Source organism: Nelumbo lutea, chromosome 2 (assembly GCF_056320005.1).
Source record: "Nelumbo lutea isolate HS-2025 chromosome 2, American lotus-T2T, whole genome shotgun sequence".
Lineage (NCBI taxonomy): Eukaryota > Viridiplantae > Streptophyta > Magnoliopsida > Proteales > Nelumbonaceae > Nelumbo > Nelumbo lutea.
The window spans coordinates 54694077-54815201 of NC_142685.1; the positions used below are offsets into that span (position 1 = coordinate 54694077).

Genomic DNA, 121125 nt, shown 5'->3' on the forward strand with positions numbered 1-121125 from the left:
ATAGCTGAAGCAGTTGGAAAAACTACTTTAGTAGTGCTGGAACAATGAATTAATGTCAAAACTATCGTAATGAATCTCATTTCTTTTGCCAAAACAAAAATGAATGTGAAAACCAGCAGATTAATTGTACAGTTCCTACAGATGATGCTTTTAGATTGATCTTCTATAGTGCTGCTTGTCTGTAACTAGGATCAGGCTAGCCTGAACTAAACTAACCAGCTCTTTATCCAAAAGCAGGGTCTCCCATCCTGAGGCTTCATGAGAATAGGACCGTGCCAGAGCTCATCTTAGGACTAGAGTTGACTCTGGGCACCAAGGCCAAGGGCCCAACGTTTGAGTTGATTTAGGGCTGTCATCAATTGATTGAACCGTGCTCTCAGTTCGATCCAAAGCCACTAGATGAATACTTTGGATCATTTTGGACCGGTTCAATTCAATGTCTGGACCGTTCAATCTATTCAAATTTGTTTTAAATTCAGACTCATTCTAATCCAAACCTGGTCTATTGACAAGTATATTCTTATCTTCCACCAATGGATCAGATATTGGCTCAATCCAATATAAATTCATTGCAGATGGATCAGATCCAATCCAAACCAATAAAATATTTTGGTCCATTAAGTCTGAATTGATCCAATTCAATATGTCTTATTGGTCCATCCAATCTGTCCAAATTATGGACCTGGCTACTGCTGCCAGCCATATATTATCTAGTGTGAGATTGGACAATCTTAGCCAAGTGCCCTAGCTGAATAATGTGCTCTTCCTGTATCTCTAGAACAGCCAGCATTACAACAGCGGCTGTTTGCTTCTCTATTCCATCACTGCATATATATAGTAAACATGTATACGTGACAGTATCTCTAAGAGGTAATTATTTACAATTCATAGACAGTTTTTGAACAGTTATAAGTGGACAGTTTTTTGACTGTTATAAGTGAGCAGTTTTTGAAATTTTATAAATGGTCAGTTTGTGGAGTGAGATTAAAGGATATATGTGCCTTTTTTATGCCCATTGTATGTTACTTAGATAAGGGATAAAAATGTCTAATGAAAAGTCTAGAAAATGGGGTTATTCACTCTTTTATTAATATATATATATAAGTTTTTAACAAAAAATTCAGCATAACTATCTTACATAAATATCAACACAGAGGTGATGATGATACGGCAGTGATCAACCTCTAAGGCTGCCAAGACTCTACGCCATTTACATCTCCCACCAATCACTTAGGACTGTTAGGCTGCATTTGGCATTCCTTATTTTAAGAACTCATCTCCTTTTGTCTGTTAAAATGCCCATAATAAAACTGAGTTTTTACCTACAAAAAGGAGTAGACAAGTCCTTAAAATAAGGAATGTCAAGCGCAGCCTTAGTGGTTTTTTAGTTAACGAAGTTCCTTTAATCAGCCTCACTGTGGGAATTTATAAGCAACCCAGGAGCTAATTACTTGGGCCTCATCTACATCCGATTCCAAATTTTGATCTAAAGTTTTTTGTGTTGTTTGCAGTTACAGATAGAATATATACTGTTTTGTATTGGTTGGTTTACTACTTTGTATACCTGAACAACCGTTACCTGCGAATCATTGCTAAAGTTGTACAAAGAAGATCAGCCCAATATATACTAGGTTTGATTTTTTTTAGTGGGCCTTGGAGAATGGGCTCACAGTATATAATGTGGAAACTGAATATGGAGTTAGAAAAACAAAAAACAAAATATTAAGGAAGTGGGTATTATCGATTCCACCCCTCTTACAGTCCTACGAGGCCCAGATAAGTAACATTAGGTAATGGAATTTTTTTAATCAGTGAGCTCCAGTTAACCTAACGAAAGATAATGCTATGTTAAAACACTGGTATCAAATTATCAATATCAAGGTAACAATAATATTCATTTTATTTCTCCCGTTTTTGATAAATTTATTTTATAAAGCAATGAAACGAGACGGAATGGTTAAACAACACTAATTTGTTGGAGTCAGATTCTGGCGATGGTATGGTGTCACTTAAAAATTTTAATGATAAATTAGATGAGCGTGTGAGTGGCACTTTGCAGCGTATATCAGAATGTCGTGAGATTGAAGTTGAATCGTTCAACGAGAATGTTGTTGAAGGCTGAAGCTAATAACACAGTTGCTGAGATAGAGGGTGCTCAGCACTTCAATCGCCGGAATCCGGTGAGGTGAGGTGATTGAATCTGTAGTAGAGCTGCTCGCTTGGTCAAACCGGTGGTGATTTGGAAGGTGTGGTCCGACCAAAACGGGAGAGAAAGCCGGTTAAAGTTAAAGGTATGGGTATGGGTGAAGATATCTCCAAATCCAAAACTCTCCTATTTTTATTTTTTAATAGGAAATGGTTTTGAATGTAAAAACACGGTTGACTGTTCCAATCAAAGTTTAACGGTTATAGCAAAAAATTTGGCAACTTGTCATTCTTGCTTCATAATCATAACCGCCATATATGGAATGTGTAATTATATGGAGAGGGAGGACTGAGGAGATATTTTTTTATGGAGGCAGTTAGAAGTTTTTTTTCTCAAAATTGCCATCTCCCTTGGATTATTATTATTGGGATTTCATGGCAGTAGTTACAAATAGCTGGAGATGAACCTGTAAATTACAGGGAATGAATGCATTATTTATTCTTGCTGAAAATTTGAAGAGATTAAAAATCACATTGAAGAGTTTGAAATTTTGGAGATGTCTTCAACAATGTCAACATGGCGGAACAACAGAAGGTTCTTGAAGCAGAAATAGCATTTTCAACAAATATAATTTAGAAATGGACAAACAAGCCCTTCAGGAAGCTAATACTTTCCTTCACCACACCTTGGCACAGGCACAAGAGGAGGTTGGCGGATAGACTTGCTGTTAATAATTAATAATATTGAACTAACACGAATAAAAAATAATTATTAATTAATAAATAACACAATTAAATTAATAAAAATAATTAATCACTATTAAAAAATAATAAAATGATTAAAATTTAATAAAAATTAAAATAAGAAATAAAAATTAGTGGTTACTAATTAATAATCAATAATATTGAACTAACATGAACAAAAAATAATTAATAATTAATAAATAACATAATCAAATTAACAAAAGTAATGAATCACTATTAAAGATAATAAAATGATTAAAATTTAATAAAAATTAGTGGTTACTAATTAGTAATTAATAATACTGAACTAACATGAATAAAAATAATTAAATACATAATAATTGATAATAATTACTAAAATTAATTAATAATTGATAAATAACATAATTAAATTAATAAACTTGATCTCACTTTTGAAGTCAAAGAAGTGTCCGTTTAGAAATCTATTAATTGTGTTTGACGATGCCCATACAATCTTTGAAGGCAGTTCTCTAATAGTTAAGGTGCCACTTCACAGTTGCAACATAGAGAACCAAACAAACCCAGCATGTAGTTTTATTTCCCAAAATCCCACTCTGGCCTTGTTTGCCATTCTATTTATCTAATGAACATGTAATCACTTGCAAATTTCTCTCAAAATATTGGTAAATGGTGACATACATCTGTATATTTCATTACCCCCCCCCCCCCACCACCCACACACACACACATATAAAAAGTTAAGTAAATTCATAGAGCTACAACTCTCAAGTTAGGAGGTTCTTATCATTTAATTTCTAAGCAGAGAGAGATGAGGCTTTTACCTGCGTTTTCCAAAATCGATATTGTAATTTCTCCATACAAGTTGCAATACAATCATCTTATTAACATACACAATCAAGCAATAATTTTGAACCAAATTCGAGAACAAGAAAAACCAAAAGTGCAAAGAAAATCGAATATTCTAATGCTTGAAACCGCTATAAACGAGTACAGTAATAAAACACATTCTCCGTACTTCAAGTTTGCGAATTTCCACTGTCGACCTTGGATTTGAGAGACTCTTATCTACTACTAGGTCAACCAGAGAAGCATTCAAAGAACAAAATAATCAATACCCATTTGATTCAGGTGGAGAAAATTTATAAATTTTGGGAGAAACCATGGTTTGAGGAAACTGGGTTCTACTGAATGTGATCGAAGAGGCCAGATTCTTTCTTCCTCGTGAAATCGAAATAGGAAAATCGAAATTTGGCAAGGTAAAGGAGGGATAACTGGTACTTGTCATCTCCCTAGCAACACTAGCAAAAAGAGAGACAAAAGCACCAGAGAGTAGGAAGAACGGTGAGGGGATCTCGGATCAATGGTGCCAAATGCAACTCTTTGTGATTGCCGTGAAATGTTTGTCATTTTGTGAAAATGTAAATAGATTAAAAAATAAACCCCAAAAAATGCTATTACTCTATGTAGACTCTTTACATAGTCAGATTGAGCTACTACTCTGTGTTACTGTGATGCATACTTGCATAATGGGACAAAGAATAAAACCACAACGAAAAACAGAGCAATAAAAACAACAACAACAACAACAACAACAACAACAACAACAACAACAACAAAGAAGAAGAAGAAGATCCGTTGCTTCAAGGTTCGTTGTTCGTCTTCCTGGAGCAGAGTTCGAAGGTTCGTTGTTTGTCTTCCTGAACGAAGAAGATCACAAATGTTTAGGGTTTGGTTTAAAATGGGGCATACAATGTCTTTTTGAAAAAAAATGCTGGGGTATTTACATCTTTTGGCCACCTCTTAAATGCGTTTGAGCACGTTAAGAGTCGGGCCAATGTATATGGCTTTCTGAGCTGAAAAAGCACTTTTAAATCGCCCATTCAGATATAATACAAATGAGCCTGGCCATTTGAAAAGTAGATAATTCAGAGTTCAGACCTCTAAAAAGAGTTATCAAACGAGGCGTTAGTGTAAATTCTCTTCCTAATTTAGTGATCACCGGGATACACCAGATTTTTTGCTTCTGTTTTTTTTTTTTTTTTTTGTGTGTGGGGGGGGGGGGGTCTTCTACTTTTGGTAATATATGTCATTAGATTGGATGGAAAAAAATCTACAAACCCATTCAAGAGGGAGGTCTTGATATTAGATCCCTTAATGATATATCAAGGGCTTTCATACTTAAGATACTTAAGGCATGGTTTAGACTCATTCAAAGAAATAGCTTATGTATTCAAAATATGTCAAATCCAATTCTTTGGCGCTGCTTGTTAAGACTAGAAATGGATCAAAATTTTGGAATGACAAGATGAGTCTCAAAGACAGAGCATTACAGCATTGTCAATGGTTAATTGGGAAAGGAAATATTTCTTTTTGGGTATGATAATTGGTGAGGTTTGGATACTTTAGATGTGGATGGTAGTTGGAATTTTGTCGTTCATGAAGATATTCTCCAAAATATAATTGATATAATAGGACAAACTTATTTGGACATGCAATTCCTTAGGTGAATTTTCTCTTATTTCAGCTTGGAATGTGATTAGAGACCATGGTCATATTGTTGATTGGCATAAACAGGTTTGGAAATTTGGTCTCCCCACAAAGATATCTCTATTCATTTGGAAATTGACTATATTCACGGTGTGATTCCTATTGATAGCGTGATTAGTAAACGTGGTATCCGGCCGTCCTGCATCAAATCAAAATGTTGTTGTTGTGGTCAGCCAAGTGTGAAGATATTAATCATGTTTTTGTTAGTAGTAGAGCTTTGGCTAATAGGATACGGGTGTATTATAGCAACTTATTTGATATTCCGAGCATCTTTGTTCAACACGTGGTCGATAGGATTATGTTATATATGGTGGAGCCATGCTGTTACCGACTCTCAATCTCAGCACCTTAATTATCAGAATTTTACCTCCCATTTTACTATTTGGAAGGAGAAATGTAGTTATAGATTTGAAGGTAAAGGGGTTACCTCTTCTACCCATGTCAATAGCTTTATAAAATTTGCTTGGTTCAAGGTAATCCGTCAGATCCTGAGGTAAACTCCCTTGCACTTCATGTTTTGATCATTCCCATTAAACCTATTAAAAAGAGAAAACATCGATATCGATGGCGCTTATCGTGGAAATCCATCCGGGTGAGAGTGCAGGTGGAGGCATCGTGAGGGATAGCGACGGTATTTTTTGTCTTGGCTTCTATAATTTTTATGGAAAGGGAACTTCTATAATGGCTGAATTCTTATATATATTATAATAGTGGCGTTACTGAGATTGAGGTAGAGACTAGAGAGTGGTAATTAATAAGACTATAGTTGAGATTTTGCTTCATAAGACCCATTATTATCGTCGGAATATTACTTATTTATTAAGAAATAGGTGCAAATTGAAACGCCTTTGAGGAACAATCCCAGTTTCCCATTGTCTGTATTGGATGGTTCATCGTCCCCCTCTCTACAGACGGAGTTTCCAATTTGAATGTGCCTTAAACAGTGGCACCCGTGAACGTTCTACTTCCTTCCACGATCGAAACAATCTTCGTTGAACCCTCCATCATCCCTCCGATGGCCAGCCAAAGCCAGCTTGAGGACCTGATGCAATGCATGCGAGCTATGCAAGATCAAATGCAACAATTACAGCAGTTTCAACTTTATCAGCAACAAGTTTTGCACCAAGTTTCCCAGTATCAGTATCAACAGCAGTTTCCCCCACTGCCTCAGGCCCAACAGCCACTCCCTCCTCGGCATCTGGCCACGCAGCAAGCCAAGCCCCACCACCGAAACGAACTTCCTCCTCGTCGGGGAGAGACCTCAGCATCGTCTCACGGCAGGAAAGAAAGACCAGCTACCCCTGCCTCGCAGCTGCAGTCAGGTCGGGGGCCTCCCAGCCAGTTAGGCCCGCGTCGCCTTAGCATTCGCAGTTCGAGCTCCCACTTGATGAAAACTAGTTCGAGGTGTTGGCCGCAAACTTGAGGCAAGGCCCGTCAATTCGCAGCTACAAACAGCAGTCTGAGCCCCTTCTTAGGCCATCGAGATCGGTAATACCGAGGCCAACAAGAAGCAGCGGAGGCATCACCGAGCTCGCCAAGCTGCCACTCACGATCTGCCCGAGCTCAGGGGAAAGGAAGAGGTAAGCTCGGGTGAAGTAAAAGCTACTCCACTTCTCTCAGTTCCATCCCCCTATCTTCGGAACTCCTTGTGCGTGGCTTTCTCCACCACCTTCAAAGGGGTAGCCCGCACATGGTACCGAAACCTTATGCTCGGATCGATAAAAAGCTGGGCACAGTTCATGCAAGTCTTCGTTTTCCATTTTGTCACCAGCAAGAGGTGGCCAAGAACTCAGGAGAGCCTCCTTGGCATAGTCCAGAAGGAAAGGGAGTCCATTCGAAGCTATATCAAGTGGTTCAATGACGCTTGTTTGCAAATACCTGACCTGGACCCCGCAGTTCGGCTCACTACGGCCAAGCGAGGCATCACGCATAAAGAATTCAAGTGGCATGTGGTTGTTAATCAGCCCAAGGTTGTGACCGAGTTCCTCAAGCTCGCGGATCAGTTTATAGGGACGGAGGAGGAGATCAACCAAAAAGGTGGACAGGCCCCTGAGAAAAGAAAAAGGGAGACAGAGCCCTCAACTCGGAACGATAGTAAGAAGAAGAAGGACCAAGCTCGGGGGGCAAGGCCATGACAGCCTTTCCAAGCTCCAGCGGTAAAGAGGACGGACTACACGCCCCTGAATGCAAAGCGGGCCGAGATCCTTATGGTGATCAAGGACACCCCGTATGTGGTGGCCACCTCGGTTGAAGGCAGATCCTAATGTAAGAAATAAAAAATTGTATTGTAATTTCCATAAAGACCACGGTCATAGTATCAAAAATTGAAAAAACCTCTACGACGAGATAGAGGAGTTCATCCGTCGCGGGTACTTAAGAAATTTTGTACAGAATAATAATAATAATAATAATAAAGCAGGTCGGCAAGGGAAGCAGAGTAGAGAAGCTCCCGAACCCAGCAGGAAAGCAGAGCAGCCACAAAGGCAACCCCCGAAAGAAAGGCCAGTTCGGGGAACTATTCATGTAATTGTCGGAGGTTTAATATTCGCATGTTGCACCTCGGCTGCAGCTCGGGCATCAACTCGTGAGCCTGCCAAGGAAGAACAGAATCCCCCAAAGCGGCCAAGGACAAAAGACCCGATCTTCTTCACACAAGATGATGCACGCGGGGTCCACTACCCCTACGATGATGCGCTCGTCATAAAGATAAAGATCAATGACTTTGAAGTCAGGCGTGTCCTCGTCGACTCGGGCAGCTCGGCATATCTCATTTTCAAAGCAGCATTCGACAAACTTCAGCTCTGGGAGAGCGACCTCAAGCCTGCAAGCACCCCATTGGTAGGATTCAGCAGAGAGGAGATCAGGCCCCTGGGAAGAGTCACCATACCTGTGGAGGTCGGCACCTGGCCTAGCATGGTAAGGCTCAACCATGATTTCTTGGTGGTCGCGACTCCCTCCCCGTACAATGCCATAGTAGGTCGGCCGATCACCCACGCCTTACGTGCGGTGGTCTCCACCTACTATCTGGCAATGAATTTCCCTATAGACTTTGGAGTCCGGGTGGCACGAGGCGATCAGCTTGAGTCTAGCAAGTGCTATGTCACCGCCCTCAAAGGAAAAGCCAAGGTGGTAGACAACCTCGAGCTAGAACTGCCTGCGGAGTAGTGCGAGGAGCGAGCTGCACCCACCGAAGAGACTGTCTCCATCTCGGTATCGACGAAGGACCCAGCTCGAGCACTTCAAATCGACACTTCTATTGAGGAGCCTCTGCGATCCCAGCTAGTAAGTTTCTTACTTAAAAATTTAGATGTTTTGCATGGTCCGCGGTAGAGATGCCCAGCATAGACCCTAGCATAATAACTCACAAGCTGAATACCGATCTTGTAGTTAGGCCCGTTAGAAAAAAGAAACGCAACTTAGCCCCAGAGCGCTGGAGAGTTGACGAGGAAGTTGAGAAGCTCCTCATAGCCGACTTCATCAGAGAAGTCCATTACCCAAGCTGGGTGGCTAACCCCATTCTGGTAAAAAAGGCTAACGGTAAGTGGCGCATGTGCGTCGATTATACCGACCTAAATCGAGCTTGCCCGAAGGACTGCTTCCCACTACCCAGGATTGACTGTTTAGTGGATGCAACCTCAGGGCATGAGTTGCTGAGTTTCTTAGACGCCTATTCGGGCTACAACCAGATCAGGATGGACCCAATTGACGAAGAAAAGACTGCCTTCATAACCGAGCCCGGCCTGTACTGTTACAAGGTCATGCCCTTTGGGTTGAAAAATGCTTGGGCAACCTTTCAGAGACTTGTAAATAAACTATTTGAGCCATTGGTTGGCAGGAAAATAGAATGTTATGTAGACGACATGGTCGTCAAAACCCAATTTTCACATGATTTAATACAAGATTTGCATTCAGTTTTTGAAATTCTGCATAAGTTTAACATGAAATTGAACCCAAATAAGTATGTATTCGGTGTCACCTCGGGAAAATTCCTAGTCTACATCATTAACCGGCGCGGCATTGAGGCTAACCCGGACAAAATCAAGGTTATCGTAGAAATGAGACCACCCCAAAAATTGAAGGAGGTTCAAAAGATGAACGGGTGTTTAGCCGCTCTGAGCCGTTTCATGTCCAAATCGCCAGATCGCTGCCTGCCTTTCTTTAACACAATAAAAGGAAAAGTCTTTGAATGGACTGAAGAGTGCCAGGTCGCGTTTGACGAGCTCGAAAAGTACCTCGCCAACATCCCAGTCTTAACCCGACTCGAAGAGGGTGATGTTTTAGAGTTGTACCTCTCGGCAAGTGACGAAATGGTCAGCTCGATACTAATAAGAGAAGTAGATCGGGTTCAACGACCCATCTACTATGTTAGTAAAGTGTTGCAGGGAGCAGAAACGAGGTACCCAGAGATAGAAAAGCTAGCTTATGCATTGGTCATTGCAGCCCGGAAGCTTCCTCCATACTTCCAAGCTCACACCATCATTGTCCTTACCAACAAACCTCTGAGGAAAGTCCTGCTCAAGCCTGAGGTCTCCAGAAGGTTGACAAAGTGGGCCATTGAGCTCAGCGAGTACGAGCTCCAGTACAAGCCACGAATTGCTATCAAGGCCCAAGCCTTAGCAGATTTTGTCGCATAATGCACCTTTAGCTCCGAAGTCCCTAGGTCGGTCGAACATGAGGCCCCCAGCTTGGGAGAGCCTAAGTCTCCTAGGCCGGTTGAGCTCGAGCACCGTGAAGTAGCAACCAGCGCGGCATCTCTCCTAGTTAGACCAAGCGCAAACTGGGATGAGGAGCCCTGGATCTTTCACGTAGATGGCTCGTCAAACCAGCAGGGCAGCGGAACTGGGATCATTCTGTACGGGCCAAGCGGTGTGAAACTGGAGTGTGCACTACGCTTCGAGTTCGCGGCATCCAACAATGAAGCAGAGTGCAAGGCATTACTAGCCGGGCTGAATCTAGCAAACGAGGTGAAAGCCAAGCACATTGTCATCTACAGTGATTCTTAGCTCGTGGTCAACCAGGTTACAGGTGAGTACAAAGCTCGCGAGCCAACCATGATAGCTTACTTAGCCAAATTAAGAGTGGCTCAGCTAAACTTCCAGTCAAACTTCATCCAACGGATCCCGAGATCAGAGAACGCTGAGGTCGATGCCCTATCTCAGTTAGCCAGCAATAGTGAAAACACCATGAGAACCGTGTACGTAGAGAACTTACCTCGGCCTAGCATTCTCAGGGGGCAGAGGAGGTCACTCCCGTCGTTCAAGCAGAGCCGAGCTGGATCGATCCACTCGCGAGCTTCCTGCTACATGGAACCCTCCTTGCAGATCGTAATGCCGCTAGAAGGGTAGAGCGTCAGGCAACCAAATACGTCATGATAGACGAATGGCTATACCGAATATCCTACACGCTCCCCTATCTGCGCTGCTTGCGACCCTCTAAGTCCTCCGCGATACTCATGAGGGCCAGTGCGGCGGACACTTGGGGGGCAGGGCCCTTGCCCAGAAAGCACTACAATAGGGGTATTACTGGCCAACGGTGAAGGCAGACGCGACCGAGCTCGTCAAAAGATGCGACAAGTGTCAGAAGCATGCCAACATCCACCACCAGCCTGCCGCCGACCTAAAATACCTTACTAGCACGTGGCCATTCGCACAGTGTGGGATCGACATACTCGGGCCATTCCCACCAGCAACAGGGCAAAGAAGGTTCCTAGTGGTGGAATTCAATTATTTCACTAAGTGGGTTGAGGCTGAACTCCTCACAACAATCATAGCCCAAAATGTGCAGAACTTCTTTTGGAAGAGCATAGTGTGTCATTTCGGACTACCTCAGGTACTGATTTATGACAACGGTAAGCAGTTCAAGGACATCAAATTCCAGAACTGGTGCCAAGACATGGGAATTCAACAAAACTTCACATCAGTGGCACACCCTCAAGCAAACGATCAAGCGGAAGTCACGAACAGAGCTATCCTCTGCGGACAAAAGGCACGTCTGGACCGAGCTAAGGGACTATGGGCAGACAAGCTGCCCAGCATATTATGGGCTTATTGGACCATAGTAAAGACCGCAACAAGCGAGACTCCCTTCAACCTCACTTACGGCATTGAAGCAGTCATCCCAGCCGAGATCGAGGTCCCCACGCTATGCCTAGAAGCATATGATGACAAGGCAAATGAAGACGAGCTACGCACCAACCTCTACCTACTTGACGATATACGGGACCTCGCATATATCAGGATCGTGGCCTACCAGCAAAGAGTAGCTCGATACTATAATGCCAAGGTCAAAAAGTGGAACTTCTACGTCGGAGACATGGTTCTTCGTAAAGTTATGGTGCCTGAGCCCGGCGTTGGTAAGCTCGGGCCTAATTGGGAAGGACCCTACCGAGTAAAGGGGGTGCTCAGGGAAGGTACATATGAACTCAAAACCCTAAAAGGTAAACAAGTACCTCGGGCATGGAACATTGTCAACTTAAGGCAATATTACCCATGATCGCCGAGCTAAGTGAACTACAAGTCGCTCTCTGAGCCCAAGGGCCAAAATGCCGAGCTAATGATGACCTCGGACTATAAGACTCAGTCGCCTCTTCGGCACGGGCAAACTCCAGGAAGGGGTGCACCATAGTCGCTCCCAGAGCCCAAGGGCCAAAATGTCGAGCTAACGATGACCTCGGCACTATAAAACCTAGTCGCCTCTTCGGCATGGGCAAACTCTAGGAGGGAGTGAGTCACTCCCCCCAGCCAAAGGGCTAAAATGTCGAGCTAACCAAGGGCCTCGACACTACACTTCATAGTATGCCAAGGACGCAAGCAGCTCGGGTATGGACCCTACGGTACTTAGCCCACCTCGGCATACAACGGGTTGGACCAAGCAGGGACAGTCCGAGCATTTGCCTTATTATGTCGCTCACCTCGTGCACTTAACTATGACAGCTCGGATAAAACAATTACTTCGGCAAGTGACAACACTTGGCAAAAAACAAATTTCTTTAATGGAGAGTTCTATACAAGGAGCTCGATAAAAAGGAAGAGAAGAAGAGAAAGAATTAAAGCTGAGATCGCAGGCTCATAATACAAGGACAACTATTTTGGCTCATCGTTTTTGCTCGGGACCTCCGCAGGAGCTTCGGGCAGGTCGATGACATCTACTTCGTCGTTGCCACCCTCTTCTTCGGAATCTGGATCCTCTGTAGCTTGTCGAGCTATGTCACTTGTGATCCGTGAAGTGGTGATGGAACTTGTGTCGAGCTCAGGGTATGTGTGCCTTATCAACCACCTGCCTTTGTTTGAAGCCCTTACGATAGGCCTCCCCCAGCATGGTATCGAACCTGTCCGACTTGACATAGTCCATGACGGCCTTGACCTTGGTCTCCTCTATGGCCCGGGTGGAGATCTCGGTTTTCTCCTCGATATCAGCCTTGAGGAACTCCACCTCGTGCTCCAGGGCTCCCTTGTCCTCCTTGAGATCTTTCACCTCGAGCTCTAAGGCCCCCTACCTGCCTTGAGGGCGTTCACCTCGCCCCTCAGTCCATCCCTCTCATGTGCCAGCTCCTCTTTCTCTGCCATCAGTTCTTCGATGATGTTCTTCTGAGCTGAAGCATCACTCTCCAGTCGATAGAATTGGTCGCGAGCTGCCCTCATATCAGTGTGGGTTAAGCAAGCCGAGTCCTCGGCAGCCAGAGCCTGCTTCAGGTGCTTCTCAGACTGAAGGGTCAAGGCGTGCACAGCGGAGTTCACCTGACAAGAGAGAATTGGTTAGCACCGAAACGATATAAAAAAAAAGAAGAGAAAGGGAGAGAAGTCTTTATAACTTACCACCATTGTGTGGGTGGCAGCTCGGGCTCCAAGCTGAGCAAGAGTGAGGTCGGCCCAAACGGAGACCTCTTCGGCGTACATAGCCCCCTTACTCTTTCGAAGGTTGCACTAAGGGATCAAGATGTTTCGGGCTCCCTCTTGACTCCCCGAGCTGGAAATCGTCGTCTCAGTTGTGCGAATGGGCTCGGTGGAAGCTTCAGCCGCTGCATCAGCAGCCTCAGTGGTGACCTCAGGCTCCACAGCTGCCTTTAGAACAGGCTCTGCCGATGTCTCAGGCTCCCGAGGTGGTAAGATCTCCTCCAAATCGATGATCCGATGTCTCGTTCCTTCGTCCCCTTCATATGGCTGAAGAGCCTCTCTCCCTTGAGCTTCTCTTCTTCCATGGGTCTTGCAATCAAGCTTAGCGTCAGCAACTCAAAGGTACAAACCACAAAGGAAAAATATTTTAACTCTAGGTAAGACAACCTACCCGGGCTCAAGCCGACCTATATGAGCTTGCTCTCGGTGATATAATCCTTGTAATTAAACCCGAGCTCAGCCCATGATTGGAGTGTCTCCCTTGTCTTCTTGTCCAGGATAACGTCGAGGACTTGAACAGCCGCCCTCCAATGAGTGGGGAAGGGCCACCCCGCAGTTTTCGGGACTACAAAGTAGTCCTGCTTCCAGGTCGGGACTTTGCTAGGAAGCTTGTGCAATAACTTGAAACTCGGGTGAGGGGGCAGGTAGTAGACCCGCCTGTGCTTAGTGAGAACGCTTAAAGCGCTCTTCTTTATTGAGAGAATCGAGCAAAAAATATCTAAGTTTAGAGGGAGGACATACTTAAAGCAGAGGGAAATGGTCCCGACCACATTACAAATGGAGTTCAGGTGAAACTGGTCTATTGTGACATTGAAGTGGTTCAAAACCTCTATGATAAGAGGGTGGAAAGGAAGACGGAGCCCGGCTATAAGTTGCTCCCAGAAGATCACGATCTTGTCAGGACCGTGCTCCCATGGGAAGTTACCCGTAGGTAGACTGTAGGTATACTCCCTAGGTAGATTGTATTGCCGGATGAGGTGTCAGAGCTTCTCCAGGGTCATAATGGAAGGACCGAACCTATCCGGCATCCGACCTCGGTGAGAGATGGACGCCAAATTAACCAAGGCCTCCCGCGCCTCGTGAGACTGGACTTCGGTAGGGTCACCCTGAGCCGAGGTACCCACCTTGGGCTCATCCAGTTGACTGTTGAAACTCGACATAGTGGAGAAAAATGAAAATGAACTAGAAGGAATAAGGAAACTAAAAGAAAATGTAAGGGGACTCATCGAAGAAAAACAACCAAACTGGGGAGAATTAACCTGAGCTGGAGACCTTAGACGCGAGCTCAAGACGAATGCTGAGAACTTATGGCGAGGGAAAAATGACCAAGACCCCTACTATTTATAACCACTGTACTCGGGCATCAACGGTCAAGATCAAGACGATCTGACGGCTCTCAGGAAAACTGGCTATGCAACCCCCGAGGCGACATCAGTTTAGCGCGTTTTTTGACGTCCGTGGAGTCCATAGATCGCATGACGTCCGCACGTAGACTATACGCGACCTGGGTTGAGATGAGTAGTGAACTGGTCTGACAAATAAGCCGCCTAACAAGAAGGCTTGAGCTCCGAGCCAAATCCACCCGATACACCACGGACTCCCTGCGCTGAGTCAGAACCCCCAACACGGGGAGTGGGGGGCAATTAATGGAGAGTTATTTGGCCCGACCTCGTAGCACGGGGACACATGGGAACAACCTAGCATAAGTGATGACTTAGTGTGGCAGCCTGGCCATAACTCGGCGTAATGAACTCACCGGAGCCCGACGAGACTGTTAGGCAGTATTGTATGCCCTTAGCTTCAATCAAAATGATGTACTTTATGAGTTTATTGTAAATGAATAAAAGTGCATATTTGATTCATGTTCCCTTGGTATGTTTCTGTGTAATACCCTTAAACTGGACACTTAATGAGACTCGTGTTAGTTTAGAATGTTCACAGCCAGTGGGTCGGTCTGGGGAGACCTATCCTGACAAGGCTGACACTATGGTACCACCAAGTCGATTGGGGTGGCTTGTCTCAGCTACCGGGGTGAGACCCTAGGCACATACAGTGTAGGATTAATTGAATCTTTGAACTGGACCAGATTTCCAGTATTGCCTTGGACCTTGGAGATTGATGGGCAAAACTGGAAAGTTACACCCAACCCCTAGACTCGATTATGATACTGCACTAGGTGTCGAATTGAGCTATCTTTGATGTACCAATCAGTGAGATCCTTAGCGAGGGTCAAAACCTGGGTATGTTGGGACAGTCTGAGAATTCATCTAAGTGGGTGATCATAGTGACAGGATCAGCCCCTTTGTCGGACAAAGGTAATGATCGGGGATGCACTCTCACTAATGGAAACCAAGACTGCCGGCAGCCGATTTCAATCGTTGAGATTTATTTTGCAAAATATATATTATATGAGATATAAAAGTATATACATTATGGTTTCGAAATGATTTGCAAAATGTTTTAATTCCCGGAATCCATATAAGTAGAGATTGCAACACTGTTCCTTGCAGCCGAGGGAGAGGTCCTCTCTTGTCGGGCAGTGTATGATCATTATGGGCTGAGAGGTTAAGTGTAAGACCATTGAGGATAATACCTGATGGGCTATCTTGCATCTGCCCACAGTCCCTGGGTGTTACAAGGTGGCTTGGCCCAGGTACCACTTAGGGTAAGTGTTGGGCCCATAGAGCCCATCTGATGGGTTTCAGGGGGTGCACTGTTCATAACAGTGTATTCGGCTAGGCCTTGTAACAAAGGCTGGGCCAAACCCAGCTGATGTGTAGATCAATGTCAGGGTTGATTTGATTAGTCACTTAAGGGATGAATTCTGAGATGGATCAACTGATAGGATTGGGCCCACACCCTATCCACTTAGAGAGTCCAAGATCTAAATGAGATTTAGATCTAGAAACCTCATAATTAGATTAGGAGATGGTTGATCTAATCTTCAAATAAGATAAGGGTTATCCCTTATCACTTAAAGGGACTTCTAATCCAAATATGATTTGGGTTAGCAGCTCCTAATGGGATTAGGAGCTGATCCCTTTAAGTCTATAAAAGGAAGAGAGGGCGGCAGCCTTTAGACATGCAATGCAATCCAGAGATCCTTGTCTTCAGAGCTGAGATTATTAGAAGAGAGAATTTTCTACCCTGTAAATACTCTCTTGCCGCCTCCTTCCTGCAGCCACCGCCTCCAGCAGTTCGATCTCCACTTCTTGGGAGAAATCAATATTTGATCTTGATACCAATCTTTTGGAGAAAAGATTGGTGGGAGTTGTATTGCCAAGTCGTCCAATTGATTCTTGCGAAGGGTCAAGTTCTTTTGGAAGAACACTGCTGATTATGCTCCACCCTGCACTGCGCCATCTTCAGTGGGAGCAGATTTTGGATCCTTCTTTGGTCGTGAACACCTCCATTGGGAGATATTGCTTCTTTGTATCAAGTATTATCCCTCCCTACTCCTTTTGGTTAAGATCTGGTTCAGTTTATGGTTCAAGAATGATCCTTGAAAATATGATTTTCTAAATGGGGAATTCGATTCCCAGTTGAAGGGAGAGAAATATTTTTGAAATTCGCCCCCTTATTCTGCAATCTTTGGGCGTTTATGTGATGGATTTCCTATCCCCTCAGAGACAACTCGGTGGACGTGGCAACTTGTTGAGAAGTAACATCCAACTTACCCCGAATTCCCCCTAAGGGAGGAGCCCCCCGAGCTCCCTCCAAGCGAGGACACCCGAGCTCCTCCTAGTGGGCCCCGAACTCTTCCTTCTTGAGAAAGGAACACCCCAATCTACAGGTAAGTATCCCGAAGTGGAAACACTTAGGGACAGCCCCATTAACACTCCTTCCCATACTTGCCTAAGGCTCTCCTCAAGCGTAAGCACCTCGGCGTACCCCTAGCACCCCAGCGTAAGGTAGCTCGGACCATGGCAGCTCGGTGCAAAGTAGCTCGGCAACCTGCAGGAAAGATCAGTCTGACAATAGTTTGCGCCCACATCTCTTGTCAGGCAGCGTCATGCCTGCCACTTCTGCCAGATGTGGCACGCCTGACAAGTCCGTACCCTACAACGACTACCTGCATCCGCCACCTTGGCTCTGGTAGTAACAGCTGTGGCAGAGGCGGTTACGCTTGATTTGAGAGATCTCCAATATTAAAAGACCCCGACCCCAAGGAGCAAAGGTACTGAACTTGCGCCATCTGCACTCTTGGTTCTCTCTTTGTATTCTCTTCATTTCTCTCAGAGTTCTAACTTAAGTATCGAAGTGTTCCCGTCGGGCGAACTCCCTAGGAATTCTTCACCTTCCTCTTCATCTCAGGTACCGTCCGTCACCAGCTAGGAGCCAGGTTTCCGCCAGCTAAGAGTGCCCGAATCGCGCATCATCAAGTAGTGTAAAAACACATGCTATGCATGTGCACAAGTATAAACCACCATATATGATATATGGTATTTGATTTAACTTTAGGCTATATTTGGTTTAAAGGAAAAAATAGGGAAAGGAAGGGAAATGTAGGGAAACCTGTACAAGGTTTGTAAAGGTTTACCTACATTTCCCTTCCTTTCCCTACTTTTTCCTTCAAACCAAACACAACCTTAATGATTTGTACAGAGCCCAAGGCAAGTAGCCAAGTATATGTTTTATATAATATAGATGTGTTTTTTTTTATTTTTATTTTATTTTTGAGGCATAGACTAAATCAATTAAATTGATTCATTCTTCTAAAATGTTTGGTAGCCACAAATCTTGCATCAATTATATAGATGATTCATTAGAAGATCTCATTAGTGAAAGAAACTTTGACGATGGAGAATTTTTTATAATATAAAGAATATAATTAGTCATCTGAATAATTTAAGAAATTTGGATTATCAAACTTGAAATATAAAGGTTTATGGTTGTTAGTTGATTGGTTATTGTTATATTTGTGCCTTGAATTCTTTGTGGCGACTAGCTTCATCAATCTACTCTGAAATAATTTGAGAAAAACCCAAAGGCAAAATATCATAGTGGTTTGTGGTGGAAGCATAGAACATATAGGTTCAAACTGAATACCAAGAGTTATGTATTTCGAGGGTTTTCTCTCTTGTATACTTTGTCTTCGTCTTGAGAGAGAAGAGTTAGGCATTTGGTGTATTTGGGGTTTAGGGTTTACTGTGAGTGAGGTTGTGAGTGCACAACTTTGTATTTTTTCTCCATTACTAACTATATAGTGGATTTCAGCTCCTTCACCCGTGGACATAGGCTATAAACCGAACCACGTAAATCTATGTGTTCTTTATACTTCTCTTTATCTCTGTTTTACTTTCATTTTAGATGCCATTAAAATCTACTTTTCTTGGGTTTTTCATAACAGATATTATTTTGTTGAATGTTCAAAACCAACAAGTTGTTACTTATAAACTTATATATTATGTATGCTTCTAAATCTAGCATTTTCTCTTATTTTATCATATATTAATTTTATTATTTATAAACTTTAATTAATCTTTTCTTTTCTTATTTTTGGGGCTTACCTCTTACCTTTTCGAGGCGCATATATTGTGTACGCTTCTAAATCTAGCATTTTCTCTTATTTTATCGTATATTGATTTTATTATTTATAAACTTTAATTAATCTTTTCTTTTCTTAATTTTGAGGCTTACCTCTTACCTTTTTGAACCATTGCACCTCAATTATGCCTTTTAAGCTCTTTTTCTTTCAAAGAATTCACAGAGTTAATGAGCTATTTCCATGAATCAAGCATAAACTTGTGTTTTTTACTCTCTACATGTGAATTACTAGTTCATTCCTGAATTCTTGCTTCTATTTATATCCCCTTGGTTCTGTATGTTTTTTGTTTGAATATTTATGTTTTATGTATCAAAAAAATAGAAATTTGGTTTTAAGGCAAAATCATATATAAAAAGGTTTGTCGTTGTTTGTTCTAATTATTAATACTGACTCTATTCTGCCATGAATGGTTGTTGTGTGCTCTGTGAAGATTCCATGGAAGATGTAGAATATTTATCTTTCAATTGCCCGAGGGTTAGACCTATTTGGTTTGCCTCTGGTGTATCACTTCGAGCATATCATAATTCTAGAGGAAAATTCATGATCAATACCTATTTTGGCTCAAGTGAAATTTTGGTCTCCGAAATTTAAAATACGACAATCCGATACTCGAACTTTCAAAATGTGACAATCCAGTACTTACCATTACCCAATCTGTTAATATGTCGTTAAGTGTCATTTGAAAAGTCAAAAATGCCTTTCAAATGCCATTTATTTTTCTTTATCAACCATCCAAATGTTGATAAAAAACTGAACAATCCCAAATCCTAACCTCTTCTTCCATTTAAAAAAATTGGTGATTGTTTAGAAGAATCTAAAATTTGAGATTATTCATTTTATTGTCAATATTTAGATGATGGATAAAGAGAATTAGATGGCATTGTTAGAGCATTTTTAACTTTTCAAATATCACTTAAGGATGGGTATTGGATTGTAATATTTTAAAAGTCTAAATACTAAATTGTCACATTTTAAAATTTCGGATATTAAATTTTTGATCACCAAATCGTCACTAAAGCCAAATACAGGATACTGATCACTAATTTTCCCTAATTCTAATGAGTGCCTTCGTGACTGGTTATCTGAGTGGGTTAAGCACCCAAGTATGATGACTTGGAAGCCTTCTCAACTCTACGTTTGTAAAAGTGCCATGGAACATGAGCTTTTTTTTTTTTTTTCACATGAGCAATTTGAACCACTGATGTGACTGATTATACTCCGTTAGTTGGACTCCTCGTTGGGTAAGGCGGCCACTCAATTGAGTTAATCACATATGCCCTCCACAAAACGCGCTCTAAAAACGCTACATGTCAGCGTGTATTGAGAACATCTCCTTTACGCGCACGCTGAGATGATTGGGATGTACTGTGCATTCTGTGGGGGAGGGCAGCCAAATTTGCTATTTTATAACTCATGTTCAAACCTGGTCTGGTACCCCTTTCTTTCTACTTGATATTATCATCTCTGATTTTTTTTTATTTTTTTGACAAAGGTAAAGTACAACATTAATTGAATGAATTTCAGCCAATAGGGTATACAGCATTATGGTATTCTCTCTTCAAAAAAAAAAATAATATCTAACTAATTCTAATATTTTGTACAAATTATTAATGTTTATAATATTAACTTCTTCTGATGTTATATATTCTTGTTACTTAATATTTTTAGTGAAAATATTGCTTCTTATTATTGCTCATTAACATCCAAAGCCTTGGGATAAAAATCCACATTAATTGGTCTTTCTATCTTTTTAGTTTAGAACAGAATTTCTTTATGTCAGATGACTTTTTTCTGTTGCTTCTGATGCGTGATGTCTGCAGTCTGCTTTTGTCTTCAGTCCTCTTCTCGTTGATGGTTTGTTTATTTATTCATGTTTTTCATGTATATTACTGAACTCTTCTTTCTTCTTAAGAATCCTTTTAATTTAGTTCTCTCAATCTTGTTACATATTATTTTTCATACATTTTCTTATCTTGTTTCCGTTTTTTAAACATAATAAACTGCAGTTACAGTTGGAGAATGCACAGCAAGTCTTTCATGTCCAAAAAAGAATTCCAATTTCATTCCTATGATATGATTAATCGTTTACAAATGTGACAACTTACAAGGAGTAAACTGAATTCCGTATGTCCGACTATATAAATAAAGAAAATATGAAATGTAAATAATTACAGGTCACAAACCTCACTCGGACGTTCTAGTAGACTAGTACTCGTCTGAGTTATGAAAACCCGCCCAAGTTTATGTCTGACTTGTTCCATTCCGAGTCAACAAGCGACTTCTTCAGCACCTGTCTGTGCTATACTATACTGCTATCATCTTTACTGTTTGGTCCGGGCTCTGTCTGACCCATTCGAGCCGGCGATCCCAAGTTCGTGATGCCAGAAATCCTCCAAAAATGTCTTCGCGGCATCCAAGCTTGGAAAATATGTGTGTTCCAAGAAGATCTGAGACAGAGTATCAGAAGAATCCGCATAGATCAGAGCTCGATTCGCCTTCACCTCCAAGCTCCCCATGACCACTCCAATCAATTGTCTATACGAAAAGAAGAAAGTTTTCAAAGACGACTCAATAGCCTGAAACGCTTGAACTAGGTGGATTTTTTCAAAATCCCTCTTTCGATGGCCATGAAAGAGCTTCATCGCCGCTTCCTGAACCCTTGGCCCTCCTTTCGGATCCACTTCCACGCCCAAGATCGCCGGAACCCTCTGCTTCAGATCTTTAGAAGATTTAGTCATTTCAATCAGTGCCTTGGACCGGAAGCAAAAGGCTTCGGATTCCATCGAAGCTTTAATCGCAAGCTGGTTCTTCAGGCGGAGAAAATCGTCCGGATCCATAAGAAGGTGCAGGTCTTCTATCTCTGTGAGAAGCTTCCAAATTCGCTCGAGTAACCAGCAGTCGCTCGCTGCTGTCCCGAATTCCTGGCCATCGATTCTTTCTTCAATTCGTCGGAGAAGCTCCCGAGATACCTGTATCCACGATTCCAATATCTGGTGAGTGGTGAAGAGCGTCTGGTTCTCGTGGTTGTCGAGATTCCTTCGATCGGATGGGCTTTTCTTCAAGGAATGGAGGTCAGACGGTTTACAGATGAGATCGTATTCGAGGTTGGGTTTTCCAGCTAGGTTTGGCTCGCCCAAACCTAACGTGAACGGACACCTCCGCATCTCGCACTCGATGGAAAACAAGATCTTGGAAGCAATATCCTCCGACTTCTGCCATGTCGCAAGGCGAGGAAGCAAACTTGTTTCGCTGGTGCGGCTCACAACCGGCGTTCCACCTGGATGGTTCCATACGGCGGAGCTCCTGTTACGAGCCAAAACACCGTCAGAAGAATTGAGATCGGCGATAGGCGCAGTTCCACGAGTCTCGGCAGCCTCTACGTCATCTTCGCAGAGAATGGCAATGATGTCGATTTGGTGAGTAGCCAGGGACTCGAGTCGGCGTCTCCACTCGCGCTGATTCACGTACGGTCTAGGATCGGATAAAACAACTGAGATAAAGCGGAACGTGATTTCCAGAGCTTGCAACGCTGGTTTGAGAATGGACTCGTTCTTCCAGCCAGGGAACTCATTAGACGTCCAGAGTTTGCTGAGCTCTGGAAGGCGGACGAATTGTTCATAAGCCAAACAGGCAGATGAGGGAGCGGGGGATAAATCGCTGACGGCGAAGCGAAGAGGAGACGGTAGCGAACCACGAGATTTATTGGAGAATTTGGGCGAGGTGCAGGACATGTCGGATGAAACCATTTTTGCCTTCCAATCCAAATCGACCATTTTTCCTTTTCTCTGATTTTTGGATGAATTTGACAAAAAAAAAAATAGATGAATTTGAGAAAGAGTGAAGACAGAAAAGAAGAATAGATGACTGACTTGCGTTGATTGCTTTGAGAAGCACATGTGGAGGGAGAGGAAGAGGATGCTATTTATAAGACACAGAGAGAGAAGACTTGATCTTGTTGGCCTGCATTACAACTTTAGAACAACGCTCCAGCCTCCAGCTGTGGGCCGTGGCGGTGTATTTAAAAAAATAATAATAATATATTAATTTATATAGGAAAGAAATAACAAAGATATCCAGAAAATATATAAATAAATAATGGGAGAAAAAAAATGATCTTTATCCATAAAAGGAACTGGCGCACAAGTGATGTTGCTTTGGGATCATGGATTCATAGTCAAGGATTTGAACTTTTTTGTAATTGACGGAACTACCCTCCTAGTATAGAGAGACGTTGTGTTGGACCGTGGTCGTTGGCTCGTTGCACTTGCAGAAGTCATTCCACGACTTTTTACCAAAAAAAAAAAAAAAAGCGGTCTCCGGTCTTCCACCGCGTTCGGTCTAAAAATTCCGGGTCGACCGCTCAAACAAAAAAGAATGTCCCCAACTTGTAACCTAGAATTACAGTTTTGCCACGGCGTCGGATGAGTAAGGCAAAAGTGTTGAGAAAAGTAGAAAATCCACGTCACGGGGAAAACGACTGCAGACACAAAGGTGCACTGAAGATTGGAAGCATGGAATAAAAATAAATATAAAACGTAGTTGTCTCAAATGGAATACCAAAAATTTAGTGATAACTGATAAGAACGAAATCTTCTGGAAGAAGGAAAATGTATACGACCGTAATACATTCTCAAGAACTAGACCGTGTCTGATGTCCCTCTGCTGTGACTTTGAGAATTAAAACTTATACTTATCAGGTTTAATTCTTACACTCATCAAGAGGTGCAAGCTGATCTGAATTGGGCCAGCCAGCTGTATGTCTTTGTTTAATTATCAACTAAAACCCGGATTAGAGAGATAAAAATCAAAAGAAAATAATATGTTAGAGTCGGGCTGGCTCGATCCATGGTGTCTGTACAGTGCACCTGGGTTAAGGCCACTTGTGCTGAAACATGTCTCTTTTTTGGGGGGAAATTTGGAGAAGAGGGATGTACTAGGTTTAGTACAGCTTGACAACTGGTTTCACAGATCAAAATGGGGTCGCCATACATTGGCTCAAGCAACGCTTTAAAAGGCCCTGGTAGCCTTTCTCTCCATTACCAAGGCTTTGGCCGTGAATTGTTGGTAGCCTACTACACCTTTAACCCCTCTACCCTAGTCCCTAGTAAAGGCTTGAAGCTTAAATAAAGAGACTGAAGTTGCTAAATTTGCCTAAATAATTAAATGATAAAATTTTCGACTTTAATTTCACCTACAACCTCGTTCAAAACTTATTCATTCAAAGACAAAGAAATAAGCTTTTAAGTTCAGCTTCTTAGGTTGTTACCAAACAACCCCTAAAGTTTCATTTGGAAGGAGTACAAATACAAATATGTAGAATGCAAAATCTTGTATTTTATATGTATTTTCCTTCCAAATTGAGTTTAAGGCTTAGTTTGAAAGGAGTACAAATATAAATGTGTACAGTATAAGTATATATTAAATAATATAAAACATATAAGGTTTTACACTCTATAAATTTGTATATATACTCCTTCCAAACTGAGACTAAGTTACTTCATCCAAATAACCTTTTTATAGACTATGTAGCTAAAATTAAAATTCTAAAACAAATAATGGAACTATAAATCCTTTTTTGGTCAATAATGGAGCTACAAAGAATATAAACCAACCTCCAACCACAATGACGAAAAAACAACCCAAGAAAAAAAAAAGGATTAAAAATATATCTAAATTTGGCACTTTGGATATATGATTTATTTTATATTAAAAAAATCGCCTGATCCTTGAATTAGGTCAAATTCAAGTTCAGTCAAGAAATATAAATCTAAAAAAATATATTTTTCCTTCATTTGTTTTTCTAATAAATACAAATACATAGATTTTATATTCTTTTTTTTTTTTTGTTCAAGACTTAAAACTTAAGCCACACCCCTTTCACATCTAAATGCATCGCCTCCACCTTTAGCTTTTAAAACATTGTCTCAAGGGGCACTCTACCTCTCTCAAATGAGTAAGCGCACACCTTCAAGTTATTACTTTCATATGGGACTTTGCTCCAATTCAAGGTGGGTTTATAGATATTAAATCTAAGGAAATTGTCGAAAACTCATCATGACTTTTTATCATTTCTCTTAAACTCATCACGACTTTTCAAAACATCCAGGAAGCCCCATATTAGTAATTTGGTGTTAATAAACTAACAGATGTTGGTAGATTACTATTTTATCCTTTGTTTTGTTATAAATGAAAAATAAAGCAAAACTTTGATAAAAACAACAAAATATATTTTAAAATTTTCAGTCTAAAAAATTTTCTACCCATTTTACATATTTAAGTAAAATGAGAACTTCAGATACACAAAGAAGAATGTTTTTTATTCAAATCAAACTCATTTGACGCTCCATATCTACTTGCACAGCACAACTATCACTTTATCCGTTTTAATTTCAAATGCAACAAGAACCGAGATCAAGAAAAGATCTATGGTCAAGAAGAGGACACGTGGCTCTATAGGACCCAACGTCCATTTCTATCAGATGTTAGTTAGAACAAAGGTGTATTGAATAAAAATTACATTCACATAAAAATATGTTTAATAAAGTTGAAATGCCATTCAAGGGCAATTTGGTCATAAAAATTGCATGTATGCTGATGTGGACAATTTCTGTCAATGAACACTAGCGATGCTCTAATAGATGGGGAGTTTTGGAAAACAAAATGTCAATGATGGGGCTCCTTGGACGTTTTGAAAAGTTATGATGAGTTTAAGAGAAATGCTAAAAATGTCATGATGAGTTTTAGGACATGTTCGTTTCCTCTTAACTCTCATCTCTTAAGATGAAGGCTATATTTGGTTTGAACTTTGAAGGAAAAAGTAGGGAAAGGAAATGAAAGGTAAGGAAACCTTCACAAACCTTGTATAAGTTTCCCTGCTTTTCCCTTCCTTTCCCTACCTTTTCATTCAAACCAAACATAGCCTAAGAAAAAAATGGGTATTCATTTCTTCTTATCTCTTATTTCTTAAAGAGGAATCTTACAACTTTTTGTTTTCTAATGATACCCCAAAATACAAGTAAAAGTTATCATGTATGGGGTTGAAATGGACATTTGACAATTTTCAAAATTCAAAATTCAGAACAACATAGAAAGAGAAGTTCACCAATACCAATATACCTCTTCATGTAATTATTGCACTTTCAGATGTTAGATATTAGACGAATATGCTCTTAGATAATTTCACATAAATCTATTTTATATGTTTATAACCTGATGTCAAAAAAAAAAAAAGTGCCACCTAGGAATGGACCCACCCTGTTGAATCACATGCCATTACACTGTATTTGGTTGCCAAGAAGATTAGCATGAAAAAAAAATAGTGTAATGTCGTGAGTTATACAAGTGATCTTTTAGATGGAACATAATGTTAGTACTTAGTAGTACTAGTAGATTTTGTTCGGGTGATAGTTGAACTAGCTAAGGATGCCACGTGGCAATCTTTGCGTCCGCCTCCCTTCTCAAGTCACATCAATGCCATGCATAATGGAAGAGCACGACTAAGAAGGAGTGTCATATACGGACAATGAAACGAACTCTGCTGGCGAAGAGGAAACCTCCCGAAGACCTTGACGGACACCCTCATCTCAACAACCTCGGAAGCCCTATCCATCTAGGACACGAATGCTCAACTATAAATGGGTATTCTTTGCTCGAAGTAAGGGATTTTTGGAATGTCACTCTTTGAATACCCCTTTGCACTATCTCTTCGACCCGGACCAATGCTATTTCAATTTGTTTGACCTGACCACATCTCTCTCAATCTTACTAACTTGAGCGTTGAAATACTTATTCGGGGAACAATTCCTCAAGCCTTTGACATTAATTTTTCCTAATTACAGATCTCGATGCATGGTTTTATCCTTCTACCTCAACCTTGTTTAGTTGGCAGTATTATTTGAATGTATACTGGATTTGAAATACCTCAATTTGAACAGTTCATAAGTTCTACCCCTAAAATATAAATAATATACTGGATTGGATTAGATCCATGCATTCACCTCTTCTATTTATTTAATTTGGACTATTTTTGCAGGCCATGATCCATACATAGAGGGTCCCAAGAATCTATTTTAGAAACACGGTACGGTCATGGTGATTACCAACGAGAGAAACAAACAAACATGATGGGGTTGTCGGTACTTTTCCGTTGATATTATCTTCTAGCCTTCTTCTTTTCCCTGTTGGATACCGAAAAGCTTCGACATTTATGGTTATCAAGTTCTGCAGCAGAATCGGTAATTTGGCAATGAAGCAGGGACATTTTCATCCATCAATTAAATATTCTGGTTCGGGGTAGTCCGACTGGGATTTGGTTTGGATAGGCCTATGAACCCTCAACTCATCGCTCACCTTTTTTTCCCGGTTCCCACGTCTTTTCTCGTTCATACTTCACACTTCGTAGATACTTAGATAAGATGGCTTTCGCCCGTTGGACTCGATCGCCGCGTTTACCGCCTTAACTAGTCCATGACCACCGCCTCAATCTGCGCCACGTGTGATTCCGAACCTAATCCTGAAAAGGCCGCACTTCGGGTTGGTGCCGTCCAACTCGGTGACAAATCCGCCTCTGTAGACTGTAGCCTGTCCTTTCTCCTTTTACCCCAACTCATCAAGGCATGTGACTTGCTCCCTCAGCTAGTCTCTCCATGCTGGCACGTGGCATGGTCGAAACGTGTCCCCACCTCCCACCAACTGTCCATACTCTATATCTACTACTCCTGTCCGGTTAAAGTTGAACTTTGGGCAAATCAGGCTTGTTGGGCGGTGCTAAATGCCCACTAGTATGTTGCCACGTATCCGTGACAGTTGGACGGTGGCGATTAGCTGGCTTATACTCTTTTCAGAAACACGCGTTTCTTTATTCAACTGAGGATAAGGTGGGAGTGGACGCCCCCCCCCACCCCCCCCACCTTACCCAACTTACAAAGCTCGGTCACGTGGCTGAGGCGCTTTGGTTCGAAGGAAAATGAGAGTATTTTATGTTATCCGCGTGGACTTGCTTTGCTGGTCTGACTTTTTTAAGGTAAGTCAATTCTGAGTTGCACCGGTTCCCCGGTGGGAGGCCTAACAATAACATGCGCATTTGGGTTATACTGGGTATATAGATGAGTTGATAATGACTTCACATTCCGCCCTCTCCTCTCAGCAGGTTACGATATTAATATATATTGACTTGGTAAGCACACGACAGGGACAACCTCATTAGTCATTTCCCAATTCCCAGTACTATTTATTTAGGCTGCTTTGGATCAAGGTGGAAACAGAGCTGAAAGTGCTTACTTGGGATCAATTCCACAGTAGTATACATTTCTGCGGCTTGGATTCCTTCTTTCATTCGCAGAATTTGAAAAGCTGCATATTTTAACCCTCCAATTCCACAGTTTTGATGGGTTTCCATAGTGATCCTAAGTAAAAGTGCTGGCTATTAAGTAGGATAGTGCTAATCTTAATTACTAGTATTTATTATTCCCGAACCAAAGATTTTAGTGTGGACCTACCTGTGTGAACTTGTTTGGATCCTTAGTTGGCGCCCGGCGAAAAAATATTAGCCTCATCATATTTTAATTTGCGCTTGGATATAATTGGGTCCTTAAAATGGTGTTCTTTGTTTGATGGGATGAGATGGAACCTGGACGGCTGGACCCAATTAACCATATCTGGTCCAAATTAATCCAACAGGTTGATGGTCGTAATCCAAACAGTCTCTTAATTAATTTCTAGCGCTACTGTTACATATACAGGAAATGGATATAAGGGATTAGTGTCGGCTTTCATGGAAGTAGCTAGAGATACGGAAGGAATGTGAATTATTGAGTGATATAGCTAGCTAGGGCAACTTAGAAAGCTCATACGTGAAGAAATGAATGAGTGTGCAAAGAAAGGATAACAACGTAACCATTTGATATGTGGCTGTGCCAACTGCCATTCTGCCAACGCTATGGTAAAGTGAAGAAAAAGACGTGGGTGTTCTATAAACAGATCTCGTACAAATCCATAACACTAACGATCCCGTCTGGTCCATCGTCGAGAGAGAGATCCTCATAACTACTACTACGTCAACTCTTTTTTTCTCTCTCACCACTTTACCCACACTCATCATCATATTGGGTTGGACGTCGACCGGAACTTGGATTAAGGAACAGAACAGACCGACCAGGCAAAGAGCCAGAGTTCCAACAGAAGTACTCGTTTTCCTGAAATTGTCCTTACATGCCACGCCAGGTACCACAAGCAAATGTTTAGCGTAGCATACAAGTATGTTCATACATTACAGGGTTAGTTACACGTATCAATTTCTTGCAAGCAGATCATATATAGCTAATTAATTACACCAACCACCACCACCACTGGGAAGAAATTGATAGAAAAGCCTAGTCGGTCCATTAATTACTTTTGATGCCCTCCATCCCATTAGCAAATCAAATACAAAACTTAGCTTCAAATTCTTCCTCTTGTTTATTTTTACTTGTACACTTAGCATCCCTTTTTAACTACATTCTTTGAATATTTCGTATCCCCTTGATCGAGTTACATTATATTCGTGGATATATATTTTGCAAGTTTTAATTATATATATATATATATAGGTTGATTGGAAAATTGGAGCCTTGATAACAAGTCTCGTCCAGACTCAAGACTCATGGGTGCCCGTGACCCACAAAATCAGATCATATCAGCTAATGGACCCTTTTATATAATTAAATATTTATATTTCATAGGACAAAAATCCACCAAGTGAGACCAATGAAGATAACAGAAGTACCAAATTGAAAATTGAAATTGACCAACTTATTCTCTTGTTTTGACCTATATATAAATAGGCATAATATATAGCCCCACCTTCCAACAATCAACTCCAATGGTCTCAACAGACAACTGTTGCCGAATTGGCGAATTCCCACCAAATCTATTATCTATATACATGGAAAAAAAACCAAGTCATTATTATAAAACAATATCTAATGTACGTGAAATGTTTACTAATGTTCATTTATTTCCTCCTCTCTACCAACCCCCAGACTTGAACCTTAAACCTTCTGGACACACGATCTTCACCAAAGACCTTACAAAAGATTAACTATATATACGAGCAGGGGCCTTGCTAAGTCAAGTCATGTTAGCTTCAAACATATTATCTTTAATCACTAACTTATATTTGGCTTGTCTACTGACTTATGTAATAATGAAATAATTGGATTAACTAGAGCAAATTATTTTAATTTAGATAATGAAGCTAATTAGGATAACCACGCGGAAGGACAGATAAAGTAATCTTATCATCATCTACCTAATGTTATTGCTCCTACCCTACCAATTGCCATATTTAATTTGTACTTTGTGGACTATATGTATATGCATTGATAACCCAAGATTATGATCTCCAGATGGCCTACAAATCTTCCTGGTTGGAGGCCCAGAAGAGTGTCTGGTGGTGCTACCCCAAGCTCCATCTCATATGTTCTCAACGTGTCGGAAATGGGCCTGGGCCAGGCCCATGTACACCTATACTGAATTCTAAATTGGGTATATGAAAATCGACAACTCTTTGTTAATAAAATTAAAATTAATATTTGATTTCACTCATAAATTTGTAAACAAAAGGGAAAACGCGATATATAAAGTCAAGTACCTTTATCGGGTACTTTAATTGGATCGGGCTCTTAAGAAATCTAAAATCTTGATGTGCTAGAACTATGAATGTATGATTGTATGATGAGATCGAATTTCCTACATTTATACCATACTAATTAGCGGGCAAGAGGTTGAATAGAAATTTGGTAAGAGACTTTGAAAATGAGATTTTTGTATATGTCAATTAATAAACAAGTTTTAAAGAAAATAGAATATTCAACAAAAAGCCATAAAAATCAACAATTGTTTGTAGTGTTTGGGTAGTTACGATATATAAGAAGCAAAATAAGTGATATAATCAGTTTTTTATTAAAATAAAATTAAAAATAAAGAAAAAACATCACTTTAGTTTTATAACTAAAGTGGTATGAGAAAACTACTAAACTTGAATAATCTACCCAAGCAATCTTATCAAATCCATTCAAGCTCATCTAAAATTGTGTTAGGCTTAGCTTATGTGGTTTTGGGTTGACCTAACCCGTCAAATTTAATAATTTATATCTCTACTTATTACGGAGAGTCAATAGAATTAAAAAAAAAAAAAAGATTTAAGAGAGAATGAGGGATTTAATCAGGAAAGTGAGAGGTTACAAGCATTATTACATTAACAATCGGGGGAGGGAGAGTTAAGAGGGATATATAGATAAAAAAGATGGATTTTATTTGATAGAGAAGACTTGATAAGATTTTCTTTGTGGTTTTAAGTTTTAATTATAAATAATTCAATCACATGTATGAGAAAGGAGAGGAAAAGGAGGTTCATGTGAGCAATGAGGTGAAAGGACCACTCACCCACCTTCTTTCCTCTAGATAATATAGATAGGGTGGGGTGGGGCTGATTACACAAGTTTCAATAAGAAAAACTCATGCAGTTTATGAAAACTATAAGCTTTTCTATGAAAAGTTTTTTCACTAATACTTAAAATTTTGTAATTTCTATCACTTTGGGAAAGCTTTGGGCTTTGGTTAGTGCCAATCTCACCTGATAAAGTAATTTTGTATCGAAGGTTGGGTTGGGGTTAGTGTTAAAAAAAGTGATCCTGATGCAACTTTGGATTATATTTAGGGTCGAGGCCTTGGGGCAAACCTAACCCAACTTGGGTGAGCGGTGAGGCTTATCTATTTGAGGCTCATATGTCTATTCATTTCTGCCTATAATATTGATGTAATGTCAAATATGTCTTGTAATATTGTCCAGCAATTCTGAATTCAAAGACTAGTTCTTCGGTCTAACATGAGCATATCATTTCTAGAATAACCATAACTTTGTGTATATATATAATACTGATGCTGATCTTAATTGGCTAATTCTAAGTTTGAAAAGTGGTCTTTTTTTTAGAGAAATTACAGATTGCCACCCTTTGGGTAGGGGCACTTATCTCCCTGAATTATCGTTTGCAATAAATAACTCCTGAACTTTTTTATTTGGGTAATCAAATAACAGAAAACAAGACAAACAAGCAAGCCAACAAAAGAACAACCTAAAAAAACATTAAAAAATATGGTTTTCAAAATCCGATCGGAAAAATCAGAAATTGATCGGGTGATCGGTTCTGTTTTACCTTAGAACCGTTATTTTGCCAATAACCGTTGATTTGGTCAGTAAATCGCTGACTCAGGCAGTCGAACTATTTGAAGCATTCGAACCGCCCAACAGTTTTGATCATTTTTTATTTTTTATTTTTTTTCAAAACGGATCATCTGTTTGGTTCGAATGGTTTTCCAGTTCAGTTTTAAAAACGTTGCTAAAAAACAACCTAAAGAAACGCTAACCAAAACTAGGGGGGCTTCCAGACTATGAATGAAGCTCCAGCACCTGAGATATCCATAAATGGGGCTAGCCAGTCTGGAATACTTGTCCATTCATATTGGACACCTGCTTTACTTTTTTTTTGCCAGCTCATGGGCTGCACAGCTCAGCTCTCTATGAACAGAGCTAAACCTGGGATTTAGATCTTTAAAAATATAAATATCTTGCAGAAGAGGCCAAACAACAGAGGGGCAATCAAAAGAACGACTGCTTAGCACTTTTACCAGGTTTGTTGAATCACTTTCTATTCTAATAGAGGATAAACCCAAGGACTGCCGATAAACAACAATCCAAAATAGCATAAAGTTAATCAAACTCTACAGAGACAAATTTACAACTACCACACTTTGCAAATATATGGATCAGGCCGGATCTCTTCAAACACTAATCCGTTTCTCGCATACCAAATAAACCATAGTAAGATAGCAGAAAATTCAAAATTGATCAGATAAACCATTTTTCCCTTCTTGCTGCAACCACCATGACCACCAATCTGCAAAGGTTCTAAAAATATGCAAATTAACACAAGCCAAACTAAGATTGCTTCCAAACCATGTAGCTCTTGCATGATCACATGCAAATAAAGTGTGTAGGATGCTCTCTTCATCCTTTTCACAAACTGGGCAAGTTGGGTCAGAGTTTATATTTCTACTTGAGAGGCCCTTAGTGCTATATTATTGTGGTAGCATTTCCAAATGAAATTCTTAACTTTTTTAGGAACATTTAAGGCCCATGTCTTCTTCCACAGCTTTAGTGTCAACATATTTGAATTTGCTTCTGCACATTGATCAATTCTTAATCTAACAACTAGTTGATATGCAGATTTTATAGGGAATTTCCCATTCCGATCCGAAGTCCATATCAACGTATCATCACCTCCTCTCCTCGGAAGGTCTATCCTACCAATTTGGATTGTTGTAACTTCATCTAAACAGGAGTGAATGAATTGCTCATTCCAGAAATTGTTTTGTTGATCAATGAGTTCACTGACCCATTTACAATGTTGTACCCTTGGCCTTGGGCCCATTGGTTTAAAATGGAAAGCTCCCACAATCCATGGATCACCCCATATTAACTTGTTTTCACCCTTTGCTATGCTCCAACATGAACCTTCTCTAGGTAGATCTCTACCAACTAACAAATTTCTAAAGCCCCAAGAACACTTCTTAGGAGCAGACACATTCCAAAAACTTTTCTAATTCAAATGCCTGCCTTTTACAATCTTCACCCATAAGCTGTTTTATTCTAAACATAACCTCCAAGCTGATTTTTCTAAGAGAGCCAGGTTAAATAGATAGGAATCTTTAAATCCTAGGCCACCCAAAGCTTTGGTTTTACAAATTTTTTACCAACTAATCCAGTTGATTTTTTTTTTCTTCTGATTCCCCCACATGAAGTATCTTTGGTTCTTCTTTAATTGATTACAAATGGATTTTGGGAGCAAGAAACATGACATGACATGGGATAGAATTGCATTCAGGACCGCTTTGATCATTACTTCCTTCCGAACCGAGGAAAGGAAAAAAGCTTTCCATCCATTAATTTTGTTCTCCATCCTTTCTCTTAGATAACCAAAAACACTTTCTTTTCCAGAAATTGAAGGAATTCCTAAGTACTTTGAAGGATTCTCAACATTTGTAATGCTCAGAACTCTTTATTTTTTTTTTCACTTTTTGGATGAAGATTTGGAGAGAAAAAAATTTCAGATTTAGTGAATTTCACCTTTTGCCCAGAGGCTTCTCCATATTCCTTCCAAATCTCCTTTATCACTCCTCCTAGAATGTTTGCCTTTGAGAAAACGTAGGAGTTATCTGCAAAAAACAAATGAATAACTGTAGGACAGTCAAGGTTAAGTTTTATTCTTTAAATAAGACCTACAATGTGAGCATTCATCAGGGCCAAGGATAGGACCTTAGAGACAATCAAAAGTAGATAAGGAGATAAGAGGTCTGCTTGTTTGAGCCGGAAGGAACAAAAGTTTTACTAAGGCTCCCATTAACCAATACTCGAAATGATGGTGAAGAGATACATTGCATCACCCAATACAGGGTGGATGTGGCTGTGAGCTCAGTGTGGGAAGCATATCCCAATTCGTTAAGGTCTTTTCGGATCTCCCGCACAACTTCCTTCATTGCCAATCATAGGACAACACATCAATATTAAATCATGGGTACATCTCACATGTGCCAAAGCACACCTCAGAGTGGGAAAAAAGGTTTTGGGTTTTGAGTGAATTCGCATTTGTGCCCCAGAGCACACCCTGTGGACGCCCCACAGTATATCCCAATGGTGTATTTTGGAACATCTCTCAAGGACAAATATGGTAAATGGTTTCAATGCATGCTAAGATATGCATGTAGGGCACAGATGCAAACTCGTTTTGAGTGGCGGTGGTTTGCCCATTTGTGTTTCCTACTCGTATTAGTTGATACATTGTCACAAATGAACCCTTTACCTTGCCATCTAATGGGCATGCGAACAGAGTGTCAGTGTCTATCTTGGGTGGGGCTATACATGTATTTTGTATTGGAGAATGTCAATGGCATTATTATAATTATCAATATGATTTTTCAATGCCCTTCATGTATCCTTATGTCATTCTCCCAAAAGCTTAAGTTATTCTTTGAAGAGAGGTAAGTAGCTGAATGGAACTAAAAATGTGTAAAGGTTAAGCATGAGATCCCCATTGACATAAACTTATATGCTTGTGCTTGTTATTTAAATTGCAATATAAAGTGCATTTTGACTAATTTGTGCACCATAATTGTTGTATTTGTCACCTGTCACTTTGTTTCATAAGTCTTTTCGACACAATTGAGCGCCACACGGGAACTTAACGATTAGCCCCATGACAAGATGGCACAATTATGTTCTATTGAGATGGTTGTTATGATCATAGTGTTGGGAGTAGATATGGACTCACTTTTTTTTTTTTTTTGAACCAATGCCATGGTAGGGGTACAAGTTAGGCAAGTTGAGTTGGGTTTATGGCCAACCCAACCTAACCCTAAAATTTGGGCTTAAAGCCTGAGCTTGGACCAAGCCCGAGGTCAAGCTTGATCTCTCCAACCCTAACCTATATTGTAATTTGATGCACTTGGGTTTGGTCCAACTCGGGTTGGTCAATGAATCTATTCTAAAATTATATATATATATATATATATATATATATATATATATATATATATGATTTTTGAGCTCTTTGACTCACTTCCATATAAAAAAAGAATTCATTGAACTTATTGAACTAACCTCTCGAGAAGAGAGGAGCCGTGGTGGTCCCCCCGCCCGGACCGCCCAGATCCCACAAGCGAATTAGGTTGGTTATTGATTAATTTGATAGAGTTATACATGAATAAATTAAAAAAAAATCATTCATCTCAAGCATTTCCAAAAGGAAAAAAAAAAAAAGAAAACGAAAACATGGGATCTGTTGAATTTCAGAGAAGGAATTGAAGAGGCGCTTGGAAACTGAAGTCGAGCAGAAAGTTTTCCTGCTCTTATATATATATATATGCAAGTAAATAAACTCGGGTTGGGCTTACTTGGGCCAGGTTCGGACTACGGGTTAGGCCTGGGCTCAGCCAAAAAATAAAAAAGCGCAGATTCTTGGGCCCGTGTAAAATTTCGTGCTGAATCCTTTCGGGCTTGGGCTGTGCCCGCCCTGGCCGCCCAAGTTGCACCCCTACGAAGTTGGTGAGTGGTTCTGTGGCGGGAACTGCAGTCTTGCCGTTAATTTTCCCGCTCAAAACCTTTATAATGTCTAAGAGAACACAACCCCGCCCACTATCATCTGCATATACAAATCCTAGCGATTCATTTTTTTTTTCTCTGAAATTGCATCTCTTCTGAGTTCAGCAAACCGTAAAAATGCCGAGTCTAGTCGGAAATGGGTACTCTGAATTATACAGTGGTTCTGATTTTGCTGGCAGAAACGAAAACAAAGAAAAGAAATCTGCGAAGGTGGAGAAACCTGACGAGATTCGATCAAAGGGATATTCTACACCCCAGAAAAGGCGATTGAGATCCGCAACTAACCATGACAGTCCAGTCTCAATTCCTTCCAAGCCCTGTTCGCCGGATAAATGGAAATCGCCTCGTAGATGCATCAAAAGCAGCCCAAATAGTGTTTCAAACGTGAGTTCCAACGGGTGGTTCTATATTTGGGTTTTATTGATTTTCAACTTCTAACCTAACTTTTTCCTTCATTAACGTTGGCACTATTTCTAATCATTGCAGGAAAATTGCAAAAAATCTGGTAATAAGCTAGTCAAATTACACAAAACTGGCAAAGGGTCTGATAATAAGCTCGCCGAATCACCCAAAGCTGTAAAAGAATCCGGCGGCAAGCTTGCTGGATCACCCAAATCCACTAGGAGAAGATTGTATGATAGTCTTCCTCAGAAACCAATATGGAATCCCAAAGGTAAGCTTTTGATTTTTGTAGATATTCTGATAATACCCTACTTAAAAAATAAAGAAGGATCTGGTTTGAGCTCAGTTAGAGTATCTGTAAATGATCTTGATTTGTTCTCTATCCATTACCCCTTTTAGAAACTCGAAATGTTTTTTTAGGATGCCTTTTCTTCTTGGTGTTGATTATAATCTGCGATGCATATTCTGTTGATCTTGATCCATTTTTTATATTTTCATCTATATCAAGATTCTGATCAGATGAGTGCCGTGAAAAAAGCATTGCATGTATCAACAACACCTTGTGCCATCGTGTGCCGGGAGGAGGAACAGAAAAGGATATTGGATTTCTGCAAATCATGCATAGATCAGAAGAAAGCTGGGAATTTATATATCTCTGGGTGTCCGGGGACGGGAAAAACATTATCAATAAACAAAGTTAAAGAGCTACTGGTTGAATGGGCAAAAGAGGTATTATATTCATTTTTCATTTGGTTGTTTAGGCTGCTGAGACGCTGGTAGCTATCATCCTGGAAACAAAATATGAATTAAATTTGCTGAGACAAGCTATTGTTCTCACGTTTTATATTCATGGATGACTTGTTAATATTCTTTTCTTCTTCCGTCTTTGTTTGAGGGATGGGAGATGCGTTTTCCATGTACTGTGACAGCCCAATAGTACATAATTGATTGGATAGTTAAGATTACCCAACGGTCAGGTTTTATCCTCGACTTATAAGCATCTCCATTAAAATGGACCAACTATCCGTGAGTCTCAGCTATATCATATGTGTATGCATAGGTCTTTCTAGATGGAAGTTGGGTGCGTTGTGCATGTATATGTTTCTCCTGCTCTGCATTATGTTCTAAATTCCTTTTTAGACTAAACCAGGTTCCTATGTTGACTTCATTGTCAGGCAGGATTTCAACCACCAGATGTATTGGGTATAAATTGTACTTCTCTTTCAAACACAAATGAAATTTTCCTTAAGGTACGCATGTCATGAGTTGTTTCTATGTACTATGGAAATCTACATGTTGAATGTACTAATTTTCTGCGGCCGTGTTAGATATTTGAAAAGCTTCATCCCCGGAAGAAAATAAATGGGACTTCACCACTTCAGCACCTCCAGAGATTGTTTTCTCAAAAGCAGTCATCCTGTGAAAAAATGATGTACTGACACTCTTACCCTCCTATACTTTCATTGTATTTGTTTCATATTCTAGCTATGCTTTGGAGATTTTAATACATATATCATATCTGTAATTCATATATCATATTCTGGCTGTGCTTTTTGAGATTTTAATGCATATATCATATTCTAGCTGTGCTTTTTGAGATTTTAATACAGTACCTTCTTTTTTGTATGTATGAATTGCTTTACTGCTTACTTTCCAATTTGAATGGTTTTAAATGTGTTGCTTCATTCATCAACTTCTCCTTGTTTCAGGCTGTTAATTGTTGATGAGTTGGATTATTTAATAACCAGAGATCGTACTGTGCTTCATGATCTTTTCATGCTTGCAACTCTTCCATCTTCCAATTGCATTTTAATAGGTACAGTTCCAAATCTAAGGTAACAACTTTAAGTAAATAAAATTTCTTTCATTTTAATAGGTATAGTCCTAAATAATATATCATCCATCTGTTTGTGTACATCGCATCATTAAGTGCTGAAGAAGCTGATTTCTTTCTTGCCTTTTCAGGAATAGCAAATGCTATAGACCTGGCTGATCGCTTTCTGCCAAAGCTTCAACCATTGAATTGTGAGCTTACTAACTTTAGAAGTTCTATTTTTTCATCCAACTACTTGTGAAATATATTTTATTCCTTTTAGTAGCCAACTCACCATGTCAATCTTTTATTGAATTTTATCTTGTCAAAGGATTCTTTTCTCAAAACCTGCTAGCATACATAGTTCATCCCGGTGATTGACCAACCACTGAAGCAGTTTAGGTTCTCTATCATCTTATTTATCCGTATTTTATCATTAATAACAGTTATCCTTTTATCAATTATCATGGGAAATGTTGTATGAGTATACACAGTGGAAAACACCCCAAGCTTGGGTCAGCTTCTACTACCCAACCCACCCCTGTATTCTTTCCTTCTTTTCATGTTATAAATTCCCCCTGGGGAATCAATCCCCAGCACAATTGGCCTCTACCTACTTGCTTCCTTGCCAAAGCATCAGCCACACTATTAGCTGATCTTATTCAACACAATTGCCCTTTACTTTTATTTCTAGCTAGAATGATTTTTGGAAACAATTAATTTTCCCTGCCTGAATATATAAACTGTAGTTACCAGTTAAAAGTAAGTAAAATGGATTTGATTTCTTTATTTTTCTTTTTAATAGAATATTAATAACCTGTAGGACCAATTAAAAGTAAGTAAATGCTGTTCTTTCATGGCAGGGTGGCAAAGCAACACTGCGTGCTCTGTGTTGCTTTCTAGTACTCCTCTTCCAGTAGACATCTTTCAAGCATCATTAATAACTTTACTAGTAGGTCTTTAAGTGGAACTAGGAAATTGAATTTCTAGTTTTTCCTATTTAACATCCATTGTTATTTTCCTAGGTCTTCTGCTGAACAAATTTGGTTACTGAAATAAATTTCAAAAAGGTTCTGCCTTCTATTCTTCTGGAATAACGTTCTCAGCATCCATCATGCTTTATTGCAGTTCATAAACATGTCCATATTGTTTTAAAAGAGCTTTTTTATTGTCCCTCTCCTGATATTCTGATGCCATACAAGATTACAACTGTTAGTTTTTTGTTTATTCTAAGGCAATTCTTGAGCTTTAGTGGAATATTGCTTTCTTGTTGTACCATATTGCTGTACTTAAATTAGCTTCTCTCTATGCCAAACTTGGTACTTAGTTTCTATCTCATCTCTTCATCCCCATGCTAGGTGAAATCATACTTGTAACTTTTCGGGTCTACTCTAAGGATCAGATCCTCAGGATTCTTCAACAAAGACTCACGGTATGGTAGTTCATATTTTCTACTTGCCCTTTTTGTCTTTTAGCTATCAGATATTTTTCTGAAAGGTAAATAATATTGATATATAAAACACAAAAGGAGGGAGAGCTTCCCTCAAACAGGATACAAGATCAGCTCCTATATAGTATATACAGCTTATATATAGTACGATCACTGTTCACTTGTTTACAAAATCCACAAAAATAATCCTCTCCATTGATTTAAGAATTGCTCTCCCTATCAGATAATTTTTAATTCATGTACTTATCTTCCCCTGGTATTTACAGTGTGTTTACTCTTTTCTGGTTATAGTAATAAGATGCTTCTTTAGGGTAATTGTTTGTAATTGTAACTAGTTGGTAAATAAAAATATCATAGGGGGAAAGGGCTCAAAGCTAATTTAGAGCAAGGAGAATGTTTTTCCGGTCAACAGGATCACATGTTGGGTGGACTTCACTGATTGGCTTTTAATATAAATGATGCGATTATTACATCATAGTGCAAAATGCAAGGATTGCCTGAGGTCCATGTAATTTCTTGGTGGAAAACAAAACTTCCTAGATGTAAATATGCCTCTCCTTAAATTTCATTGGCCCTTCAATATTCTCAACCTTGTAGTGTAACACTCTCTTTTATAATTTCCCTAATGTGGCTTTGTGGTGAAGGGAAATTGTCTCTATGAATTTGTTATTTTTAACAGTTTTGTTTTTTATGATTTTGTAATATTTTCACAATAAAACTAATGAAACTTTGAGCTTTGGGGGGAATTTGTGTTTCAAGTCTTTGAAAATTAGGGATTTGAATGATCAAATTATTGGTTGGGTTTAAGGATGATAATAGATTAAGTCGATAACAGGTCCTTTGGTTGTTAGGCACTCTTGTGGTGTTTTTCATATCTTGCTTAGACCATGCACGGCTTGGTTGCACCACTGAGGGGTTTTTTATGCTAAATACCATAGTAATATAGTTCCTGAACTCAAGACTTGGGAGGAGGATATGGTGGATTTAGTTACAACAAACTTGGGTGGGGATGTGAATGATGGAATTCCATACCTCTTTCCTGCCCTCACCCTTTGTTGAATGTGAGGTTCGGTATTGAACATGACCTTCCGGTGCTTGTTCTTGCAATTTGAAACCTATTTGGAAGTGATTCCTCTTTGATCATCCATTATATTTTGAATTAGGAATGCAGCTAGGGGCATTATCAATTCTTCTTTATGGAATTGACTAGTGGTGCATGGAAAGATAAGGAAAATGATCATAAACATGATGGAATGGAGAGAAAATGGTTTTTTTCCCCTAATTTGAGTCAATTAAGATTGAATAGAGTTTTCAGATGAACTGTTAATGATTTTTTGCCCAATTTCCCCCTTCATCTAAAAAATCTCCCAAGAGTAGCAATTGTAATTGAAGTATGCATTCTCACTTCTGCAAGAAAGAAGAAATAAGCTTCTCAATATTAAAATGTAGTAGACTTTAGTTATATACAGAAACATTTGAGCTTCAACAAAGAAAGGGTCTGCCTCATAGTTTTCAAGGTGTGAAGGCAAAGGTGCCTGGTGGGTGCCTAGGTGATGAATTTTTAAAATAAAAAATATAAATCCTAAGGTAGTTCCCTAGGTTTCATGGTTATAAGCAGTAATCTTTAACTTATAATTACCATTATCCTCATGAAATAAATATAAATCCCACATCAAAAGATAGGAAATCAACATCAGAAGGGAAAGAAAGCATAGAAACATAAGAGCTGAGCTCTTGTTTTGGTCCTAGGAAGATGAAGAAGTCCTATTGATTGTTCCTGTGTATCAATTGGATAAAATCTTCAAGTTTTTTTCTTATCAGTTCAGGTTTTAAAGTCGTAAAGGGTTCAAGACTATGCCATTGATTTATGTGTTGATTGAACCCAAACAAATAACAATAATAACATTAATACTATAAGAGGTTCTTGTAGATGCCCAAGACCCGAACAGAAAGTTGTATATAGAGGCAATGCTGCTCCAACTCTTTGTGCTATCTCCTGTAAGAGGTTCTTGTAAGTGCCTGTTTCATCCTGTACATTAAAGAGATCAGTTATTAAGAAAACAGGAGACACTTCTAAAAAATGCCGGTTAAAGAAGGAAGGTCATTGCATCTGCCTGACAGCTCATTTTTGTTGGGTGAAAATCGAAGTCAAGTAAAGAAATGGTTTTGCTTGAAAGAATTTCCAAAAAACTATTTCATAAGATATTGATTTCTTTCTATTTAATTGAACATATAGTATATGAATAGGACAACCATTTCCATTGTTTGCAGTAAATACAGGAAGTAGATGTTGGTGAATGCCAATGATTGACCAGCAAGCAGGGGGTCAGAGGCATGAGACAACTCGCCTTTTCACCTAGGAAACAACTTGGAAAGCAGTCTGATAGTTTGAAAAAGAAGGCTTTTTTCCAAGAAAGAGTGGCAACTGAGGAAGTGGATTTCACAGAGGAATTCCATTTCCCACATGGCAAACATAGGGAAAAATCGAATTTCCATGAAATTCAATTAGTGAAATTTGGATTTGTAGCCAATCAAATAGTGTAGACATGCTAGTTAATTCAATACTGAAATGAGGTATCAATGGAAACACCATACAAAAAATGGATATTTTAATAAGTAAATAGAGCCAGATTGGCTGTTTCAGTACCAAAATCAGTATCTCCTAGAGATTTAGCTAGTTTCAGAATGATTAAGCATCAAGCAGAATATAGTTATATATAAAAGTCAACAGAAAAATCATATTGTTTAGAGACATGCAGATCTAAACAATAACTGAGAACCAAGCAAAGAAGAACTTAATGAAGATTTTATGACATGTAGTAGCAGGTCCATCCAACTGATCGCAAATAGAAATGAGATAGCTACCAACTTAAATGTTGTATATACAGTTGGACACCTGACGACATGGACTTGCACACAACATGCATATGATTTTATATTTTGTGCAGGGACAAATATATCTGGATTTGTTGGGATTTTAGAAGCAGCAACAGTAAGTGACTGGAAGTGTCTAAATGCTTGTGGAATAGCAGGGGATTTTGGTGATCTGGAGTTGGTATAGGTATTTATTTATTTATTCATTTATTTTTTTGTAGGGGGATTTTCAGTTTCTATTGAATTTCTGAGAAGAGATGGTGTCTAGGGATTGATCATGGGTGTCTATGGACCAAATGATGATTCCTTGAGATTGGGTTTCTGGGAGGAACTAAACCAAATTAGAGGCAGAAGGTTTATTCCTTGGTGTATAGGAGGCGACTTCAATATCATTAGGTTCGTGCAAACTGATAGTAGGAAATCAATGGAAGATTTTTCTTGTTCCCATTTTTAGGGTTTTGTTCCAAATATATCTAATATAAGCCATTCTTCCTACAAAATTACCTAATTAATAGGTTTTCTTAAAATCACCAATATTTTAGGCTTTTTAGGTAATGTATAGGACTCATTCTTTGTGCATATTTCTTTAAGATGACAGATATATTAGGTTTTCTTCTATTGGACTGAACTAATGCAAATGAACTTGCAAATTGGTTCTGAACCAGTTTGCAAGCCAGATATGTTACAAGCAATTTAGGTAAATGGTCCAGATCTTGTGAAATAATATATCACAAAAAAATAAAAACAAATAATATAACAGACTTTGAGATTGTTTGCGAATTTTGATTAGGTTGAGGTCTAGTTTGTTGCACAAAATTTGACTGATTTTTTGTACCATGCTTCTGTTTGTATTGTCTTTCTTTTTCATTGTTAGTGTAATTTAACTTTTCCAAAGAATTATATAAAGAGCAAAAAGAACTTCTCCAGTATTACCTGTGTATTTTTGCTGTTTTACTAGGCTCTTCCATATGATGTCTTTCAACTTCAAGCATTGGAGCTTTGTGCAAGAGTATGTCCAATTTCACTTCTAATCTTTCATCTTTGCTCTCCTGTGCATGCTTGTCTGTAATTGAAGACTTGACTCCTAATTATCAAAAAAAGGGGTAAAAATACAAAAACCTCCCCTGAGTTTTCTGACAATCTTATAAATCTCCTGTGTTTTGATATGAACCGAATCCTCCCTTATAGTTTTGAAAAATGGTGCATATACCTCCCTCTTATTTTTTCTGGCCGAAAACCCTAACGTAATACATTAATTTTCTTAAAATACCAGATTTACCCTTGAAGTAGTAACTGTAGCAAACCACTCTCCTACCCCTGTTTTTTCCACTTCTCAATTGAGGTAACCAATCGTCACTCATTTTTTTCTCCTTTTGCTCTGTTTTATTTATTTTTCACATTTTTTTAATTTCCCGTCTCTTTTATTCTTCTCTCTCTTTCTTCTTCATTCTCTTTCTTTCTTATTTTTTTCTTTTCATTTTTTGTTTTTTTTTTTCAGGTGACAGGCAAATAGGACCCACTGTCTAGAGACTTCGTGGAGATGCCTGTTAAATGGTTCTAAGCGATTCCTTTTATTATTTAAGTAATTTAACAGCCATTTCTCAGAACTATTTAATCTACCCAAAAAGCTTCAACCATACTGAACTCATCTTTATAATGCGTTCATATAATGTGCGTGACAGTACTTCAAGTGGTCAAAGAAATTCCTAACACGATCTCAAATCATAAAACAGAAGAAAAAATAAAATAAAATTTCAAAGTTCTATTAAGTATTAAGCGCCAACCTATTTCTCTCAATCTTACCTGGATTGTTTTATTAAATTTAACATGAGCAAAGTCAAAGGCATTGCCTTCCACACGGATTGATCCCCAAGAGCAAAAATCTTGACAAACTAGAGAAACCAAACATGGAATCTAAATTAAGATTATCAACTGCCTGTTGAAATCCTGCTGAAACCTACTAAGGGTATTTTAGTAAATTCCTCTTCTAAGTTAACGGAACTTTAATGGAAGGGAGGTATTTATAGCTTTTTTCAAAACTATAGGGGAGGATTCTGCTAAAATCAAAACATAGGGGAGGTTTATAAGATTGTCAGAAAACTCAGGGTAGGTTTTATATTTTATCCCAAAAAATTGAAGACTTGACTCCTAAGAGCATATTGGATCTTTTACATTTGATACATGATAAAACCATGACCCTCCTATCTCTCTCATGCATGCACTGCTCTTGCCCCTTTTCCTTTTTTATGTTGATCTCATGGTTGAAGTGCAATGGTTCAAACACAAACCGGATGACAATCCAGACTTACCATTTTAGATGGTCTCATTGGTCTCATCATATCAATTATGCAATTCTTGGAGTTTGCACTGTTCTGAAGATCATTGTTCTCATCATATCATTGATCTCATTGTTCTCATCATCTCATTGTTCAAAAGATCAAACATGTTAACAAAGTAGCTCATGGATTTCTTGATTTCCTCTCATATATGTATGAAACTTGTTTTTCCATATGTGATTAAGTAGGATTTTGTATATCTTGGATTTTGTGATTTGATGCCAGCCTGCATATTAAAAAAATACTAGTTTACTTTGGAGCAAGCAAAGCCTTATATGAATTTATTTTTTCCCTTTTTTTTAATGACAAGCAAAGCCTTATAACTTGTCTTCTTCTGGTATCTTTACATCATTGAAGTAATGACCCTTTGAGTATAATATTGCATTTTACCATGAAAAGTTTCTAACCATAATGCCATATAATAGAGTGTTGCAGCTGCATCTGGAGATATGAGGAAAGCTCTCTGTGTTTGTAGGTCAGTGTTCCATTGCAAATGATTCATTGTTGGGATTTGTGGTTGGACCAATTTGTATTGATGCATTCTATATTGTCTTTCCCTTTTCCCTTGGCTGCCCCCCTCCCGCTCCTTCATTTATCTCCATCCAGTAAGCATGAGTAAATTCATCCAGCTTTCTGAGTCTCGATGTTTCTTATTTCCATTTCATGATCTTTCATTTAATTGTAAATTTTTTCAAAAGGTCATATAAAAATTGCATGTAACATCAATGTTCGGACATGAATAAGTTATATGTACATTGTGCTTCAGGAATGCGATTGATATGCTAGAAGAAGAGTTGAAAAATCAAAGTGGTAGTACAAGCTTGTTACAGGCTGAGCAGGCATCACCTGGTCAACCGATATCTCCGGTAGCAGAATTGTTGAAGCAAGAAATTAACATTGTAAGTTGTCAGTCTTCTAGTACCTAATTATTACACCCAAGTTTTGACATTATTATCAGTCTAGGCACTTGTCCTCTTTCATCTTAATCTAGTCTTAAAATAATGAAAACTTAAAAGGGGATGACATTATGGCACCAGAACTTGACTATTATTGACTGTTAACTATTTAAAGTGTTGGGTACTTTCAAATTGTTAAACTGCCTTGACATGTTCTTATACTAAAACCTGGTGATATTATATATTTGATTTGGAAAATTAGTTTCATTAATACTATTAAACTTTGTGCTTCAATCTGACTGGTAAATCGTTGTGCTGAAATAGTGGCTGTTATGAAGAAAATTATTTACTTGTTGAATCTACTAGTTCATGGTCCTCTATGCCAATGATAGCCTTTGTTGGGAACCATTATCTTAGTCATTTTAAATACATGTAGGTGAGGGTTGATCATATGGCCATTGCTTTATCAAGGACATTCAAGTCAGCAATAGTGGACACCATACAGTCTCTTCCACAGCATCAACAGGTGAGTTAAAATCAGACTTCTGGATGATCAATCCCAACTAAATTTCTCTATGAACTTTTCAATGGCTACCGGTTGCTTGGAATATTTAGCTATTTTAAGTTGCTGGTTTCTACTGGCTTAGAAACCTTGATTTAGAGTAGAATTTTTGCACCCTACCATATTCTGCATTAAAAAATATCTATTTAGAACCATTGATCGAAAAAAAAAATCTATTTAGAACTAAATTTGAGAAAATAAGACTTGTCATTTGACATAAAAATGATGCCATATATTTCATAGCATTAGTACCTTTCTTAAGGAAGGGATGAATTCTTATTTATCAATTTAAAACTGCTGTGCTGCAGATGATACTTTGCTCTTTGGTGAAGCTTTTCCGCAAGGGAAAGAAAGACACTACCATTGGAGACGTATGTTCCCTTCCCCACAAGTTTCATATTTAGATAATTAAGTTGTCTTAAATATGTTCACAGCTGATGGTTCAAGTTGTTTTCCTGGTGCAGCTTAATAAATCTTACTCCGAGATCTGTAAATCAGCACTAATCCCCCCTGCGGGCATTCTGGAATTCTCAAATATGTGTAGAGTGCTCAGTGACCAGGTAAAAAATACAATAGCTCTATAGCTCTATTCGAGTTAATTTTCTTTTCTCCACATAATGAACTTTAAGTACTCTCCAGCAATCTTACCAGTTTAATAATAATGCAGGGTCTTCTCAAACTTTGCCAATCTCGAGAGGATAGATTAAGGAGAGTAACGTTAAAAATTGATGAAGCAGATATTACTTTTGCCTTGCAGGTGTGGACATGACATTTGAATATTTGCATTTCATTTCCAGATTCCTATTTCTTTGGTATAACTTTGTATTCTTAATGGAATCTTTGTTGGTACAGGGGATACGATTCTTTCGGAATTGTCTTCACTAATGCGTAGCAATCTAGCATACAAGCAGTGGACGTTCTCAACTGAACAAGGGTTCGAGCAGTGGTTGTTCCCCAAGAAATTCAAATGTTCTTCAGTATTCATGTATAATATAAAAGGTTTCCTAATTGTTGTGTATTATAATTATCATTCATTGCTTATTAAATGAAATTTACATTTTCTATCATGGAAATATGTAGCCTTTGAATTTCAAAGTTGCTTTCTGGTGACTGCACTGTCCAAGCATGAAGCATCGATTGTTCTAAAGGTTAAAGCTCCTCGGGGGCCATTTGAAAACGATTGAAATTGTTGAACTAAAACTTGTTAAAATAAGAGTCACTTGAGCTGTTATGAAATTTCTCCCACCTAATGCTGTTTGAGTACTAAAAAGTTATACTCAGATGACCTTCAAGTTCAACCACGGCCCAAGTTGTCCTTTTTATTTCTTCCTGATTCTCTTTGCTTTCTTGACTTTCTGTCGCTTTTCCCTTCACGTGTCTGCTTCATCATTTCGGTTGATAATCATTTGGCACAACCACCCAGAAAAAAGTTTGGTCAAGTCCTCTCCCTCTAAGAACTTGAAAGCTGAAAATATTCACTAGCTGGAGACTAGAGTACGTACGTGCACGGATGTCCCGATCTGATTGCATAAACAGTTCTGTGGAAAGCAAGCTGAATGCAGTAAAGGAATATATTCATGTGTAAGCTGCTTCAACGGTTAACACGACCAATAAATAATCAACCAACGGTGATGGTTCCCAACAAGAAAATAACGATGACAATAACACCAAATTAATACAATTCAATCAAACTGCTGACTCTGTCTAAGTCCAAAAATTTATAAAATGAAATAAATTTTAGGGAATTTATCTAAAATTCACCATGACTTTTTTAACATTTTTCTTAAACTCACCACAAATTTTAAAAATGTCCTGCAAGCTCTATGTCAAAGTGTAAATAATAAGGACTCTCATCGTCGGATTGTCAAGTCTCCAAAAATCTAGAGAGAATGGTGGGGAAGAGTGGAGAGGAAGAGGAGAGAAGAGAGAAATTCCCTTGAGAAGCCTTAGGGTTTAGAGCTATATGGTCCTTCTGTAGGGGAGGGTTGCTCGCTCCCCTTTTTATAGAGACCCCAAGGTTATAAGGAGAATGATTTAAAAATATATTTTTCCTATTAGGAAAGAGAATCTTTATCTTTATGCCGGTTATTAAGAGAGCACCATTAGGATTTCGTCACATGTTTAGCGAGATCCCTTTTAAGGACAAGGTTTCCTTTCTCCTAAGGAATCTTGCGTGGCGCATGCATACGTCCCCTTACGAGTTTCCCTGTGGACACGTGTCAAGGGCAAGACATGGATCTAATTAGTGTACTCGGGTGTTTGCTTGATCGTCTTAGGGATGCCTTATCATAGCTTGTTGTAACCAAAAGGAATGTTGATCTCCCGTATGCGAGTGTTGCCGGCCTCAAAGTTTGTCCACCATTCTTTACAACATGGATTGTCGTTTCGTGCCCATCACAAGATGTTAGTTGTGTATTAAGTTTGTCTTAGACTAGCGATATTATTTTATGTCCATCACAAACCTTGGGTGACGCTCATTGCTCATCGCAGGTTCCAAGATGTGTTTTATGCTCATCACAAGTCTTCGATGGCCCTTTGTGCTCATCGCAGATGTATGAGTTTTCCATCATTCGATAGAGTGTTTTTGTACCATTGCGAGGGTATCCTAATCAAGATTCCTCCATATGGTTTTCCTTTGGCATCCTTGTCATAATCCTGGTGATGGTAAACTATATGTACTTACAATTAGCCCCCTTGCTTATTGGTAAGAATATTCTTGTCAATAAGCATCCTTTGCATTTTTCTTAACTTGTCCAGTGTCGTATATTTGATTAAATGATTGATAACGGGGGAGTTGATTGTGGCTTCATGAGTGTTGCAAAAGGAAGCCTAGTGATTTTAGGTTCTATTAAAAGGTATGGTTGGGCCTACATATTAAGATTGGACCTTTCTTTGTTGGTGTTGTTGTATTGACTTGTAGTTTTTTTGTAGGTCATTCGAGTCACATACAAAGTGTTGAAGGTGTAAGTGATGATGAAATTGTAGGGGTGTTTCTTGGGGTATAGCTCAGTGTTTCCTCTAGTTTATCGCCCCTGATTCTTGATGGAAGGCCTTCTATCAAGAAACATATTTTCTATGACTTGTCATTTTAAGTTTACACCGCATACTAATATTCTTGTAACGATAATATTGTAGATCATGATACATGTATGTAATTTTATTCGTACTGAGCATGGGATATATAGTTTGGTCAATGTGATGAAAGATTAACGATCAATTAAAAGAGCATTTTCTCTAGTAGTTTTGGTGTGAGATGGATGGTATCATAACTCACTAATGTTGAGTTCTTGTGTAACTGTTTGATTATAGTAAGTTTTGTGGTCTTCTATATTTGTATTTGTTTATGATAAGGTAGATTTCTAGTGCCTAGAGCTTCATAAGTAATGTGCAATGACCGAGGCTGCCAATGAATGATGATGCATGCTTGGGGTTGCTTGGGAACGGAGATCTGCACCCATGGTTATTAGGGTCTTCTTGAGGTTTCTAGGGAATTAAGATGTACGCCTGGGGTTGCTTGGGCCTTCCTAGGGTTTTCAGGGAATTAAGATGCGTGCTTGGGGTTGTCAAGGCCTTCCTGCGGTTGCCAGAGAACTGAGATGTGCGCCTAGGGTTTTCAGGGAATTAAGATGTGCGCTTGGGGTTTCTAGGGCCTTCCTAGGGTTGCCATAGAATATGAAATTATGCATAAGGTTGCTAGTGAATATGGGGCCGCGCCTGGAGTTTTAGGGCCTTCCTAGGGTTGCTAGGGAATATAAAATCTCATATGGGGTTGCCAGGGCTTTCCTAGGGTTTCTAGGATATGTGAGATTGCTCCAGGGTTGTCAAGGCCTTCCTAGGGTTTCCAGGGTATGTGATGTCACTCCTAGGGTTGCCAAGGCCTTCTTAGGGTTGCCAAGGAACTGAAATGTGCCTAGGGTTGCCAAGGTATTGCGATGAAGTACCTCATCGTTACTTGTCCAAGGGACCTCAGTGTCCTATGAGACGTACCTCGCCGACATGTAGTACCTCGTCGCTACCTGTCCAAGGTAGCGAGAAGAGCGACCTCCTCGAGGACTTGCCGACTTGATAGAGGTCCAGGTGGTGACATGCGAGACGTGCTTGCCGACCTCTTAAGTAAATTACTGTTTTTGACTTCTCTAGGACCATATACCCGTTTTTCCGTATCATCCACATTGGAGTTTATTGAACGGACTTTATCCCTCTCCTCCAAACATGGCGGATGCAATTTCTTGGGAATCTCAGACGTGTTACAAGAAGCTCCAAGTTTCTTACGCGTATATAAAGGTCTCGTTTCCAACCTCAGGGGGTATGCGCAATTTAGCTCTTGCAGCTCTCTAGCTCTCTCACTTTTAGCTCTCTCAAAAATCTATAATTCATTAACTTAAGCATCGGAGTGCCCACCTTGGGTAAAGCAACCTGGGAACTCTAATATTGTCTCCCTGTAGGTCGCCCCAGTAAAGTATACAACTCGTCGTTATTCAGCACAGCATCCGAGTCACCTTTCAGCAAGGAATTGTCCAGCTCAGCATTCGAGACACCTAACAACAAGGAGTTGTCAGAATGTGCACCATAAATGTTCTTGAGAAACAGTGATGAAAACATGATTTCGAAACTAAATGATAATATGTTTTAGGAAGAGGTATTGAAAGTATGTTTTTGAGAATAACTATTTGGTTAGAAAATGCCATGTTTTGGAAAACAGTCCTTTATTGAAATACCATAATCGACTAAAAAGGGGTCATAGTAAAATATTGGAATTAAGTAATGCTTCCTGTAATGAAACAAAATTATATTTGAAGCTTCGGTCTGAACTACCATGGTCTAAGACATATAAAATCAGCCAAATACGTATGAGTTTTGTGTGGCTTTGATAAAATCAATGAAACCCCCCTTTCTAACCATTTTCATTACTGGGATCAGAAAAAAAGTAAAGGAAAACAAATTAGAGGAAAAAAAAACAAGTCCTAGGAAATAAAATATCCTAATGTAGTAATTTACTCAACACATATAACCATTTTAAGTAACATTCTTTCTAATACACAAATAAAATAGACATAACTAGAAATGCAATACTATGATTTTTAACAATAATAGAAGGAAGAAATGTAATACTATGATTTATCTCTTCTTTTACACAAAAACTTACATGTCAACATACAAGATATTGGAAGGTAAAATTCTCTTAGACCATGACAATCGTCCTAAGGTCCGTGAGACCTTACCTCTGTGGAAATTATGCTTCACTTCTGTTAAATGTGATATACACATCTAAGTACACTAGTTATGCTGCCATTAAAATAAGAGGGTGTTGATCATCTATAGAATATCCACCCTTGGTATCTTTTTCTCTAATAATGATTTCCCTTATTGAGAACCAATTGCAAAATGAGATTTGTGTTGGAGGCCCAACATCGCACAACACTGTGGCACATACAAAGATTCTAAAGTGACCAAACATCTAAAATGGAATGAAATTCAGACCACGAATAACTTGCGTTTCCAGTTGCAATAGGTTTATAGTGCAGAACCAAACAAATCTAGAGTGACAAATAAATTTGAAGTGACCATATTCTCTGTTTCTTTCTATGCTTTTGGCCTATTTCAAGAACAAAAAAAAATATATCAAGTACCACTCCATGAACCTTTGAAATCAGTGTATGCTCATGCCAGCTCTTGAAGTCTTAGTTGGAACTCAAATATATTATATCACCAATAGAAAATTTCAGAATTAAGCAGGTTTAATTTCAAACATGTTGCAAATTGTTGCACATCCGGCCATTTCAAGAAGAAAAGAAGCTTGTCATATCACTATATTTGTTTGTAGGAAAATAAACTGTTGATGTTATTTAATGGTCATTAGGGAAGAGCATTTGTCATCACACAGCAGATATTTTTTCTTTTTTCTTTTTTTTTTTTTTAATTCAATACTGAAACAGAATTAAGAAGAGATAAGAACATAACGGCCATACTAAGAATGAGAAAAGAAACAACCTCAAATGAGGCAAAACGGGCTTAAAGGAACATTAAACTAGTACAAATAGAAACTTCTTGCAACCTGAACCCCTTTGGATTGGTACGTCGTTTGTAAGAATTTATTAAGTTGGTCCAAGCACCTCATATAAAATTTAGGCTAACCTATCTACTTGCCCTAGCATCATCCAAACATATAGTCGAGCTTCATATTGAACTTATAATCAGAGGACCCGAGAAACAAGCACTTACTAAAATAATTGTAGATAACTTAGGTTCTTCATTCACTGCTCTATTCGTTATGATAGCTATATGGGATGATTGACTTATAGTTATGCACCCAAGAAAAAGGAACCACCTGAATTCTTAGCATGAGGTGGATGACTCTCAAAATGGTAGGAGCAGGGATCGCCACTTGTTGCTCATTAATTCATGACAGAAGCTTGTTTCTAGGCTTTTGATTCTTACTAGTTGGGGTTTCCTACGGGGTATGTAGCAACAACTGTCTCTATTGTAAAACATCTACAGAAGCAGCAGCTTTGGAATATACTAGATTTAATCCTTTTAATCTTCCTAATGAGACCACCCCCATTAAATTGTTTGGTTTGTAGTCTTTATCTAGGTTTTTCAAAAGTACATATAGGTGGTCAACGTTCAATTGGGATTCCCTTTCCATCATAATTTGTTTTGGCCTTGCCAAAAATAAATAACAGGGCTGGCTGAAGGAAAGAACAAGGTTACTATGCATAATGATATTTGACTGCACTAATATGACTAGTCGTGACCTGACTTCCCAATATACTTATTAGCTGCCCCCTCAAGGTTAAGGCTTCTTGTATTGCAGGATCTGTTAGAGACATTGTGAAATTGGGGAAGGCATTGAAATATATGGGCCATTGACTAAGGCTACCCTCAATCACTCTTATTAAGGAATCGCTGAATTTATTATGTCTAAAATCTCTTAGAAATGCTAAAGCAGTTGTTTGAAGTCCTAAGCGGGTCAGGGTTTGATGGCTACCTATAATAGGCCAAAATGGATGAAACGACATTCAACTTTTCCCTTATAGGCCTTTATTGTTTTTTGGTCTATAATGTTGAAGTTTTCTGATTCATTGCCTAGTGCTAGTGCTGTAGTTCTTTCTACGGTTCTAATATTGAAGTATGTTTTTAGACTAAAAACTCTCTTTTTATAAATCTCCGAAGGTGTTATCTTGCGTATGGTTCAATTGTGAAGGGATTTTTCTATATTGCTACAGTTTATCTCTTCCATACTTTTTATGGACAAGGACTTGATTAGGGAAGAACGGGTGTTACATTCTTCAGAACTATCTTCTGAGTTAGATGCTGAGCTAAACAATCTCCTCATCTTATCTTGCCACTTCACCTTCAATAGTCAGTCAATTTCAACGGCCTTTCAACAACTCTTCATGACCTAACACAACTTTGACTTTGGTTCAAGGGTCTTAGCCTTGGTGGCACTAGTAGATGTCTAGTCTATCTAACTTGAGTTCTAGCCAAGTGATTTCTCCGAGGAAGTTGCAGTCTCTGGGTTCTAGCCAAGTGCTTGTCTTTCTGCTTTTGTCTTTTTAGACAAGGTGATGAGCTGGAGATGCTTCTTTATCTTCAACTTTTGAGGTGGCAATCATACTATTGAAGATAAGGGCAAACCTTTTTAAAGTGGACAGATATCTATCAATAGTTAGATTCCTTCTTAATCGAGACCCTTAGTGGGGACTAAGAGACCGAGCACTTTTAGTCTCGATATCTTTAGAGATTCCTTTGCCTTTCTTTTTTATCTTTTCTACGAACTGAAGGAACATCTTTTCGAGCTCAATGAAATCCAAGTCAAGAAACTTGTTTTTGAGCTTTTCCATATAGGACTCAAACAGGGTCTAAAAAACCTCATCTTCTTCTGATGACTTAAGAGCTTACGTGAGATGGAACTTTTGTTCTATTATGGATTAATGGAGTAGTAAATATATTAAATGATGTAAATCTTCAATTAAAGAAGTACAAAGCTTCAAATTAATTGAAACATGAATCACCACGTTAAATGAAATTTGTACATCATGCTCCTTTGGTTTGCAACATAATTTTCATTTGTACTAGTATAATGCAGGCAAGTGCAAATGCAATGAAAATAAATAGTGTATATATTCTAGGTCACTTTGTTTTTAGGTTTCATTCTATTTTTGATAAATATACAAATTTCAGAACTTAAGAGTAGAATATTCCCTAATGCCACCTCCACAGGTTGTCATAGCTTTATTTATAATATCATATTGAAATATAGAAATTTTCTTCAAACTTCTTACATTCAATTATTCGATAGAACTTTTGAGGTTCTGTTTCTTTTCTATGATTAAATTAACACAATAAATTTATTAAACAGTATCTAGAATAGCGTGAAGACAAGCTTTAAAGTATCAATACTCATGGTATGTAAGAAATGCATAATGCACTATTCAAAGACGCGAAACGCATAGAGAAAGAAAAGTTTTACATTCCAATATTTGAATCAGGTGATCTCTGGGAAGGTTATTTTCTATTAGGCCCTGTTGATTTTTCGGTAAGTTATTTATCTGGGTAAATGTAATTAACTGAGTAAGAAGAACTTACACCCAGTTAATTGCATTTATCCATGTTCTTTTATTTCTCAAGTAAATAAGGAAATGATCATTTTAGCCATAAAAAACTATTATTAAAAGGGGCATTTTTGTCCTATTCAAGTGTTGATAGCTTTTTCTGTGTGGAAAAATTATTTAGCCACTTAGGAGACGGGCATCACTTTCCCGTGTAATTGATACCCAGGAAAATAAACTTTTCCTGATCCCCACATAAAGCTAAAAAAAGAACATGGGGTTCTTGGTTAATGGGGTTCCCATTTATCCTAAATCATCGTATTTAAGCATATTGGTGACCCTGAAAATACATACAAATCTATACTTACCAATGCATTTCGATATTTTTAATTTGATATGCATCAATACATTTCAGTATGTTTAACCTTACTCTAAAAGAGATGATAAATGTCATTGTGCTCTAGCTTGATCGTGAAGTAGTAAGGCATAGACAATAGGGCTAAGGTTGCATTTGGCATTACTTATTTTTAAGGACTTATCTCCTTTTTGTAATTAAAAACTAGTTTTGACAGGGACATTTTAACTGCAAAAAGAAGATAAGTCCTTAGAATAAACAATGCTAAATGCAGCTTAAGCACCTAAAAACCCAGCAGTTAAGTCCAAGGGCTGGAAACTCCCTCGCACCTCTTCACTCACTTTACGATTTCTGGTTTTTACAGAATTTAAAAATAATTTATTATTTTTTACTTTTTATAAATCGTTTTTCTAGTTCATTTTGTTTTCATAAGATATCAATTTACTTTAAATAACAAAATAGTAAGATATCTAATGTTGGCTGAACATTAAAGCTGTGTTTGGTTTGGTTGATAGAAAATAAACGAGAAACAGAAGAACTACGGTTGATTGGGCTTTTGAGCAATGGGCCTCCATGCTGCAAATCCTCAGTCTTGCCTCCGCTCACCCCATAATCCCAACCCAAAAATTCTACTGTATTCTAGACTAAGTTGGTGTTGACCCGGCCCGTGTAGCACTTTAATACTCTAATATATATAGTCACCTCTTAATTCTTAAATCTTAATGGACCACTGTCTCTAACTGGACCGAATTTGGTCTAATTCGATCCAGTTTAATATAAGTCCATTACAGATGGATCAGGTCCAATCCAATCCGATAAATAATTCGGACCATTTTGAATTTTTCCAATTTAATGTCTGGACTGTCCAATTTATTCAAATTGGTTTTTAATTTAAATTGATCCAATCCAAACTTGACCCATTGATACCTGTATTCTAAACTTCTATCAATGCAATCCAACCTAATCCAGTATAATTTTATTACAGATGGACCAGGTCCAATCCAATCCAAGGGTCATTAAGTTTTGACTGATCCAATCTATCCAATTGATTTTGATTTGGATGGGGTCCAATCCAAAACCGGTCCATTGACACCCCTATCTCTAATAAAGGAAACCCTCAAACCGAGTCAAATAAATGTTGTGGTGAAACAATAGCCCATCAATCACACCATTGTGACCAAGGCAGTGATCAGATCACCAGATTATCGAAATCAAATGGAGATAAGAGGAGTCGTTAGGAGTCCGTTTTCAGATGAATACAACGTGGCGTGGGCAGAGGATGAAGCCCATGCCCAATTACCCATGTAATGTAAAAGAGTTTGAGTGGGAGAGGGAGAGGCCCAGAGGGAGGGGTTTGTTGGGCAGCTGTCTTTTGTCTGGTAAGAAGAGCACGTGACAAGCACGACGGCCCTCTCGAATGTCTGTCTGTCTGTGAGAAGCCCACCAAAAAAAAAATCAAACTTGGGCCATTGGGTCATTGGCCCATGGTCCCCACACAGTCCGACCGCGAGCCAAGCCATGATTGAAAAAGTAACCTCTGGTTCGTGGGCCTTGTGGCGCATAAATGGCAGGTGGATCCGTCAAGGATGATGATATATGCCCCCTAACCCTAACTTTTTCTGCGTACGTACTATCACGCGGTTAACATCTCTGAAGCAACCCAAACCCAGGTAACACAACAGCCCAATGGTGGCATTGTTTAGTTGACAAACACTGTCTGTGTGAGGTCTGACACCACAAGACTGGAGTGAAGAGTGAGAAGACAGACCCAAACAAAGTGATTAACTGGAACCACCCCACGGAGCTTCCATCCACACAACGGAAGTGAGCATCCATCACACTAATAACTAATTGCGATTGGTAATATTGTGATGGGAAATGGGAAGTACCATCTCAGACTCAGAAGCAATGGATGACAATCATCCTTTGAATACCAAACAGGAGTTGAGCCACAGATGCCACATGGCCGCCTGGCCGGTGGTACTGAAAATCTGGAAGAGTGAATGTAATTTAAATGCCTTGAGCAACAGCAACCAAGATAGAGTTAGTTCTACTGCCAGTACTTCCAAAGCATTTTGCCATCATCGTCATCATGCATGGAAAAAGGCTTTCTAATAAAATCAAGTCGAGAATTCCGTATATAAACCCACATATTTCTGCCACGTGGATGAAGATCTATTACATATAATATTTATTTTTATCAGAATTTTAAATTTTTAATATGAAATTTGTTTATGAAAAAAGATGACCTGTTTTGCACAGGTGGCAAGTTTTTTTTTTAATTTTAGGGTTGAAATATAATTTTTTGAATTAACAGATACAGGGTAGAAATTTCTTTGGTATTATTGCATATACACGTTAAAAACAGGATTTTCTGAACGCAAAAACCATGCAAACAGTTTGAGAGCACGGGATCCAATCATATATCAGAAACATTTTCTTTTGAATTTAACTTAACATTCATCTATAAAGAGATATTCTTGATATACAACCAGATGCCCTTCTCTCAGAGTATTTGTACCGCTTTTTGCTTTCACGAAATCCGGGCTCTACACATCAGAGGGGATAACATGATGCTCTCAGAGTATTTGAACTCTTTTTAACCTTTAAATTAATTTTCCATTTGGGGGATGGGCTATACCCCGTTCTGTGGCCCATGAGTCCAAAAAACCTCTTTCCAAACATTATTATTATTATTATTATTATTATTATTATTATTATAAATTAAAAGCAAAGGTGTACCTACCTCATATAAAGTAACAAATTATTACGATAATGTGGTAATTTTGAACAACCTAGGTGATAATTTTGTATTTTCACTTCCGCAGCTGGAGAAGGGGACTATACACTGCCGAAGTTAGGTAAATAAATGTTGGTTATCTATCCCTTCACACCTAAGCGAAGACCAAACACTAGGCTGAGGGCTGAGAATAGGAGAGATCTAGAATGACGAGATAGTCAAGCATCAAGTTGTTAAGTGAAGCATCGATCAAGTCCAAACAGGCCTTTATCTTCAAATATCAAGGCGGGTCTCCTTCTATATCAATATCATGTGTCTTTTCACTAGTGGCTTCCCCAAAACGCTCTTCTCCTTCAGCCATCAACGGCCTTAATTGATTTGACAAAAGCTACAACCATTGACAAGAAAAATTGATGAAATTAATATATTTATATTTATATTTATTTAAATTGATGAAATTAATTTATCTATTTTGTTCTAAGATGAACTCATGTGGTGATAGACTGTTACGATCCTGAACCCCACCAACTTGGAAGCCAAAAATAAAAGAGGATCTACTCATGGCCACATGGTTCCAAATTCCAAGCTCAAGTCCTCATTTCCATGATAAAACATGGTAGGAAGTTTCCCACTATTGAAAAGATATGTGGCAACTGGTACATGAGCAATCCCATTCAATCCTGAAAAACTATATAGTTTCTCCACTGCTTCTTTCATTCATGGACAACAATCTGCAACAAAATCACCTCTAAGCAGACAGGCAACAGACAGAACCTGTAGATACTGCAATTAGAGAGTGAATGTGCTGGACATGTATGGTGAAAGGAGCTGTTTTCAATGGCCTTGTCTGGCAGCAGTGCTCATCATGAAAGAATTTGAAGAGGATGGATTATCATAGCCCATAGGCTATGGTTTATATAATCTGAGGATTAATTTCATCTTCTGATGAGGAGTGAAGACCACTTACAATTAACTAAAATCGTCCTTGATCTTCTTCCCAAATTTGATATTATCCTCTCTGGTTTTGAACTTTTGATTGTCAACTGATGTATGTGATTCCCACTTTAATGGGTAAGTGGGACAATTGAATGGATCGAACAACTTGATGACATTTGGTTCATCAGCACTGGAACCACTGTCGTCTCAAATCATAGTCCTGATTTATATTAAGACCAAACCACTTCTTAATCAAGGGGAAATTAAGGATCATTTTAATTGGGTAATCATCCTTCTGATTTGGCTTCAAAACAGGAGACCCACAATTTTGTTCTTCTTTAATTTGGAACCTCAGTTGATCTGGGCAGTGTTTTGGTTATGGTTAAACCAGTAAGGTGAGGTCACGGAGCGGTCCTTGTCTCGACCCGACCATGTAACTCGCCATCTGCTTTAATTCCATGTTTAGTTTAGCTAATTGGCTAAGCACCCTAGTTTCCCCTAGCCCATTTTGAATTTAGTTTGCATGCCAATTGGACATTGCCCCCCCACCCAACGTTATTGGGGTTTCATTTGTTTCAAAAGGGTGTCGGCCAATTCAACCCAGTTTTTGTTTTTCTATCCATCTTCACCCGACATGAATTTGACATTTCCCCCCTAAGTGTACACATACGAAAGACAGGATTTAATTGTGAATTTGTGATTCTCCGAATCATCCTCTCAAATTGTTCTAACTGCTAAGCCTAGCAATCAGAGAGTTCCAAGTTGGAAATTAAAAAAAAAAAAAAGGTTGAGGGGTTGAGGCTCACAAATCACATTGGTGCAGCTAGCAGATACCAAGTCACGGTGTTTTGTACCTACGATCGTGCTCCTAAATATTAATGCCAACTCAAACAATGCAATACAACAACTGCGGGGTGTGGGAATCTGTCGATCATGGCCTTATTGTATAATTGTGCCTCCTTTCCCTTTAAAAAATCTATATTACCCTAACCATGTAAGTCGTATTATAATTAAATTATTGGTTAATAAATAATTAATGCATCGGAGTAATAGCAAACAGGAAGCCTAGAATAGAAACCCTAGAACCCCCATTAGAATTAGAACCTAGCTCGTCATTTAAAGACTATACTTTGCATAATTAATTAATGCATTAGAAGTAGTCGTGGTTAAAGTTAACCTTCTTAATTTTCTCCATCATCACATCACAGGATTCAGAGCTCCTAATGTTAAAAAAGAAAGAAAAGAATTCCTAATTGCCCAATGCCCAGTAGTGTCACACTCTTGCACTAGATCTCCATTTATCACGAGAATTAAGCTTTTAAAATTGGGTTTAGTGGGTAAGTTAGGAATGAACTCGGTGAGTTAATTTGTTGGTGATATGCTTAACAAACTAGTAACCATCAGGGGGCCAGGGGGGGGGCACATTTTCAGTAAAAAGCCAAGAGTTAAGCCACTATGCAGGCCACGTTCTCTCCTATTCCATTTGTTATATAAAAATAGTAAACAGGGCACCACATAATTGACAAATTTATAAACAAATACGAAGTGGACAAACTAACCATGTTCTGAATAGTGAAGCACAGAAATCCATCGGTCAAGTATCCTAGCTAGATCACTGGGGGAGTCAGTAAATTATAAGTAAATCAAATTAATTAAAAATGGATTGACTGGGTCTAAATCATGGGATTGATGAGCTGAGACTGAGCCAATATAAGCCCAGTTGCAGCAATAAGATAATTAGCTAGAGAGCAGCAGAAGAATGGTGAGCGTGGGGTCAGAGCATTGCAATATTACAAATCATGTTAGGGATGGACAGAGAGTAGATGGTAGAGAGACCCACGATGCCACATGGGATTAGAAGGAAGGAAACACAGTCAGAAATCCCTGCTGACTGAAAATACTAACTAATTAAAGGCCAGACGGTACATGGCAGCCCCATTAACGGCGTGCATCAGGAAATGAACCACTGAGACGGCCGGCAACAGTAAAGAGGAGAGGCAGCCACCGCTCTAGACCACCATGGCCACGCATATGTTTAGTGTTTACCACCTTACTCTCTCTCACTCCCTCCTCACTGATCGAGGCTCTCGGCCCATGCCCTATATTAGAAGAGCTCGTGCATGCAGCTTCAAAATATCGCCCACATGCACTTGTATCCATAAAGCCAGGCATCTGACATCGTCCCTAATCCAACTCTCATTACATTTATTCATTATTTTTATCTTTTGCAGTAGTTCTGTTAGCTTCTGCTACTGGCCTACTGCTGCTGTTGCTCTCTCTCTCTCTCTATAGATAGATAGATATCTCTTCTCTGTCTGTGTCTCTGTGCAAGTGTACACTTCGGTCAGTAGCTTTGCCAAACCGCAAACGGTACCAAGAGTAGTCAACTTTTCCATGCACGTTACCCTTTCGAACAATTGTTGTAGTTGTTTATGCCTTTTACCGGTCAATTGACATCCCTTTCTTTTGTGGTGGTCTAATAATAGTAACTGTACAGTTCAGAATTCACATGTCCGTTGTTAGAACGAGTTCGGCTTCAATCCTTTTAGTGTCTTGCATTGAGAATATCTCCACACTTGTGTGCTTTATTTATTTCATGGAAAGATATTTCAAATACAAAATTGCAAAGTAAAATTTGCCCTAATAAAAACCGATCTCTGTTAGAATTCAGATGAATCGTTTCCTTGATGAATCATAAACTCGTAACTAGGCAGCTGATGATGTGGCTTGATTAATTTGGTAAACAGAAATATTGTACTTTGATGAATTGTAAATTTATCTATTTTCGGTCTCAGTTGCCATGTTCCCTTCAACCCCGGGAATTAATTTCTTTAATTAAATAATATATATAAAAATATGTCTAAAATTAAAATTAAAAAAAAAAACTTAAAAACGCATATGATTGAAAGTACCGATACAAAAAATGCATCACTACTTTGAACCTTGCCAAAAACATAATAGGCTGAAACTCAAAAACCTCAGCAGATGCTTGAACTCATCCGGTCAAGGTTCTCTTTGTTATATCGGTTTTTGCTCTTTCTTTTATTTTGTGGAGTGGAATTAGGGATGAATAACATTAAACTCTCTGCTGAATTGGTTCCATTTTCTCTCTTTTTCTGTGTGGGTGAATCGTGAATCTGTCGAGAATAACAATAATTGAAAAGAATATGTGCCGCGCTTAGATTGCCACATATATACAAGCTAGCATAGTGCATAATTGTGCTCTAGCTCGCGCTCGCAAGATGTCAATTCCATCTCATTCTTGCTACGACCAAATTTCAAACCACTGGGTTAGATGTGTTGTACTACTTCAAGCCAGCTTTCTACGACTTGTCAAATCATTAAATCACAAAACAGTATTGTTATTTTATGCGTGTTGTGTTTGTATAGAAATTAGTATAATAATTAAGAGTGAACAGTAGGTGTTTTCTATGGGCTTAAGATGGGTTTTTGTTAGTTGGTGATTAAGGAGATTGGATTCCCTGTGGGCCAATAATGATGCCAAGCTCAGGGACGAATAATGGGTGATAATTGGTTGTGGCTACAAAGGGACAAGATGACGTAGGCCCAACTTGTATTGTATTGTATTGTATTGTATTGCTGAAGCTTCAAACATGTTCTGAAATCTGAACGAGTTGGTTTGGTAGGGTATTCCACAGACATTGACTCACTGAGATACTAAATGCATGGCGAATCTACTTAAAAACTTTTCAGATTGATGGACGGTTTGGATTTACGCCACAATCCTTTTACCAAAACCCTCAAAATAAATACTATAGTGACAACAGAAGAGGGATTCCACATTTCCATGTGTGAGGTGGGCCCCCACCAACTTAACTAAATCCATACATGAATCCCAGGCACAGCTCCATTATTTACGTTTGATGGATCAGTTGCGTCTCTAATGGGCAATTGCTCCATGATATTTACGCAACAAAATTGGAGCACCCCAATTCCACTTACTGATTACTGCTTGCAGCTTGCTTGGGTTGATGAGCTTTTCCTCCCTCTCAAAAGCCACCACGTTTTGAGCCGTTCAAGTTGGCATCAGTTGCCTTGCCACAAGCCCACAATCTAATTAAGGGTTGGCCCACCAAAGCCCATGATCAGATCCGAAGTTCGGAGGAATGTTATCATGAGTTGGTAGGCAATTTGCATTGTTTGAACTTTCTTGTTTGAATACGAGCACCCAAGTCCAACAGCTTCTCTCTTCCGATACCCCCACCACCATCATACAATGTCACTGCCATGTCACCACCACCCTCCAACACCCCATTATACATACTATTTACACGTGTCCGGTGTTCGTCCTCTCTTGTCAACCCGTCCATACCAGTTAGCCAAACCGGCTCCTTGTAACCGGTTCGGACTTCTGATAGTCAGTCAATCGAGTTATGGATAAAAGGAACCACACACGTGGGAATGGGATGGGTTTGACTGTTGAATAGCGGGTCCCTATCCGAAAAGTACGGTGCGGTTAAATCGGTTACTTGTTATTAAGTCAGCTTGGTAGACGGAGGTCGAGAATTACGATGAACTGAACTCAATTCGTAGATTCAACGGGTCGGGTGGATCGGATCCCGAGTCGAGGTTTGGATATCACGAGGCTCGGAGGAAAGTCAAACGGGGTTAAGATACATTTTTTACACTTGAAAGGCGTCCAATTAACTCATTTTAATACCGTTGCTTGGAATTGGTGAAAACCGAAGCCTGAGTTTTGTCGGTGTGAATTTCCGAGGGGGAGATTTTCGGGGTGGTGACTCCTACGGTGACGCCGCCGCCGTCGGTGGCTGTGAAACACACGAAGTGGTGGCGGCGGCGACGACTTTTTTCTATTTCTCTATATTTCTCTAGATTTTCACTGTTTCTACAAGGATTAACAACGTAACGTAGGCCTGGACGTCATGCTCGAATCACGTGATTAGAGAAATATACGGTACTCTTCGCTGCATAATCCTTGAAGCATCTGATCTTTCCATAATAGCATAGAAATCATGGGAATCAAAATAAAGTGGGCCAAGGCTTAAATATTCTCTACTCGCTTTATGATTAACGTAGTAGACCTTTAGTCCTGAGTCAAAACTCACTTTGCTTTGCAAATTGCAAGCATTCAGAAAGTCGGAACATTACCACTTACAAGTTACAATCATCAACACAATTCGTGGATGTATGAACTAAAGTCCCAGGAATCGCACGCTTTCACGCTTGAACCGAAGAATTAAGGGGGCCGTTTGCATGATGATAAGGATTCACAAAATGGGCCCCGACTTCTTCCGGGCCCACCCCACTTAACACTTGTTCAGTAGTATTTTTATTTATTTTATAATTTATATAACTCAGTGAATTTAATATGGGCATTGGACGGATAAGCATAATTAGTAGCTAAGTGGGGAGTTGGATAGGAATCATATCTTAGGGTTACTTCTCACACTTGTAAACGGAAAAAGAAGAAGAAGAAGAAAAAAAAGAAAGGCTTGTACAATACTTTTTTCTCTTCTTTTTCTTTTTTTTTTTGACTTAATTACAACAATCATCTAATAATAAACCTAAGAGCTTTAGGAGATTGGGAGAACAACATCTTGCCTTTATTCCCTTTTAAGGTTTTTGATGAGGGCAGATTTGGCCCTCCAGTAAAATTGTGACACGTGGCACCCCGTGACAATTAGGAAAACACCCAGCCAACAAACTTACGAAGTTGGTGACCCACCCGGGCACCTGTCTGGCCGGCTTGGCACGACCTGCACGTGGCCTGCGCGAACTGCGCGCGGGCGCGCGGCCTGCGCGACCTGGCCGACCTGGACCAGCTTAGCACATGATCCGACCAAGGCGCCAGCTTGACGACCTGATCTAGACACTGACCCGCCGATTGACACAGGCGCCAGCTTCACGACCTGATCTAGACACTGTCCCACCGACTGACACAAGCGCCGACCTGACGACTTGGCCTAACACTGACCCGCCGACTGACGCAGGCAACCCTCTGACAACCCGGCCTAGGCGCCGACCTGGCCGCCTGACACAAGCGCTAGCCTGACGACCTCGAGGAGTTCACCACCGTACCCCGGTTCTGACAGGATGCGACGAGTCTTACCGTTTGGAGGCTTTTCACCCACCTAACCCGCGAGGACTCCGGTATATAAATACCTCACCCCCCAAAGGGGAAGGGGATGGAAAAGAAGGGGAAGTAACCTTGCTCTCTAGCTCTCTCATATTATCTTCAAAGCTCTCTACGATAAGAGTGCTAACTTAAGCATCGGAGAGCCCCCACCGGGAAAGTACCCCCGGGACCTCTGATTCAGTTCTTGCAGGTCCTTCAGCTCCCGCCGCCTACGAAGAGGAGGAAAAGATGCAATTCTCGGAAGTCCCTCAACTCCCCCCCACCTACAAGGAGGAGGAAGAAATGGAGTTCTTGGAGGTCCCTCAACTCCTGCCACCTACAAAGAGGAGGAAAAGATGGAGTTCACGCAGGTCTCTCAGCTCCCGCCACCTACAAAGAGGAGAAAAAGATGAAGTTCTCGTAGGTCCCTCATCTCCTGCAGCCTACAAAGGAAAGAAGACCATCTCATGCTGAGGGCAGTCGGATTGCGCCGCACCAGGGAGCTCCAACATTCTCTAAGGCATCGACCGCCTAGTAGGGAGTTCGCCAAGCAGTTTGCTCCCAGGCAGTTCGCCACCAAGGCAGTTTGCCACCGAGGCAGTTTGCCCCCAGGCAGTTCGTCACCAGGGAGTTCGCCACCAGGCAGTTCGCCCCCAGGCAGTTCACCACCAAGGTAGTTCGCCCCCAGGCAATTCGTCACCAGGGAGTTCGCCCCCAAGCAGTTCGCCACCAAGGCAGTTTGCCACCGAGGCAGTTCGTCACCAGGCAGTTCGCCACCAAGGCAGTTCGCCACCAGGCAGTTTGCCACCAAGTAGTTCTCCCCCAGGGAGTTCGCCACCAAGTAGCTCGTCACTAAGGCACGCCACCACTGGGTCGAATAATGAGGAACTTTGCTAAAAAATTTTACATCCCAAAACATTGGTACGTGGCCGAAAACGATTACATCAGTTTTCAAGAAAGTTCTTGATGTATCTAGACACTTTTCATCATCATGGTTTAGTGTTTGTAATTTATTGATCATTTTGTTGTGTAGAACGAATGAATCCTTAACCTATCAAACAATGCTGCTGGTGCATTAGTTCTAGCCTTGTAAAAATTTGGTTTGCTTCAATTGCAATTCAAATCCCAATCTAATGGGACCTCAAAGCACTTAAATTGTATTTGATAGGTAGATCGTTTTGGTAGATGGAATGGAGGAAAGAGAGAATATTTCTATGAACAAACAAAGTGCTAAAGTAGTCTTTGATAACTTCTTCTCCTTTAATTCAGGTACTTGCTAATCAATATTAATAATAATAATAATATTATTATTATTATTATTACTATTATTATTGTTGTTGTTATTGTTGTTATCAGCTGAACAATGAATGATATCACAAATCCTTTTTTCACCCCATGATTTTACTTACACCATCAACCAAACACACCCTAAATATCTTATAACATAACATGAGTATACAAAGACAAAATGGTAAGTACTTACTTCAGCCAATTTAGCAATTATAAAATGTCCCTTAGGTACGATATAAATATCTCTTTGTTCTTTCTCCAGATACCTGTGATTATTATAAAGTTTTGTAGTGTAGATATTTGTTTCAATGTCTAGCTGAAGTAAGAACACTGCACCTTGACCATTGCTATTATTTTAATTCTTCCAATTTCTATTCTTTGGATAATTATGTTATTAAAATCTTGAAATTCAACGGCATATGAGTTAAAGTTGCATTTGGATAAGTTTAAGGATTTTCATTTACAAAGCCAGAATTTTAGGCCTTGTGTTTATGGGCTTAAAAAGTATTTGACTTTAGAAAATGGTTTTAAAAATTGCTTAAATTAAAACACTTTTTGTTACTTTTTATTTTTTTGTTTGGACGGCCCAAAGCTCAAAAGCAGAAACATTTTAACATTCTAAACGCATTAGGGTAATGAACATATTTGCTACTTACAATAACAATAATCGGTATTATTTTGTGACTACAACACCCTTTTAAGTAACAACTCTGACAGTCTGATTCTACTTTTTATCTCTAATATGTTTCAGATGTTCCTAAGAGAAGAATTAATTATGCATGATATTAGTTGGTGTTTTCTAAAATTTTGATATGAAGCCCCTTGATAAAACAACCAAGACCTGAAGAGTTGTGAAAATTGGTCCCCTGTGAAAGTCAGTTCATGGGTCCTATAGCATCTATTGAAAGTCCACCATTAATTTTTTAAGAGGAAAATGCTGTCAGAAATATTGGTTTGACAATAAATCATCCAAATTTACCAATTTTTTTTTGTTAAAAAAAATATAAAATGTGGAATAGAACAAAAATAAAAAATGCAACACTAAAAAAATAATTGCATAATTAATTTGATTGTATGTATGCATGTGTATGAGCTTTGTCCTTCAGCTATTAAGTGCTCATTTGGGAGGGTCTTTAGTGTTTACATTGCAGGCTTTTCTTTTCTTTATTGTTTTTATATGAAACAAGGCCCACCCAAAAGGCATATAAGCAATGCTTATGTTTGGTGAAATTTCAGAGAGCCCAAGACCCAAGTGAGTAATTTTGAGTCCCTCCATTGAAGCTTATTTTAGTGGCTTCTTCAAAGAAACAATAAAAAATTAAAAAAAGACAAAGCAATAAGTCATTCCACTCAGCCACTTCAGCAAATATGAGAGTATCGGACCCATGCACCCCTCCCACCCAAATAAATGAAGGGAACAAAATTTAGATTGCACACAATTCCATAGCCGATTCAATGAGCGATAAATCAAGTAAGCATGAGAAAAAGTAAATATAAAGTTAGAATTATTTCAAATAGCTAGGATTTCCATATGCTTTCTCTTTCAAAACCTAACCATTATCGTGGATTAATTGTCTTTGAATTGTCATCAAGTCAGTATACTGGTTGTAGATGTTATTGTCCACCTTCCAATTATCTTACCAACTCAACTCACCATTAAATGATGTTAACACAAGTATATGATTCGCTACCTTCAACAGAATTGGCATTTTTGAACTTACTACAAAGCCACCTTTTTCTTAAAAATAGTTTATAATCAACCAAGTGTACGTCTTTATCACAAATAGAATCGATCGATATGAAGCAGAACCAGATGAATAAGGTTAAACAAACTTCACATATACATGTACCAAATACCAAGTTCCTGGTTGGCTCGCATTTTGACCTACCTCTTTCGTCTTTTTCTAATCCCATATATCACATTCAATTCAATACATTTAGTTGGAATTATTCCCCAAGAGTATCTGTGACTCACTCAATGTCAAGCGCATGAGTACTTCATCGTCATCCACGCCTTATCTGTCATCTACATGAATCCTATTTTACCATTTAATTTCTTACTATTTCGATGGAATTCGAATACTTCTATCTTAAAAATTCAGTAAAACTGAATCGAATTATTTAATCAATTAGTACCAGAATTGAACGTTTATTTCATATGTTTTGGATTTTTGGTAATTTTTTATGGAGGATTTTTGGTGTGAGGGCTACTTTTCATCTCCGTTCAAACAAGTAGGTGGGTTAAACAATTGATGAATTGAAATTCTTGAGTCCAACTACCGACACTATCAGTCTCCTTTGACATTGATTTCACGTATCAATAAACTTGATTTATGAGTTGGCATTACTCGATCTGATCCTAACAGGTCCAACGATTTAGTGAAGAACTCATCTAACTCCATTGCTTTTCTGTGCTTTAGATTAACTATTCAACAATTTAGCTTCATCTTTTCCATTGTCTCCCTTAATTCCTTTGATAAATTCAGTTGAAATAGATGGAAACTAGTTAAAGAAGTCTGGTTTTAATATGGTAAAGCTTTTGATAACTGTTACTGTATTTATGCATGGTAATGGTAGAGGTTGAAATGGGAGGAGTTCCCAATTTGCTCACGGGGTCAGTACTTTTACTTTTTACCCATCATCTCATTTGGACTGAAAAGTAAAAACCATCGATTAATGGGGGGATCCGAGGGCCTTCACTGGGTCACCGAGTCATCCACTAAAGGCGAAACCATCCGATCCGGTCGGGGTCGGACAAAGTAATCCACACTCGTCATTTGTACCCGGCTACATCCTAATTCCTACTGATGCCTATACATTTATGGGCAAATGCAAACTTCAAAATTCATGCATATAGAGAGTGTAGACCTCTGGTTGTACTTCTCCAGGTTCAATTTTAAATTGAGCATAGAGTTAAGGAGTCAACTGGGTAATGGCCTAGATAGAGTCTGGAGTCAATTAATCTGGGCTAATAGAGTCCCTAAACTCCATGGGTTTTCGAGTCGGCCAAGTTGGAATATGGTCATAAAATCCCAATAATCAAAATCTGTTGATTGTAGGGTTTGGCAATCAATCTTGTAGGTTATAAGTCACAAGAATGGTGGAGTCCGGATGATTGAGTTGAGCATGTGCAGGTGGTCTATAGGCCAAGGCAAAGCAACCCTTTTGAGCATAGACCATAGGGACCTATATATATATATATATGACCCATCAAATATTTCATAGTTGGTAGCTCGGCTGTCACCCAGATTTAAAGAAAACAAAAGCAAAAAAGAGATACCTGATTCAATGATCACTGTAAGATGGTTGGTTGGTTTGGTCATTGACAAAAGTATGGTGTGGAACTCTGTGAACTGTGAACATGAGAACAAGCTAAATTATACATATAAATAGCTTTCTTCCATTTAGGGGAATGAAGGGGAGCGGAGGCACTGTGATCTACTGATGTGTGAATGAAAAGAGATGTATTGACTATTCAGTGCCCAACCCGGTGCCACATCCACCCATTCCAATAGATATTTCCCATCTTTTGGGTCCCACTCCCTCCCAGTATCTATCTGATATAACCTGGACGGTTCTGATTCTGTGCATGCTAGAGACTAGAGAGTGTGGACTAGAGCATGCTGCGAGTCATTTATGTGTGTGTGGAGTAAGTGCATGAGCTGAGGTGGAAGAAAGGAGGGAACTGGGAAGAATAGAGGGGTCCAATGGGCCAATGTTGTAGAGCAACGATGCAACATATTCCGAAATTTTTCTACCTGAATTTATTGAAAAGGTTAAGGGTCAATTTCCTATCGTTAATCATTACTTCTCCACTAAACTAAAGTCCTAATTCCTAAACCAATTCTCAGCTTCATCTTTCTTTTCATATCGTCTATATGATATCCACAAGGCCAATATGTATATATATAGTGAGAGAGAGAGAGAGAGAGTAATTGGGAAAAGAAAACAAGGTGAAGAAGGAGTGAAAGTGCGTTTGATTGGGAAGACCGGAAGAGACGTGAGGAGGGACCGAGCCGAGTGCGCGACCCTCACCCAGCAGACAAATCCTCCCGTTTCAACGGGGAAACGTGGGGTTTTGTTTGGCATAATTCTTACATCTCTCAACGTTTTCCCTTTCCTTCCCCACTTTAACTACCCCTATTTCCCAGCAATTATATCCCACCACATTCTCCGTCCCCCCTCCCAATCCCATTAAAACTTTACGATCAACAGTTACAATAATCGCTGTTTTGACTCGTGCATTTGATTAATTTCCCCCTTCAATAGATACAGTACGTGACTCGCCCGCATCCAACGGTCAGAAAAGAAAAAGGAATATTCTTTGGATTTGGAGCAAGAAATAAGTGGGATGGCCGCCTGGCAATTGGCAAAAGCCAAATAGTCTCGGAGCCTGCCGGCGTTAACTTTAAAAGCGTGCAACAGGTTGAGTGGCGGGACCTGCTTAGCTCGGCTTAAGCCGACAACGCTTAAGCAAGCTGCGCCGGATTAACGTGTAAATTAAAGTAAAGAAAAGGGAGTTATTAGATTAAAAAAAAAAGTGTAAATCATAAATGGGCCTCTCCTCTTTTCCGGCTGGGGTGTGGGAGGGTTAGGCGGCCCATGATGTACGACCCATCACCTCTCCCTCTCGTGTCTGGGTTCTAGACATGGCGACAGTTAAGAGGTTGATGGAGTCTCGGTTCAATTAAAATTCATTTTACGAGGAAAATATAATACAAATATATAGTAATGGTTTTTTATTTTTATTTAAATCCACGGCAATTAATTGGAAAATTAAAATTTGAGTGAAATTTGGATCTGAACGTTGCTTTTTAAAAGGATGCTTTATAGTTAGACAGACAAGAGGCATGAAGAAGAAAAGAGAGTGAATGAATTAAAGATCTCTGGTTGCCACTGTTACAAATCAAATATATATATACAAAAATTACATAGACTAACAGAAGAAAGGGAGAGATTTTAAATTCTTCATTAAATTTTGTCGGAACCGTTTGGAGCGGTCTTGGCCTATAAAAGCAGCTTTGGGTTTTCCATTTCTCTTTATACCGATCAGAACAACGTCCTTTTCGCCAGATCTTGATTCTCCCAAAAAACGAACCCCGAATCGAATCGGAAGGAAACTGGGTTTCGTCTTCGTTACCAACACTTGGCTTCTTCTTCTTCTTCTTCTCTCTACTGTGTATGTAGCTTCTTGTAGGTAGTCGACTAGAAATTTAAAAAGAGTATAATATATACATAGCCAGTCGAGCAGAAAAAAAAAATGTCTTTTTCCTCTTCTCTGTCTTTCTGCAAACCTTGACGAAACGGTCTGTTTTATCTTTCTGATTCGACACTTCACCCTTCCTTCTTGGTTTTCGGCACTGCCGTCCTCTGCAAATAAAGTTGCATTTAAGTGGGGTTTCCGGCCGAGTTAATCTAGACTGGTAGTGTTTGACAGGGGTGAGAGATTGGAGCTGGCAATTTGTTTTGTAATAATTAGCGTGCATTAAAGCTTCTCTGCAATTGTAACTTCTCTGTGCATTCTGTGACACTTGTTGGAAACTAGCTGTCTCAAGTCTCAACCCGACTTGAACTAAAAGGTTTGCTTCGCCCATATATAGGAGGGAGAAAGAAAAGCGACGGATTACCGCGCAGACGGGCCTCTTCCGTTTCTTTCTCCAATTACATAACCGAAAGAGACCTCACGAACAAGGTAACACACTGAGATTGCCGGATTGGGTCTCTCCTTCCTCGTCTGGTTCGTCTAAAACATTGTTGAAATCGTTTTCAGATCTTTCTCTAAAGCTCTCCCTTTTTTATGATTCTCTTTTTCTCTTTCTTATTTGTTGTTTCTTTGTGAAAGCTGTAATTTAGGAGGAACGGAATTTCTTTTGTTGGTTCCTCGTTTTTATATATCCGCTTTCGTTTTCTGGGGTTTAATCTAATATTTTGTCTCTTTTACTGTCCGTTTCTATGATTCAGATCTAGACGGAATTGATCTCCGTCGTTGGGTAATAAGGAAAAATGTTGCCACAGAAGCAAGCCGAAGAAGCGATTGTCTCGAACTTTAACGAAACGGAGCATGAAGGAAAGGAGGAGGAGAAGACAGATCAGTCCATGTTTAGCGTGAAGAGCTTCCTCTGGCATGGCGGCTCCGTTTATGACGCCTGGTTCAGTTGCGCTTCGAATCAAGTAAAACCCACAAAGACCCAGATAATAAAAATGAATTCCATTAGCTCCTTTTCTCAATCTTGTTCGAGGAAATTCAATCTTGCCTTTCATTACAGGTAGCTCAGGTGCTGTTAACGCTGCCATACTCGTTCTCTCAGCTGGGAATGCTCTCAGGCATATTATTCCAGATATTCTACGGCCTCGTCGGTAGCTGGACTGCTTATCTGATCAGCGTCCTATACATTGAGTACCGAAGTAGAAAGGAGAAGGAGAATGTGAACTTTAAGAACCATGTGATACAGGTGACCTTCCAAAATAACATATCAAAGGAGAAAAAAAAAATCAGGAGTTGCAGAAAATTCATACTTCGCCTTCTTAATTAATTCCACTAAAGTATACCCACTTGACTACCGTTTGTCATTTCAGTGGTTCGAAGTGCTTGACGGATTACTGGGTCCATACTGGAAAGCTGTGGGATTGGCCTTCAACTGTACATTTCTCCTCTTTGGGTCCGTTATACAGTTAATAGCTTGCGCAAGGTGAGTTTTTTCTGTTTTCGTTTCTTTTGCACGGTTCCAAAAGCCCAACAAAGAACAAGAGCGCTGAATTGATTGGCTGATTTATGGTGGGTTCGATGATGAGAGCAGCAACATATATTACATTAACGACCGACTGGATAAGAGGACATGGACGTACATCTTCGGAGCTTGCTGTGCGACGACGGTGTTCATACCTTCCTTCCACAACTACCGGATTTGGTCTTTTCTAGGGCTCGGGATGACCACTTACACCGCCTGGTATCTGGCTATTGCCGCTTTCGTTCATGGCCAGGTAAAAATACAAACAGAAAAGAGTATTCTTTTTTAATCTGCAGTACGCATTGCCTTGTCTTTTCTTTCCTTGCTAAAAAATGCTTTTTCCTGTTTTTATTTTTTAAGCGTTTCCCTTTGTTCTTATTTGTGCAGAGTTCTGATATCTGAAGTTGCAGTTTTTAGTAGTAGTAGCCATCTTTGATAGTGTGAGAGCTTCGCTTTTGTTTTACAGGTTGAAGGCGTGAAACACAGTGGTCCGCAGAAGCTGGTTCTGTATTTCACCGGAGCCACCAATATCCTCTACACTTTCGGCGGTCACGCTGTCACTGTGTAAGTCTACGCGGTTTGGGAGATGAGAGACTAGAAATCATTATTCTTTATTGAGAGAGAAGAATTACATTCTCTCTTCTTTTCAGATCGCTTCTATTTGCAGCTTTTGCTGCCCCATTGGGGGCTTTGAGAAGGACATACATTATTATGGAAATCTGCTTTTCCATTTCATGACGATTCTACCCTCCTCAGCTTGGCTCAAAATATCCAATTTCTGCCATCTAAGTCATCTGACAAAGGAGGGAGACACTGTGTTTCCGTCTCGGGATAATTGGTTTTATTCGAAGGGTCAATTTGGGCATTTCGTAGGATTAAAAATTTTATTAACTCCATAATCATATGATTAGTAGTCAAATAAAATATAAAAATAGGAGAATCGCAACTCTTTCCCGAGTAAAACGAATTCTATTACCACTCCTGCTACTTGTAGTGGGAAGTGGTACTGTGTAGAGCGCTAGAGAGAGAAGTATAGTCCTTGTAAAAAGCACCAACAAAAATTATTATTAATTTCTTCTTTTTTTTATTCTGAAATAAATAAAATTGCAGGGAAATCATGCATGCGATGTGGAAGCCACAGAAATTCAAGTACATCTATCTACTGGCGACGCTTTATGTATACACGCTAACACTTCCGTCAGCTTCCGCCGTCTACTGGGCATTCGGCGACCAGCTACTGAACCACTCTAATGCATTGTCTCTGCTTCCCCGAACGGGTTGGCGTGACGCTGCCGTTATCTTGATGCTCATTCACCAGGTGTGCTTCAATTGACATTGTTTATGTTTTGGGTTGGGTTGTACTTTGAAAGTACTTCATGGTCGAATTTACAAAAGACTGCCGTTTGTTGCTAATTCATCGTATTTGATGTGGAAACAATACTCTACTACAGTTCATAACGTTTGGGTTCGCATGTACGCCGTTGTATTTCGTGTGGGAGAAGGTGATAGGGATGCACGACACCAAGAGTATATGCTTGAGGGCTCTGGCCAGGCTGCCGGTGGTCATCCCCATCTGGTTCTTGGCCATCATCTTCCCCTTCTTCGGTCCCATCAACTCCGCCGTCGGTGCTCTCTTGGTCAGCTTCACCGTCTACATCATCCCTGCCATGGCTCATATGCTCACCTACAGAAAGGCCTCCGCCCGGCAGGTATATATGAATAAATTATTTATTTTTGACTCTCCCACAGGCTACAGTCACACCTGACACCACTCACTTATGTTTGAATTCTTTTGGGGGCATTTTGGTAATTGGAGACCCTCCGAGAGAGAGTCCACTCTCTTTGATTCTTTCTCCATCAATTCATCTTCCGGGACCGGGAGGAAGGATTGGCTTTGGCTGGAGTGGGCCAGCCCGGAGCCGTCATGAGTCATGACTGATGAGTGATGAATGGAACTGGAAGTCTGGAAGATAGTTTGACTCTCACAGACACAGAGTCGGTAGTTGATTTGATGTGCCGCACTTGGGCAGGTGGGATCCACTACCTTAGTTCCCATTTTTCTAGTACCAGAAATGATGCCCCGGAAAATCCGATCAGATCTCGGCCGTTGATGTATACAATTATCAGATACGGGTTTGTGTATTTACAGTGCTTCCAAACGCAGCCACTCCCGGTCAGGTGACACGTTCGTCAAAACTCGAAAGAGCAGGCGAATCCTTGAGAATTGAGATTGATTTGCATTGCGAGGATCGCGGTTTTCAAATAATAATTTGTGTGGTACTGCACTGCAGACTGGCACTGGTGCTAGACTTCTACAGTACTACTGTTTTCAGTCGGAAAATACCGAAAGTAACCCCCCCCCCCTTGTTTTCTTCCCTTTGACGCTTTGGAATTGGAGGCATGTTTGTTTATGGTCATAGGCTCGTAGGCGCATTTAAAGCTTTTTGGATATTGGAGCATTGTGGGAGGTGTGGACTGTCCATCTCATCCTTTTAGAGTTTAGGCTCTGGGATTGGCTGGCGAGGGGACTCGTTGAGTTGTATCAACATCACGAGTCTAATGTGTCATTTTTTCAAACTTCAACTCGGAAAGAGATGGGCTCCATTTCTATTTGGGATCTCCTTTAACCCAACTGAAAATGAGTAATCCGTTTTCATACGACGACAGTTTGGGGAGTTTTCTTGTGCTAACACAAATTTCTTGTCTTAATGGGTTTGGTGCAGAATGCGGCAGAGAAGCCTCCGTTCTTCTTCCCGAGCTGGACGGGTATGTACATAGTGAACATCTTCATCGTTGTTTGGGTCCTCGTCGTGGGCTTCGGTTTCGGTGGGTGGGCTAGCATGAGCAACTTCGTCAAACAAGTTGACAACTTCGGCCTATTTGCCAAGTGCTACCAGTGCGCGAAGCCCCCACCGGTCGCTCCAGCTCCCTCCTCCTCGCATCACTGAGCTCCAAGCCTCTAACCGTGTCGAGGAAACAACCACTCATGCTAAAAACGGAGATGATACTAAAAATTGCAACAGCAGCCCAAAATCCATGTTTCCTTGTAATATATACATTTGGGAGATGCAAAATTTCTTCCAAGATGTGGGGTGCTGGTTTTCTTTCCGTTTCCGTTTCCGTTTCCGCTTCCGCACCCTTTTTGGTTATTATTTAATTAGTAAGATAGATAGTGTAGTGATGAATGATTCCTTTGCTATCAAAGCATTGGTAGGTACTACAGCTCAAAATATATTTTGGTCCTTTATTTCTCTATAATACATATATCTTTCTCATAATATAAAAATTGGGCTTTGTTATTATGGAAGTTTTGACACTCATAATTTCGATTCCCGGTGTCAGATGCAACGTGGCATGGTCATAGTGGTTGAAATGAACCTCCTATTAAATGACCCTTTGTGAGTCTCACTTGAGAATCTTTCAATTGGGAAGGGACTCACTGGATATGGACCAATCTTCACATGGGTTGCACGTCGGTCCAACTCGTGATCACGTGCCCCACTTACTCACATGTCATTAAATACTTGTATGAACATGAAGCCCAATATATTTTATCATTAAAATCATTCGTGCTATCTTAACTAAATATTATCTGGTGGGGTCGATTTCCTTGTAAAATGTTTCAATCCTTTGACCTCTTCGCATGCTCTTGTTTTCCTTGTACTACTGTTCCACATGAGTTTGGGTTGGGGATAATCAGATTTACTAATACGAGCATTTCCCTAGATGGGCTGAAAAATCAACCTCTTTGATGAAATTCTTTTGGGTTTTGATCTTTATCATTATCACCAGTCAGCAATGGAAAATCCTTTTAATTAGTAGTTCACAAATGTTGAGAATATCCCCAGTATATTCTCAATTTGTTTATACGTACTTAGAGTAATGGCTGGTGCACTTATCATACAGACTGATTATATATTAGGTGATACTAATTGAATATGGTAGTACAGGAGCTCCAAGTCGTCCGATCCGGGGACCACAACATTGAAATTGTTTAGCCGTCCCCCACAATGAATATACTGGAGTCGTGGTCCTTATTATATTAAATTCTGTACTAGGCAATCACATCACTGGGCCTTGTTAGCAAAGGATCAAGGGCCCATCAACCCAAACAAGAAAAATGAAGAAAGTTAAAAACTATATGGTTCTGGATATGCCCTTTTTTTTAACAGAATGGCGACACCGTGTGTGGGTATGGTGATGTGTCCTTCTGGTGGGAGGCATTTGCCTTCGTCCAATCTCTGTCTCTAATGCAAATGATCAAACTCAACTATGCATTCCAGCGTTACAAATTAAAAAAGTGTTCTACTCTTTTTTTTTCTCTCTTTTTCCTTTCTTTTTTAGGTCCCCAAAGCAAGAAAGCTTTTATGGGTTTTCCCTTGTATGTATGCTTCTAAGTGTCGTTTACTGCTTTGGTCCCCATCTTGAGGTGTGGTTCTTTATTGTAGCAGTGTAGGAAAGCTTGCTTCCTTGCCCCCAAGCTGCTTTGTACTTGCCACAGGCTGGTTGGAAGCGACCCATGTTTGCATCATCACTTGTTTGTGCTGAACCCCGGTTCTGGCACTTGGAATCAATAGCTTTTTATAGTGTAGAGCTGAAATTATTTGGCCCCATCTTGTGCAGGGCCTAAATTATCTAATGGCATCAAAAGCTAATGTTTATTCCCACTAAGATTATATATAGCCATGAACTCATATAAATTGTTGCTAACAAAGATTATGATCTCTAATTGAGCAACTTTTCAATGTGATTAAGAATCAAGACTAGGGTTGCAATTTGGATTCGAAGAGTTTCAATTACATGGAGCTCGGGTTAGGGTTCAGGCCCATTGAAATTTTAACAAATTCCTAATTCAACCTGACCCAAGTTGCACTCCCGTTGGTGTCGGGGATAAATTTTCGACGAACCCAAACCCTAACCCAAGCTCGATGGAGTTGAAATTCTTCGAGTCAGGCAATCTGTTTTGTAGTCCCAGTCAAGACCCACTTTACAACTAAAAAACTGGGGCTTGACGGCCAGAGAAATTAAAATTGGTAAAGCTGTGGATGATTTTTTGACGCAATTTCAGCCAGCCATAAAGAGAGAGATGAAAGGCACCAGAGTTCAAAACACTTTGACATAAATGGAGTGTGCCCCCACGGCATCTTTGCAAAGTTTCACTTTCACCAACCCAAGTTGATCATCCAACTTTATTTCTTTACATGTGTGAAGAATCCCAAATAACCAAGAGGAAGGATAAACAACTGACTCAGCATCTCTTAAAAGAAGATGGGTGGGTGGGGATTGGGGAAGGACCAAGGAGTGTGACCATGATCATTGTCTTCAAAAGAGGATTTCGGCTATCTTTGATGTTATTCTTTTACATAAAAGAAAGGAGCATGGAAATCACCAACAACTTAGGGAAAAAGAATAGTCCCCCAATCACTAAACGCGTATTAAGCGAAAGATGACATAAAGAGCACACAGAAAGGGACATCTCTCACACGCTTTCTCCTTTCCTATTCCCTTTTCTCCTCATCAATCAACAGCTTCTTTTTCAGTCTCGAGTTTTTTTTTTTTTTTTTTTTTTTTTTTTTATCGATTAAGCCAGCAGCTGAGGTTCAGACGATTCATGAACAGATGCAAAAGAAACTAAGAAGCTTTTTCTCTTCTGATAGTGGTATATGATTGATTCATCTTTATTTTTCATAAATGGCTAATCTTCCTAGTTAAAGCAATTTTGACTGAAGATTATTCTCAGGTCTTGACTCTTGAGTGTTGTTGATACTCGATGAGGAGGGGATTTTGACTACTAATTAGGCTAGCAAGAACCCAATTAAAAGAAAGTTGTAACAATTTTATGGAGAGTTGATGGTTGTGGCAAAGAAAGAAAACAATCTTTAAAGCTGCCGCTGCCACAGAAGAATCATGAACAGTTGAAAAAGGGGGAGAAAACAATGGAAAGGATGGAATATAGTGTGATATGTAGAGATAAACTCAATATATTAATTAAAAGCCCAAGTAGGAATAATTATTATTATTGTTATATTTATTCAATTATCCCCCTATTGTATTGGCATTGGCGTGCATCCCCTTCTGTCACACACTTATTGGAGAAGATAGGCAGAAGGAACTAGAGCATACCCTAGGGCCTAGGCTAAACCCCTACACTACAGTCTACAGTCTACAGTCTACAGTCTACGGTCTACAGGGGTAAGGGTTGCTAGGTTTGGCCATGCTTTTTGCAGCATTCTTTAATACTAAAATGTCTCTTATTGAGGTTGAGAATGAGGAAGGAGCCTAATTTAAAAGCCCAACTCTTTAATCTCTAGAGATTTTTAGATTATTCTCTCAAGGCAGGCTTGTGCAGTGCACATGGCTGGTCACGGGTCACATAAAAGAGTTAATACACTTGTGCTTGTCTCCTGGGCCCCATGCAGCCCATCTCCGTGGACTAACTATGCTGTGTTTTCTGCAGTAACCACTGACCGGCCATTCTCAATCAACAAGAGGTCACATAAAGATAAAGAAGCTTTGTTGCTTTATTGCTTTAGCTTCACAACTCACAAGTTTGAGCTAGGCCAGGGCCTGCCTGTCCGAACTCTGAACCCAACTTCAATTCATCTTGACTCTAAAACAGTAAACAGACCAGGCTTCAATTCTGGGGAAAAGGGAAATTAGCTCAGTAGTCAATTTTCATTGTGCCAAGTTAGCTCACTTGGGAGAAGGGCTTGAATGTTTTTGTTTCTTCCTTTTTCTGAACGTGGGATGTCGCCTAGAATTTATTTGGAGCGTGTATGGGCCCAATCAAATAGCTTCAAGATCGTGACGGTGTCCTCTCTTGAACAAACTACCAAGGCTTATCCTTCTTCTATGGCTAAGGCTAAAAGCCTAAAGCTGTTGGATTGCAACTTATCAGTTAGGCGATTCATATAATTCAAATAAGCTTTTATGGTCATAGGCGGAATTAAAAATATCATCTTTAGTCTTCAGTCTTCACACTTGAGCCTTCAACATATCCTGTCAAACCACGGAGGCCAAAAGTCCAAACCCATCATCAACCTTCGCTTTTTGACAACTTGCATCTGGATTGTTTCTATAATTGGACTTCATGGGCCGAGCCCATAAATTCCTTGTGGATTCCAGATCAGAGTAGACCCAGTTCCAACCTGGTAAGAAGGAAGTAGGTAGGCTTGATCACTCTGTATATAACAGGACCAGAACCAACCCCGTTATTTATCCGACTTAATGTTCTGACCCAGTGAGACTCAATTGAAATTAGCAAGTGTAAAACCTTGTACTGTAATAACAAGCTTTAGCGTACGTATTATATGATGACATTACATGTAAGAATGAGATCAATTTGATTGGTTTGAACCAATCCTGGTCCTGGCCTAAATATTATCGGGTCCAAAAATCAGAACCTGTGGTGACCCATTGCAACAAGGGTGGAGGGCCTGTCCCATTCCCCTGTATGATAGGGCCAGATCACTTTGGACTGTCGGCTCCATTGGTTCATTGAGAGGTCTAATCCCAAGACCATCATGGCCAAGCAAGCTAGAACCCTAATGTAAAAGGTTCATGAACCTTATGTCAGAAAAAAGCTGGGCTTGTGGATAATAAAGCCTATTCGTTATCATGGATTCGCTTGTCGCATGTCCAAATCCAGTGCAATACTGGGCCAATCATGAATTGTGGGCTCAGTTTGACGTGTGAAACACACATTACAAAGGTGAAACCGTCTATTGTGATTAACCTGGTATACAAGGTTTTTTCAAATATGTATGATAGTTGATAGGTAGCGTATTATATCGATTGTCTGATGGCCCAATGCTAGGGCCTAGGCCCTAGGGGACGGGCGGAATGGCCCATTCTCAATAATATTTTACCTATATACAATGGCCCAACATGGCCCAATTGTATCTATTACTTCTGTGATACATTCATTTAAAATTTGAATTTTAAATGTATTTAAGTCTCTGATAAGGCCCTTTTCACTTATCAAAACCATATTGGTTACCCTCTCTCACATCACAAGTAAGAATCTCACCATCACACAACACTAATTTAAGCATTAAAATGAATGTTTTTAAGTGTTAATAAAATTTATATTTTATTCCTAAGGTATAAATATATGTCAGGTCCGTTTGGTTTATGGTTAAAAACGAAATCATCGCCTATTTGGTTCAAATAAGAATCGGAATCGAATTCCATAAGATATGTATGACTCCCGAGGGATGACATCAGGTAAAGAGAATTGGGAGAGGCTGGGAATGGTAATTCCCTCACCTGGGGAAATGTCATTTTACTGGGAATAGGAATCAGAATCCCATTCCACCCAACCAAACAGTTGGCTGATTTAGATTTCAAACCCTTATTCCCGCAAACTAAACAGAACCTCTTCCATGGAACATCTCAAAAACGTACCCTGTATCCCAGTAGTTCACACTTCACATAAACCAACAAGCCAAATGGGAGAGGCTGAAATGTACTTATAATGTTTATTCAAAATAAACCCTTTTTTTTTTAACCTCTTAATATAAAGGCAAATTAAGGTGTCTGTTAAGAGTAGTGTCAGGCTGTCAGCAATGGAGTAATGGAGGGAATATAAAGAAATTTGCAGGGACCAGTCCCAAGCTTAGAGTGGAGTTTAGGCCTGACTCTATTCATATCGGATTCTATTCTGGACAGGGCTTATGTCTTTGATTGATCATGACCTTAATTAGATGCTGGAACTCAAACCGAACATTCATTTTGATCCAAATGCTGCTGCTGTGTTGGGTCAGTTCACTTTCAGTCTCGCCATCACCTCAATCGAGATTTCCCGATTAAATATCTCAATCTTAAGAGCAAAAACTGATGTAGAAGGATGAGCGAGCCCAGAAATATTGGGAAGAAGATGAAGCTATGTAGCTAGCCTGAAGGGCGCTCCACCCTACATTAATACATTCTGTATAGGGTGGTGCCATTGCCACTTTGCCAGAGCTATCACCATCGGTGTTAAGTGTTAACCCTTAAGCAAGAGAAGAGATTCCCTTGGATTGATTATTCCTCATGCCACCCCCTCCAGGCTCCATTTTTATGGTTGGGTTGGGTGGAGGAATCGCTCAAGCACTAATCGTCAAGTGCCACTTTGCAATGTGCGCATGTTTTGGATCCTCGTTGGCTTTGAGCTCTAAATGAAATTATTCCTACCTCCTTCACCCACATGATTTGCGAGTCTCCACTCTCCACCATGCATTAAATTCCCTGATACCCTAAGTCTTCTGTCTTCCATGCTATTCTTTCAATGTGTGTTTGTGTAATATCCCAAATTTAACAAACCTGAGGTGTAGACAGTAGATGCCCTCCCAATTCCATGGGTATTTTGTCTTTAACTAAAATTGGCCCTTAACACTCATCGATGGTGGCTCTCTTGATAGGATCTCTGACTTGTGGTTGCCACCAGGAGGGTTAAGTGACTACCCCCGTTGTCTCATCAAGCCAAGAAAACACAACCCTTCTCACTAATAGCTTATTTTTCATCAACACACTGTTCGCAGTTATGATTGAGAGGTTTTGTCTCATCTCACTCAGCCTATATTTGGTTGCCCAGATCACAAGAATATGGGAGAAATCTAGAAATTAGAAAAGGATTTGTAGGTGCATTTGGTTAGCAGAAGAGATTGCTGGACTCTGGCGTTAGCATTTGTGAGTAGGGCTCAGTTTGGAAAGAGTATAAATATAAATATGTACAATGTAAATATAAGGTTTAGAAATATAAAATATAAATACATTTTTCTTTCTTTAGAAGATTCCCTGAAATTAGCAATTTGAACATCTTCTTATATTATTGCATAGTTGTTTTGGAAGTCAACCTTAACAACTAATTTTTCTTTCTTTTATCCTTTGTTTTTCTTTTTTTTTTTTCTCTTTCCTAGGAAGTCAAACGAAGCTTTAGTCCCTTGATTCATTTTTTTAGCTGAATATTGAAAATACTCTCTCTCTATCTCTCTATCTATCTATCTATATTAAATTCATGGGAAAATGGTCCCATTGTACAGCTGGGTTCCCATACTTGTGAAGTGTGTACAGAGTTCTATTACAAGATTTTTCAATCAGAACTGTTTATATTGAAAATCACTTTCTAAATAGGCTACCTATAGAATTTGGGTCTAATTGGAAGTTGAAATATCATACAATACTTTTTTTTTTTGGCATAAACTGAAGAAGCAGCTTAATTGATTATAATTAATATTTACATGCTTCTGTTTACATGCAAAATAAGCTAAAAAAGATGAGCCAGCTTGCTATATTGTCTATTTACATATTCAAAATGATAACTTCTAAATAGTCGAAGTCGATTGCTGATATTTTTCCAGTGAAGTTTTTCGATCCACATTGCTAGACTGCCGTTTGAAGTAAACAGCTTTAGCTAAGGTCTTACAGTCAGTATATTACTATAGAATTAGCAGAAAGTGCTGAAGCTGCTTCAAGACCACTGATTAGGGCTCTCAGTTCAGAGTCATAGCTGTTGATGTCCCACCATGATCGACCTTCAACTTGTGTGCAAGCATTCCCAGGGTGTTGGATGACGAATGAGCATCCTGCAGGAGTTCACATCTCCACCCCACAATGTCCCGCCCCACAGTGTATCCCTGCCGTGTATACAGAGCATCTCCCAATGATGATTTATTTCATCGGTTCTGATATCATCATTTGGAGATGTTTCCCATACATGGCGCGGGGATGTGCTGTGGGACATTGTGGGGCAGAGATGTGGTCTTTTCTACTAAATCTGTTATCGGATAGGGTCTGATTCCAAATTCTTAGAATCAATCACCACCCAGGCTGATTCCAGGGTCTAGATAGGAGTTTACCTTACCAAACCAACCCAGAGAACTGGCACCAGCCTTAGAATTGAATTTGCCTGAGAATAAATCCCCAAATACTTTAAAGATGTAAAGATTAAAATTCAAGTATTCATGGTTGCAAAAACCATGGTCTCACTTGACAATGAGCCACTATGTAATATTTATAAAATTTAAATTATAATGATGAGTTTTAAACTTTATATTAATATATTATAATAATCTATGGTAATATAAGTTTTAAACTATGTTTTATCATTATTGAAAATTAAGTTTAAACATATTATGATTGTGATATTATTATTAGGAATCCAATTCAGAACTGTCAAGAGCAGATCCAACCTTGGAACCAGTCTTAATAGAATAGGTTCTGATTCCAAAAACCGGTAACCAACACTAAGATAAGTTCCAAGCTATACCTTGAAACTAAACCAAATCAATCTATACTCACCCCAAGATATAAATGTTACTTTTTAGGTTCCATGGGAAGAGTTTAAATACAAATATATTTGGTGTAAATATAAAGCAAATATGCAAGGTTCATAGACATAAGCCCGCCGTTTGTATTTGCAGCACTAAACATATTCTTATGTACACTCTTCCCAAGTCGAGCATTAGGAACAGCTGCTACTCACAACCCCAAATCGGGACCATCTCCCATGAATACATTCGTAGGTACCGTGGGTAGCGCTTTGGGGGTAAAAGATCCGATTGATCTTATTTTGTGTATGTAGGAACCAGGTTTTTATTGCGTTACAAATCCTTTAGACTTACAAAAAGAGAAACTTTTTTATACGCAAAATTGCTATATTACTTCAGATTGTCGAAAGTTGCTGTTTACCAAATCGAGCCCACCCGATGGGCAGGGATATTACTTTCTAGGCAAGGTTTTTAAAACTGAATCAGACAATAAACCGTTCAGGGGTTTGGTTCTTGGGTCAAACAGTCTGATTATTTGAATTAAATGAATAGCTCGTTTTAATAATACAAAATAAAAATGGTTAAAAACCATTATTTGGATCACCATTTTGAATGGTTTGACCACTGGAATCAGCAATTCACTGATCAAATCAATAGTTTTTGGATAAAAGACAGTTCTGGGTGAAACAAAACCAATTAAATGACCGATTCCCAGTTTTTTTGGTCCAACCATCCGTTCCGATCCGATTTTAAAAACATTGTTTCTAGGTACATATAAAAGACTTTGGTCCCAACATCTTTTTGGGCCCATTGAGAAAAGCTGACTGCCATGAAGAAGCTCGATGAGCAGACTTGAAAGCCAAAATAACAGCTTCACGTCACACAAATTGGTGTCGATCCAATTGTGGATGATTTAATATGGGCCTGCAGCATCTACTGACTCTCATCTAGGGCTGCAAATTGTATCTGTTTATCCGAATTTGAATTTAAATTCGATCCATTTAATAATCCCAATTCAATTGGATCGAATATGAATGCACCCTTAACCAATCTTCCGAGTTGATAAAATCTAATCCAATTTGATTTAAATGTGCGTATATTTAATATTTATATTTCATCTACTTTCATTTTTTTTCTATCAAGTAAAGTGGGGACTTGTTTATAAACCTTTTTGTTTTGAAAAGGTAAAGAAAAGTGGGGGCAATGAAAATTATAGTAGGCTGTTTATTATGAAAGAGCAACCCCAAACAAACAGTTCTTGACTCCATTCTTAGTAAATGTTTAAGACGTGGACGGAAGCAATTAATTGAAAAGAGTGCAAATATGAATATGTTCAGTGAAAATATTTATTCTGTCATTTTTCATAAACTCTGCAAATACAAATGTGCATGTTAGCAGGATGAGTTTGGGTCGGAACAAGATGATCCCAGTCCTCAACTGATTATTAATCAGGACTAAATCACAGAACCGTCCAGGTTAATAGTCGGATCTCGGGTCTATTGGGTCCAGACCCAATTATAATGAAAATTACGTATATTTCTTTAAATAATTACTTAAGATTTAAATTTTAAGCATATAACCTTAATAAAAAATGATAGTAATATACTAAATTATTTATATGTTGATAAATTAAATGCTTTTTACTAATATTATCTTATATATTACCAATCAAATCTATCATTTCAAACATAAAATATAATAAAATTATAAAAAAGTTAAGAAAATTTTATATATTTTATAAAACAATCGTCTCTGAATCTGAATCAATTCAGGACAAGCAATAATAAAAACCGACCCAATTATTGATCGGGACATAATTATGAAATCAGAACCAACATAATCAATTTCATTCAGTTCAGGCAGTTGGGCAGAACTGACCCATTGACAGCCAGCCCTACTACTTGCGTTCAAAGTATCTTATGCATGCATTCGAAGGAGTAATACTCTTTGATTTTTTTTCTTTTAAATTTCAAGAATTGAGCCAAGACATATCTCTAGGCAAACCACCCAACACAAAGCACCAAATCAAAGCCTTTGACTTTGATGTATTGCTAATGCTATAGCCTATAACCCCAAATTGAATTAGATGAAGTAATGTCATGCTGGAGCCCAACAATACATCGGTTACCGTCACGTATCGGCCCATATCGGAATCTTCCTGATACGCCCCTACGGGGGTGTTTCGAGTCAGCGTGTGGTTCAGGGGGTAGACCAGCCCCTCTGAACCAAATGAAAAAAACAAAAAAAAAACAGTACCGATACAAGTCAATGTCGTCCTGTATCGATATTTTAAACCTTGTTTAAAATAGTCACATGTCCTAAATCCTAATTCCTAATGTTTACTGTATTGACAAGTGACATTTTGAACATTATAAAAATCTATTGGTTATAGGGACACAAGACAGGTATTGACTTCAGGGAGCCCGGATCAAATGGTTACCAATGAGTTGGATCCATTGCTGATAAAAAAAATAAGTATTTTTCTATTATCAAAATCATGTTTTTAGGACAAATTAATGAGAAAATATCCAAAACAATAAGAAAGAATAAGTATGTAACTAGTATGTTTCTAACCAGCTAGTCCAAATGTACAATAATATCGTTGAAAGAGAGGCTTTAAACCATTAGCATTTAATTAAATAATTAACATGCCTACATTCTTTATTCTTGGTAGGTACATATACCTACATCAAATTACAGGTACGGCAGTTATTACCATTAAAAGCTTCAAACCATTCATCCCTTTTTTCTATCAAAAAATAAAAAAAAAATACATTCATCCCTTTTCTTAATGACCCACTCACGCAACAAATAACTTGGAAGTGTTTAGTAAGCATGCATTTTAAGTCAAATTCCAAAATCATTAATAGAAAATTCCTGCACATGTAAAACAACAAATCTGAAGTAGCTGAAGCAACATTAGCAGAATAGTTGTCTCCTCTTGAGAAGAGTATAACTTTGGCTTGGACATCGCTGAGTTGGTTGACCACACCTATTTCATCACGCCAGCAATTTCATCTTGAGAAGGTTATTACTGGATCCGAATAGGCGTCTCTTTGAGCATCTTTGCTATTTCAGAAATATATTTGCCCTGATTATATGCTTGTTGGAGCTCTAATTATGTGGATTGGTGCGACCCATCTCCCATACAAGTTCCAGCGCCATAAGAGCAGCTACCAATCACCATCATTCATCTCAAAAAATGCCACTCTCAGGGGAACATATATAATGTCATGGTGCAGCGTGTTATGGCCATAAATCTGCAACAAGAGAGCCAATAAAGAAACTGACAGATAAACAGCAACAATCAAGCCCGGTAAAAAAAACTAGAATAATTACTGTTCCTATGCTATTGTAGAACCTATCTTGTTATTATTTAGGACACAACCTAGTCAAGGGACATCTAAGTATCCTCACATTCAAATAAATATGTTTTGGAATTGGTCCAGCATTCATACATGTCATTTAAACTTAAATCCAGTTTCCTGTGCAAATAGTCGTCCCCTCACCCTTGGCTTATTTATTTATTATTTTTCTGCTTGGAGAGAAACAAACAGCATGACAACATATGACAGAATTATCCAAATATACAACCAGATGCTGATTAGAAAGGCTGCACTTACTGACATCCCATTCATCTGATCATTGCCTCAGGCGACTCTAACTTGAAGGATGAGATGCACATCCCTTTTGAAGATGGACCTTAGCTCTTCATTAGCTTCCATGCCTATTCTCCTGCAATTAAAAAAAAAAAAAAAAACAAGCGAAAGGCATTAGAGTTTGAAGAATAACAACAACAACAACAATAATAATAACAATAACAACTATCCAGGAGATCAACTCTCACCAGACCATCTAACTGACTACAAGTAAGAGACCTCAAAACTTAAAAAATTGGAAGCTCAATTTGATCAGATGTTCCTGATTAACAGCCATGTTGTCTTATTTATCATCCAGAACATGCAATATATCAGATTCCAAGGAACATTCTGTCAGGAATACCTCCCACCTGAGTCCACAACTTCATTGTTCAAAATGAAGAAACATAGATGCAGGTTTATTATCATAGATATAAAGTACCACCCAAAATAAGGTCATTTTGGTATATTCAACAATCACATAATCCATTGCCCAACTTTTAGCTAGTTCTAGCTGCCCTAAACGGGGTTCAATGGTTTAACTCTCCTCCTTGGATTTTGTCTTCTCTCACTCAAAACAATATATCTTGTATCTCTTCTGATGTTTAATTATATTTCTCTTTTTTACCAAAAAAAGAAACAATCACAAAAGTCATCATCACTGATAATGGTGAACTTTGATAGAAAAAGAGGATTTGTTGAGCTAGACAACCAAATTACCCTATCTTAGATCCATTCTTCCCAACAAGAATTTTGCGCTGACTTTGCTTATGAGTGATAAAGTGTTGCTCAATCCTAAGAGAACCATCTCTCAACTCCTTCCAATCAATCAGGCGATGCTCCAGAGAATAAGGAATTTCCTGAAATGGAAGATAATGTAACCCACTTTATGGCTTCCTAACGAAAGATTCTTTGAAACTTATCAAAAGAAGAATAACCAGTACTTGATGGATATGGTGCAACATCTTCTCCCGGACAACTTCTAATGATATATTCTTCATAGTATCTTCACTCAAAATGGTGGGATCTTCATCCCAAGGTCTTTTGACTGCCTGAAGTAAAGTAACATCAAAGTACATGTCAGGCCTGTGGGATATATAACCAGTAAGCAACGGATTTATGAGTGATAAAAACCATTTCTAAAAACTGTGATGGCTCCAGATAGGCAAATTAACATTAGTTCTTATGAGAGAGATTAAACAATTTAAAAACAAAATATGGTCCCACCGTCCCAGAAAAGCACATCTATGTCAGGTATAAAGCTTAAAATGAAAATATCATAACAATATAAATACTACAGTTTTACAATGAAAGTAGAAATATACCTGATCCATCAAATATTGAGCAAGATCTTTCACTCCAGAACCTTTGAGACCCGAGATCATGAAATATCTAAGAAATGCAAGAATAAAAGAAAATAAAAAAACTACAGATCTTGAGCATATGCATTAATTATTTAAAAACCCAAAATTAAACCTTTCATATCCTGGAAGATTTCCGAATTCCTGAGCAACTTTCAACAAATCCTTCTTCACTTCAACAAGATCAACCTTATTCATACATAACACACGTTTCTGTTTTGGGTGTGCCTGTGCTCCCAAATGTCTAATCAATCTTATCACCCTTTTGTCAGGCCTAAAAGAAATTAAGAATTAGATGGTAAGGCACCCACACTCCGCATTGCCAACATGTCACAAGAGACTACATCAAGAAGAAAAAAGGAAGTAAAATATATTTATCTTCACGAGATATAGAAGTTGCCACTTTGTAGAAAAAAAAAATGCCAAAGATTAGATCCACATCCAGTCCACCCCTCAAAAGACCCCAGATAGCAGGGACTAACATTGGGTAAAGGCCATTTTTCATGGGATATCAAATGGTGAAAATGACCGGCAGTGCAACTTACGGCAATTTCAAATGGTGAAAATGTGTAGCTGTATCTCAAAAAGGTAGAGAGAGAATATAAATTGCAAACTTCTACATAACAAGCCAAAGATGTTACTTAGCAGTAATAGATATGTAACTGATCAAAATAATAATAAAAAATAATAGGTATGTAAGTATACTGAAATGAAGCTATCAGAGCATCAATAGACATAAAAGGAGTACACACCAATCATTAGTTGAATGTCACACAAGAAACATGTACCCTAACAATCTTGCTTATGTAATGAGGAAGAAAACATTGACAAGATACACTGAAACTGAAAGCAAAAGGAACTTACTTGGAAAGATGCCTATGGACATCAAAAATAACCAAAAGCACATCATATAGATCAACGGAGCTCCAAGCACTTTCTACACGAACTCTCACATCAGTTTTGTAAGGGTATCCACCACTCTTTAACATGAGTCCTGGGGTATCAAAGAAACACTGCACAGAAGTAATCAGAATGTTTTCTTCAGGCAGAATAGAATTTTAATACAACCAAATGAACCCACCCACCCGCAATAAAAAAAGGTTCAAATCTACCTTCAACCATTGTGATAGGCAAAGCAGAAACATTGAATCTTGAAGTTTCATTATATTGAAGGTTGGTTTGTGTATGAAGTAAGCATATATATATATTACCCACCCGCAATAAAAAAAGGTTCAAATCTACCTTCAACCATTGTGACAGGCAAAGCAGAAACATTGAATCTTGAAGTTTCATCATATCGAAGGTTGGTTTGTGTATGAAGCACACACACACACACACACACACACACACACACACATATATATATATATATATATCGAATTATATTGAAGGCTGGTTTGTTAGCATCTTCGTTTCTAAAGGGAAAAGGGCAATAATCTTGTTCTTCCACTAAAACAAGGGTTTGCTTCGTATTACTTTTCTTCTTTCTCAACATGAAATCAGGGGTTCCACCCACGCTTTTTCCTTCTTTTCCAATATGAAAACAGAGGATGTCCCTCCTATCTTCTGTTTCTTCTATACACCTTTGTGTAGGACGCATATTGGACACTGACACTGCATGGATTCCAGAAAGACACTGCTATATGATATTTTTCTCTCATTGTTTATTTGATGGAAATGGAGTAGAGTGGTGGGCAGTCAAGAAGCAATGTTTCCAAAAAATGTGTGGAAGAAATGTGTATGCTGAGATGGATGAATGGAAAATTAGAAAAGGATAGAATCAGATACGGAGTCATTTGTGGGAACATAGGACATAGGAGTAATGGAGTTAGATGGTTTGGCCAAGTGCATAGAAGACAACCAACAGCACCTGCAAGAATAAGTAATTTATTGCAACTTGAAGGGTCTAAAAGGGCTAGAGGTTGACCAAAAATGTTAGGAACATGCCTAACTCAGGGCTCTTCGAGGGGCCAACCTCCTGAATTCTTGGAAGGAGAGAGAGAGAGAGGGAGAGAGAGAGAGTTTAATGCTGAAAGAGTCCTCCCCTATTCCTTTTCTACTCTACTACTTATAGTGCTACAATCTTGACTGTTACAGCTGTTACAAGTGGCTGGTTAGTTGAGCTGATGTGGCCTCCTCTCGTAAAACTGATTAACTGCCTTCTGTTAGTCTGTTCCAACAGTCTTGACAATCCAATTGGATGGCAGTTGTTACAAGTGGCTGGTTAGTTGAGCTGATGTGGCATCCTCTTGTAAAACTAACTGCCTTCTGTTGGTCTGTTCCAACAGTCTTGACAATCCCCCCTTCCTTTAGAGCGACCTTGCCCTCAAGGTCTAATGTAGGAAATTTGATTGCAGATCTAAGTAGGAAAATTTGAGTCCATGTGCATGAATATGGACTGATCTGGGTCTCCTCTTTGCTTTGCCAGCGTTGCAAGACTGATGAGCCTTGGGCCCTTGCATGTTTGCCCTTGTAGATGGACTGTGGAGTTTCCTTATGTGAAATCCATGGTGAGACGGACCCAGTCACAGACCACGGGTCCTAGCTGCCTTAACCATTGAATGCCTAGCACCACATCTGCTCCACTGAGATGGAGAGGATATAGGTCCACCGCAAACTGATGACCCTGAATCTTTAGTGGCAGGCCCATGCAAATGCTATTGCAAGAGAGGTTGTTACCATTCGCCACATGAACCGAAAAGGTCGTTGTTGGTTGCACCGGAAGTCCCATTTTATCCACCAAGACTTGAGTTATGAAGTTAAGGGAGCTGCCACTGTCTATGAGGATTGACACTTGGCATCCTAGAATCAGCCCTACAGCTCTCATTGTTTGAGGGGGACGCAAGTCCAATAAGGGCTTGTAAGGATATTTCAGGCGTGCCATTGGACTGTATTTCCCATCCTGGGTTAGATTCTCCGCACCCGGGGATGTCGTCTTCCTCTTTGGCATCTGTTTGGAGGAAGAAACGCTTGTTGTTTCTTGCAGCGACGGCTCGGCCCAAATTTCTCTTCGCATTTTGTAACCGAGACCTTTGTCTTTGCGGGCTTGCATCTCTGCCCAAGTCAGCCATTTGAAAGGAACCAATGGGCCTGGGCCCAGTACTCCTTCCTCCTTGTCTGGTGTTGTTGTCTTTTCTTGCTCCCTTCTTACTTCTGGACCCCACGGTCGTTGCACCTTTCTTGCTTGACTGAACTTGTCCTCATACAATCTTGCTAGTGTTACTGCATTGATGACCGAAGTGGGTTGCATCGCTTTCACTTCCAGTCGCAGTTCTTCTTTTAGGTCGCCGACGAAGCTTCCCACCAATGCCTTCTTCGTCCACCCTTGGACTCTCATGGCTAGCCTTTCTAACTCCACCTGGTATTCTTTTACTGATCCCACCTGCCGCAACTTTGCCAAATTTTCATCAAGATCTTCGAACCCAGATGATCCAAAATGGACAGTCATGGCATCCGTGAAGTCTGCCCATGTTTGACGAGGGTGCCCCCTTCGGTACCATTGAAACTAGAGGATGGCTTCCCCTTCAAGATGCGCAGAAGCCAAAGCTTCCCTATCTTGCCCCGGTGTTTCTGGTAATCGAATACCTTTCTGCTCTGAGAATCCAGGGAGTTGGGTCGCCGCCTGAGAAGATGGGGAAGTCGGTTTTGGCTATTCTTGTTGCCGCCCCTGTTCTGCCGTTGTTTTCATTGTTGCGCTCTTCTTGGCTTCCTCTATCAATGTTCGTTGTCCCCTGCTCCAGTCGAGGGAGGAGAGCAGTGAAACTTTCCTTCATTTCTTTGAGATATGAAAACATTCAATGGATCTCGACTTCCATCTGATCCACTCGGGTGCCTACTGATGTGTTTCTTGTGTTGGTCATGCTGGCTCTAATACCAAATTGTTAGAAACCTGCCTAACTCAGGGCTCTTCGAGGGGCCAACCTCCTGAATTCTTGGAAGGAGAGAGAGAGGGAGAGAGAGAGAGAGAGAGAGAGAGAGAGAGAGAGAGAGATTAATGTTGAAAGAGTCCTCCCCTATTCCTTTTCTGCTCTACTACTTATAGTGCTACAATCTTGACTGTTACAGTTGTTACAAGTGGATGGTAGTTGTTACAAGTGGCTGGTTAGTTGAGCCGATGTGGCCTCCTCTTGTAAAACTGACTAACTGCCTTCCATTGGTCTGTTCCAACAGTCTTGACAATCCAATTGGATGGCAGTTGTTACAAGTGGCCGGTTAGTTGAGTTGATGTAGCCTCCTCTTGTAAAACTGACTAACTGCCTTCTGTTGGCCTGTTCCAACAGTCTTGACAAAAACTTGTAGACATAGTAAAAAAATGATTTAAGTGCTATTAATTTAACAATGGATATGGCTTTAAACAAAATGGAATAACGAAACAAGACTCGTGTAGCCAACCCCATATAGTTGGTATAAGGATTGGATGATGATGATGATGATGAGTGAATAGATAATGTACATATTGAAAGTCATCTTTCCTAGAAAATTCTATTAGGTTACAAAGGTAAACTTTTAAAAAACTTTTTATAGGATTATAATATTAGAGTTCAACAAAAATATGGAGTATATTAATAGTTAATATTTGTCATTATGTGTGTCTGCAACTCCGCATGTCCTTTTATTTGTGTTTCCGAGTCAGATTGCTGGACACACACTAGATTATGATTAGGGGTGCTCGTCAAAAACCGAAAAACCAAACCAAAAAAGTCCAATTAACCAAACCAGTCGTTTTGGTTTTGGTTCAATATTTTTGAAAAACCTAAGGTACCAGTTTGGTTTCGACTAACCAATATGAAAAACCAGTGGTTAACCAAACTGACCAGTATATATGTTATAGATATTTCTAGTATTTATATTATATGTTTATTTATAATATATATATAAAAATATAAAAAACCAAAGAACCAAACCAACCAACCAATCGCTTAACCAGTTGATTTTAGTTCACGGTTTTCCAAAAACTGAAGGACCAGTTCCACTGTTCGGCTAACTGAACCATAAGCATCCCTAATTCCAACTCTTGTATCTGTGTCCATGCAAAACTTACATAAAAATAGGGGCTTTCCCCATATAAATAGTATCTGTTGTGATGGGGATCGGTCCATGCATTATAAGACCTATTCTCATAAGAAGAAGGCCAACAAACAGGTTCTGATTTGGCATGGAGAAGACTCTTGGGACTTGGACTGATCTGTTCAGAGGTATTTTCGTTATTTTGACCAGCCCAATGTGTGCTTGGGCTATAGCATCTTGTTCCTCTAGCTTAGTAGTGATTGTCTTTCAATTTGAAGTTTATTTGCATTATTAGATAGAAAGTTATTGTGTTTCTTTGATGCACAAGACAAAGAGTGGCACTTTTTGTAATTATGGTGAACAGTGTTCCCGGCCACACAAGTCACTATATAAATAGATGTATTCTCTTCCTTTTGAAGCTAATGAATAAATGAATGAATGAAAATTTCTTAAGAGCTCTCTTCCTGTATGGAGTGGTTCCTACAAACCCTAGAGAGATTCTAGGACCCCTTGGAGTGATTCCTTGGGATTTCTCTCTCTTTTCTCTTTCTTCACCCTTTCTACTCTCTTTTCCTCTCTTGTTTCTGTTTTCTAATAGTTTGTTGTAGCCCCACTGCATCAGTTGTCATGCATGTTGATCAAAATTAAATTTGTCCCAAAATTCCAACTCCTTCCTGTCAACACTCTGCTACACATCAAACATACTTGTTTTGGGTGTTGGAGCCACTTTAAAAAATGTGGGTTATGAATAGAAATCGGGCTGTTTTATCTTTTGTAGGAACCTTTCCAACCTGAAACCTTCAGGTGTTGGCTTTTCAGAAGAATAAATGCTTAGATTTCAAGTTTATATCCTCTGTGATAGAACTTTATTTTGTAAACGGTAACTTTCATTCATTAATTCATAAAAACTACACATCAGACATTCCATAGCTGGAATACTGATCCCATAAACAATTCCACTGTTGCAATACAGCCCAGAATAGCCCACTCCTGTTTAATCATTGTTTGGCTAATGCATCAGCCAGGACATTAGCTCTTCTTCTAACTCATTTAAAATTTGCTTCAATTTCCCATGTTAGACTCCATATTTCTCAAATAGCTTGCCTGTAATTCCAGATTCCCAATTTCCAGCTTTCATCCAGTCTATTACCATCCATGAATCCCCTTCCACTTCAATCTGATGTAGTCCCATCTGTTTGCCAGTCTCCAGTCCTTGCAGTAAAGCTAACACCTCAGCTCTTAATGAGTCATCCAGTCCTATAGGCCCCTAAAAAAGAGCCAAGGTTTTTCCTTCCCCATCTCTAAAAACTCCTACACCTGAAGGCCTTGGGGGTTACAAAGTGAGCTTCCATTGAAATTCATCTTTGTTCTTGGCTGTGTAGAAACTGCCCAACTCTCTTGAATTGCTGAAGTGGATCTTGAAGAGTTTTCTACTGAACTCCGGCCCCTTTTTTTGAAGAATAAAATTTAATCCCCTAATTATATCATCCACTGAGAACTCCTTAAACAACTCAACTGTTTTTACCCAATGCACTACCTTAATAGTGATGCAATCAATCAAACCCTCCCTCAATTTTCTTTTTCCTTGAAAGTCCTATTATTTCTTTCCTCTCACACTGCCCATAAGACCGCAGCTCTTGTGGCTCTCCACAACATCCCTCCCCTTTTCTTTGGTCACCTAAAGAAGTTTGCTTCAAAGAGGCCTGCCACATTAGGAGGAATCCACCTGCAACCAAATAGAGAAGAAAACCATTCCCAAATAAAAGAGACAGAAGTGATTGAACTATCCCCATTAAATTCGGCAACTGAACCATCCACCTTGTTTACACTTTACAGTTCTTCCTCTTTACTTCTTCATCCCCCTCTCAGATCTCAGTAATTAGCTTCCTTATTCTTCAAACATCCTACCACATCCCCCTCAGTATATATACTTTGACATGAGAATATATGCACAAGAATAATCTGCTTTCAGAGTTGCAAAGACGAGCTTGGCATTACACATCGTCACTGTGCGGGATAATAAGTTTTGAATTTTCAATCCTTAAAATGAAGGTATGCTTCGTCAACCTCTTCAGCCTTCAAGTTCACTAGCCTTATCTTTCCCTCCCTTCTCCAAGTGCATGGATGCTTTTCATGCAAGTGTGAAGCTGTAAGTACAACATGGGGGAAATGTCAGTCAACGCATCGCATGACACCCACAACGAAGATGAAAAAGCAATGGATAGAGGCTTTGTGGAGAAAGCAAAATGGAGGACAGCTTTGAGGGTAGAGGCCAAAGATTTTCTCTTTGAAGAAATTTTGGATCAAAGGAAGAATGGGACTGAAAATAAGAGAACAGAAGAGGGCTACGGTTCTTGTGGAAGGCTCAGACATGATTATCTGGGTGAAGGAATATGTCTTTGATGCAGCAACTAAAGGGAAACAGATAAAATGGAAAGAAAAGTCCTCAGAGTCAGGTAGGAGGTATGTGATGGAGAACAAGGGGAATGCAAAGGGTGCATTCATATCCCTCACTGAATTTTTTTCTAAAGGAAGGAAGCAGATGGTTTGCTTCCCTCAAGGGAAGAATGGCAAAGGATGGATAAAGATAGCTGGGAGACTTACAAAATTCCTAAATAGAAGGGAAAAAAAGAACTATCAGAAATTGATGAAAGGGAACAAAGACCAGAAACTAGAAGACAGATCAGGTATAAGGAAGAGGTACCAGAAAATAAATTTGTAACCATGGCAAACAGTAGGAGGGATCCTTCCTGGATAGCAGATGGAACAGTAGGAAAATGGGAAAGACCACTAATGGTTGAAGCTGGAGGATTGGTGACAGATTGGTGGAAAGTTGCAGAACTACTGAAGCTCAAACTGGAGCTAAGAAGCACCTTCATTTTAACTCCGTTCGATTCTGTTAAAGCAGTATTGGACCCTCTGGAAAACCAGGTAAATGTTAGAGCATGTTGTATCCAAGATGTTCTGGGGACCTTTTCAGTCTATAAATGGTCTATTTCTTCAAATTTGAAAGTGTTTTCAGTGGAAGATAGTGTTACTGTCCGTGTGATTGGGCTGCCATTCCATCTTTGGAATCAAGAAACTGCAAACTCAATCGCTTTGCTGTGTGGAGCTCGCCTTGATGGTGTCTTCTGGGGAGATCTACCGAGGAAGGTGAATGTAATTGTGGATGAACTGTTTGTACCAGTTTGATTAGTGTCCTCCATTGAAGCTAACCTCTGGAGGGAGGCAAGGCAGGAGGAAGACGAAAAGGTGGAGGAAATGTTGTTATGTGGCAGCTTGAAGTTGGTTGGAAAAAAGAGACAAGGAAGTTTCACTGAAATGGAAACTCTACCTTTAGGCAGTCCAAAAGATTTGGGTCAGGAGACCCTTAGAACACAAGGTAAGGGTTTGACAACCAATAGAACCTATGCTCAGGTAGCCACTTGTGGCGCCAAACAAAATATATTGAATGATTCAAATGAAGGAAAGGATCTGGATACAGTACAGCTGGAGGGAGGTAAACCATCGGGTCAGGTGGGGGTTTTGTCGGCAGCAGTATGGTGGATCACCCAGCAGGCCCAAATCTTCTTCCTGGGCCCAACAGGCCCAAAAAGTTAAGTGAGCCAAAAATAACTGGCCCAGGAATCAAGTCAGCGCATGATGACTTAAAGGGGCACGTGATAGGGGAAGGACCTCAAGTAGACAACAAACAAGGTCTACCATCATCTTCCTCGAGCTCCTACCTTCACTCGCACAGTTCAGCAAACAGTTAGCAAGAGTTTCCAGTTCGTTACAGTGGATCCCATCGACAAAGAAGATGAGTACCTCCACACAGGACCGCCGTAACCCGAGGTGTGTGAAGCAAAGCAAGTTACTTGACTCAGATTCAGACAGATTGACAGAAGATGAAGAGCTCTCTGATTCGGACTCTGAATCTGGAGGAACTATTAGTCTGGGAAGTATCAACCTTCATAAACCAAAAGATATTTTGGATGAGGGAAGTTTAAACATTGAAATCTTATTTCCAGAGGAGGAAATGAACATGCAAGACACTGGCAACATCAGATGGCAAAGAATTCTAAATCTCAGCAGTGGCGAACAAATGTCTATCGGTCCAGGTATGCCGAACATAAAAAAGAGGGAGTTGGGAACATTCAAAGTGGTCCGGCAGTTTACATCTCCGCCAACAAACGACTCTACTCCGCTTGCACAGCATAGTCAGGACATCGGACCAGAGAAACAGGAATCAGATAATGGCGCCTTATCAAAGGATTCACGCAGAGGGAAAGACTAGGGAGGAATCTTTGACTGTAGGGGGTGAAAAAGTATTGCCTGAACCTAGTTCACTTCCACGGCTGAGCCAGGAAAAGGGAATGGGTCTGGCTCACACTCCAAGAATTGATACCCAACAGCCGGTCCATTTGCAATCATCTATGCCACCTTCAGGTAAGCCTGTCCATTTGTTTTTAGATACTAATAAGGGTTCTCAGTTTGTAACAGATATCCTGGAATCTCAACCAGACCAACCAAGTGGCAGCAGGGGAATGATGATTGATAAGGCGGGATTTCGAACTGAGGAGGGAGTTAGTTTAGTAGTAAGGAAACAGGAGGAACTAGAATGAATTTGAGAGCAGATTTATACCTTGTTGGGGGAATATAAACAAAAAGAGGAAATGTTAGAGGAGAGTCCAAAAAAATCTGAAGCAACTGCTAACCCAAGCAGTTTGGGGCAGGAAACAGGAAATAAAGGGCCATCTAGGAAGTCAATGGGTAATAAGGGTAGGAAAAAGAAGAAGTCAGAAGTAAGAGATTAATTTTGGACATTGAAGGGCATATCGAATTCAGTGGAAGAGGGGAAAGGAAAAAGGCAACCAAATGAAGGAAACAGTTTTCAAGGGCTTATTCATGAAGGTTAATGAAGATAATCAGTTGGAATGTGAGGGGTTTGGGCAGTGCTAGAAAAAAGGAGATTGATTAAGGAATTACTTAGGAAAGAAAGACCTGATATCATGATGCTACAGGAGACAAAAATAGCTGAACTGGATAGGAGGTGGGTTAGAGAGATTTGGAAAGTAAGAGGGGTGAGATGGTGTTCAGCTCCTTCGTGGGGAGCTTCGAGGGGAATAGTAACTCTGTGGAGGGAGGACTTTGTAGAACCAATAGAAGAGCTGATAGGAAACTTTACTGTATCCTTAAAATTCAGGATGGTGGAAGATGGCTTTATATGGGTGCTAACAAATGTGTATGGAACAAATACTTGCATAGAGAGGAATGAGTTATGGGAGGAGCTTCATGGTATTCAATGTTTATGGGAAGGCCCTTGGGGTTTTTTTTTTTTTTTTTTGGGGGGGGGGGGGATGTTAATGCAATTAGATTCACAACTGAATCAAATAATTCCAGACAGGCCATCACAACTAGTATGAGGAAGTTCAATGATTTCATTAACTCTTGTGAGTTACGAGAAATTCCTCTCATAGTTGTCAAGGCGACGCCTAGGCAACAGGATGCCCTTTGAGGCTCGCCGCGCCTAATCACCTAACAGCTTTCTACTTCCTACTATAAAATACTTCTTTATTCGCACTTTTTTGAGATTATAATTATAAAATAGACATTATTAAACTAAAACAATCATTTTGTGTGTTTATATACTAAAAATTTTATCATTATTACATTATTAAACCTGCACAGATAAGTAAGAAAGAACTAAAAATTTTATCGTTCTTCTTCTTCTTCTTTTCTAATGAAAATCATGAATAATTATTACAGAAATATGGTTATGGTACCTAGGGAACTACCCTAGGATCTATGTTTTTAACATAAAAAATCCATCGCCTAGGCAACTAGGCGCCCCCCAGTCGCCTAGCCTCGCCTTGGCACCTTGAAAACTATGTTTCCTCTACTACAAGCAATCTTTACTTGGTCCAACTTCCAAGAAAACCCAATTTGTTCGAAGCTTGATAGATTTCTCTTTAATGAGGGTTGGGAGAGCCACTGGAGAGGATTGGTGGCTAAGGCACTACCTAGAATAACCTCTGATCACTGCCCCATAGAAGTAGGACAAGAACCTTTTGGAAATGGACCTAGACCATTCAGATTTGAGAATATGTGGTTAACACATCCGGATTTTTTGGCTAAGACTAAAGAATGGTGGAATGAAGAGATGAGGGAAGTGAAATGGAATGGGGTTAGTTTCCATAAAAAAATTAAAAAGGTTGAGAGGCAAAATAAAAGAGTGGAATAGGGATCAATTTGGAAGAGTGGAGGAAGCAAAAGCAAGATTAATGGCTCAGATTGAGGACTTGGATGCAAAAGAATCTAAAAGGATGATGGATGTACAAGATAGAGAACTGAGATGGAGATTGAAAAAGGAATTAGACAAGGTTTTGCTGTGGGAGGAGATATCATGGAGACAAATATCTAGACATAAGTGGATCAAGGAAGGGGATGGGAATACCAAATTTTTTCATGCTATGGCTAATGGGAGAAGGAGACACCTGATACTAAAGCTTGAGATTGATGGAGTACAGATTACTTCTCAAAAGGAGATTGGTAGTAGGATTGTGGACCATTTCAAATCAATATTCCAAAGACCCCTAGAGAATCGATTGTCAGTGGGAGAGGAGGATTGGCCAATTTTGGATGGCTAGAAAGAATGATCAAGGAAGAGGAAATCAAACAAGCTATATTTTCTATGAACAGAGCTAAGGCACCGAGCCCATATGGATTTACAATGGCATTTTATCAGGATTGTTCCTAAAAAGACTGAAGCCAAGCACCCCAAAGATCTTCGGCCAATAAGCTTGGTGACAAGTGTCTACAAGATTTTGGCAAAAGTGCTTTCTAGGAGGATCAAAGCAGTTCTCTCATTAGCCAAGCACAAGGAGCCTTTGTACAGGATAGACATCATAGATCAGATCCTCATTGCAAATGAGAGTGTGGAAAAGATGAGGAGATTTGGCGGAAAATGTTTTGTTCGCAAATTGGATTTGGAAAAGGCTTATGATTTAGTGGACTACAGTTTCCTGTCGGAGGTGTTAAGAAGACGTTGGTTTGGGGACAAATGGTGTAATTGGATAAGAGGATGTTTAAGTTCTTGTCATTATTCAGTCCTGGTGAATGGAGTAGTTATGGACTTCTTTCTAGCCAACAAAAGTTTAAGACAAGGTGATACACTTTCTCCGTTCCTTTTTACACTTGTTGCTGATGTTCTTAGTGGAATGATCTCCAAAGCAGATGAGGAGGGCCACATAAAGGGCTAGAGAATAAGGAGGAGAGTTTGTCCAGTAACTCACCTTAAGTTTGTGGATGATACAGTTATTTTTTTAGGAGGGAGTGATTTGAGAAAGGTGGACAACCTTAAGAAGTTAATAAGAGCCTTTGAGCTTGCCTCCAATCTGAGGATAAACTTTGACAAAAGTTGTGTGACTGGAGTAAATATGGAGGATTGGGAGATTGATTCCATTGCTAAGTGCTTAGGCTGCATTACCTCTCCTTAGCCTTTGACCTACTTAGGGCTATCCTTAGGAGCTAACCCTAAAGAAAGCAGTTTTTAGGCCCCTGTTGTGGAAATTTTTGATAAAAGATTAGCAGCTTGGAAAAAGAATTACATCTCAATAGGGGGTAGGGTGACCTTGATTAGGGCTACACTTGCCAACCTTCCAACCTACTACCTATCAGTGTTCAGGATTCCACCAAGGGAGGCTAAGAAACTGGAGAAGATAATGAGGGACTTTCTGTGGGAACCAAGGGAGGTGAAGAAGGATCATCTGGTTAGATGGGAGATAGTTAATAAACCTAAGGAAGAACGGGGTCTAGGAATAGGGAACATAGTACTGAAGAATGTAGCCCTCCTAGGAAAGTGGTTATGGAGATAGCCCCGATAGAGAAAGAGAGAGATTATGGCATGAGGTGGTGTTTAGCATTCATGGCTGCTCAAGAAATGGTTGAGATGTCGGGATATCTCGTCGAGCTACCCTCACAACACCTTGGAAAGCTATACATGGCATTCTCCCTCGCTTCCTCAATTTTATTAGGTATGATGCTTGTTCTAGTGATGTTACCAAGTTCTGGGAGGATGTTTGGGTGGGCACTCAACCCCTCAAAGATCGATTCCCATCGCTTTATTCCCTATCCCTTCACAAAATTGAGTCGATCGCAAATTTTCTTCCAAACCCGTTAATTCCCCTGCCTTTAAACTGGGATTTCGGTTTTCATAGGGGATTGAGGGATGGTGAGTTGATTTGTATCAATGAGCTTCTTCATTTACTAGAGTATGTTTGTTTGGACCCCACTTCTTCTGATGAAAGAGTCTAGACTCCCCATCCTAAAGGTATTTTCACTTGCTCTTCTTTTCAAAAATCCCTCAGTTCCAACCCCAATTCCCAAGGGTTCCCTTTCAAAGAGATTTGGGCCCAACCTATCCCTCAAAAAATTGTTGTATTCTATTGGGAAGTCTACTATGGGAAAATCAATACCTTGGAAAACTTGTAGAAAAAGAGACCCTCTCTTTGTCTCTCCCCGAAATGGTGTTTCTTGTGCTAGGCCCAGAATGAGGACTGTTTCCATTTGTTGATTTCATGCTCCTTTGCTACAGACTTATGGAGTTGGAGCCTTAGTTTATTTGGAGGTAGGTGGTCTTCGCCAACTGATTTGAGTATGTTATTTAACCCCTCTTTTGTTTGGCACACTAGAAGAGGCAAGTTCATGTGGAAATGTGTCAGGGCAACAACCTTATGGACTCTATGAGAGGAAAGAAATGCAAGAGTTTTCTTAGAGAAGGAAAGAAGATTAGACGAAGTGAAGGACTGCATTCTAACAAGAGCAATACATTGGTTGAAAACCTTAGAGATATTCGATGATTTCTCTTTTAATGACTTGTGGAGGAATTGGTTAGTAATAGCTAATACTTCTACAAAGAAGAATAAACGCTTATTAGAATGGGTTCCACCGTCAGAAGGTATCATCAAGTTAAATTTTGATGGAAGCAGCCAAGGTAACCCTGGGCCATCAGGTATTGGGGATGTCTTGAGGAATAAGGACAGCAACATCATCTCCTTATTCTCAGGACCGGTGGGAGTGGGGGACTCTACGAGAGCTGAAATACTATCTGCAGTACAAGGAATTCAGATCACTAACCAGCCTGGGGTGGAGCATCTCCTAGTTGATGGGGACTCTCATGTGGTAACAAGGTGGTGCTTAACCCAAACCATTTGGGGCTACAAAGACCTCATCAAAAAAGTAAAGTGGTTAACTAGGAATATGAGATTTGAGGTAAAATGGGTAAGTAGGTCAGCTAATACTATGGCTGATTCTCTGGCTAAACAGGGGGGTATCCAGGAAGGTCCTTTTTTGTGCTACTTTGTAAGTTGTTATTATATAGTGGAAGCTGTACTTAACTAACCAGGAGAGGTTGCAACTCGTGCCTCTCCTTGGGACATTGTACTATTCTCCTCTGCTGATTAATAAATTTCATTCATTCATCAAAAAAAACAATAATCTGCTTTCAGTTCCATGAACCTTTGCATTAAGACCTTCAAGAAGAGATCCCCTTTCAATTTAGACTTTAAATGTTTTAAATTGTCTATAACTGTGATTTGTATTTTTCTGTACTAATGTACCTTGAATTATTTAGTTCATGTATACAACCTGTACAGATTTCAATAACAATTGTAGTTCTTAAAATATTAAAGTTGCTCCTTTGATAAAGTTGTCAGTTGTCAAATGTCATATTTCTTTCAGTTAGGTCCTTTATTTTTGTGTTCTTTGTGATGTCAATAACTTTAACTTGTAGTTGAATTTGATCATACTATATATTGAATTCCAGTTATAGCATACAAGTGATGCAATTGCCATTAATACATAACTATATGATCTCCATAGAATGAAAGCCGGTGCAAAGCCATTCTTCTATTATTAAGAGTTTTTAGTAAATATTTTTACATTTTTTGACAATTTTTAAAAATCAGAAAAAAAGATCTTACAGTTCATGATACAAATCAATACAAATCCCTTACAAAGTATGATTTATAATACAATTACAAATAACAATGCATAAAAGCACAACAGGAAAAATCATGCCAGAAATGAAGCCCTAATAGACCAACCCAATATTTTTTATTGGGAAACTGGCTAACCCTGCACAAAGCCAACTAGAAATTATCATGTAATGGCTTGGCATAAACAAATTTTACTAAGGAAAACAGCTATTGCCCAAACCCACATAGCCCTTTGGGGTACCATCACCTAGAATGCTAAGTGCAATTATGGACCACAGCAATTTTTGGTTAAAGGAGAAGCTACTCTGTTCCGAATCCCTGATACATTTATTCCTTAAACAAGTCTTGTTCACTCTGACATCCTTACTGCCAAGCTGTCACCATTTTCATTGTTACAAGACTAATGGCTGAAATGGATGAATGTCTTCACACAGAAAATAAACACCAATGCCTTGAAGAAACAAATTGTACTCTAATCTCCATATTGACAAACCTAGAAGGAAAATACAAGGTTCCATGACTTTATGGCTGGAGAATAGATATTAAGCGGTTTGTCACATACAATCAGAACAGTGAAAGCCCCACTATTCAGATTTCAGAGTGGCCATCCTGTTCAAATGAATTCCAGTTCTGACAACTCACTTGCTGATAGTCTGGACAGGGGAGGTTTCGCCAGGAAAATCTTGTATTGGAAGTTGATATGTCAGGATGGTTCTTTATCACATGTATGGGTGATCTCTAGGTCCAGACTTTTGTCTTGTTTTTACTTTGTCAGGAAGTTGCTATTGTACTACAATTTGAATCTGGTTGTTTGTAATTGATCAAAAGGAAAATATATGGAAGTTTTTGCAACAAGGTGTGAGCTCTGGAAAGCTGACACAGGGACTAAAGATCTGGGGAAAAACTCTTACTTCCATGTCACGCTCTTCAAATAGAAAATTTACAGGAGGAAGACAAACACATTTATCTTCCAAGAGTCACTAAGAGCCTCATAAAAGGAAGAAAAAAGAAGAAAAAGAGAAAAGAATACACTAAAGTTACAGCTTAGCCCAAAACAGGGAATCCCTTTCTGCCCCTTGTTTAGCTAAACCGTCAGCTAGGGAATTAGCCGATCTTTTAACCCAACATGTCTTAACTTCCATCTCCCGCACCAGCCACATGAATTTCCTCCTCTCATTGTTATACTTCCATAAACCATTTTGATCTTTAGTCAGCCATCCTATCACCACCTCTGAATCCCCTTCAATTATGAGTTTTTTTATGTTCAACTCCTTAGCTTTCTGGACTCCTTCCATAACTGCAAGGATCTCAGCTCTAAGGGAGTCACCCACTCCAATTGAGCCTCAGAACATGGCAGAGATGACCCCATTTTCGTCCCTAAAAACACCTCCAATCCCCGATTGCCCCGGATTTCCCCTACTGCATCCATCAAAGTTTAATTTCAAGAATCCACTAGGTGGGGGAGTCCAAGCCACTTTCATTACTGACTTGGTTTGTGTGCAATTTACAATTTCACCCCACTTCCTCAACATGTCATCCACAGTGTAATTTGTGAATAGTTCCAAATATTTCAGCCATTGTACCGCCCTAATATGTATGATAGCCCTCAGATCTGTTGCTCCTCTTTGGGCTTCTGAGAATATCTTGGAGTTTCTTTCCTCCCACTATGTCCAACATACTGCAGCCCTTAGTTCCTCTCCACATTATCCTTCCCCTTTTTATCCGCCACCTGAAAAAGGTAGGGGAGAAAAGGCCCTGCAAGTCTGATGGGGGATTCCAACTGCGTCCAAATAAGGAGGAAGCCCAATCCCAAATTGACCTCGCAAAGTGGCAAGACACCAATAGGTGAAAACCAGTCTCCCCATCCGCTTTACATAGAACACACCACTGAAGTGACAAACAAGTATTGGGTCTCTTCTTTTGGAGTAGATCACCAGTGTTAATTCTTTCCAGATTGGCTTCCCAACAAAAACTACCAACCCTAGGAGGTATTGGTCTGCACCAAACCTCACCAACAGGGAAAGGGGGAAGGTAGGACTGGTGGACTGACTTAAGATTTTGAAGAACGAGGCACAAGAGAAGATGCCATTGGGAGTAGGTGTCCAAATTCTAGAAGCCTCCCTAGTGGGGTCTAAGACAACATTATCAAGAAGTGTAATAAGGCTCGAACTATTGTCGAAGTCTGAGTCCCTCAAATCCCTTCTTAAATCCAAGTTCCACCCAATCCCAGAAGTGGAAGAGGACACGGTGATGAAAGACGAGATCAGCTCATTTTTCAAATCAGAAAGAGCATACAAAGAAGGAAATTGATCCTTTAAAGGGGCGCTCCCCACCCAGGTTTGTTCCCAAAATTTTATAGAGTTACCGGAACCTGATATTAGGGGAGAAAACTGGTAGCAGGTCATGAATGGCTTTCCAAGGAGAGTTGCTTGTGGTCCTAGCTCTGATTCCAGCGTCCCATCCATTGTCCTCTAGCCCATGTATACTTGCCACTATTTTAACCCATAACTTCTCCTTCTCCATAGGGAACCTCCACAACCACTTCCTCAACAAAGTCGTATTCCTTCTCCTGATACTCCCAAGCCCTGCGCCACCACCAGACTTACTCCTACACACCATCTCCCAGCTAACTCTGTGATCCCTCTTCTCCTCTCCTGACTCCCACAGGAAATCTCTCATAAGCTTCTCTAATCTATTAGCAACCTTCACTGGGATTTTAAACACCGATAGGAAAAAGATGGGTAAGTTAGCAAGTGTGGCCTTAATTAGTGTAATTCTCCCACCGAGAGAGAGGTAGTTCTTTTTCCAGGAGAAAACAGATTTTTCCTCATTTGAGAATTACTAAAGTTGTTTGTAATTGATCAAAGGAAAAAATATGCGCGAGTATTTTGCAACAAGGGACTAAATATCCTTTAGGGCTCTTACTTCCATCGTTCTATGTCACGATAATCTTCAAAAGTCAAAACAGATGGATCTCACGTTCCCAATTGCCACAATATGCCATTCTAAAATATTATTGCCAACTCATCATGCTATAATACCATCTCATGTACTTCACATAGTGCCACTAGTTTTCATTGGGGAATATGTCGATTTGTAACTTTCCATGTCAACACCCATGGTAATGGGAATATGTCAAGGAAATTTTAGGAAATCCATGGGCATTTTAAGCCATGCCAACAAGTAATTTAGTTAAACCAATCCAGCAGATATCAAGTAGCACCTAAGTAAAATACTTAACACTTCTGAAACATCCAATGAAAATATAAGATATAAGAAGGAAAAATTGCATGGGTAAGGCATCAATACAGGATTTCAAATCATGTAGAGTTGTAGACAAATATGGAATACATACAAACTTTTACCAAGCAATATCATGTAAACCGCATAGCTTCATATTCCTACTCCTTTAACCAAAAGAAACAAAGTGACTGATGAATCTAAAAGAGGGCATACAATTTGGGTGTTTCCTTTTGTCATAACTCCTAGGACTTCATGAGTAGTTGTATTTGTCTTCCGTGAAACAGCAGCAACTTTGCTCCCAACCTGTCACGAATGTATAGCAAACATACGACATGTGAATGAAGTAGGCAAATAAAGAAATAAAATTCAAGTCAACCTACCGAAGACCCAAAAAGCAAGTAGAAAATAGCTCAAGCAACTGAAAGGTTCAAAGATACTTATATGTTACCTTTGCACCTATAAATTTTGTTGGCTATCTTTATAATAAGACAGATACCAGTAAAATATTTTCCGTGCTCAAATGACTTTTTTTTTTCATTTGGAGGAACTGGGGTGGACTTAAAATCTCTCATAATAAGGTTACCAGAATATTTCAAAACTATGGGCCTAACCATGCCAAGAGTTGGCATGAGACTTATTGTAGAACCTTGGTGATGTTCCATGCTTCAGTCAGCAAAAAAATCTCAGTGCACAGCATACCTAGACATGGCATCACAAGAAAGGGCATGTCCTACAAGAAATCAACACTTTGATTTTCAGTTTCTTTAGTTTTCTTCATAGTTCTCAAGACACCAAGGCAAGGCTAGGTGACAGGGCACCTTGTTGCCTAGGTGATGGACATTTTTTGTATAAAAACCATTAATTCTAGGGTAATTCCCTAGGTTCCATAGCCAGTAGCAACCATCTTTCATTGGTAATTGACTATAGTCTTCGTAAAAAATGTACAAACTTCATTCAAAACATAGAAACTAACATATTCATGAAAAAACATGGAAGAAAAGAAGTCTCAGAAAATAGATATTTTTGTCCTACAAAAAGAAGAAGAGAAAATCAATGTGTTGATTGGAAAAAAAAAATTGAGTTCTTCCTTGCTTATGAGTCCAGGTTTTGAAGTCTTTGAGGATTCAATACAGCATACATGTTGATTGAACCCTCACAATGAGAACATAATAAAAGAAATTAATATTTTAACTCACAAACTAAATAATTAAGTTCAATAATGTTTGTTTTATTATTATAATCACAGAAAACTAAGAATACAAATGTATATAATAGCACCATGTATAAAATACCTTGACAATTAAACAAGGCAACCTTCCATGTGCACTTTGTCACCTAGGCATCACCTTGACAACTATGGTTTTCTTTTTCTTATACATTCTCAAGTCTACACAATATTTATTAGAAAATGGAGGGAGAACACCCATCAATGCTCTAAGCATTTACATTGCTAAAAGGCAAAAAGGAACCATGTTAAACATACACACAACAAACCCTCCTTTTATACATTATACTGCAAGCCCTTTTTATTTAAATCATTGGTAATCTCCTTCCACCCACTGATTTGTCAATAACTAACATTACAAAAATTAACAATTCCATTCCTCTCCCCTAGTTTTACATATATGTACAAGTATATGTATATGAAAACAAATTCTTGTTTGAGTATTTACTACAAAAGAGTGCAATAACTAATTCCAGTGAGAATAGTGGCTAGGGATAAATTGGTCATTTTAGCCTATACCATATAGGAAAGTTTCCAATAATAGAAATAAAAACTGAAGGCCAATCCACCACATATTCATAAGACGAAAAATGAGTTATTTATGAAAAGGATTTATAAGTGAATCATAAAAGAGACAATAAAGAACAAACCATATAATTAGTCAAAGCAGACTTTCCAGCATTTGGAGCTCCTATTATCCCAACAGACAATGACCTTTGGTCTTCCTCCTTTACCACCATATCCTCCTCTTCAACATCATCAGGCTTCTCTAATGCTGCATGAAGCAGAGCCTTTGCAAGCATGGTTGCACGTCGGCCCTCTTCATCTTCCTCTATAATCTGAGAAGTCTGCTTCCGAGCATCAGTGCCAAATATTGCTTGATCAGCTTTCGCCCGAAATGCCTCATTCCATGTAGGTTCACGTCGAACATCAGCAGCTGAACTGGAACCAACACTAGGGAATGTATACTGGCTACTGTCAAAGGAAGAGACCTCATCTTCATCTTCTCCAGTGTTGTTATTGTTGTCTTCTTCAGGTTGTGCTGAGTAGAATCGACAAAGGGGGGTAGAAAGATGGTTTCTGTGGGTATAGGTAGAGAGGGTTCTAAGGCTTCTCATGGCTCTCAAAGCCTTCATCCTAGGTCCTGAGATTCCAAATATGGATTAGAGAAGGAAATGCATATAGATGTATAGTAGAAATAATGGTAGGAAATAAACACAGATACACACATAAAATTCTATATGGTTTCTGTGGATATAGGTACAGAGAGTTCTAAGGTTCCTGATAGCTCTCAAAGCTTTCATCCTAGGTCCTGAAATTCCAAATATGGATTAGAGCAGGAAATGCATATAGATGTATAGTAGAAATAGTGATAGGAAGACACACAAACACACATACACATATAGAATTCTATATTTACCTTGATTTGGAAATAAAAATAGGTCGACTCAATAGTGTCAGCTAATAGTGAGATGTGTCTATCATTTTAAGTGTTAAATCATTCTGAAGACTGGGATGACATCATGACATCCATCATGGGTAGGACAGTACTACCATGGTAAAGAGCCTACTAATACACGGTTCATTTTCGTATGCCTGATCTAATGCATCAACATACAAGACAAATAGATTGAAATATATGGATAGAAACTCTCAGAAGTTGTTTAGACCCCTTTGCTGGCAGGTTTGATTGGCTTATCACTACTTTGATTATGTCAATCCCAGAACTAAACAAAGGTGGGTTTAGTTGGTTATGGTAGGTGAAGTTAACGCCACCACCAACCTCTCCTGTAGCAACAGTAGATTACCAAACCCTTGAAAATTATATATAGATTTTAAATTTTGCCATTCTGGCTCTGTTACAAGCCTACATAAGCCTTCTATAAATTGCCCATTCTCAAAGTCAACTCTCCTAATTGTGAAACCCCCTCTCAAACCCGTGAAAACCCAAGATTGTTGTATGCCAAACTATGTGGTTACACTTGCACATAAAATCAATTTTTCTCTTCTCAAGATATACTGAAATCTTAGTTAATAAATATGCAAATTCACAGATACGCCATAAGGAAACTCAACTTGACCATCGAACAAATGCAAAAAAAAAAAAAAAAAAAAAAAAAGGAAAAACACAACTACAATTATGACTTAAGTGTGCTCCATAGCGAGGCTTAACAAGGTTACATGGAGGACGACAGTCATCCTCTATATCCTTAAAAATCTGCTTAAATCCTTTTAGAAGTGGACTATGGAGCCTTAGCAACACCCCATATAGTTGAGATAAGGCTTGGATGATGATGCCTGTGGAGCCTTATGCACCTAAGAAATCTGGCGGAAAGAACTTCAGGAAACATCCCAAAGTTGCAAAAACACCATCTACTGATTGATTCTTGCAAGAAAGAAAATAATGGAGAAAAGCTCAAATTCCCTTACAAAGAGATGAGTGGTCCCGTTTGAAGCTTCAAATGCCTGTAGCTTTGAACTTCTTTCAACCAATCAACCTAAATAATAATAACAACAAACGAAATGATTTGGGTCTCTGGGTTAAGACAGTATTCTGATTGATATTCTCAAACTCGTCTGGGAGGAGTGGAAGGAACGAGAAGTATGGATCGTAGAAGAATGGAAGGGTTTAGGGTTTTCGACGTGAGAAATGATACGTTTGTAAAAAGAACCTCTGGATTGCGGTGTTCATTGTACGGTTTAAATCGCAAAACCGAACCGCATTTGCAGTTTGGTTCGATCTATACCTAAAAGAGTTTGATTCGATTTAATATTTTGCTAAGGCTCGATTTGGGAATAGTGTAAATACAAATGCAAATACATGCAAAATACTGAAATAGTACGAAATACAAGACTTTGCATTCTATATATTTGTATTTTGTATTCCTTCGACCAGTGCCACTATAGTGCTCGAACTTCAAAATATGACAAATTAATATTCAAACTTTCAAAATATGCTAATTTAGTATCTATTAACCAACAGTTAAGTGGCAATTGGAAAAATACAAATGCCTTTCCAGTGTCATCCAATTTCCCTTATCAATCATCTAAACATTAATAAAAAATGAACAGTCCTAAATCTTAGCCTCTTCTTGAGAGTGATTCCAATTTTATTGAATAGAAGAGGCAAGGATTTGGTATTGTTCATTTTTGTTAGTAGATTAAAAAAATTAGATGACACTCAAAAGACATTTATGTCTTTTCAAATGCAACTTAACGGCTGATTAACATATGGTAAACGGTAGGTACTAAATTAGTATGTTTTAAAAGTTTAGGTATTAAACAAATTATCATCTTTTAAAGTTGGAAGACCAAAATGGCACTAGGCACAAAAGTACAGGGTACTAATCATGAATTTTCACTTTTACCAATTTGTGGTTTAAGGTTTCAGTTTATCACTTTATTGGATTTTACAAATAAAACCAAACTAAATAAAGCACCCAATTGAATCCTTTGATAATTTTACCAATTAGTAGGGTACTAATCATGAATTGTCATGTTTATCACTTTATTATCACTATATATATTGCACTGAATATATTTATTTGTATTTATACTCTTTTCAAATTAAGCCTAAATTTCAAATATATTATTTTTTTAGGGGTCAGTATTATGAATCCTTTGATAATTTCTTACTTCTGTTCACGTCTTGTTTGGCTTTCACTACTCTCTTTTTAGAGCCTTCCGCTAAAATAAAAGATGATTCGGTTTTTTTTTTTTTTCTTTGGGAATTTGTCTAAAACTCATCATGAGTTTTCAGCATTTCTCGTAAACTCACCACAACTTTTCAAAATGTCTAAAACTCACCATGTCAATAAGTTTTTATTTTCCAAAACTCACCTTCCATTAGTGCATCATTAATGCTTCTTAACAGAGGTGTCCATGTCAGCATAAATAACAATTTTCATGACCAAATTACACTTGAATGGCGAGTTAGAGGAAAAATGGTATTTTTTAGTTTTCAATTTTCTTTTTTTTTGCATTTTAGTGTTTTGTTATAATTTCTGTTTTTTTTTTACATTTTTCTATTTTCTATAATCTATAAATTTTCCTATATTTTTTTGTTATTTATTTACAATTTCTGTGTTTTTCTATAATTTTTGGTGTTTTTTCTACAACTTTTATTTTCTGACTTTGTTTTTTCAATTTCTATAGTTTCTATAATTTGAAAATAATTTTTTATTTTGTTTGAAATTTCTATAATTTTTTATATTTTTTGTAATTTCTATGTTTTTTTATGTATTTTATATTTGAAAATATTGTTTTGAACTTTTTCCTTTTTTTCATGTCTAAATATTAAAATGGTAATAAATTAACACCCATTAATTTATTTTGTATATATATTTATATTTTCCTATGAAGGTTTAAATGGTAATATATTAACACTCATTAGTCTGTTTGACGTCAAGTTAGTGACATGGCGAGTTTTAGATATTTTGAAAAGTTGTGGTGAGTTTAAGAGAAATGCTGAAAACTCATGGTGAGTTTTAGACAATTTCCTTTTTTTTACTTATCATAACAAATTATTCAAAAGGCACATTGACATTGGAATTTGTTCAACATAGACTTTCACTGTTTGAGAAGAAGACAACTCGTGTGCACTTAAAAACAAATTTCAGCATACTTTAATTTCTTTAGGTTATATTGCGTTTGGTAGAAAATAAGAGAGAATACTACAAATTTTAAAAATAATAATAAATAAGTTGATCATGAACAAGGTTCAAAGTATCGTTATGTATCGACCCATATCAGCCTGTATCAATATGTATCGACCGATACGTATAGTGCTGATGGCTTCACGATATGCCCCTCTTGGGGTTGTATCGGGTTAGACACTGGTTCATAGGGTAGCTGGGCCTTAAATCAACCCCTTTGAACTGGTTTTGAAAAAATAAATAAAACCTAAAAAAAGTACCAATACAGGCTGATACGCTTGTCCATACTTTAAACCTTGACTAGGAATTTAACAAAATTTCTTGAACTTTCCTATAATTTTTCCTTTTTCACTTAGGCTCTGTTGGCTTTTCAGTAAATTACTTACTGGGGTAAGTGCATTTACCCATGTTCTTTTTATTTCCTAGGTAAATAAACCAATGATCATTGAGTCATAAAAATCCATTATTAAAAAGGGGAATTTTTGCCCCATCCAAGTGTTGGCAACTCCCCCCCCCCCCAAGGTGGAACAGTTATTTATCCACCTGGGATATGGGTATCACTACCAACTTCCCCCCTCTCAAAATCTGAAAAAAAACCTCCCCCTTATTTTTTTTTGACACGATGGTTCACTAATTCACTTACATGCCATCACGAATCCAGATGGACTCCCCATGATCTGTTTGGATCAGGTAGGCGCAACATTATAAGCACATTTTAATGAGCACTTGAATTTTTTTTTTTACAGTTGTCCCTTAAAATACCCTTAGCCCACCCTTAAAACAGATTAAAACCCACTTTTGACAATTGTCAGAATACTTATCATGTGCTCATTTAACGTGGTTACTTATGTTGTACCTACTAGATCCAGTCCCCCATGATCGCTTGCACCCCACAGCCCATATCTCATGTATTGGGAACATCTCTCGTGCTTGTCATGGGGAGATGTTCCCAAATCACAAAGGGGATGGGTTGTGGGAGCATGCTCTATGGGGAGATCCCATCCTAGTAGGGCATATTCCAAACGCTTGCTTACGTGTCTTCCTAAAACTAGCAATAAACTCTTGTGATGCACGAGAAATAATATAAAAGAATAGTGGATGAGAAGAAGTTTTTTTAGCAAAAATAAATAAAATTAAATTCATATAGAAAAGGTTACATGCGGGGAGTGTTTGGAGTTATAGTGCAACTTGAGTTGCCCCTTACATGAAAGGTAAGCAAAAAGATGGGCTGCCTAGTTATATTGTCTTAAAATATGTACAAAATATATATAATCAAAAGAGTTTGTTAGTTGTCACAAATGACTTTTGTGTAGTTGTTCTAACCAGTGGGTTACTTTGGAAAAATCTACTAAGGCAACATTATCTGAATGCACCAAAAGATATGCGATGCCATTAGATAGAGCCACTTGTAATCCTCTTAACAATGTTCAAATTTCAGCATCATAGCTTGTGAGAGCCCATGAGAGTCTGCCTTCTGCAATGGTATATCGTTCATTGACATGTTGGAGGATGAACCCTCGTCCTACAGCACCTAAATCTAGATAAAAAAAGCCACCAATAAATAAGGAGGGAATATTATTGGGAGGTAAAGGTTGATGATGGGGTGGTTGAGTCCTATGTGCTGAATTCTCCAGCTGGAATTTTAATGCTAAGTTTACCACCTCCATAGGATCTTAGTTGACATTTTCAAATAGTTTCTTATTCCTTGCCTCCCATATATGATAGATGACCAAGGCAAATATGTTGAGACTCATTATAGCTTGTTGCTTTCCTAGATTTGTACTCAACAATGTAAACTAGTTTGTGATGATAGTATGTATAGGATGCCGAGATATGGTAGAGGGATTCAATCCAACCTGGGCACCACACCAAACAACCCATGCAAACAGGCATTGAAAAAAATAAGTGATGAATCGTTTCTTCATGCAGCTTATAGAAAATACAAAGTCGATCTAGTTCACTTAACCAAAACGAACATTTATATTTTGTAAGCAAACCATCCCAAAGAACCCACCACAATAAGATTTGAAATATGTAAGGCACCTTTAATTTCCATATTAACTTCCAGTTGAAGTATGTGTACAAAGTTGATGCCCCTAATGAGGAGAGAAAATGATAGGTTGATTTAATCGAGTAAATATCTGAAGCAATGCATTTCCAAATTAGTAGATCAGTGGTTTGTTACATATCCATAGTTTATTAATATGGATGTAAGATAAGATCAGAGAACCCGGGGTGGCTAGCCCGACGAGGTCACTCCGATGCTTAAGTTAGTAAGCTTGTTGCGAGCTGAAGTAGCTTTTTGAAATTATAGAGAGCTAGAGAGTAGAGAAATCACGCGTACCTTATGCCCTCGGGGTTGGAGCCTTTATATAGATGAGTTCTCGTGGGTTTTGCGTATCGGTTCTGAGATCTTTGTCACAATGGGATCCGTTTTCGCTTTAATTAGGGGATAATGTTACCAACTGATAAGTCTTATCAATTCCTCCTGAACTGGGTGGGGAGGAGATAAGGCTTGCCGTTATGCGGCATGATCCCGCAAGGTTCGGGGTTTGTTAGAGAGATTTTTGGGGTTGCCACATAGTGGTTTGGATCGGTAACCCCGAGCTTATACTTTTTAGTTCCGAACTGACTAAATGCCGAAGTGCCTTGGGACCGAGGTGACCCTGTGCCGAGGTGGTTGAATATTCGAGCTCAACTGTTGCGAACTAAGCATGTTGGGCTTAGTTGTCATCTCTTGGTCAGGTCATGTCCACGTGTCCCCTTTATACTAGGTCGGGCCAAATCACCCTTCATCATTCATCATTATCATTGTATATATTATTATCATTAAATTTAACAATATAATAACATAATAATACAATTTATAAATTAAATTGTTTAATTTTCAACTTGGTATTAATTAAATTGTTTAATTATTACTTGACTTAAATAAAATATTTAATTACAACAAATTGCCAACTAAAACGTGGTGATGATTTATCTTACACTTGATAGATTCCATAGACACGTTTAAGGAATTCACATCGTTTGCATCCAAGGTGCAAAAAAATTTCTGCATCCACAAATAGGAAATTGTCACGTTAATTTAATTTTGAATGTCCAATATAACGGAGGTTCAGAGTTAACTGAACTTTGACTTAAAAATTTGATTTGATTTATCCCACCCATTCCTCCTCTGTTTCTTTATTCAAATTTCTTCCCCATCTCTATTTCAACTGTCAACAACTGCCGTCGGTACTCACTAGATACCACTCTTACCTACCGGAAGGGGAGTATATTGCCTTCCATTATCGATATAGGCAAAAATAATTGCAACAGATAGCATTTATGGAAGGGATTTCATCAAACCTGTGGTGGGCATCATTAGAATTTGATTTTGTAGTTTATGGTGGGTATCATCAGACTTTGATTCTTGGGTTGGATATTGGATGATGATTGATAAATAATTTGGTGGTAGGTCTTGCGATCAATTTGAGCTTGTGATGAGAGGAACTGGAGTGAGAAAAAAAAGGCGAAACCATTTCTTAATTGAATTTTAATAGTCGTTACCATCACCCACATACGTATCACCGTTGTTTGAAAGTAACAGAAATTCTTAAATAACAAAATTTGCAGGATCTCCTAGCAAGGATTGTACCAAAGAGTTAGCATTCCTTTGAATGGCACCACCAAAAAAGGTTGTCTGAAATTTGAATATTAGCATTATTGTAATATCTATTTTCAAAATAATTGTTGTAAAATAATAAAGAAGGTATAATGGAATTTATCAGTAATTACTTTTCATATTAGAACTTGCAGTAGTGTGCTATTGCAGAATTGTGAAACTGAGATGCAGAGAGAATGAGGGTTGAGTTGTGCCACTTGGTCACTCTCCTTAAAACCACATTTAAGACGTGGACCTCTTTGCTTATGTGCCCTGGCCTGGCTCGGCGTGCACGTGTGAAAAAAACCCCCAACCCCCTCACATGCATGGAATATCTATAATACTTTCCTCCTATAGGTCTCTACCCATAAAGAGATCAAAATTATAGATATACTCTATTTCCAATCATTTCCCAGGCAATGTGGAATAATGAATCTTCTCATGCATTCAAGAATAGGAAGAGGAAAAGACAAAAATAAGAGAGGGAAGAGAGAGATTCTTGAAATTTTGAGTCTCCCTCCAACAATAATAGATCAAGAACCAATTGCACCGCTTCCAAATTGCCAAAGACGAAAAACTTTGCATTCTTACTTGGGGAGGCTTGAGTCGTTCGGTTGGATGTTATTATAAGATTTTGTTTGTGGTCCCAAATACATCATCCAAAATCAGCAAACATGGCCTTCAACCGGCCAACTAGAAGTGGACTCTAGTTAGAATTGCAAGGATTTTAAACCCTTTTGCATTAGGAATTGGAAGCAGCAAGCTCAACTCAAAATCTGAATTACAGATATTTGAAAGTCATGTTTAAGTAATAATCTTTAGCATAATTAATGGCATGCTTCACTTTAGATCTATTAGTGGGAATCCCGATTCTTGAAACATTGAAATTATGCCAAGTTTGAATGTAAATTCCAAATGCCCCACTATTGAGAAAAATTTTCATATATGGAGGAGCATGCAACAATAATCGAACGTACTCTATGTTTAGAACAGAGAGAAAGGAATGAGCGGGGGAGTGAACGTTGACGAGTAAGAGAGTCCAGTGAAATGCCAACAAGGGTTTTCGTCAATTGAAACAGAGATGCTAAAGGCAACAAACTTGAACGAGTGGAAGAGGAATGAATGGGTGGGATAAGCCAAATCAATTTCTTTGGAAGTCCAAGTTCCGTCAACTCTAAACTTCCGTTAACTTGGACTTTAAAAATTAAAACTGACGTGGCAATTTTCTATTCGTGGGTGCAGGAAAATTTTCTACAACCTGGATGTAGACGATATATTTGTTTGGTTCTGTTAGCATTTATTGACTAAACGTTTTGTACTTAATGTGGCTATAAAACCAAGAAAATCAATTAATAAGGGCATTTATGACATAGTTGCCATTAGGCACACATAAGCAAAAGTGCCAATAAATGCCTACCCGTTGGGGGAAGCCCAAAATGAAGCTTCCTGAAACAGGAAAGGTGCACATAAATCGATGTTTGCTTTTACAATGCAAACATCAATATGCACAGATGTGCATAATGAGGCCTTTGTTGATGGGGTGCCTATGTGGTAGTGTTTACTCAATAAACTCTAATGAAACTAACCCGGGGTAGCTTACCTGGTGTGGGCACTCCGATGCTTAAGTTAGTAATTTAGTATGCGAGTTGAAAGCTTAATTGCAAGTAGGCTAGTGAGCAATAAATTGTATGTACCTTACATTGTAGGGATTGGTGCCCTTATATAGGTGAACTGCTGTATGCCTTACGAAACACCTCCGAGATCCCCGATTCGTGCTACTAGAAATCCGTTCCACTATAGGAGGTGGACTTCGTGTGAGCTAATAAGGCTTATCGAGTCCGTCTGATCTAGGCGGGATAAGGATAAGGCTTGTGGACATGCGGTGTGATCTGGAAGAGGTTGGAGACAGTTGGCTAGCTTCTAGAAGTTGGCTACGTGTCACCTCGGCAGGTCGGGCCTTCGCAAGTTTCTTGGACCTTGGTCTTAGCCGAGGTGCTCAAAGTACCCGAAATGACCTGGCTCGCTGATGTGGCAAGAGATGTCAGGTTGTCATCCAGTCAGTAGGTCATTTTCCACGTGTTCGTGTATTGATAGGTCAGGCCAAATTACCCATCATCAAGAACCAAATACATACGATGTGAGCTTGTTTAAGTGTACGTGGAGAGAGTTTGGCCACAGAGTGGGCAAATGGGATGATTGCATTGAAGTTGTGGTGTTCTAGTTGTAGGAAACGTTGGGACGAAGAAAGCAGAGAGGAGTAGAAGACAAGGGAAGGGGTGAGAGAGAGGGTGTTTGGATGGTGCAGAAGGCTGGGGTAGACAATGGACAATGGATGAAAAGGAAGGAAAGAGAAAAAAAAGGAAGAGACGGAGAGAGAGAGAGAGAGAGAGGACTCACTTAGCCACTGCTGCAGGTCCTTGTTCGTTGTTTGGTAGGTTGGTGGTCAAACAAAGAATAGGGGTGAGAAAAAAACCGAAAAAAATTGAACACAAATTGAAACCGAATCGAAATTTTGGTTAATCAAATCGGTTGGTTCAGTTTCAGTTAACCAAAATAGAAAATCGGCGGTTAACTGAACCGACTGGTATACATATATAGGGAAAATTCCCGATTAGTACCCTATACTTTGGCTCGAGTGACAATTTGGTCCCCAGACTTTAAAATATGACAATCAAATACCCAGACTTTTAAAATGTGACAATCCAGTACCCAAACTTTCAAAATGTGATAAACGAGTACCTGTTGTTAACCAGTCCGTTAAGTGACATTTGAAAAGTCAAAAATGTCCTTTGAATGCCATCTAATTCTCTTTATCAACCATCCAAACATTGACAAAAGACTGAACAGTCCCAAATCCTGACCTCTTCTATTCAAAAAAGTTGGTGATTGTTTAGAAGAATATAGAATTTGAGATTGTTCATTTTATCGTCAATGTTTGGATGGTTGATATAAAGAATTAGATGTTATTCTTAGGGCATTTTTGGCTTTTCAAATGTCACTTAATGGCTGATTAAGGGGCTAGTTAATGATAAGTACTGGAATGTCACATTTTGAAAGTTAAGGTATTGGATTGTCACATTATGAAAGTTTGGGTACTTAATTATCACATTTTAAAGTTTGGGGACCAAATTGTCATTTGAGCCAAAGTACAAAGTATTGAGGAGGAATTTTCACTTATATATTTTATATTTTCTATATATTATAAATTAATAAATATGCATTATATAAATATATGTTTATAATATATTATTTATTATTTAAAATATAATATTACATATATTTCTAGTATTTTATTATATATATATATATATTTCTATAATAAGTATTGTAAATAATAAAAAACCAAAAAACTGACGAATCAAATCGGTCAATTGGTTAATCGGTCGGCTTTGATTCGGTTTTAGTTACTCCCGTTCGGTTTCACAAATTAGCCCATGACACGGTTGCCGTGAGCACCCGAAGAAGACGTGACCCGTAACTGCCGTTAACTCTTGCAAAAACTTTAAGATGACGTGGCGTGTTTGTATTGGAGGGTGCATGTAAAATGTGTAACGAGGGGTACAGAGGATGTAATTTTCGTAGAATGTGTTCAAAAGCGACCATGAAGGAACGGATTGAACTCGGAAGCCAGAAAACACCAGCAAATACAAATTTCCGACGCTGTTAAGTGTTCACCGACGAACGGGTAATGACTTAAAGTCGTCCCCAAAAGATCCTGGAATTAGCTCGACATGCAGCGAGCTTGCCGGAAGCAGAAGATAAACCCACTACAAAGGGAAAAAAGTAATACCTTGTATCATGGAATGCTGCAAAGGCTCGCATGGCCTGTGCAGAGGCCTTTGTGAATTTAGGAGAGCCGAAGATTCCTATGGCTTGAAATGCTCCATGCCTCCATTTTTGGTTGAAATTGTTCTTTTGACGTATTGACCCTTTTTCATGTTGGACTTGAAATGCATATGCCATGGCATTGATGGCTCAAATGTGTATACTGATTTTTACCAGCAAAGAAACACCAGAGTTGTTACGAGTGCCCAATGGATA

At 39.0% G+C, this 121125-nt stretch overlaps 4 protein-coding genes across 11 annotated transcripts; 2 read left to right on the forward strand and 2 right to left on the reverse strand.

The window, feature by feature from the left end:
- Window positions 1-20891: 20891 nt before the first annotated feature.
- LOC148870794 (nematode resistance protein-like HSPRO2) lies at window positions 20892-22851 on the reverse strand. Its single transcript, XM_088972252.1, has one exon. The coding sequence runs from the start codon at window positions 22752-22754 to the stop codon at window positions 21180-21182; it is 1575 nt and encodes a 524-aa protein (XP_088828378.1). The 5' UTR covers window positions 22755-22851; the 3' UTR covers window positions 20892-21179.
- Window positions 22852-35920: 13069 nt separating this feature from the next.
- On the forward strand, window positions 35921-47458 carry LOC148870795 (DNA replication factor CDC6B-like). Its single transcript, XM_088967874.1, has 16 exons — window positions 35921-36436; window positions 36539-36725; window positions 36963-37183; window positions 37630-37704; window positions 37783-37886; window positions 38164-38270; window positions 38420-38479; window positions 39626-39699; window positions 43550-43600; window positions 45353-45402; window positions 45694-45826; window positions 46260-46349; window positions 46694-46756; window positions 46850-46945; window positions 47053-47142; window positions 47238-47458. The coding sequence occupies exons 1-16, from the start codon at window positions 36170-36172 to the stop codon at window positions 47268-47270; spliced, it is 1701 nt and encodes a 566-aa protein (XP_088824000.1). The 5' UTR covers window positions 35921-36169; the 3' UTR covers window positions 47271-47458.
- A 23706-nt stretch (window positions 47459-71164) lies between these two features.
- LOC148870796 (auxin transporter-like protein 2) lies at window positions 71165-76369 on the forward strand. 3 transcript variants are annotated; one of them, XM_088969621.1, is made up of 9 exons: window positions 71165-72047; window positions 72317-72526; window positions 72622-72807; window positions 72932-73044; window positions 73153-73336; window positions 73550-73647; window positions 74194-74401; window positions 74535-74792; window positions 75807-76369. In XM_088969621.1, exons 2-9 carry the CDS (start codon window positions 72359-72361, stop codon window positions 76029-76031), a joined length of 1440 nt encoding a protein of 479 aa, XP_088825747.1. In that variant the 5' UTR covers window positions 71165-72047; window positions 72317-72358; the 3' UTR covers window positions 76032-76369. The 3 variants fall into 3 exon arrangements, with proteins under 3 accessions (XP_088825747.1, XP_088825748.1, XP_088825749.1); XM_088969622.1 differs by having other exon boundaries at window positions 71398-71534; XM_088969623.1 differs by having other exon boundaries at window positions 71601-72092.
- Window positions 76370-86934: 10565 nt separating this feature from the next.
- Window positions 86935-111527, reverse strand: LOC148870797 (GTP-binding family protein). 6 transcript variants are annotated; one of them, XR_016107743.1, is made up of 11 exons: window positions 111214-111526; window positions 110013-110095; window positions 109434-109927; window positions 107772-107861; window positions 90196-90344; window positions 89447-89605; window positions 89296-89362; window positions 88915-89022; window positions 88691-88830; window positions 87791-88067; window positions 86935-87592 (listed from the first exon to the last, which is right to left on the reverse strand). XR_016107743.1 is itself a non-coding variant. In XM_088972261.1 (11 exons), exons 3-10 carry the CDS (start codon window positions 109917-109919, stop codon window positions 87983-87985), a joined length of 1284 nt encoding a protein of 427 aa, XP_088828387.1. In that variant the 5' UTR covers window positions 109920-109927; window positions 110013-110095; window positions 111214-111526; the 3' UTR covers window positions 86935-87592; window positions 87960-87982. The 6 variants fall into 6 exon arrangements, 5 of the variants coding, with proteins under 5 accessions (XP_088828387.1, XP_088828384.1, XP_088828386.1 ...); XM_088972261.1 differs by having other exon boundaries at window positions 87960-88067; XM_088972258.1 differs by having other exon boundaries at window positions 87956-88067.
- Window positions 111528-121125: the final 9598 nt, after the last annotated feature.

Excerpts from the sequence above, each read along its gene's own strand:
- LOC148870794 (XM_088972252.1), bottom strand. The coding sequence starts at position 22,754 with ATGTGCTTCTCAAAGCAATCAACGCAAGTCAGTCATCTATTCTTCTTT.
- LOC148870795 (XM_088967874.1), top strand. The coding sequence starts at position 36,170 with ATGCCGAGTCTAGTCGGAAATGGGTACTCTGAATTATACAGTGGTTCT. Across the intron at positions 36,726-36,962 it reads ACCAATATGGAATCCCAAAG|ATTCTGATCAGATGAGTGCC; the intron begins GTAAGCTTTTGA and ends ATCTATATCAAG. Across the intron at positions 43,601-45,352 it reads CATTGGAGCTTTGTGCAAGA|AGTGTTGCAGCTGCATCTGG; the intron begins GTATGTCCAATT and ends GCCATATAATAG.
- LOC148870796 (XM_088969621.1), top strand. The coding sequence starts at position 72,359 with ATGTTGCCACAGAAGCAAGCCGAAGAAGCGATTGTCTCGAACTTTAAC. Across the intron at positions 74,402-74,534 it reads TCTTGATGCTCATTCACCAG|TTCATAACGTTTGGGTTCGC; the intron begins GTGTGCTTCAAT and ends ACTCTACTACAG. Across the intron at positions 74,793-75,806 it reads GAAAGGCCTCCGCCCGGCAG|AATGCGGCAGAGAAGCCTCC; the intron begins GTATATATGAAT and ends GGTTTGGTGCAG.
- LOC148870797 (XM_088972259.1), bottom strand. The coding sequence starts at position 109,919 with ATGAAGGCTTTGAGAGCCATGAGAAGCCTTAGAACCCTCTCTACCTAT. Across the intron at positions 88,831-88,914 it reads TGTTGCACCATATCCATCAA|GAAATTCCTTATTCTCTGGA; the intron begins GTACTGGTTATT and ends CTTCCATTTCAG. Across the intron at positions 88,068-88,690 it reads AAGAATGGATCTAAGATAGG|GAGAATAGGCATGGAAGCTA; the intron begins GTAATTTGGTTG and ends TTTTAATTGCAG.